Source organism: Pseudoliparis swirei, chromosome 24 (assembly GCF_029220125.1).
Source record: "Pseudoliparis swirei isolate HS2019 ecotype Mariana Trench chromosome 24, NWPU_hadal_v1, whole genome shotgun sequence".
In the NCBI taxonomy this organism is placed as follows: Eukaryota; Metazoa; Chordata; class Actinopteri; order Perciformes; family Liparidae; genus Pseudoliparis; species Pseudoliparis swirei.
In genome coordinates this window covers 13467764-13611942 of record NC_079411.1, presented here as the reverse complement: position 1 = coordinate 13611942, position 144179 = coordinate 13467764, and the positions used below count along the sequence as shown (strand labels likewise).

General features: G+C 43.5%; 5 protein-coding genes and 2 non-coding genes across 8 annotated transcripts; 3 read left to right on the top strand and 4 right to left on the bottom strand.

Moving 5' to 3' along the window:
• The first annotated feature begins 45416 nt into the window (after nucleotides 1-45416).
• Nucleotides 45417-47964, top strand: LOC130190397 (mitochondrial proton/calcium exchanger protein-like). Its single transcript, XM_056409798.1, has 2 exons — nucleotides 45417-46128; nucleotides 47407-47964. Exons 1-2 carry the CDS (start codon nucleotides 45907-45909, stop codon nucleotides 47554-47556), a joined length of 372 nt encoding a protein of 123 aa, XP_056265773.1. The 5' UTR covers nucleotides 45417-45906; the 3' UTR covers nucleotides 47557-47964.
• A 13081-nt stretch (nucleotides 47965-61045) lies between these two features.
• On the bottom strand, nucleotides 61046-69758 carry LOC130190582 (macrophage mannose receptor 1-like). The gene is made up of 9 exons (XM_056410070.1): nucleotides 69585-69758; nucleotides 68836-69149; nucleotides 68327-68452; nucleotides 67137-67236; nucleotides 66512-66580; nucleotides 66261-66352; nucleotides 62248-62373; nucleotides 61575-61674; nucleotides 61046-61260 (listed from the first exon to the last, which is right to left on the bottom strand). Exons 1-9 carry the CDS (start codon nucleotides 69646-69648, stop codon nucleotides 61193-61195), a joined length of 1059 nt encoding a protein of 352 aa, XP_056266045.1. The 5' UTR covers nucleotides 69649-69758; the 3' UTR covers nucleotides 61046-61192.
• A 2901-nt stretch (nucleotides 69759-72659) lies between these two features.
• LOC130190011 (ribosomal protein S6 kinase beta-2-like) lies at nucleotides 72660-85516 on the bottom strand. Its single transcript, XM_056409114.1, has 16 exons — nucleotides 85290-85516; nucleotides 84321-84375; nucleotides 84053-84090; nucleotides 83843-83957; nucleotides 83396-83464; nucleotides 82984-83131; nucleotides 82723-82780; nucleotides 80731-80831; nucleotides 80030-80120; nucleotides 79823-79913; nucleotides 78912-79019; nucleotides 76982-77044; nucleotides 76207-76284; nucleotides 75937-76044; nucleotides 75361-75473; nucleotides 72660-75239 (listed from the first exon to the last, which is right to left on the bottom strand). The coding sequence occupies exons 2-16, from the start codon at nucleotides 84372-84374 to the stop codon at nucleotides 75065-75067; spliced, it is 1410 nt and encodes a 469-aa protein (XP_056265089.1). The 5' UTR covers nucleotide 84375; nucleotides 85290-85516; the 3' UTR covers nucleotides 72660-75064.
• Nucleotides 85517-98849: 13333 nt separating this feature from the next.
• On the bottom strand, nucleotides 98850-98922 carry trnat-ugu (transfer RNA threonine (anticodon UGU)). The gene has a single exon. It is a non-coding gene; the product is annotated as a tRNA-Thr (tRNA).
• A 790-nt stretch (nucleotides 98923-99712) lies between these two features.
• Nucleotides 99713-136470, top strand: LOC130189459 (E3 ubiquitin-protein ligase DTX1-like). 2 transcript variants are annotated; one of them, XM_056408232.1, is made up of 12 exons: nucleotides 99713-99971; nucleotides 101140-101366; nucleotides 117157-117371; nucleotides 120335-121215; nucleotides 129585-129646; nucleotides 129718-129879; nucleotides 130040-130101; nucleotides 131269-131435; nucleotides 131510-131663; nucleotides 132473-132562; nucleotides 132650-132748; nucleotides 133659-136470. In XM_056408232.1, exons 2-12 carry the CDS (start codon nucleotides 101156-101158, stop codon nucleotides 133788-133790), a joined length of 2235 nt encoding a protein of 744 aa, XP_056264207.1. In that variant the 5' UTR covers nucleotides 99713-99971; nucleotides 101140-101155; the 3' UTR covers nucleotides 133791-136470. The 2 variants fall into 2 exon arrangements, with proteins under 2 accessions (XP_056264207.1, XP_056264206.1); XM_056408231.1 differs by lacking the exon at nucleotides 99713-99971 and adding an exon at nucleotides 100635-100835.
• A 131-nt stretch (nucleotides 136471-136601) lies between these two features.
• On the top strand, nucleotides 136602-136689 carry trnay-gua (transfer RNA tyrosine (anticodon GUA)). Its single transcript is given in 2 exon segments — nucleotides 136602-136638; nucleotides 136654-136689. It is a non-coding gene; the product is annotated as a tRNA-Tyr (tRNA).
• Nucleotides 136690-139349: 2660 nt separating this feature from the next.
• On the bottom strand, nucleotides 139350-142819 carry LOC130189467 (galactose-specific lectin nattectin-like). The gene is made up of 9 exons (XM_056408249.1): nucleotides 142778-142819; nucleotides 142564-142593; nucleotides 142426-142470; nucleotides 141149-141220; nucleotides 140837-140869; nucleotides 140419-140510; nucleotides 140089-140214; nucleotides 139867-139966; nucleotides 139350-139578 (listed from the first exon to the last, which is right to left on the bottom strand). The coding sequence occupies exons 4-9, from the start codon at nucleotides 141216-141218 to the stop codon at nucleotides 139508-139510; spliced, it is 492 nt and encodes a 163-aa protein (XP_056264224.1). The 5' UTR covers nucleotides 141219-141220; nucleotides 142426-142470; nucleotides 142564-142593; nucleotides 142778-142819; the 3' UTR covers nucleotides 139350-139507.
• Nucleotides 142820-144179: the final 1360 nt, after the last annotated feature.

The window sequence follows — 144179 nt, the reverse complement described above, 5'->3', positions numbered from 1 at the left end:
AGTCTGCTCCTTTATGAGAGCAGCGTCGGCTGCTGGCCGATTGACAATCAACCAGAGCATCTGGCTGACTACCAATCAGCCAGCAGCTGAGGCCTAATTGGAGACTCCACCCCCACAGCTGCCACATGCTCTGATGGATAAATGTAAATAAATAATGATTTGTTAGCTAAGGGGGGGGAGCTAGTGGTCCAAAGCTGGTGGCAGGGTTCATAGGGTTCTTTATACAAGTCCTTGTCCCCACTCCTAAACACCTGTTCCTTTATCAACGTTAGCTGACAGAGTTTCTGTGAACCAGGGTTTGTCGTTGTTGTAACTCACCCTGGTGCATGATGGTTATACAGCTGTCATCACAGAAACTGATGTATGATGTCACAGCCTCTGTGTCGTCATCCAGACAGTTGGTTGCAGTCCTGAAAATATCCCATTGGCACACAATGGGATATTCCATTGTATGCCCAAAGATGCTCCAGAGCTTCTCTGGTCCACTGCTTTGATTTCCTGACAACAGGCTCACAGAGCTTTAATGCATTCCATGAGATGGACCACAACATGGTCAGAGTCTCCCAGTGCAGCATGAGGGACGGTGTGATAGGCCCCGCTTGTTATGAAACTGTGAGCTAAAGTGTTCTCCTCTATGGCTGAGCAATTAATAAAATGGGGAGTTCATGGCTGAGGTTTCCTTTGTTAAAGTCCCAGGGGACAATAACCAAGGAGTCCGGGTTGGTCCACTCCACACACAGTATCTGGTCAGTGAGTGTCGCTGTGCCTCCTGCACGTTGGCCTGCGATGGAATGTAAACACCGACCAGCATGAATGAGGCAAACTCACTGGGGGAGTAAAGAAAATTCACTTTGTTGCACAGTGAGCGCACTTTGGAAAGAAATATGCCCGGCAGCGTTGTGCAAAATCCACGTTTTTGCGGAGACGCACAAGCCCACCGGCCTGTTTTCCTCTCCGACGGCTTTCACTGCATCGGTCAAGGTGAGCGCACCTCCCATATTCGGCAGCAGTCCAGATTCAGTCATGTAATCCTGGAGCAGTTAAAAGAAAACATGGAAGTAAATCCGCTGGAGTTGTTACCCTGATGACCTCATCTCTGGGGAAAGAACTCCGGGGATCACAGCAGAAAACTGAATTTAAAACCAAAACAACATAAAACAATGCACAACAACACACCATCGGCTGAATTAATCCAATTAGTCTGATTGGTGCAGATACCAGGAGCGTCTGTCACAACAGAAGAACAGGAGATGCTTCAGGGTTCATTCTACAGTCGGAAGAGAACGGCTCTGACTAAGGCCCAGGACATGAAATTATTTATACAGAGGAAAACAACCACTCTTTATTGACCGGCAGGGGTTGAGGAGCGCAGTCGGAATTATTGAAAGGAAAATGATTAATACTCCCTCTAGTGGGTTGTCATGCTGTGCATGGATGGATTCCTGAGTGGACCTACCGGGCAGGGGCCACCTGGCCTTCACTTGCAAAATGTCACGAGAAGAAACACAAACCGACCAGGATGAGAGGCAAAATTAGCACAAATCCACATAAAAGAACAACAAAGAGTCAAAGCCCAACAGATTCAAAACGGCTGTAAAGAGACTCGAATGAGACTCTTTAATGTTGAATCACCCAAAAGTGGTTAGAAACCAAAAAATCCTAAAAACTATAGTTTGTACCTCATCACCAATGTCATTACTAACAATTCAATCAGTTTTTAGTGGAATTGAGTTATTCACCCCTCCATAGATCAGAGTTCAATCAGGAGAACTCACTCGTTTTAATGAAAAATACATGTTCAAACTTTTTTAGGTACATTGAAAAAATCAAAATCTAAGTTGCATTCGTCTACAATAACATGTATTTTCTCCTAAACATTATTTGCATTTTGTACGTTATTTAAAAAAAAAGGGTGAAATAGATGGGACACCTGTGCTGTTTAAGGTCATATTTTACCCGCTCACTCAAAATCAAGCCAAATGAGTCATAAGGATTTGTATTGAAAGTAAACTTTAGTTATGTTTATTACCTTCGCATTGAAAATGCGGAAGGTTATGTTTTGATCGCCGTGTATTTGTATGCGTGCGTGTGTGTTATTCGCATAAGTCAAAAAGCATTAAACCGAATCGCATGAAATTTGGTGGGATGATTGGATATTATCCGGGGACCATTTGATTAGATTTTGGGATTGATCGGGTCAAAGGTCAAGGTCATGAAAAGGTCAAACTCTTCTTGAATCGCATGCAATTTGGTGGGATGATTGGTTATTATCCGGGGACCATTTAATTAGATTTTGGGATCGATCGGGTCAAGGTCACGAAAAGGTCAAAATAGTCTTTTTACCATAGCACGGTCACTTTTTATCCAATTGGCATGCAACTAATGCCAAAATGTTCATAATTCAATGCCCAATCTTGTGATATGCGAAGGTATGCGCTCTACCGAGTGCCCATTCTAGTTTATAGTGTTAAGATACATAAAATTATTAGGGCTGTGAAACGATTAAAATTTTTAATCAGGTTAATCACAGGTTTCTGTGGATTAATCATGATTAATCCCATATATACATTCAGGGTTTTTCCTGGGTCAAAATGGGTCTTCGGTGCTCCCAAAAAAAAAAATCCGCGCGCTGGGCACGCACCGTCTGTTCGTTAAGTGAGTGATCAGCAGCTGGCCGCTCGGTCCATTCGCGCACCTCACAGTTGCGTATTGATCAGACAAGAAGACACACTTATCAACTCCAGTGTTTCCCCTCCTATTATAACAGGGGGAAATCTCCACCCGTCACCCTGTAATTTTCGTCTACCCCCCCCCCATCAACAATTCTCGGCTCGCGCGACAGAGCGATGCGCGCGCCGGCATCGAAGCTCTGCGGCGACCGCGATCGACATATTGAGCACCCCTGCATTAAAACATTAAAGAGCCGAGAGTTTTTTTCAGCGTGAGAAATACGACGTGTGGCGGGAGTGCGTGAGTTAAGACCGAAATGCGTGAGTCTCACGCTCAATGCGTGACACTTGAGAGCCCTGCATTGCTCACCAGTGCGCGCGCCAGCATCGGAGCTCTGCTGCGCGAGCCGAGAGAAGAGTTGTTGACGGGGGGGGGGGGGTGCAAGTGACTTTTTTTCGTCCCGATGTGCGCGCACACGCCGGCATCCGAGCTCTGCGGCGCGCGAGACGGAGATCGGAGCCGTGTTAACGCGACACGTAGAGACAGAATGACATGCTGCTGGAGAGACGACCAACAACAGACGGATTGAAAGCTCATTCTGCGCATGCGTTAAATGCGTTTTTAAAAAAAACTAGTTAAACCTGTAATTTAATTAACTGAGTTAACGCGTTATTTTTCACAGCACTAAAAATTATATAATAAAAAATGACCAAGTGCCAGCACAGTCGTATGTATCTGCAGAGTGTAATGTTGTAGGACTTCTCATCAACCATCTTGTATGTTTGGCCCCCTTCCGGGGGGAAAAATCTATATTCCTGTCAAAATAGTATGGGGGGGGGGGGGTGTCACTCTCAGTCAGAGAGACAGTCTATTAGAAGTACTATAGTACCATATTTATTAGGAGAGACACACAACCACATGAAATAACCCCTTTTTAGTTTGAAGATGAGAAACATTGTTTATTCTGAAAAGTGTGCTTCTCATGTTGGGTGATGGGCACGTAGCAGGATAGAGATGGTTCCCATAACAACCACCTGATTCTTTTGTTTGACGTTTGAAATGTGTACAACTTTATATATGGGGCTTTGAACAGTGGTGTGTCTGTTGGTGTGTGTCTGTGTGTGCGTGTTGGTGTGTGTGTGTGTTTGTGTGTGTGAGTGTTGAAACATGGTGGGAGGGAGTAAGAAAGACTCTCCCACATTGTCCCGAACATCATCTCTGTTATATAAACCTGCAGGGGGGGTTGCAAATACATGATATTTTATTCATTTATTTTACGTTTATTACACTAAATAAGTTAAGCAGAATGCGTTTTATGCAGAAAAAGTACATAGAAATATTTTTCATAGATTTTGAAACGGGTCAATTTGACCCGCAACATAACAGGAGGGCAGAAGCAAGGTGTGTACTTCGATGTGGAAACAGCCCCAGACTAAAGCAACAACAGTCTCAGCACCGTGCAGACAAAGACCTATTAGGCTGCAGAGTAACTGCCACTTATTTCATGTAGATTCCTTGAGAATTTCTTTATTATTTTGAGATTATGGAAATAGAAGGTCTCACACACAGCTGATTTATGAATTGCTGGTGTGATCAGAGCTCGTTAAATGTCTGATCCAGTTATCGTGTGTACACAAGAGAAAAACTATTCAGTTGTTGGTAATTCAAGGCAAATAAGTCATTACCACTACTTCTCCCTCAGATTATTATGCTAATGTGATTATTTTTGTGTGCTCATTCTGCAGTGGTTGAGGAGTGCACAAACCGCGGCTGTCATTTGTGGCTGTGTGCCTCGCTAATTTGAAATGTAAAATATTGTACAAATGACCACAGTCATTTTTGCTGGTTGAGGCTGATAAAACTCTCAGTTAAATATACCATGAGAGGGACGACGAGATCAAATATATGCAGGGAAAGCTGTCTAAAGAGCCAAGTTCTACTGAGTTAGAAAACACATGATCACAAGGCATGCTTTTTACACATGCACTCATTGAGTCTTAATTCAAGAGGCATGAATATGGAAATTAAGTCAAACAATTTAACTGTGTTTACACAATATGACTGGAAGACAAAGAGCCACATTACCTCAATATCCACACTTTAATCCTGCTGGCTGCGACAGAAATGTCCCTGAATCCTTGCAGGTTTCCTTTTAGTTCCAGTGGTGAATGTAAAGTATTTCATCTGCATGAGAGTTCAGTAACACCACTATGAAAAGATTAGAGGCCTTCACACGCTGGCCATTCTTGTGATTGTTTTTGTCAGAATATGAATATCAAGCAGCAAAAAAGTGACATCATTTTTTTGGGAATGGGGACAATTTTACGGAGACATGCATCACCAATTACAATGTGGGGAACGGAGGCCCTGGCGTGACTTCTTGACTGGCCGCATGTCTTTCATGGCTCTTTTCTGAGGAAAAGGACGTGGATGCGGATTACAAGATTCAGAGTACTTGTTAGAAGTTCACAAAAACGGTAGCACTTTATAACCAAGCTCTTCCTCACTGGAGTCAATGAATGCTGAGTGAGAACGCTGCAAAACAGGCACTGCACTAATTCAATAATGAATCCCCCCCCCCCCCCCAAATTGCATTAATTTAACAAACCATCCTTATTTAGACATTTGGGGTGAACCACATGTAACCTACTGTTGATTAAGGGCTGGATCTTTAGCAATTTGTGTTACTACATATATCATTGTGTTCTTGTTTGACCTGACTCACTACTGAATAGTGGGGTTACATTACCAGGGGTGCACAGAATTTTTAACAGAAGACTATGTCTAGAAGAACAGTTGGAGTGGTTCCTGCATGTTGATGTCAGTCTATAATCCCTTGAACAGATGTATGTTGAAGAACCTGGTGACTGGGTTCTGTTTTGATTAAACCTTTCCATTGCAGCTCTTATACTCGTTGGCCAGAGTGTAGCCCTTCGTCGATGCTTAATGGGATATTAGCACTATGAAGAAATTACATGGAAACACTTACTAGACGTATATGCCTCAGAACACCCTCTCTCCCCCCATCTTTGATTCTCGATTTCTCTCTCTCTGTCAGAATCAATAACCACCAGCTGTTTCTCTTCTCTTACCTATTTCGAAACATCGACTCCTTCTCTTAGCACAGCACAGGCAGAGACATACAGTTCTCCTTGCTTCTCCATCAAAGCTAATACAGCGACAATATCCCACAATGCAGTGTTAAGAACACTCATTGCAGCATTTAACATTGTTTTCAAGATTTGTATTTTGCTGTTTGAGCTTGTCTGACCTAGAAATGAGCAGCCAGGATGTGTTGCATTCCAGTCTCTTCAAAGAGGAAGTGTCTTTTGAACCAATTTGGCAGCTCTTAAGGATGGCATTGTAAGAACTTTCTCTGTAATAAAACAAAATATTTTTAGACACATTTTTATAGCATGCTCTATCTGAACTCTAGTTCGACTCAGAAGTGGCACATGTTGTCATTTTCTTTCTGGAGAGCATTTCCAGAAAACAAGAGTGACAGCGTTGTAAGCTCAGAATGACAACTGGGGGTGGAGCGAACTTTATACAGAGATAAACCCATCATAATCAAAGTGAACTCAGAGAGAGGAGAATAGCTGCCATGGAAAAATACAATGACTACACTGAAACAAAATACAGCTGCTGGAGGAGGTTGCAGAGTTTGTAACTAACGCTGTTCTTCTGGTCACATGACATCTATCGCTTCTGTCCATCCGGGGAGAGGGATCCTCCTCTGTTGCTCTCCTGAAGGTTTCTTCCCTTTTTTCTATTTTGTGGGACTTTTTCCTGATCCGATGTGAGGTCCTCGGACAGGGATGTCGTATGTGTGCAGATTGTAAAGCACTCTGAGGCAAATTTGTAATTTGTGATATTGGACAATATAAAATAAATTCAATTGAATTGAAGAAAGAAACAACGATGGCTGTGCAGATGTGTTTAAGACCCCTATCCGAGAGAGCTCCCGTTATGGCCCTTGTCATTACTCACCTGTCTGGATGGAGGAATATTGATGAGACATATCGACACGCAGAGCCATAACAAGACGCTGTGGGCATGATTGATTTAGAAAAGGAGACGAAAAGAGAGACAAAGGGGAAAGTTTCACCCTTTCACTTAAAGAACCCTTTAACATCAGATATCTCCTCCCGTCTCTTCTAATGGACAAATATCCCCCAGCAACAGCTCAGCAACTTCACAACATGGACATTGTGACAAAGATGTACCGAAGCAACGGCCAGCTTTTAGTTTGTGTTGTTTGTTTGAGTTTCTTGGTTAAACTAAAACAAGACTAATACAAGATTAAAGCTGCTAACAAAGTACATCCAGTATTGAAAAGTGCATGTTAGCTACGTGAGATATATGTTAATTGGATGGTAGGTTCATTTGTTTATTTCTTGTGTTTTGTTTGAATATAAAATATTATAGTAAACTGATTTACTCGGCACCGTGTAGCATAATGTTACGTGGTTAATATTGTGAAACGATCGTTTAGGTTAAGGCAACAACACAACTTGGTTAAGGTTTGATCATGTTCATGAACGGTGGTCGCCTGGGTCAACGTCCTGTGTTTGTCTGACCCATTCACCCTGCGTATGCTTTCTCGTTCTTCATACTCATACCATGTAACTTTAAATAGTCACCACTCCATATGCTCACTATGTCACTGGAAATGTCCTGCTTGATGTAATACTTTCTCTTCATTACTGCAGGGCCATGGCAGGGAGCAGGGCCACGGATGCAAGAGGCATCGCGAAAGAGGCCGGACCAATGAGGAGGCACAGAGAAGGAGGCAGGGCCATTGGGACTGTAACTCTGAAACAATGTTCATTCTGATCCAATGTGAGGTCCTCGGACAGGGATGTCGTATGTGCACAAAATAAAGTGAATGGATTGATAGATTGATTGATTGATTCCCGAACAAATCACCAGTGACCTGAAAGCACTTCTTAATAAGAAGAAAGCAGCTTTCAGGTCTGGGGACAGGGATGGGCTCAGAAGAGTTGAGCGCGACCTGAAGGTGAAGCTCGGGGAGTTCAAAGACTGCTACAGGAGGAAGCTGGAGGCCAAACAGCAGAACAATGTGAGGGAGGTGTTGACCGGGATGAAGCAAATAACTAGAGCTTCAAGGTTGGAGACAACGAGGGCCAACGAACACTTTATTTTATTTTTTACATTTTCATTTTCTTTATATAAATTCTAAAATGTAATAAGCACTATTTTTTATTTTTTTATTTAATTGTTTTGTGTATTTGTAAAAAATGTTTTGCTGCTGCTTCAACAATGATCTACTCCTGGGGATGAATGAAGTCAAATCTAATCTAATCCTTGTGACAGCGGAGCTGATGAGTCTGTTGGAGAACGTGCTCCGCTGTCGCTGCAGTAAGTGGTCGAGAGGGTAGTCTGGGTTATCCAATATGGATAATAATTTATTCAGTGTTCTCTTCTCCATCACCTTCTCCATACTGTCCATTTTGCAGCCAATGATGGAGCCGGCCTTCTTACCCAGTTGGTTAAGTCTCTTGGTGTCTCTCTGGTGTCTTCTTTTGGACCTCCTACTGCCTTCTGAACTTCAGTATGCTTCTGCTTTCATAATCATTTAAGAATTGCCCTTTATATTTTATCTTCTCGTAAAGCACCTTAATAACAATAAGTATGAAATGTGCAGTGCTGTAACACACACAATCGGAAACTTCCACTATAGATTGCAATGGCATGAATTGAAAGAACAGAGATTAAGGAAATATGAGGACTTAGACTGAGGATGATCAGTCTTGAAAGGTGAAACAAGGCTCAAATGATTCTCTGATCAGATTGATGAGACGTAAGTAACAATGAACTGGAGGCTGAATAAAGCTGCTTTTTCGCATGTTTTTCAGATGGTCGAACACTGAAGGGAAGTTTATGAAGGATTTGACCAGCTGGGCCCAATGCCAAAGTGACACTTTGTTGAGCAGTGAATGTCGCTGACCAAATTTGTAAAATGTGCAGCATTTTGAAAAAAAAGAACAACCTAATGATTAACAAGTAACACCCATAATCTGCATTGTACGGCCCCCAGGCCATACAATGGGATATTAGGAATAAAACGTAAATAAGTGTACATCATGCACAGAATAGAGCTGCATTGTTTGTATTTTGAATGCAACTGTCGCTGTGTATTTATTTTTTCTCAATTAATGTACGTTCGTGAATGTGTGCGAGCAGCAGCGTCACTGAAGTGTTTTTGGCAAACTGAGTTTACGGAAGATGGGAGTTAGCTTTTTCCACTCAAAAGTCGTAAAAGCCTATGTTTAAAAAACAGAGATTGATAGAGTGATTTTCAAAAAAAAAAAGGTAAAGGTCTGAGGTAAAGCTGTGTGCTTAGTTTGTGGAGAACAGTTTAAGGTTTAAGTGTTTAAGGCTTACAATTTGAATCGCCATTAGGAGAAGAAACACGCAGCGAAATACAACAACTTGACTGATGCAGGACGGCACGGACATCTGAGGCTTTGTAGCTACGCTGCGAAGGCAACAAGGCCTCTTTACCGAGCTTCACACATCCAGAGATGGAGATTCAAAGAGTTGTTAATGGACTCTGCTGCACTACTATGCCCCGAGAACAAAATAAAGCATTCAAGAATGAGCACCAGGCGCACCGTAATGAGGAGGATCGAGGAGATTGCGTGAAATCTAGAAAACGTAGAACATTTCGACATTCTCTGCGATGTGCAGGCCAGTTACTCAACTTCCACATATCCACCTCAGACATTTAGACTGACTTCAGTGCACTCGTTCAAGCTCAACACCTAGATTTCTCACACAGAAAATAAGTTAAACATGATCCCTGTCAGTGTTTTACTAATATATATGGATATTACACATGTATATTTGTTTATATTGTTATTCTGGCAGCATATAAAGATGTAGCTCATTTGAACTCCTTTACAAACTATTGTTCAATTTGGGTAGTTGGGCGGTTAAGATTTTTTTAAATTGTAATGTAACTAGTAACTAAAGCTGGCAGACAAATGTTGTGGAGTAGAAAGTTGAATACAATTAAAATACTCAAGTAAATTGCCTTGGATTTGTACTGAAGCAAATATACGTAGTTATATTCCACCACAGAAACTGCACAAGAAACTGTCAACATAACAGTAACGTATTATAACCTGAAAGTTAATGTTGCAAACATGTTGGCAAACAGTTGCTTATTCACACATCCAGCACACAGGGCTCAACAGTATCATATTTATAGTAGTTTGTGTCCAATAATTACTCTCTAGCTGCTAAATGCTCCACTTGTTCACAAGCTTGTGACTAACTTTATGTTTGATGCAGTGAACTCGCAGCTTTTTAGCAATCAACAGCTTCCTGCTGGGCCTGGAAGCGGCGCTGAGGAGACTGGCGTTGAGTCATGTGTGTGTAGTGTATGTAGTGTAGTGTTAAGCTGTAAGAGGAGAACATTTGTGACGCGGCCAGCATGTTGAGACAAACACGATTCCGTACACCATTCTACCAGAGTGGCAGCAGAACACCCAGGGGTAGTTACTGGGTCCCAAAAGCTTGGCAAAAAGGACCAAAATCATATGGTTGGCCAACATAACGCTAGAGTTAAGTGGTTAAATCTTCTTCCGTGATAGTATTAACCCACTACTGTGTGTCATCCTTCCTTTACAAAAAACTTATATTCTTCAATGGTGTCACGTTGGTGGCCTCCTGGCAACTCAGAAGTTTGAGAAATTATTATATTAAGCAATTTCTGTCATCTAATTACCAGTATGGTAGTGTAACAAGTCAATGGATTTCAGTTCCCGCTGCCCATGAATGAGATGCAGCCTCTGTGTGACGAACACATCTTACATGGTGATCCTTAAGAACAGGCGATGTGAATGATATTTCAATTACAGTATCAGATTATCTTCCCTTTTGCTGTTGCATCTCATAATAGTCTATTATCCACAGCTTTTCATGCTTGATTATTAAATAGGATTTCAAGGCTCCACAGGAGTTTGCCAGCAGCAACAAATGAGGCGGAGAATTGAGAATTGATTTTTTATTGAGCAGAAAAAACAGCCCGAACCCCCCCACCCCCCCCCCTCCCGTTTCCTCAAGTCCACTGAGCTTGTCTACACTCTCGGATATATATGACAACTTTATCCAAGGTTGTCATATTTCATCACGGTTGTTTTCCCAGAAGAAACACCAAAATGGCGACGCAAGCTTTCCTTCTGTGGTGCAGCGGTGAGCGCTGGTCTCTGTGGGGAAATGAGCTAACCACAGCAGTGAAAGCAGAGAGCTCCACTTCTGTATTATGAGTCCCTTAGGCCCAGAGCTTTTATTGTAACATTTATGACATGCGGGTAAATGCTGGCACCCACACAAGCACATGCACATTTCTACACACACAATCATACAGAAGTGCAGACATATAATGTACACTGGCACATATCTATTTGTGTATAGATACATTCACCAACACAGGTCCATGCCTTGCTGTGTGGAGAACATTCCTGCCGACGGCTATGAGGCTCTATAACAGATCACCTCTTGCCAGATCATAGTGCAATAACTACAATAATAACTTCATATCCACACTATGTTGATCTGCACTTCACACATTTCATTTATTTACACTACACACATACATTTCATTTGCACTACACACATACACACACTTTGCATTTTGCACACTGTCTATATTTGGTGTTTTTATATTTAGTTTAATTTGTCATTAGTATTGTGTATTGTGTATGCATATGTTGTATATATACGAGACCACGGGGAAGTAAGGGGTGGGAAAATGGGACTGTTCCTGTACTCCCCACCACTGCCCAGAGAGGGAGCCAGGAAACACCGACAGCCAGACAGGGGTGTGCAGCCAGCCACGGACGAGACCACAGAGGGAAGTAAGGGAGGAAAATACGACTGTTTCCTGTACTTCCCTATTATTTCAGTCCGGGGGGCACCACTTGGTGCCACAATACATATATATTTTATTTTATATTTTGCTATATGCTTCTATATCTTTCATCCCTGTTTTTTATATTTTATTTTTTATTTTTTATTCTTGTGTGTTTGGTTTATTGGTACTGCTATGACAAATTTCCCCTTGGGGATTAATAAAGTATATATCTATCTATCTATCATCTGTTTACGCAGTATGATGTAGTGTGTACTGCGTATGGCCCCGAGTGTTGAAACACGAGCGTTGCAGCGAAACGCCAGTTGGTGTTTGTCAGTATCTTCCTGTTATTGGAGAAGCGTCATGTCAGCCGTGTCTCCTACTACATTATCACACAACACTAAATGATGCGGTTTAAAGAAACACAAGACCTCACTTAAATAACGTCACAAGAGCACTCATTTTATTTTTATGAAACCTAACAAAGCTGTTGTGTTCATCAAATGTTTGAAACTGTTAAAAAGCATTTATTTTTGCTTCGCTTCAATTCACAACGTTGACCATGTGGTTCAAACTGCAACCGAAATTATTTTCCGGGAAAAAAAATTGAGAATGCAGTTTATTTGTTGTGTGACAGGGTTGTAGTGACACAAGACAAAGTATGTTCACTTTTCTTAATTGCATGATCTTAACCAAACCATCTTCCTCTAGCCGAGTCCTTTCATCCACCCAACCAGCCTCCTACAACGTTCTGTGCTGCAGCTCTTTATTGACTGGAAAATACCAAGCAGCAATTTTCTTTCTTCCAAGACTTATTAAAGCTGGAACATGCTTTAATAACGATGGAAGAATAAGAGAACGGGTTCCTTTTATTCTTGTATTTCTTCATTTCAAGTCATTCATCCTTTTTTCTTATCCAATATGCCCACACATTGCAGTTGTGTTTCCATTGATGAGAAAGCAACCAGTCATTGGATGGATGTCAATTTTTAATTACGATAATTAGCACATATGGGAAAGCTTTCTGGACAGCTTGTTTATGTAGACAAGAAGGCTCTGCAACACCACAGTGATGTTTGTTTTCCTGTAACCAACTTTCGAAGTGCAACGGGTTCATTATGACGGCAGTATGACTTTGATAAACAAGACGAGCAGAGGAGGGGAGAAACATTTCCAGAGCTTTCGGCAAAGAAAATGAATGCAGACAGGTTGTGTGATATGCAGCGTGCAGAATTTCTGTAATCAATATTCAGGTAAAATATTTAAATTAACGAATTTTACATCATTTCTCTCCTGCAGGCAGCCCCAGGCAGACTGGCATCATATTTGTGTGTTTGTCTATAACTTGAGCTGACTAACTTTACATGTTAGATGGTGGAATCTAAACATTATCTGACGGATGCTTCTGGAGAAGCTGCCAGCCAATCTCCTCTCAGCATCACTTTGGCTGACATACTAAAATATATGAGAGTTTGAGAACTTTTCATCAGTGAGTGAATGATCTTAACGGACCTTTATTGAGACAACAAAGAGAAAATCTCGTCAGAAACGTAACAAGGGTTCATCAGCATTTAAGAATATTTCAGAGACTTTTTAAAATGTTCACAAAATACTGACTTTCTATATAAATGTAAGATTGTTTTTGGAAAAAAATAAAATCCTCTCAGAGGTATAAAACAGACTTGTGATCAACTTTCCTCAGAACACAGACTCCTAGCTGAGGGATGCTGATTGATGAGTCATTATGTTATGTTGATATTGTGATATATCAGCTGATGTTCCTCTCTCTGGTCATCTAACAATGGCACAAAACGTTCCGGCCTGCTCGAAGCAACAATGTTGTGTACCATTGCTTGGCTGCAGGTATTTGTCACTAAAGTATATGTGTCGGCTCGTAGCCCCTGCGTTTGTTGCTCCATCTCTGGTTCCCATCCCAGCAATTGGATCTTCCCTGCATATTAGAGGAGCAACTTCTCTCCCATTGTTCCACCGACTCCCCGAATGCAAAACTCCTCCAGCTTCATTCTGTTTGGCTCCTTTGGGAAAATATATAACTGAAAACATAATGTTCTCTGAGAAAGCAGGACACTCAAAACACCTCAGCATGCATCACCCCCCCTCCCCCTCCCTGTGCGCGCTCCTCCCCCCTTTACCTCCCCATGGGGGCTGGTCTTAGTGTTTGTACAATGCAGAGGGCTCGAACTCCGAGCCCTGGTAAATGCTCCCTGAGAAGAGATCAATGTTTCATGAATGAGTCCCTGGTGTTTTAAGAGTCAGACAGGAGCGGTCTGCTTCCACCAGCCGATTAACAAAAGAGACTCTGATGTCCTGCTAGACAGCACAATGCACATCCATAAGGACTTTGTTTCTGCTGCGTCTGAAATGATTTAACCTTTTCAAGTTATACAGAAAGTAAGTTTGAGGGTAAAATGCTTGGTAAATATTTTTAGCTCTCCATCTCTGCTAGCTAACAACTTTCATTGAATCATATATATATAAATATATGTGTATGTGTATAAGTAAATATATGTGTATATATGTATGTGTATATATATATATGCGTATATATATATACATATACTGTATATATATCTATGGATTTAAAACATATCGAAAACATAATCACAGATATCTGTGAGGTATGTGTGATTATGGACACACTGCGCTAATGTTTTGACTAAAATGTAGATGATGGTGTGTTAGTTAAGTATTCACCTCCGGTGGCACTGATTGCTAGAAGAACAGAAGTCTCGCCCTTCCACTTCTTTCAGTGAGCAATCTCTGTCAAGTTGTGCTGTGGACACTTTAATAGACTTTTCAAAATGGTCTTTTGATTATTAATTTCACAGTTGCATAGCTACAAGAGGATTTAATTTGTTCAGGAAAAACATGGTCTATATGGCTCCTTTGACTCGCACTGAGATCGGAGAAAGTCCAGTTTGGTGGATACACAGCTAATTGTGTGTGAAATACAGCATGCCTACTTCAAGCCAAATGATATTTCTCCCTTTTCATCAGCTGCAATTTCAAAGCAATGAGGTCGCTGAGTGGCACTGAAACCAATGAGGCATTAAAAACCAATATGTTGTCGTAGTGTTAAGCACATGCACTCATACTCTAAGTTCATAGCATCCTTTAATACTTGGCGTGTAATATGCAGGCTCGTGGCCAGCACGTCCTCAGGATGCATATCAAGACAATGGAAGGACTTCTTTCAGGACGCAGAGCATGCACGCTTTGTCTCTGGGGTTGGCCGCCGCAGCCCAGTCTTTTTTCAAATATCACTCACTGGGAACAGGGGGAAAGAGCAATCACCCAGTTGATTAGATTAGTGGACCCGGGACAGATAAAGTGTCGGTCGGCTGATTGAGAGAAAACGGAACGCCGGCCAGGACCTGCTACTGTGGATCACATTAATTGTGCTTTAAGTCTAGGGGCCTGCAGCTTAGAGAACACTTCTTCCCAGGAACGCAATTAATATGGGATGTCTACTTGTTGTCCACCACATCAACATGTGTGTGCTCGTGATGTCACACACACACACACACACACACTGAAACAGCTCCGGGGGTGATTAGTGACAACGTTAGCTGCCTCCCAATGAGTTTCACGTCTACTGCAGCATGCGAGTCCTGAGGGTACAGCATAACTCCGACGCTCATGGCTGATGGCCATCTTGTTAAAGTCCCTTCTATCATAATCGCACAGAACCGCGGTAATGCTTGTTGTGGCGTTACAGTTTCGCTCACCGACCCTCCTCTTAATGTGTTGGAGTGATATACACAGTTTGAACTCCACAGAGTCCAGAAGCTATATTAATATTATAGTTAGCTATTCTGGACCAACCGTTGTGAATTTCAGTCATGAAAAATATAACTGCTTCTCATGACTAATGAGGCAGTTTTAATGATGAGGAGAAAGCACAGACGTACCATACCAAAAAGTATTTCTTCCTCATTTCTCTTCCTCACTCTGTCATGTCTCTCTGTTTCCATCCCTTGCAGTCTCTATCGTTCCTGCCTCAGCCCTGACAACCGGGCTCCTATGATGCAGAAAGTGTTCGGGTTGAGTCGGGTTCACGTGGTTCATTAATGCATATTTGTATCCGTTGGGCATGCGGATTGTGGGACTGCACTGACATGAGCATCTCTAATGAGCACAGTGAGAGGCCTGTATTCTTAATCATTCGACCTGTGTTCATCAGAGAACCATAAGTTAAATCTTGTGCCAAATATGTAACGACTCGTGTGTAGACCCAAATGCACCCTCGACTCCAGGGATCCTTCAAACTTATATTCCACACTCTGGAAACAGCAGGCAGAGTATCAACAGGACGAAGGGCTGGTAGGTTCACGGGGAGAGGGACTAGCGGGTTAACCAGGGACAGGCAGGGTCGGCAACAGGAAAACCGTCTAGAAACAAGTGCTGGAGAGTCTGGCATAGAAAAGGAAGAACAATCTGGCAAGCTGTGTGTGTGAGGCAGGAGACTATATAGGGATTTGATTAGGGATCAAAGATAGGTGTGTGAACAGGTGAAGGAAGTCAGACTAACGAGGTGGGAGTGACTGAACCACAGAGTGAGGAGCTGAACTGTGACAACAGGTGTGTGAACAGGTGAAGAGAGTTAGACTGACGACGGGGAGTGAGGAGGGTGTGGAGCTGAAACTGTGACAAAATAAGTTTAACCAAAATTAAAACTGTATTGTTTTTGGCTTAACAAGATTGACATGTTCAATACAATCTGATGACAAAAAAAAACCTAGGACTAATTTAAGAGAAAACATTTTGACTAAAGTGATTCAAATGTAAGTTTTCGGCAACTCAAAGGTTTTGGGTTGTCGACGACCAAAACTAGACTTAAACTATGAAGCATCAAAATGACTAAATGGTAAATAGTCTGTACTTTTCTAGTCTTCTGACCACTCAAAACTCTTTAACACTAATTGTCATCATTAACCATTCACACCCATTCTTACACTGATGGGAGGAGCTAACATGCGAGGTGCCACCTGCTAATCAGGATTAAATAACATTCATACACCGTAGGAAGAGCTATTCCGTCTTGTTTCAGGACAGATCGGCTTGGACGACCCGGCTCTACCACTGAGCCACAGTCGCCCTGAAACTGACTAAAATGAATAAAAAGTTGTCTAAATGTTTTGACTAAATCTAAAATAGCTGCCAAAATGAACACTGGCACCACCACAATAATAAGGTGATTGGTTTATTTATCTTTGTGCTACAGTAGGATGAGTTCCGAAGGTGCCACGCCTCTGAGTATGTGACACTGATGAGAGCTGAACAAGGATCAGTAACTCTGACAAGACTCCCAGCTGAGCTGCACAGTGACGGTAGACAGCACACACAGCTGGAGCTGCTCAAATTGGCCACCGGGGACTTCTCAACCAATCAAGGGTGTGGTTGACCTATCAGTCCAGAAGAATGTTTTAAATACACTACCGTTCAAAAGTTTGGGGTCACTTAGAAATGTCTTTATTTTTCAAAGAAAAGCACTGTTTTTTCAATAAAGATAACATTAATCAAAGATACACACTATACATTGTTAATGGGGTAAATGACTATTCTAGGTGGAAATGTCTGGTTTCTAATGAAATATCTCCATAGGTGTATAGAGGCCCATTTCCATCAACTATCACTCCAGTGTTCTAATGGTACATTGTGTTTGCTAATTGCCTTAGAAGACCAATATCTGATTAGAAAACCCTTGTGCAATTATGTTAGCACAGCTGAAAACGGTTATGCTGGTGATATAAGCTATACAACTGGCCTTCCTTTGAGCTTGAAGTTTGAAGAACAAAATTAATACTTCAAATATTAATCATTATTTCTAACCTTGTCAATGTCTAGACGATATTTTCAATTCAATTTTCAATTCATTTGATAAATAAAAGTGAGTTTTCATGGAAGACACAAAATTGTCTGGATGACCCCAAACTTTTGAACGGTAGTGTAGCTCCTGTTGCCCAATATATTGATTCATAAAAGATGGGATAGGCAAAAAGGTTTTCATTGTATTAGTTATTTTAACAAAGATGAATCTTTGTCCATTCTCCCTGACTCTGGATATCCACTGTTCAACACGCAGGGGAAAAACATCCATTCCAAGTTTGTTCATAACTCTTTGGTAGATGCTATATTTAACAAACCAACGTGTCACTTTGAGCCAGCCAACCTCCTCCCCATGTGGACTTTGATAAGATATGTGTTTGTAAACGTCATCCAGGGAAAAAAAAAGTTTCCCTGTGAAACATAATTAAAAAGGGTAATTAGTAAATGGCCACAAACCACAAGCAATTTAACACTGCATGTAATTCAACCCATTTACATCCATTCATACATTGATAGCACGAGTTACCATGCAAGGTGTCTCCGTTCCACGTCTTGCAAATATTTACACAAACCCTCCGCGGTCAGGGAGAATTACCCCGGCGTCTGACTCCTTCCATGGCCTCTGTCTTTGGTCGCTGGAGTTGATGTGACCTCCTTGATTAACAAATTCAATTCTACCAGACATTTGAATGTCTTCTCAATATCTACTCTTCTCCTGGACTTTACATATCATGTATTAAGTATAGCTGCAATCATGTTGCCCTTTCCCCTTCACCTTTATCTCTCCTTCTCCTCATCCATGCTCATTAAAACCTTTCCCATCGCACCGGTTCCTCCCCATTAGTTCCCACGCTGGCCTCTGAAACTTCCTCAACTCAAACTCTACTTCTTCCCCCCCAGCCCCCGTCCTCCTTGTCACTTCTTCTACAGTATTTCTTATCCTTGTTTCCCCCTTACTGTCTCCTGTTTTACCCTCCGTTCACACGTCTTTCTGTACAAGTTTTAATTCTTCTTGATCTCGGAGCTGTCTCCCTCTAATTCTCAGGCAGACTTTAGTGCCTGCAGGACAGATTCATAGGACACGGTTCCACACTGAAGCAGAATTCTGTCAACTTTTGGGATCTTGTGATGTAATATTTGTGCTGCAGTGAGTCTTCTTATTTTCGTGAAAACTACTATTCTCTACAGCAACCTCTGGGAAACTGCTGATAGTTTTGGAATTTGACAACGCATTGTCACATACTGTTGTTATGTGATAGTGGTACGGTGTGTGTATATCGTAAAATCCATTAGTTATGTCTGTTTATATTATTTCCACGGATGGCAGTGTGGATGAGTGTGGCAGGTTCATTCTATATGGGGCTCAGGTGCAACAGACATGTGGGAGAATGCACACTTTGTCATCACAATCGTCACGTCAACGTACAGGTTGGATGGCAATATAAAGGAAATCATTCAGTAAACCGGACGATCAATTAAACGGGAAGCTCACTCGTCAGTGAATCAGCTGGGAATCTTCTCATTAGTAAGAAACATGGTCTTTTCCCGGAAATATATATAGTCATTTATAATGTTTTCAATAAAATGGCCATATAATTACAGTTTAAAGCCATATTTGTTTGAAAGATTTCATCTGAGTTTTTTCGATTTGATCAGACAAAGTTACGTTACCTTAATACGTAACCGGACGCTCATTATAACTAATGAGCATCCATTTATGAAAGAACGTTGTATCATACGAGTATGACCAGCAAGAACGTCAACTAAGGGTGGTGGATGGTTATATATATATATATTGTTGATATTCTGTCTGGAGACTGGGTTGAATCAATTTAAGCTTTTTAAAGTTTTGATATAGAAGTCAAGCAAAATTATGATTCTTACTTGTGTTGATTTACATCCTAAAGAAGTGAGGAATGAGATCTGCCTTACCTCTTAAAAAAAGAAAGTATAGGTTTATGACATCAAGTTCATAGCAAGGGTTTTGATAGTGAGAATAGAGGGATGGATGGTTGTGCATTGAAGTCAAATCGCATGGCGTAAGATCCAGAGTAGAGTTTCAGGGAGAAATGTGTTCTGTTTTAGACCCGTGCTCAGTAACAAAGCGACAATCTGTATCCGTGCACATGAACTCTTGTGCATATTGTTAGATTTATTTTCATGTTACAGTGCAGTGTAAATAAGTCTGATGTTTTTATCTTCACCAAGGGGGATGGTGGAGCCACTCCGTCCCTCTCATGTGGCTGAACCTTGATTTGATGTCATATGACACTGGCCACTCTGACACAAATCGCTACTGAAAGCTCCCTCACAAGTGCAGAAAGCCCATCAGACAGTCTTAAGTGAGACAATTATAAGTTCCATTCAAAATTTGCCGCCTGTCCGATAGCATACCGTGTCCACCCGTCGCAGAGCCTGTGATCGTGCAACACAGCCATGAACACGCCTTGCGTTGCTGAATAACTAACCGTCTGATGTGAGATGACACTATTTTAGATAAGAACAAATAGGGTCTTGCACCCTTTTGCTCCATCTCACTAAACAGCTTAAAGTGCTAAGGGGCTATTCCCAATCGCTGCCATGTGTTTTTAATGGGAGTGGCGAAAAGGTTAATGAATTCAACACTGTAAGCCACGACTCTCCTTTCAGTGGGCACAAGGAGCAGGGCGGGTGCAGAGGGCTTCAGCAGCATGCTGATGTGATGGAGCCGCAGCCGTAGAGGAGAGTGCCGCTGCCCCCTGAAGGTGGAGATGTGCATGTGCATGGCTTGTGTTAGATTTCATTGAATGACATTTCTCCCATTAGATTGTCCATCTCGAATTCCTGGTCGTCATAAAAATGTTGTACGTTAGAAAGATTTGACCATTTATTTTACTTCCAAGGAGACGTATCACAATTAGATCTTGTTATATTAATGGAAGCATTCCAGAACCAGCCAGCAAGAAATTGTGCGTCTATTTTCACAAACGTCCTTTTCTTGTCTCCAGCGTTTGCAGAAGCAATTAGTCAAAGTAGAATTGATAAGTTGTCTGACATTAAATTACTATGACTATGATAATTTTCATATCCATGTAAGTGGGTTCAAATAGAAGAGATAACATCTGGATGTACTGCTTTTCTGAATTTGAGTACAGAATGAAAATAGGTTAAGATGCTTTCACACACATAGTTGAGTTAATTTGGTCTGGACCAAGGGAACCAGATGATACATTGATACCTTTGAGTTCTGGTCCGGTTCATGACAGGTAACTCTGTGATTGCACAGTTCAGGTGATCTGCATCATACAATTCTGTGACTGACAGCTGTTCATGCAAGCACTGTAACACTTCCGATGACTTTATATTCATGAAGAAATAAAACAGAATCCACATGGAAGTGGGTCGAGACCAACATTTTCAAGCAGTCTGGGTTCAGTTGTTTGGTGCACATGGTGTGATTGACAGCCCAAAATAACTAGGAGGGCAATCAGACCTGAGACCTTTGAACCAGAGCAAACCGGTTAGGGCTCAAAGCACGCTTACAGTCTTGTGTGTTGACCAAACAAAATAAGTCTTTTGAAGAATTTACTGTCTTGTGATGGATGTTATGTCATTATTATTTACATTATGTTGGCAACAACAACATCACATTATTTGCATTACATTGCAGTACAGGGGAATTCTGGTCTGAATAGAAAGACCACTGCATTGTAAGATCACAGTCTGTCTGGTAGTCTTGTCAGCAACAAGCAGAGGCACATGAAGAGAGGAGGAGAGAGCCTTAGAGATAGTGGGAGAAGCTAGTTTAAAATGTCCACTGTGTTTCTGTATGCACAAATGTGTGTGTGTGTGAGGGAGGGAGACAGCAAGAGAGGCAGGAAGGGTTTGGTGTGCAATCTGTGTATTCCTCTGTCTCAGTCTCGGATCTGAATCTCACACTGCATCTCAACAACTTGACAGAGGGCGTCAGCAGCAAGGGACCTGAACCAGTGACCAAAAACAATTCCCAGGCAGCCTGTGTATTTCAGCTTTCCCTCCACTCATCCCTCCATCCATATCCCAGTCCCCTTAAATCACAGCACAGCTTCAGAGTTGGCCCGTGGTTCATCAGGTGGAAGAAAATCCAATCTATTTGATTGAGGTATTTCTTTTATAGTGTACACTGTGGCTATTACGAGTATGATTAAAACAATCTTTCCAAATACTCTTATGGAAAGCCGGCAGAGCAGAAACCAGATGATTGTCGTGATTGGCTGCAGATCACTTTGGCCATGCGTGACACTGGGAGAACAATCTTTTTGGAGACGTGTCTTTGCTCCGCTTCCCATGAAGCCGTATCAGTCAATTTGAGATGCGGCGTACGGTTCAGCCTTCAGAGTCACAGGCCAGCAACTTTGTGTTTACTCAGTGTGGTCATGAAGTCCATGGAATCGGCGCACGGGCCAGCTCTGTGTTTCCCTTGTCCCTGTGCAGTCACCCCCCCCTGCACTTAAAATGACAAGAAGCACATATGCGGGGCCCTGTGACTGCGCGGAAAGCGTCCAGCCAGCTCTGAGGGGGGGGGGGCGGAGTTTGGGGGAATGCACCATCCTTTATTTATGGAGCTGGAAACTGACAACCTGGGGTAGCGGAGAGGTCTATCGCCCCCCTCCACCCCGGAGCCTCAGGTTGTCTCACACCAGGACGCTCAATCATCAGCACTGTCGTGTGAATAGCTGCTATCTCTAACATGTCACATGGTCAGGGTTGCTTTTTGCTTGCAAACCCTTCTGAGTGTGTCACACTCAAATTAACATCTTTGGAGGTGCCAAGTGTTCTCATGACAACTGTGACATGTTGACCTGAGTGTAGGGAAGCGCCAGTGTGTTCACTGTTCACTGACCTGAAAAGATATTTTGCGATATGGAAGGGACAGATTCATGAACAGATTTAATCTGTGCTGCTGGTTTTCAAACGATAGTTCATATAATGTCTTTATTTTTCTTCTGAGGCGGAGTCCATGCCGGTGGCATTGAAAGCCAATGCTCCAAAAGAGCACCGCACAATCCTAAATAAATAAAATATCAAGAGCAACAATGTGTTTGTTTAAAAAATTTAACAAATTCTCTCAATCGGGTGCTCACCATGGATGTGGACGACAGAGAAGCGAGTGACAGCTCTCAGATAACTTTGATTTGATCTGTTATTGCATTCAAGAGTGCATTTTATTCCATGGGAGACAGTAGCGCTGGTCTTTTTTATCCCTCATAAAGCTAGGCCTGTATATAAACTTCAAAGCAATAGAGAAGGACACATAATATCATAAAAATAATAGTAGGTTTCTTCTTTCAGAACATGTGCTTAATGCAGAATGTTTAACTTTTAAACATGCTTGTCGCAGCCTTTACAAAGTGTTTTACAAATCATGAGCGGCAACTGTGAAAACATGAAATGCTTCCCCAGATTGAATGCTTTTAATAGCTTGGAGATTGTGCATCAGTGAAGTGTTTGCTTTGTTGGCGAGAGCTTCCTTTGGTCTGACGGACTAATAAGTGCCTTAACAGCTGAAACCCCTAGCAACAGGATGACGGGGCCTTCAGACATCATGTCCGCTGATCGATAAAGGCAGAAAGTCCACATCTTAACCCTTGTGTTGCCTTCGGGTCAATTTGACCCGATTCAATGTTTCACCCTCCTGTCGCCTTCGGGTCAATATGACCCGATTCAATGTTTAACCCTCCTGTTACCTTTATATTTACGAACATATTTTACCCTTGAGGTCAATATGACCCCAGCTATTAAAATCTCCAGAAAATTATTAGAATTAATATTGTTTTCCAAGTTTAAGTGTGAGGTACTTTATGTTTGTTTGTTGACTCCCGAAAGAACACCGACATTAAACATTGAATCGGATCAAATTGACCCGAAGGCGACAGGAGGGTTAAATATTGAATCGGGTCAAAATGACCCGAAGGCAACACAAGGGTTAAGAGCACCACTTGTCTCGAGACTTTGAGAGGAGTTTGAGAAACATTAATGGTCTGAGCCGATCGCCCAGAGGTCCAACAATATGATTAAACGCTCTGCACTTTGAGGTCAAAGCCAAACTTGATCAGCAATTGGCTCAGGCATGCAACATGATGGTATAATTCGAATCTTGCTTTAGTCGGACTATGCTATCTTTTGGGTCATCTGCTATTATCCCAATATACATGGCAGTGAGTAATTCGAATCATTGGCCGAAAGCATGTCATATCCGATACGATAGGTGGCGCTGTTTTCATTACAACTCGTGGTGATACAGCCATTTCCGCTTGACCTCTTCACCACCACCAACAACAACCAACAACAACAACATCAACATTTCGAGAAAGAACCATGAACTTTAGTATGTTCAACTCCTTCAATACATTAAGCATAAATTATGTCTGCTCTTCGGTCCAGAAATGTGTGGTGGCTCTTGTGTTCTCCATAGCGTTGTTTGTTTTCTGCCGGCCAGTCTCCCGGCAGTGACAACTTATCGTCTCTTTCGACTTCCGGGTCACGACATGGGAGGGAGGGAGGGAGGAGGAGGAGGGCGGCGGGATCTCAAGCATGCGCAAAGACCCAAAGTCCAGTTCCTAATCCAAGTCACCGTTACATGCCGCGATAGTCGAATTATCAACCGGATCGGATCGAGTTATCCAGGGGTGTTAATCGGATCGTAGTCGGACCGCACATAGTCGAACAAAAGTGTTTACATGAAACGGATAATTCGATTTCAGTCCGACTAAGCCAGTTATTCGAATGCATGTAAACACGGTCAGTGTCTGTGGGAGCAATTTGATTCAGAGATGCACAAGCGTCGGCTTTGCCCGGAGCGAAGAGCGGGTGTGTGTGGGGTGGGAGGGGGGTGTGGGAGTTTGTGCGTGTGTGTTTGGTTTATTTAGCACGCAGTAACCCTCCTTTCATCTGCTGGTTTGAGGTTTGTGGCTTGTAGTGCGGTGTGGGTTTTACTGTGGAGAAACCGAGCACAGGCTGTGAGCTGGAGAGAGAGAGAGAGAGGCAATTACAGCGATGCAGTGACACGCAGGAGGTGTCGGCCCTGTCTCCACACTCAGTGGTCAATTTGACGGAAGAGTGTTAATGCTGAATGTAGGAGCCGGATATACAGTGTATTCATGTTTGCCTGAGGAGTAGAGCCACTGCCCAGAAACTCCTTGTTATTTGTAGTCCTTTTCAGTCTCCGGGCAGCTTTATTTATACAGCCCAAAATCACCCATTAGTCTCAGACGTCTTCACATTCTTCTTTCCCCAGACACTTGATTCAGAAAAGGACTGGGAGGATTCTCAGGTAGAGCCACAGAGGAGCAATCCTTCTTACAGGATGGACAGATGTGGAGGATATACGTAATGTTGTGGTTACAAGGTAAACTGTGACTGTTTTATTAAATGTTGAAAGGTTCTCTACACAACATTCAGAGCATTAATAAAGCAGAAAACAACTATAATCTATATGAAGTAATAGTGGAGGAATGTCTCTCTGAGCAGAGAATGAAGTGTGTTCAGAGAGCTTCTCCTTCCTTCATCTCCATAGCCGGAACATAGCAGACAGTTCCCCCTCGGGGGAAACGTGTTAACTCTGTCGGTGTTAGCACTGTTAGCTGCCAGCCGTCACCATGTGAGCATTAGAGATGCCGTCGATATGCTCTGACATTCATAGTGTAACAGTTTAGCTGTTTTGTAATAGTTGTTTTCATCCTGTCACACCATCTCGTCAATCCAACTCCCCTCACCTGCCTCTGATCACTCCCTCGTTAGTCCCTCATTCCCTTCACCTGGTCCTCACGCCCTTCTCACCTGCAGCCCATCCCCACATTAGTCCCTCACTATTTAGCTCCCTCACTTCCACTTGTCCTCTGCCAGATTGGCTTGTGTTTTCATGCCAAGTTCTCCAGGGTTATCGGAGTATATTCCTGACCTGCCCGCCCTGACCTCTGATTCTCTGCCCTGCCCATTTTTGGACTTGTTTGCTTCATCGACTGATCTCCCGGTTTTGACCCAGCCTGTTTCCAACCAAAGACAGTCATCTTTGTTACTCCTGTCTGAGTCGTGCTTTTGGGTCCACTCTAATAGCGCCGTGACACATAGATGGACTTCAAATAACTATGAAACAAAGTCAAATGTAAACAGCTTGACGTAATTACAGAAAAAAAGGCCACAAACTTCACTAATGTAATTTCTGAATAAATCAACAACACTTAACATTTAAAAAATGAGCGTATTTTTTAGGTTTCTGCTCGAAATAACACATTTCTACAATCACAAAGGCTATTTGAATAATGTTGGTGTTACATTAAAGGCAACACATGTAAGCTTTTGATTAGATGTGTACATATTAGTATGTTACTGGTTAAGAGTAAATAAAGATGAAACACAGCAAAATAGAAGTTTCAGGTTTGCCTAGAAAAAAAGCACTTTTAGGATGATTATCTCTTGGAAGGATGCACTGCAAAGGCGTAAACTAAGTTAGATAAAAGCATAATATGTGAACAGTCTCTCTGCAAAGTTTGACTTGGAAAACGTGAAGCAGAAAAATAGTTAATGAGTTTTAAGTGAAGTAAGGAGAATTTAGGCCAGGTCCCTAAAATGTGCATTTGGAAACATTTGAGCACCATCTGTGCCATTTGAATTTTCTCATGTACCAAACCATATATTTATATATTTCACTTGTATATTACTTATGGTGTTCAATACATCCAAATACATCAGTCTTTGGCTTTACAACATGAAACCAAAGATAAAAGAACGATAAAACAAAGTGGTGCTGTGCGCGTGCGTCCTCGTGCTCTTCCTCGCTCCTGAGCTTTACGCACGGAGATATCTCAGCGGGGAAGGGCCGGTTTAAAAAAAAGACACCTCTTCGAAATCGTTAGAGCAAATAGACTCGATTGGTACCAAGACTGATTGACAGCACTGTGAGCCAATAGGATACAGAAGGGTGTCGCCATTTGTGAAACGTGAAATCTGATATGCTGAAATTAAATGTGCACGTCATCTCCGAATGTCCCGGATGATTTTAAAGACGCAGATACATACAGAATATATATATCAGTTTTAATCTACCGGTGACATTTGTTTGTTCTTTGTAAAGCGATGAAACGAACCATGTCGCTGTTTTCTTTGGTTCATATCTCCGTGATGCTTTGGTGCAGAAGGATTCTGTAAAGATATTTAGAGTCCTCATGCTTTCTGCTACTCGCTTTTTCCAATAGCACCGAGCTACGTGTCGCTAGTTCCAGAAACATGCTGAGAGGGTCGACTCCTGACAAAATTATCATTATGATATTTTAATGATAATTTTAGTTAGTATTTGAGTTGTGTTAAAACAGCTTACTGATTCTTGTAGCCAAAGTTGTGTTCTTTAATTTGGTATACAACATTATATTTGCTCATGTTTATTATGTTTTTCACAGTTTGTCAAAATTGGCAAAACAATGTCAAAATTGGCGCTCAAAGGGTACAAACAACGATCTCCCGGGTTAAAGTCCTGTGTTTGTTTGAGTCACCAGCACTGTTTGTGTTTTTTTTGTCATTATAGTACTTCATCAAACTCCAGGAGCATTTCTCTGAGAGTCTAACAAGGACTCAGATGAGTTTCAAATGTTGTTCCTTGAAAGCCAGAGGTGTCTCATACAGACGGGCGGCGAGGGGCACGACAAAGCGCACGCCGTTTAACGCCCTGAGCATGATAACGGGCTGAAATCCCACAGTCGTACATCTTGGGAGAAAAAACACAAATGTTTTCTATAACAAAATGTGCATTATGCATTATTATCGCCTGCACTCTCAGTTGTGTGACTAAAACTGAATTATTTGCAATGATTTTGATTTGATTAAGTGAACTGCATCCCATTGTGACGGCCATTTTTTTCCACTATTTCACTGGACATTTAAAGACCACAATGTATTGAATTATCCCAAAAATAATCAGCAGATGAACAATGATGAAATAAATACATTCACAGCTCAACGCAACACTTTGGCGCCTCCAGATGGCAACACATGGCATCTGCCTGAGTGTGTAATAAAAACAAATAGGACAAATCTACACCATCTAAATGTGTGGGGGGTCCACACCGGGACGGCTCTGGTTAGCGATGCACTAATCCTGAAACATTTCTCCCAATGCAGATTCGAAAACCTTGAGTTGAAGTCAACTATATTTGGGCTGTGTTATCACTATATTACTGGCAGTTTAAGACATAATAAAATAAAATTCAGTTTATTTTATATAGCCCAATACCACAAATTATGAATATGCCTGAGGGCTTTACAATCTGTACACATGACATCCCTGTCCTGACCTCACATCAGATAAGGTAAAGAAATAGAAGAAATAGAATCCACTTGTATGGCATACTGTCTCATCGCAGGCCCATCTCATCAAGAGTGTGTCTCTTTCTGCCATGAAGTCATGAAGCCTTCAACCATTAACTCCAAACTGTTGCAGAAAGATACAGTGTGTGTGTGTGGGGGTGTGTGTGTGTGTGTGTGTGTGTGTGTGTGTGTGTGTGTGTGTGTGTGTGTGTGTGTGTGTGTGTGTGTGTGTGTGTGTGTGTGTGTGTGTGTGTGTGTGTGTGTGTGTGTGTGTGTGTGAACCGCTAGCTTGAGGACCCAGAGAGGGATTGGGCTTATCGAGGATCTATCCTTTCCCACACTCTCCTGCTCCGACCCTGTCCAGCCTGCTCTGATTTCCCTGGTGTCAAGCCGCAGCAGCTCTGATATTCCCCAGCAAACTTTATCTCTCCAGCAAAGTTAATGGTAACAAATCAAGATAAGTTGGCTCAGCTGACCACTCAGAGGAAGCTGGCGTGGTTGAGAGGCAGACCCGGCCCACGGACAATCGATAACCCACTCAGCATTACCACATGAGCATTTATCGACAGGGACCAGCACAGAATGTTGTCGTCCTTTTGGACAATATCTTATCAATCACTTTTTATCAGGCTGAGAAATTATTCTGCGAAAGATTGTGTGTGTTTAGTTGGGTGCAGTTCAATACGGCGGACGTGAGCAGCAAGTGAGAAAAACAAAAGTCTGATCTAAATTGTTTTCTCTCCTGTGTTTATGACTTAAGAATGGCAAAAAAAAGAGGAAATTACATCACAATTGGATTAAACAATAAAGTTGTAGGTCCTATTGAGAACATGGGGCATGGTGCACTTCAGCCTCTTGTGGCCAAAATGAGTATTAAAACAACAGATACTGATCCTGACATAAAATACAAAATCATCAACCAAAACTTGTTTCAGCCGTTGTATGAAACACATTAAAAGTAGCATAGTAACTTGTTACTGTCCCACCGGTTTTCCAGGTGAAAAAAAAGTCATACATACTGGACAGACAACAATGTAGATCACTTTTTTCACTTTCCTTTCTGGGCTCGAGTTGAACTGAGATTAAAAAGCATCTTCGCATAGACTGCTTGTTTGGTGAATCTTTGGTGCCCAGTAACAATGCTTGGAATGTGATTGGTGCAACAGGATTATGGTAAAGTGTGGAGTTACAGTAGCTATAGTCCTATACTCATATTACTATGTGTCAGTGAGCACTCCCTGTGTTACACAGATTATGTTCCTTACAGTGAATGTTGACGGTTAGTGCTGTTAGCACGGTTAGCTTTGAGTCGCCAACTCAGAATCAGATCTGATTCTGATGCAGCTTCAGGGATCCATCGCTCCTCTGCCACCCAGGCTGCAAACAGCTGTGGTCAAATGTCTTCATGGGTATCATTTAATTGTTCTCATGCAAAGCCTTCTCCCTGAGGAGAGAGCGCTTTTCTATGATAACACTTCATGTGTCACTCCGTGCAACAAAGTCACATCAGTGTCCTCAAGTGGCAGCTTCACTGCAGGATGATCACAGTTTGACTGCTCAGCTGCAGAAATGCTGGTGTTGAGCCACCAGTTTAATGATGAAGCTGAAGACACGGAGGCAGCGAGAAACCGACGGTGCACAGGATTTTACGTTCAATATCGTGTCGTATCTTTCTTTTTTTAAACAAACACAAAAGCAAAGAGTTTATCAAAATCAGGTTTATTGGCTTGGACTCAGACATTTGTGAAACAAAAAAGAATAATAAAATACAGACATCTTTTTTTAAATAAATAATCAGCATAAATAATAGTTTAATAGTTATGTCAAGCAAAAAAATAAAGGTGGGCCTTCTTTAACAGACTTGCTGCTATAGTACTGTACATATATGTCCATTAGCCATGAAATTCTCTTCCTTCCTCCCTCTTTCCTGTCTCCTTGCTCGTAATCACCCCCCCCCCCATCTCCTCCCCTCCCCCTCCCACACTCGCTGTATTTCCCAATCCTCTCCTGTGCAGGAGTTCAGTGTAAGCTCTGCTCTCAGCATTCTTCAGTCTTCATGCGACCTCTGGGACTCTGGTCCGGATCACGTTCCACCTTTGTCATTCCTCCCCCTCTTTTGCTTTCACTCTGCCTTTCTTTTTCTGTCGATACACTCCATCTTACGATTCTCGTCTTTGTTTATCCTGAAAAGAGTGAGGAAGAAAAACTGGGATCAGGCCAGAAGACTAATACAAAACATCTGGAGGTCTGCGCTCGAGTCACATGTTCATCTTTTATGAGAGCCGAAGCCAACATTCGTAACAAAAGCCTTTGTATTTGTAAAAAGATTTCTGTCTCATTCAATTTGATTTTTTGCAGAGTAAACATGGATGTTTTGGCTCTCCGAAATATGTTCTAATGCTTCATCTCGGGGCCAAATCATTCATTCTTGTGGAGTGATTTTCTGCCCGACTCATGAAAGCAGTGCAAAAAGCAACGGCTGCGGAAGATTCAGTCAGTAAGTGTAGCTCAGAAGACTTTTTGAAAAGGCTCCAATTGACATGCATATATAAGTTCAGATGTTCTAAAGAGGAGTGGGAAAGCACCAGAAAGAAACAGTCAATGCCAGCTACTTCATTCACAAAAAATTATCTTGTTCCAAAGTTAATTAAATTCAAGTGACGTTTTTGTGTGACAGCTAGCAGTGACTGAGTGTGGATCCATTTCACGCGGTCTCTTACCTTTCCCAGCATCTCAAAAAAGCCTTGGCCATTTTTCCCTCAGTGTTCATACAGATTTCATCAGTCGAGTTGTCTGGATTGGTCATGGTTACACTGAAAAATACAAAATAGAATGTCACATTTTGAATGACAATCAACACAAAATACTGTGAATCATCAGTTATCAAAATAAGTGTTTTAACTTACATCAACTCGGTTTTATCACATCCAGGGCGATTCACAAGGACTTTAAAATCTGACATATTGCCTCTGATGAACTTGATTGTGTTGAGGCATGAGCAGCGTCCAATGAAGTCGTGAGCTGCAGGGAAAGTTTTTTAAATGCAGTTAGGTGTGTAACCTCAGCTCAGAAACAATAAACTGATGATATACTAAGAGAATATCTTACAGTTTGGTTTAATAGTGATCATCCGTTTTCAAACTTTTGCAGTGTTTTTATAGAGACCATATTACACATCCGGTTATACTACTTAAACCTTTATGAATAGTAATTTAACTCACCTTGATGGAGCTGAATCCAAACTGCAGCCACAACAATCAGCAGGAGGATGCAGCGTTTCTGTGAAGAGGCCATTATTCTGTGGAGAGACAAACAAGTCCAGAGGTCCTTGAGAAGAGAGCAGGTTGAGGAGAGAAGAGTGAAGAGCTGCTTCAAGCCTCGTCTCCTTTTATAGGCAGCGCAGAGTGGGTTTTCCCAGAGTCCATGTTTCTTCCCGTCAGGCCAAACCTGAAACATGCAACGGAATTTCCACAATCACTCTGGAGACACTCTGGAATGTGCTCAGATACTTTCACAGGCTAGGAAGGGAAAGGGAAAACGATCATGAAGAAAGTGACTCCTCTTCATACACAGATGAGTAATAGGGTTTAGTACTCTTTGTCTGAGCATTCTCTGCACCATCACCACCTTTCTGCACTAACATCCCCCAAGTAGTCATTGTTTTTTTTTAATTATTGTACATACCTGTTGCAACTCTGTTGTCTTTAAAGTCTTTTGATATTTATCTTGTGATTTGGTTATTAATTGTATGTACCACAAGAGCGTACGTGGAGCCAAAGTCAAATTCCATGTATGTGCTGTGATGTCATAAGAGGAATGGTGATTAATGGGAGGTACATTCCTTCCCGGTGGTTGCAGCAGGGACTACAACTAGCATGACATCCAGTGTAAAAGACTACAATTCCCACTCAGCAGTGCAAGCGGGCCAAGGCTGCTGCACAGCTGAAAGGGATGAGGCTGATGAGCCTGCGAGGAGCTGGGGTGAGGGTGAAGACAGGATAGGAGCTCAGGAGAGTTCTGATATCATGTTAAATACAATAAACCAGGAGAAGACTGAAGCACTTATGTTTGTTTTGTACAACGACTTTTGTTGGCGTTAAGTTTACCTTTTTGTTAAGAAGAATCTAATTACAAAAACTTTGAGTGAAAGAAACCTTCGCCTGTCGTCTTGATTTGTGTACCCACGCCTCACCTCACGATCCCGTCCTCTCAAGACATCACAGTGCTCACTTACATGGCGAATGAAGCGGATTCTGATTCTGATGACCAGGCAAAGAAAACTGTAAATTAACGGTATTGTCCGTCAGCAATGAATAAAGTTGGACAATGCTGACAGCAAGTGGAACATAAGGTGTTATCAGCCAAGACAAGGTGGGAGGCGTATCAAATGAGCCTAAAGAATTTTCTTTACTCGGCATATGTAGATGAGAAATCATATCTCCTGTTATAATTTGGCTTTATTAATGAACACTGCATATTAGTTTACGCACTGTAAAACGGACAAGTAGAAGTCAAAACTCATTGTCAACATTCTTCATGCATATAGTCAGTTACTGGCAACCAGAGCAACATGATGACGCACCGGCAGCAGAGCAGCACCTGCTTTATGAACCATACTGCAACACTTTCACTGTGCTAGTGGCTTAACACATTTCATGAATTAACTCCCGTTTCCTGTATTTAAATATTTACAGGCATGTTTGGTGTGGCGTGTTCATGCTGTGGCAAGTATCATCAACGAGTTCCCTCCCCATCGCACACGCCGCAGATTCCTTCTCTAACAGATGAGGGATCGCTTTCCCAGGAGCGGCTATTTCAGCATTTTAGAGCCTCATTCAAGTTAAAAAGGGGCAACATTCAAAAAGTACAACTCAGGAAATGACAACAAATCAAAGCGTCCACACACTTATTTTAATGTCAAACACACATGATTGATCAGTTATCACACCTAAAGTGAAAAAGATACTTGTTTTGTGGTGCAACCCAAATTAAAGAGATTGTTCAAGAAATGTTTTGAAGTGGTTTGTATGATGAATGATATATATATATATATATATAGAGAGAGAGAGAGATAGATATAGATAATCTGTCTGTGTTGAGATGAAAGAGATGGAACGCATTGCAGAAATGCCATCTGGGAGTCCATCATCTGATGAGGATTTAGCTTTCTAATTTGCTTGTAAACTGACTACTTGTGATACGACCCGGTTGTACATATTGTGTCTCAACTTCTAATCAAGTCTCACGTCTCAAGTTGGCAAACAGATTGTAAAAAATGTGTTATCTAGACAGGCTACACCTGAACCCAGATATATAGCCCATTGTCACCAGAGGCTTATGACCAGGTATAAGGCGAAATGTAAATGTTTTTAGTATAGCAGAAAATAAAACTTTAGCCAGAGACTGTTTGCCTGATTAGAAGGATTCTTATAACTGTTTGAGTGGCTTTGTATTTCACAGGGGATAAAAACCACACGTGACTAGGAACTGGGAGCAACATGAGCCTCAGGTTAACAAAAAGAGATGGCTCAACGTCTGGCATGTCATCTGAGGAGAGCAAATGCCCCGAATGTTTATCACAATATGAAACTAAGTTGCATAAGAGTAAGGAGACATTGAGAAACTCTCTTACAAAAGGTTTCTCGCTATCACATCCTCTGCAGTACCAACTGAGCCTGCAGTCCAAATGAATGAAAGACAAAAGAATGAAAGAAAAGTCCACGCTTTTATTTTGCACATTGACATATTTACCTCCTCGAAGTTGTTTCTTTCTGTCTTCCTTATTCAATACAATAGAAATTTGCCTCAGAGGCCTTTACAATATGTGGCTCCCTCATCCCTCATCACGATTAAATACACTAAAAGTCATGCTTTAATTTACTTGCGGCATCTTTTTTTTTACCAACTATATTTCAAAGCCAGCATGATTGCACAGCACATTACAGGTCTCAGATCATCATAGTTTCATGTTTATGTCTGTAGAAAACATCGCAAACTCCCCGTGGCCAGGAACTTGTAATACTGACTTTTATTCACTTTATTCAAACATTTGACCTCTCATATTTGTTGTCTCTGTATTGTGTAACATTAAATTATGTCACGGGTGTATTAGGGTGGACCCAATAGCACGACTCAGGAAGCAGAACTGCAAATAATGATATTTATTCGTAGAATAATCAGGAACAGAACACTCAGAAATATATCAACAAAATATCTACCGCACGAGGGCTTGGGCTGGAAACCACAAGGTGGACCACTCACGGGTTTAGTCAGAAAAACACAAAACAATCTGGCAGAGGACAAGTGCAAGTGAGGGGACCTAAGTAGACGGGGACTAACGAGGGAATGGGCAACAGGTGAGACGGGCATGAGGACCAGGTGAAGGGAATGAGGGATTGACGAGGGAGTGATCAGAGTCAGGTCAGGTGAGAGAACAGGTGAAGGGAGTTGGACTGACGAGATGGGAAGCAGGATCTTGAATGACATGATAGTGAGTGAGACAGGCAGACAGGATGAAAACAACTAATAAAAGGAAGGTGTGACACATTTCTTGGATAGGTGACCTCCTCTGTGATTGATCTACTAAATCAGGGAGGAGGTCAGTTTTGTGTATCTATTTAGTGAACACGAGTATGTCTGAACTGCATGCTTCCTGTTTGACCATGAACAAACACTTTCCAAAACAAGCTAATAAAAAAGAAGAAATGTAATAAAAATTCTTGCTAAATACTGTCAAGGGGTCCACACACTAATTTTCCACACACTCAGCCCAGCAGATGTCTCATATAAACAAACATCAGGAGCATTCCTTAACACAAACCAGCTCAGAAAGACAATGGTAGAAAGATGGCGGTGCAAACATACTTGTGAACATTATATTACTTTTCTGAGAATAAATCCCAATTAAATGATATACACTGGTCCTTTAAGCGAGCTGAAAGTCACCTGGTGAGGACCCTGAGTTTGCCCCGGATCAGCTGTGCCTCAAGGATTTTTACAGGTGTAAATATATCATTATCATCCCTTTTATTACACCTGCCTACTTGAGCCATCATTACTGTTCGTGCCTGCACGTGAGCTTTTACCTGCCAAGACATGTCACATGACTGCATGCGTTAAATATGAAACACAGGACAGTCTGAAGGTCAGGCTGTTCCCATGTTTCAGCTCCAATGTCCAGCCCACCCACAGTTCTCTCCAAAATCACAACAACAACAAAAGAAACTTTCATGGAAAGTATATTGAGTTTCGCCATATTCAAAATTCACATTCTACTATATCACATCTATTAGTTGAAATGTCCTTAAAGACATATCATCTTTTACACCCGGCTTATACTTTTCTTAGGTGAACAGAGCTCAGTACAACTGTAAGCGACCGCCAAGACACATTGTGATCCAGTTGTGACCATTTGCTGAGGTCGTCTTGTATATATTCTGAAGTGTAAAAGCTAATGCCTTCTGATGTGTCACCAACAAGGACACAAAAGCAAAATATGTGAGCAAACAACAACCCTCCTTTTTAATTCTCCAGTTTCTTATCTCCACTTGGTGTCACAGTGTTTCCAGTATTGGCATTATAGTGCACATGTCGACTAAATATGGCAACAGGAAGTAACAATGAACATGTATTGCTTACCATTATTTTAGTTAGACAGACATCAGTACATGAATGGACAGAATTATCAATGTCCATAAACTCATTCATTCAACACAATTAACAGCATAGTCGGGGTGATTTATTATTTTGGGTATTAATCAGATTTTCGCCCCAATTAGAAATCAGCCCGCTCTCACAGTCTTCGTAGGCTGACGCTTGCGTCTGAAACCAGCACATAAAAGCACCCGTCAATGTTTGAATGAGACGCACCAGACTTTCAACTAATCCCTATGTCAACCCATCTGTGTCAGCATTTGACAGTCAGAGCAACCGATGCAGATTAAAGAGTGAGAAGCTCCACTTAGTGTTGATGAGTTATGTCAAGCAAAGACAGACGTTCACCCTGGAGACGGCTGTTTGTTTCCTATGTGAAATGTCAGGAGAACTTCTTTTACTTTACTTTTGTTACCTACCTTACATACAGAACAAGCATCTTGACTGTTACCCAACCCACGGTTCTGCAGTAAGTAATTAGGTTTGCTTGAATAAACCGAAAAACATAGCTAATCTACATTGAAACATTTATTTTGAAAAGAACTACCAGTACGTATATAATGAGAGCATCATTGTTGGTCTTTGATGAGTTGTGAGTGAGAATGTTTCAAGAACACAGTAGCCTCTCCTTCAAAGCCATATGAAGGGTCAGTCCACCCATATTAAGTTTCTCTCAATAACTTATCGTGGTATTAAATTAAATTCTATTATTTTAATTTTATATAGCCTAATACCACAAACTACGAATTTGCCTCAGAGGGCTTTACAATCTGTACACATTCGGCATCCCTGTCCCAGGACCTCACATCGGATCAGGAACAACTCCTTTCACAGGGAAAAAAGGGAAGAAACCTTCAGGAGAGCAACAGAGGAGGATCCCTCTCGCCGGATGGACAGAAGCAATAGATGTCATGTGTACAGAAGGAATCATTACAGAGTTACAACACATTCAATAAATATGACAGAGTGTATGAATAGTTGGTGGTAGGCATGGACCATGATCCAGACCTCCATGATCCATCAGGCAGAAGGAGGTAGAGTGGGCGGGGCGCATCAGCAGGGCCATGGCATCAGACACAGCCAGGTCCAATGAGACGTATCAACCCATCCAGGTAGTTTTTTATTTGGGGGGGCTTAGAGTTTTTTGCAGGATAGTAGGTGAATAAAATTCAATTTGTGATGCTCAAAGTATCAAAAAGAAAAGATAAAAAATGCATCCTCAACTTTCAGAAGCAGTGGCTAACACACTTTTGGCTGCTTGAGTCAGAAGAAGGACTCTTTCATACACTGCAGGCTAGAGACAATATGCTCAGTTTACCCTGAAGAGTGCGTCTCAATAATAAGATGATGCAACATAAACGTACTGTGAGTGTTTTTGCTGATAGTCAGGAAACATGAAGTCAAACAGCACTTCATGTCTCCACGAGCCTGGCAGGTTGCTGATATTTTACCTATAATGTTTTCTAACTCTAAATATTTGTCTTTATTCTCTGCATGTTTTCAACCGCTGCATTTCAGACGGATGAGTTGTAGTTTGTGAGGAATTACTTTGGGATATTACAACCAAACTTTAAATGGACGACAGCAGATCTGTTTCATATCACTCCTCTGGCTCCTTGGTTTGTCTTTTTGCAGAGTGCCGCTCGCAGAGACTCATTCCTTCACTAATGTAATTCGTTTTTGGGAATAGATGATTTCTGCACCTCAACATCACCGTGGATTCAATTACAATCCAATCCAATGTTGTCGTCAACAGACAAGCATCCCACTCACAGTTCTCTTTGAAACAGAACTTCATGTTGTGCAAAAGTGAGTGCAGATAATAGGGTAACATGAGCCTTTTCTTATCTGCACAGCATTCCTTTACTTCATGAGTCATGATATTTCTCTGGAATATCATGATGCATCTTCAAGTTTTTGCACAAAAATCATTTTTCTGAGCAACACATGTGCATTCACATCCTGTGTGGCAGACGTATGCAGAGTTGCACAATGTGTGCGAGCAATTTCAGGTCAGCCAGAATGAGACTCGCAGGCTTGTTCTGTGGAAACCTCTCCAGGGGGGCCGCTCTGCTCCCTCTCTCCCCCACCACATGTTTGTTGGACTAAACTCAGGCAATTCCTGCCAAAACCCAGCTGGAGACAATTCTCACATGGTCACACAACTTCTGGGAAAAAGAAACTAAAGTAGATGGTTTAATACAAAGCACAGCCTCAAAAGATAATGAAGGGCACTGTTAAGAGTCTGCTGGGATGTTTACGCGTCAAGAAGAAAGTCATTGTTGAAGCATGAGTCATTTCTTGATTTGATTTTTTTCAACAACAGAACAAAAGGTCTTCAAAGGTTGTGCAGTCAGTACACATCAACTACCGCCCATTGGTTCCACTCTTGCATCCATATCTGGGACATATCAGAGGCAGACACACAGTCACCTCATTTAAGAGTAGACTTAAGACTTTCCTCTTTGACAGAGCTTATAGTTAGGGCTGAATCAGGTTCACCTGGTCCAGCCCCTTGATATGCTGCTATAGGCTTATAGCTGCCGGGGGACGTTTTAGGATACACTCTCTCTTTATGGACGAATTTACATCTCTCCATTGAACATTACTAACTCTACTCCCTCCCGGAGTCTCTGTGACTTCACGCCTCATAGGGTCCATTGGACCTGGCTGTGTCTGAAGCTGGTCCTGACCCCTTGCCCCTGCTTCCTGCATCCAGCCTCAGGCCTGGACCTGGCCTCCTTCCCAATGGCCCTGCCTCCTTCTCTGTGCCTCCTGCCTCAAAGGCCGACCTCATTGGTCCGTCCTCTTTCACGATGCCTCATGCCTGGTGGGCCGGCCTCCTGCCATGGCCCTGCTGATGCCCCCCTCCCCCTCTTCTCTTCCTCCTTCTGTTCTCATGGATTGTGGAACTCTGGATCATGGGCCATGCCTACTACTAAATATTTAGACATTTCTGTTAATGTGTTGTAACTCTGTAACGCTGTTCATCTGTACACATGACATCTATTGCTTCTGTCCATCCGGGGAGAGGGATCCTCCTCTGTTGCTCTCCTGAAGGTTTCTTCCTTTTTTTCCCTGAGAAAGGTTTTTTTCTATTACTTGGGAGTTTTTCCTGATCTGATGTGAGGTCCTAGGACAGGGAAGTCGAATGTGTACAGACTGTAAAGCCCTCTGAGGCAAATTTGTAGTTTGTGGTATTGGGCTATATAAAATAAACTGAATGTAATTGAATGTAATACCACGAGAAGTTATTGAGAGAAACTTAATATGGGTGGACTGACCCTTCACATGGCTTTGAAGGAGAGGCTACTGTGTTCTTGAAACATTCTCACTCACAATTCATAAAATACCAACAATAGGGTTTTTTTATATTTTTGGGGGGAGTTTTTCCTGATCCGATGTGAGGTCCTGGGACAGGGATGTTGTATGTGTTCAGATTGAAACGCCCTCTGAGGCAAATTTCTATTTTGTGATTTTGGGCTATACAAAATATATTGAATTTAATTGAATATCAGGGACATATCAGAGATTTAAAGTAAGTTTCCACTCGTCACACAAATCTAGTCCGTTCGTTTAGGTTTACTTGCTTAAGTAAACTTAAACAAACTACTAGGTAATGTCCCTGGTTAACATGGTTTGAATTTAAATGAATATGCTTGTACAGTAAAATAAGTATTTTTTCCACAAAGCTGCCGTTGAAAAGTACATGAGTTACATAACTAAACTAAGGTGAAATAAGCCAATGTTTACTTTGCTTTGTCTCCTGGGTCCTGTGTTTGTTTAACCCAGACATGGGCAAACTACGGCCCGCGGGCCACATCTGGCCCGTTAGGCTTTTTAATCCGGCCCGCCGAACTTGTCCAAATCGCGACTTTGTTTACTTCCGGTGTGCGTTGGCGCGGAAAGAACTCGTCACACAAAACCCTTCACCATGATTTGTCAATCCGTTTGTCTGTCAACATTTTGCGAAAAAAACAACCAATGAACACTCAGTAAATCACAAGGGACCCGCCCACCTCACAGGTGAGGCTCATTTAGAAACATATTTATAGGGAAAACTTTAAAGTGGAATTTAAACAAATAAAAAAATAAAAATGTAATCAAAGTTTATTTTATTTATTTAATAATGACACACACAATCAATGTAGACATACACAGGAGTGATATATGACGCTGTGAATAGTATATTTCAGCACAGTTATTTAAAATCTGCCAGCAGAATCTATAAGCAAACATATTTGTGTGCTCATCTACATCAGGACCCCGATCCCAGAGAGAATTCACATTTTCAGTTTGTTTTGAGGGGCACCCCTAGTTCTGTTGTTTTTTTATTTCGGTGTTGTATGTCTTCCATACTTGACCCATCATAAGTTAAATAGCAAAAAGCAGAGGGTGTATCTTCAAATATTGAAATCATGACCCAACACCCAAAGAGAGTTCACGATTTCAGTTTGTTTGAGGCCCCCTGGTGGCTGAGCGGCCCGACGCAACCACTTAGTGTGTTCACTCCTCGGGCTGCTCATTTGTTTGTTCTGCCCTTGATATTTCTCCATTTTCATGTGTTGCACTCATTTAGCACTTCAAAGGGAATTCATATCACGTTTGGAATGTGGCTGCTCAGTTACTTCTTACACATAAATTAATCATCCAACGTGGAGCTGATGTCAAAGCGAGCTGCAGGGGGAACGGAGTAAATCCAGTGGTGAAGGTAATCTCTTCCCCGCGTTAATCTCCCTGTGGCTCACACCAGGCCTGCAAACAAGGATTGTGCAACCAACCTGTCCTGCAGATTCTGGTTGAAACGCGCCGATGAGTTCCAGTTTGAGTGGTCAGTTAAAGTAACTGATATGTCTGATAGTTCAACTGGGATCCAAGGCATGTGGGTCCTTGAGGAATTTAAAAGTACAGATGGTGTCACAGGTGTTACCCCGGGGCATATGCGCGCCATCCAGCGGCGGTGACCTCTTAGAGGCCCGTGGAGAGGGTAGGCAGCCGGCTCGGATAGCTCTTTGATGGAGTCCAAATACTCCTCCATGGTGTGTGAGGAACAATCCGGGCCTCCATCCTCTGTGTCGCTCTCTCGCATCTTGTTGATGGTAGGAAGTCGGTCCACTGAAGAGAGGATGCATTTGGGCTTCATCCTGCAAAAATAACGCATGTCCTTTAATGTTGCTGCTGTGATGTGAACATGTGGGATGCGATTCCCTCATTGAGAATATAGCAGTAAAGGCAGTCAGCTGGGTTTAGTCCAGTGGTTCTCAAACTGGGGGGCGCAGTGGTACCACAAGTGGAAATGCAGAAAGACCTTTATTGAGAAATGCACATATTACACAAGTTCAAAGTACACGGGCATACTCTCAGGGCTTCGGCAGGTTAGAGACACACAGCAGCGTTTCCCCGTTATAACAAGGTGGCGGCCCGTCCCCCTGTAATTTTCGCTATACCGCCAGATTACAACAGAAGTAATTTAAGCTTCCCCACCTTGTTCTTTTATTAAACTAAACAGCTGTATGTTATTGATCGTATCTACATAACGACATGTCATTTCTGTCTCTACGTGGTCGCGGTTACGCTCCTCCTGGCTCTCGTTGTCCCGCGCGGCGGAGCTCCGCCCCCATGCGCACAAACACATGCGCACAGACATGTGCGCGCACACAGGTGAGCAGGCTCCCACTAGCCCGCAGAGAGCGGCCAATATGTCACGTGAAAAGCTCATTTTATCACACATAATAATGAAACGTGATGACTCACACATATCTGGTTTTGTTTTGCAAAGATTGCACATTATTGTTGTTTTGAAAAGATATGCGGTGTAAAACTCAGTAAAACTCTTTATTGCCAAATATTTAAACTTGTTTTGTTTAGTTTTTCACAGGTTGCACTTTATTGTTATAATCTTGAAAAGGTATTGAGTGTAAAACAGGTTAATTGAAGCCACAATAAGCTAAATGTTGTACAGATAGAACTATATTAAAGCAATGTGGATTAATTGAAAGTGACAGCTTTCTATGTATTATAGCAGTGGTCCCCAACCTTTTTTGAGCCACGGACCGGTTCCGTGTCAGAAATAATTTCCACGGACCGGCAATATAAATGACGTAATACATATGACGTCATACAATTATACGAAGGGCATAAAATGCCAAAACTACAACTCATCATTACGCCGAATTAGTGTGAGCCGTGTGCTTGTTGACCTGCAACGAGCCGCTAATGGAGACGGCGACACAGACGTGTGATTGGTCCGCTGCTCCTCACCGAGTTCTGGTCGCTGTCATTAGAACAGGCAGAGTTGTTGTGTGAAATGTCCCTTAAGTCCACCGTCATTTGCATCTCCAGCACATTTTTTTCTAGCTCGGACGGGCTCGATTCACCGGGTGGGTTAGTTTACAAATGGGTTGCAGGTCTATTCTTTTGCAGTCGGGTCTTTTGTGGTTGGAGTACCACTCAAACTCTTTTAAAAGCCTCTTCCACCGGTCAACGTCTGAAACATGTAGAATGTTCCGCTGTTCACTCGCCCACACAGCAGCGACTTTATCGGCCAACTTGAAAACAGTTGTCATTTCCCTGAAGTGACAGAATTCATTGAGCAGGTTGAATATGTTTTAGATTCTTTGTCACTGAAATGTGCCGCCAGCAGAGGGTTCGGCGCGTGAGACTCGCCTGCAGCGATAAACCCGAACTTTAAGACTTCTGAACGCGGCCCAGACGTACACACGGGTGGATCCGGTCCTTTTTCAAAATAAAATATTTTTCCGACTGATAAAAAAATTAAAAAAATTAAACTTTATTTATTCACTTTTTTTCCGCGGCCCGGTTCCAACCAAGCCGCGGCCCGGGGTTTGGGGACCCCTGTATTATAGTATAAGTACCCTAACCACACCAACTAGCTAATCTGTTGGGCTGCACCTATTTTAACAAGCTCGATAAGCTTCTTTTGTACATGTTTACCTTACTTTACTTTTTTTCCGCGGCCCGGTTCCAACCAAGCCGCGGACCGGTACCGGGCCGCGGCCCGGGGTTTGGGGACCCCTGATCTACAATATTACATAGTGCCTTCCAGAAACCTTTCTGAACAGAATAATAATACAGGCCTGCAATAGAAAGCATTGTCATTACATTTCAACAAAATGAGGATCTGGCTGTGTTTTTTAGAGCCTTCTTCATACTGCAAGGAACAACATTGTGGTGCAGAAACAGAATAGCTTTTAGATTTGAAATAACAGCAATATATTAACAATAATTACATTTTGAATTGTGCAATTTAACCGAGATTTCTAAAACTTCCAAAACATTTAAGAAGTGCGACGTGGAGGTGTGATTCTGTAAGCGCTTGATAAGTGTGGCCGGGGGAGCTTTTATAATGCATTACCCAGACGAAGCCTCCAGAGCCAATTATAGCTGCGAGACTGTCACGTTCGGCCTTCCTCAGGAGAGTTCCCTCTGCCATGAGGTCCGTCAACACAAATGTAGCCGAATCGATGGTTCCAGTTACAATAAAATGATTTATGTAAAAAGTACAGCAAACAATTACAAATTGAATCACACTAAGAACTACACACAATATATCCCATGGGGGAGAGATCCAATGCTCGCCCTCGGGCAGACCGGCGTAGGTTGGTTATCTGCCCGGCAGTTGACAGAAGATCTGCTGATTTTCAGAATGCCTCAGCCTTATAAGCTTAAAGTCAGGCCCGCTTCATATGGCCAGCACCTCTCCATCCCTGTGATTGGACAAAATCTTGTTAGGTTGTTGCCCTTGTGGTCTTAGTTTACGATCAACATTCCTCAGCCATCACGTCCAGCAAACTGCCTCTTTCTCCAACACCTACTCTTCGTGCCAAAAACATTTCCCAGGCCAAATTCTTTGTTCCTTTCACAGTCGTTGTCTGAGTTCTTCCCCAATCGCCTAATACATTCAGTGTTCATTTAATATCGTCGCAGAATACCTTCAGTGTGTTTTATTTTACCCTTAAACATGTACAAACAATGTAATAAACAATAGCCATCACCAGGAGCGCCATTAAGCATAATTCTCACAGATTCCCCCCCCCCCTTACTCACTAAAGTGAGTATACAACGTTCATGTAAGACACTGATTACAGTAAACTTTGCTATCGAAACAGTTATCCACTTCCTGGTCCGATCATGTGACCCCTTGCTAAACAGATGCATCAATCAAAAGCAAATTTTCTCCGTCATCCTCAACCCATAATTGATTTCCCTGAATGTTTACAGTGTCAGATAATCTCTGCAGGAGTCCACTGATGCATGCAGTTTCCACTCAACATCATTACTGTAGTGACAACACAAATTGTGGTTATTATGGGCAGAAATTAATTTTTTCCATTTTTCAAACACTGTCCAGCCAGCTCGTGAGAAGATAATCAAACCCAGCATTCTCTGCAAGTTTGGGACTTGACGTAGTCAGACCGGCCAGCGCTTCAGCCACTGATCTGTCGGGGGCTGGGTTGTTTGGGATGAAAGTACAACAGGCAGATCCAAACATTTTGCCTTTGTCAGCTAAAATCATGTTTAAGGCCATTCTATTCTGCCAAGCTATAAGGCTGGTTACAATTTGTCCAATTTTCCATGCAGGCAATTCAATTCAATTCAGTTTATTTTGTGTAGCCCAATATCACAAATTACAAATTTGCCTCAGAGGGTTTTACAATCTGTACACATCCGACATCCCTGTCCCAGGACCTCACAAGGAAAATGTACAAATGGTTGTTCGTTGTAATATATACAACTGATCCAGTTGACACTGTTTATTGTCGCCCACCAAAACGGTACAGATTCAAAACCGGCTTCAATATAATCTCTAGTAACCAAAGACACATCGACATGGGCTAGAGGAGCCGCTTGCTTTTAACGTTAATGTGTCGTCCATCTTTATTTCACCACCAGCCCTCTGAGAATGAACTCATCTAGTTAGATAAGTGATTTACTGAAATCAAGACCGCTGTGTAGCCTGCCAACATAATCGTACATTCTTCACAGACACAGCGATGAGATCAGCTGTTGCAGTTAATACATTTTTCCTCATGCGGTTAACAGAAAAACCAACGGTTTTATAAAAAGTGGGAGAGGTTGGGACAGTGCCAAACAAATAGAAATCAAGATAACAACTAGGCCTGGTTAACTACCTCTTATCATCTATACTATAAAAAAACAGTGTTTAAAAAAATTCTGCAGTTCAAGAAGACTTTTAGAAGTTGGTGTCGCTTTAAAATGTTCTTCTTTTTTCATAGAAATAAGTGGTTTGTACATAAAAACAACAACAATGTACTGATGTCTGTAAGACAGTTGGGTTTCCTGACAAGCACACAGACAAACTATAAAATAATAACTCCGAACAGTAATTCAAATATCAACTCTTGAAAATGACAATGAAGAACGGCAAGTATGTACTTTATGCTGGATGAACCCAAACTCAGTATTGAGAATAGATAGATAGATAGATAAATATATACTTTATTAATCCCCAAGGGGAAATTTGTCGTCACAGTCGCAGCACCAATAAACTAAACACACGAGAATAAAATATAAATATAAAATATAAAAAACAGGGATAAAAGATATAGATGTATACAAGTAAAATATAAAATACAAAATGAAGTATATATATGTATATAAAATGAAACATATACAGGACTGTCGCAGAAAATTAGAATATTGTGATAAAGTTCTTTATTTTCTGTAATGCAATTAAAAAAACAAAAATGTCATGCATTCTGGATTCATTACAAATCAACTGAAATATTGCAAGCCTTTTATTCTTTTAATATTGCTGATTATGGCTTACAGCTTAAGAAAACTCTAAAATCCTATCTCATAAAATTTGAATATTTCCTCAGACCAAGTTAAAAAAAAGATTTATAACAGCAAAACAAAATCAAACATTTGAAAATGTGTTTCCAGGTGTTTCGAGTTAATTAGACGATTCAAGTGATTTGTTTAATACCCTACTAGTATACTTTTTCATGATATTCTAATATTTAGAGATAGGATATTTTGATGCAAGTATATTAACCTGCTTTAAAAACCAATAATCTAAAATCATCTATTAATTAAAGATGACTTTGGGTATCGACCGAAACCGAGTCCCGATTAAAATACCAGCGCTCCATCATGGGCTCACCCTCTATGTCGGGCAACGAATAAGATGAATACATAGATCAATGAACTAAATTGTTGTTTAACATTAAAATAATAAATTAAATATTACCTTTTTTTTGGTGGAAAATTATTTTCTGAAGCAACAAATTAGTCAAAACTTAAAGAGGAATTCAGATTCTATTACATCACTAAGAAGTGTGTCGGCACATAGGAGTGTGCCGTTGTCGCCAGTATCGGCCTGGTATCGGTATCGGTGCTACCCGACTCATCATTTTAAATAACATTTTCAGCATGAATTAACTTTCAGGCAGTTTTGACCTTAACGTGTAAAACCGCGATGATTAGAAATCAAGCGAAGCTAATGAAGATAATAATACTCTTGATTGGTGTGATCTGGGAAGGTTGAAATGCAGCATGTCGACCTTCGAGACTTGACCTTTGCGTTTGGCTCCTCGCCGTTTCCTGAACGCCGTCTGTTCTCCGCCTTCAGGGAAAACCTCGTCAGCATCGGCGAGCTGATCGGCGTCATGCGGCAGATCCAGAACATTCCAGAGCACAAGCTGCAGAGCATCGCCGAGGCCCTCGACGACAACAAGGACGGCAAGATCGACATCGACGACGTCATCAAAGTACGTCGCCGGGACGATTGTTTGTGGTTTCTTTAATTACCAGATAACTGAGATTTGTTTCACAGAGAAACATCTTGAAAAAGGTTTGTTATGGATCAGTGATGTGATTATTTTACATAAATGGAAAATCACATCACGAATCACAACAAGCACAATTTTGATTTAACACATTGCCCATCTGGCAGTTGGATGTTGAATTTATGTTTAAATATTTGAAGTAATTAGGATCAGGATTTTACATAATTTTAACTAGAATGGGCACTCGGTAGAGCGCATACCTTCACATATCACAAGATTGGGCATTGAATTATGAACATGTTGGCATTAGTTGCATGCCAATTGGACAAAAGTTTATCGTGCTATGGTAAAAAAAAGATGTTGACCTTTCCATGACCTTGACCTTTGACCCGATTGATCCAAAAATCTAATCAACTGGTCCCCGGATAATAACCAATCATCCCACCAAATTTCATGCGATTCGGTTCAATACTTTTTGAGTTTTGCGAATAACACGCATACAAATAAATAAATAAATAAATACACGGCGATCAAAACATAACCTTCCGCATTTTCAATGCGAAGGTAATGATTAGTCATAAGTTGATTGATTAATCGTATATACTTTATACTTAATTTAAAGTTATTCTATTTCGAGTCAAACTTCTGCTAGAGTTAAAGATATGTTAACATCCATATAATAATCAATATTCATCACTCTGAAAACTGTTTTTGGTCAGTTTTGGTTATTTAACACAAGAGATTTAAAAATAAATAAATAATAACTTTATTTATATAGCACCTTTAAAAACAATGTTTACAAAGTGCTCAACAGAGAGTCAAGGCAAAACAAATGGAATAGTCAGAAACAAATATAACATTTAAAAATATACATTAAATAAAAAACAGACAACTAAATTAGGGGAACCAAACTTCTGCATAAAAGACGAGATCACTTAAATGCTGTTCTCTAAAAATGGGTTTTAAGAAGTGATTTAAAAGAAGTCACTGATTCTGCAGCCTTATCCTCTGGTAGGACGTTCCAAAGTCGAGGGGCTCTAACGGCAAAAGCACGGTCACCCTTTGATTTATATATTGTCCGTTTTAGTCTGTCATTTTAGTTTGTCATTCATTTATATCTGCCACCCCCCACCGGAGGATCTCAGGCTGCGTGTTTAAGCAATCAAATCTGATTAAAACAGCAGATTTCTTTAACACACAGAACTATTTAATATTTAAAAATCTTTAATGAAACCCTCCTGCCCTGCATTATTTTTCCAGGTGGTGGAACTGATCGACAACGAGGACATCGACATCTCCACCACTCAGGTGGCCGACATCATGGTGATGCTGCAGAAGGAGGAGAAGCTGATCGAGAAGGAAAAGGCCAAAGAGAAGGCCGAGAAGGAACAGGCAGCCACACGCATCTAACTCACTTTCCATAAAGACACATAGCATTGTAAAATAACAACAAGAGAGGGGGGGGGGGGAAGCATCATATATAATAATATAATTTCACCAATAAGTTTTGTGTAATTTTACTCAATTTAATGACCTAACTTAAAAGATGGCAAATTGATCAGGAAAATTACATCTGGGGAAAATATACATAAGGAGAGCGATTGTTTGAAGCTTGAGGTGGAGCCTCTCATTTCATCATGTCATCATCTCAGAGAAAAGAGGGATCGTTTCTGGACTTTGCACAGTGAGAATCATCGTCATTACCACGAGGGCACAGTTTATTCTTCCTGTTTTGATTCTGTTTATTCATCCTACTCCCACATTGTAAAGTGACCCGTTGTTTTCTTTTCTAGACTGTACCAGGGTACAGGGTAGCTTATTGCTGTGTGTGTGTGTGTGTGTGTGTGTGTGTGTGTGTGTGTGTGTGTGTGTGTGTGTGTGTGTGTGTGTGTGTGTGTGTGTGTGTGTGTGTGTGTGTGTGTGTGTGTGTGTGTGTGTGTGTGTGTGTGTGTGTGTGTGTGTGTGTGTGTGTGTTTTCTGAAGAAGCGTGTTGTGATCTTACGATAAATACTAAACCGTCCTAAAAGTTTCCTGCGGGGTGGGAGGGGACACAGCTGCGGACCTCGTGTGATAAGAAGAACAAAACTATCTCAAGCAATAAGTCATTTATGCTTTTCTCAATTTTTGCGGCGGCTCAAGCGCGTTTGATTTGTCAAAAGCGTTAAAAGAGACGTCCTCGTACTGCGAGAAACTCCGAATGAATCCACACTTTACGACACGGCGACGTGAGGATTCTCCCTGACGTCCTGGTGGTCGTTTCCGGGACTGTACTCACTCTTTGAGCCCGACTAGACGAATGCAAGTTTTTTGCGGGATACAAGTACATGAGTTTACTCTCGAGGTAGAAGAGGAGAGAAGAAGAGCAGCTGGAGACTGAAGCAGAATCAGCCCGTGTGTGTGTTAGTCGATGAAACTCGCTCACGGATTCTGTCGTCTTCCACTTATCGACCTTGAGAGCGGCGCCTCGGTCAGGTCTGCAGAAACCGACTCGTTCATCCCGTCGTGACGCTCTGCTTCTTTCTCTTCTTCCCCTCCGCTTTCATTTCCTTTTCCTGTCGTCTCTGACCCCCCCCCCCACCCGCATATAATGCACATGCTCTGCAACTGTCTTCACTTCCTGTCGTCTCTCACACAGCAGAGAGGCCCTTGAACGCGTCGCGCTCAGAAAGAGGACCCGGTGCGGCTCTCTGCGCCGTTTTAAAAGAAAAACTTCAGAGACGGAAATCTAGGATAAATCTCCGTTTGAAAGATGAAGCGAGTTGCAGTTTAACTACGTTATATACGGGAGGCGAAGAAATGAGCCTCTCGGGTTTTTTGTTTGGAGATCATTATGTTATTTATTTATTTATTTAATCAAATTTTTTTGGGGGGGGGGGGGGTCATCCAAAAGATCTTGATTGAGAAATGACTGGATTGGACTTTATTCTAGTTGAATTTGACTCGAATGTATGAGAAGTCTCAGTTTTCTTCTTCTTTTTAAAAGCACGTTCATAAAGAAACATCGACAAAATGAAATCATGAGTGTGGAATAAATTACAGATTATCCTGGATTCTTTTCGTCCTATTTTTTCATCTCACCCATAGAGAGAGTGAGAGAGAGAGATTACAGAGGGGGGGCGGGCTGAAAAAAGAGCTCCAAGAGAAGATGTTGACAGCTCTGTGTGTGCAGGATGTTGTTGGGTCCTGAGTCCCTTCTTATTTTTGAGATTATGATGCCTGAGATGAGGCTTGTGAAGTGTGGATGTGTGAGTTGAAATGCACAAAAAACAGGAATAATGTTTGCACCGTGAAACTAAATGATTTCAGCTTTCAAGCTCAATTTCTAGATCTTTAGTATATTTGTAGTTACCGTTCAGTAGTTGAGATGTACTTGGCTAAAGATAAAGTAAATGTTTCATTTTTGCACAGTAAATATTCTGTAAATAGAAAGTAAAGAGGTATTGTTGTTTACAAGATTGAAAAAAGGGAAGATTTGAATTTTAGGTCATGAGCCATAAGTCTACGGGGCCTTTTGTCCCATGAAGTGTAAATGACGTGAAGGGAACATATTAACATATTAACATGTTACATGTATTAGTCATTTCCCATCTGCCTAACAATTAAGACTCTTTCTTAGCACTAATTTAGCTCTCTTGATGAAAAGGTCCGAACACAGGGACTCTGAAACCAAAATCGACACAGAAATATAGTTCCTCACAGAAGCTTCAATGGTTTTGCAACTCGGAAATGTTTCTAAAGATCCAATACAGAATTATCTTATGTTGGTTTGCGGGTTGGAACATTTTAAAGTGTAATTCGTAGAAGTCTGATAAATATGGGCTCCAGATGAAATGTTTACCGGAGATGCTCCGATTTAGTCCAAAAAAATACGTGTTTCTAAATCCACATCATCGAAATTGCATATTTAGGTTCCAACTGCTGAATAAACTGGACGATGGGCTTCTCTCAAAGTGACATTTGAATGTAAATAAGTGAAGGAGCTCACGAGACGTAAGACATAACCATCTAGTTGCATGCCAGGGTACAGATCCATAATGTTGGATCAGGGAAATGCCCGAGTAATGCCCGAGTAATGCCCGAGTAATACCCGAGTAATGCCCGAGTAATGCCCGAGTAATGCCCGAGTAATGCCCGAGTAATGCCCGAGTAATGCCCGAGTAATGCCCGAGTAATGCCCGAGTAATGCCCGAGTAATGCCCGAGTAATGCCCGAGTAATACCCGAGTAATGCCCGAGTAATGCCCGAGTATTGCCCGAGTATGTCATGTTGTAAATGTCACATTTTGGGGGAGTTTTGCTGAAGCTGCTGAGAAACCTCCCCCACAGACTGTCAGCCCGAACACATCAGTGCTGAGAAGAAGAAGAAGAACAAGAAAAAGGAGGAGGAAGAAGAAGAAGAAGATGATGAAGGAGAAGTCGTAGGAGAACAAGAAAAAGGAGGAGGAAACAGGAAGAAGAAGAAGAAGAAGATGAAGATGAAGGAGAAGTAGTAGGAGGAGAACAAGAAAAAGGTGGAGGAAAGAAGAAGAAGGAAAAGAAGAACAAGATGAAGGAGAAGTTGTAAGCACACAGCTGATGTCATCTCAGTGCTTCATGCTTATGTTCTGTAACGTTTTCTATTATTTATTAATATTTCTTCTGGAAGTTCAGAGTTTCCGTTCAGATGTTCTGGAACATCAGTGCAGCAGCATTGCAACAAGCCTTCGACTGGACTGAAATGTACAAAAACCCAGTGGGTTTAAACTTTAAATACAAAGTTATGATTTCTTGTTTGAACAATCGTTTATGAGGCTTTTCATGTTTTGCTGATTTGCTCATAATGTCTCATTGGCATGGTGTTACTCAGTTGAAGGTATGATGTGTTCTACATTATCTTGGAGTCGTTCTGTTCGGGCCTCATCGGTTCTGATTTTCTTGTGATTGGAGTTCAACGCCATGTTAACGATTCGCAGTCTGAATGATGTCACATGATGGGAAGCCGGGAAAGGACGGAGAGAAAGTTTGGGAGTGAACACAGCCCGATGGGAAATGTGTTCTCATCGTAACTGTTGTTTCACACGGGGAAAAAGTAGATTTCAATCTTTACAAATGTTTGTAAAAACAAGTTACAAATATAAAAGATCCCGTGTTGGTGAAGCCACGCCCCCGTATGAACCGCTCTGCTTACAGTCTGAAGATGTAACACACGCTCTGCTTCAGTCAGTCTGCCCCAGGGCAGCTGTGGCTACTGATGTAGCTTACCACCACCGGTATGACTGTGTGTGTATGACTACTGGACTCTGGACTGTAAAGCGACTTTGGGTATTTAGAAAAGCGCTATATAAAATTGAATGTTATTATTATTATTATTATTAAGGAGAACCGAACACCTCTGAGACATCTGGGTTGTTCAGAAGCTTCTGTGATCGCGCTGCTGTTCATATCGCATGAAATAAAAGTGAAATAAAAGTGAAAGAACTTCTTCTCTGGTTCTGTCTCTTCTAGCAGCTTCTGATCTGTTCAGGACCAGATAAGAAATGGAGCTGAGCTGAAGCTCCTGACTCCTCTCTGTTAGCTCTGATGCATGTATGTGCCATGTTGGATCATGGTACATACACAGAACCTCCTCACAGAACCTCCTCACACAGAACCTCCTCACATATAACCTCCTCACACATAACCTACTCACACAGAACCTCCTCACACAGAACCTCTTCACACAGAACCTACCCACACAGAACCTCCTCACACAGAACCTCCTCACACAGAACCTACTCACAGAACCTCCTCACACAGAACATGCTCACATAGAACATGCTCACACAGAACCTACTCACACAGAACCTCCTCACACAGAACCTCCTCACACAGAACATGCTCACACAGAACCTACTCACACATAACCTCTTCACACAGAACCGTTTCAAATAGAACCTCCTCACACATAACCTCACATAGAACCTCCTCACACAGAACCTCTTCACACAGAACCGTTTCAAATAGAACCTCCTCACACAGAACCTCTTCACACAGAACCTCCTCACACAGAACCTCCTCATACAGAACCTCCTCACACAGAACCTCACACAGAACCTCCTCACATATAACCTCACACAGAACCTCCTCACACAGAACCTCTTCACACAGAACCTCCTCACATAGAACATGCTTACACAGAAGCTCCTCACATAGAACCTCCTCATACAGAACCTCCTCACACAGAACCTCACACAGAACCTCCTCACATATAACCTCACACAGAACCTCTTCACACAGAACCTCCTCACACAGAACCTCCTCACACAGAACCTGCTTACACAGAGGCTCCTCACATAGAACCTCCTCATACAGAACCTCCTCACACAGAACCTCCTCAAACAGAACCTCTTCAGGTTCTATGTGGTTCTATGCTACATTTGTTAAACTTTTATTAAACTTCTTGCCATGACATATTGTTAAACTTGATCCATCACATTCCAGTCCTGATTTCAAACTACTCTTTAATATCTAGATTAGAGAAACAGTTGGCTGTTTTTCGCCAGTCCTGATATGCAAGTCAAATTTAACAACTTTTTGGATATGATAAAGCCCCCAAAAGGGCAACATTCCTAAGATAGAATAATAAGAACTCATTGAAATACAATAGGTTCTTCTCCGACACTTCAGGGTATCGAACCCCATCCCAGTAAACCAGGAGTACCGTTACCAGTGCCTTTTGTCTTTTTGGGGCTACATGGGAAGTCGAGCACCAGTTTCAGCCGCCTGGCTCCTCGTCCTTCTACCAGCCAGAGCTACAACAGATAAACATTGTCATTATATATGATATGGTTGAATTGGTTAAAATATGGTTAATATGGTTAATAGTATTTTAGTATTAGTATTTAGTATTGGTATTGTGTTTTGTTTTATTTTTTATAAATGCTCTAATCCTAATCTAATCTAACCCCATCCCAGTAAACCAGGAGTACCGTTACCAGTGCCTTCTTTCTTCCCCCCCCCCCCCCCCCCAAGGGAAACATGCCCCGGCCGACTTCAGTTCCCTGTGTACCGTCGCCGCCCCGGAGTCTTGTGCCCCGTTCCCTGCACTGTTTCTGCCGTGGCCTGGTGGGGCTATCTCCTCCTCTCCATCTCCTCCTCTCCTCCTCCTCCTCTCCCTCTCCTCCTCTCCTCCTCCTCTTATTATTAATAAACCCTTGTTTTGTTTAAGGCTTTAACCGTGGTTGTGACTTCTGCTTTTGGGTCCATGTTGTGTTACCAGAACACTCGGTGTTCGTGTCGGTCGTTCGGTCCCCGCCGCCATCGCACTAGCTTCCAATGCATGAAATTGTCGAGCGTCTTTAAAAGTTAACTTTTACAACTTTTTTTTAGGTTGGCAAAAGCACTCGGTGTTCGTGTCGGTCGGTCGGTCGGTCCCCCCCCCCCACCCCAGGGGAAACCCGCCCCGGCCGACTTCAGTTTCCAGTGTACCTTCGCCGCCCCCGCCGCACTAGCTTCCAATGCATTAGATTGTCGAGCGTCTTTAAAAGTTAACTTTTCAAACTTTTTTTAGGTTGGCAAAAACACCAACTCGGTGTTCGTGTCGCCCCCCTCTGAAGTCTTTCTGTCTCCTCACTGGATGTTTTTTTTATTTTTCATGTGTCATGTCCCACCTTTCATCTAAGCACTTAATACCTTGAAATGGTGAGCTGCTTCTTCTTTTTTTATACTGCTTTTTATATCTATATATTTTTTAATGAATTGTTTTTACCCCCATGTAGACATCGATCTGTTGAAAGCATGCCTTTTTCTTTAGGCGTCCCAAAATGCAAATTGGCTATTTTAATGACCATTTGTACAGTTTAAAATGCCGCTTTTTCTTTTGTAACTTTCTTTTTTTTCTTTTTCTTTCTCACTCCGAAGATGCCAAAGCAAAAACCGACTACCTGTTAACTTTGCAGTGAGATTTTTTTTTTTTCTGATGCTGCAGGTCGGCCAGTGTGAGGGGCGTTTCTATCGGTTTGCTTTGATTCTTTATTTCCAGACCTAAGGATGTCGGTTCCCCGTGTACCGTCGCCGCCCCGGCCGACTTCAGTTCCCCGTGTACCGTCGCCGCCCCGGAGTCTTGTGCCCCGTTCCCTGCACTGTTTCTGCCGTGGCCTGGTGGGGCTATCTCCTCCTCTCCTCCTCTCCATCTCCTCCTCTCCTCCTCTCCTCCTCCTCTTATTATTAATGTTAGTTAGTTAGGCCTTTGTATTCCTCTCGGAACATAGGCCATTGATGAATTGTTTCCACCCTCGTCTGTCCTGAGCCATCCTCTCCAGCTGTTTCCACGTCAGCCCCTTCTTCTTGAATTCCTGCTCTGTGCTCCTTCTCCACGTGTTTTTGGGTCGTCCTCGACCCCGTTTGCCTTGTGGTTTCCATGTCAGTGCCTGTTTTGTTCTTGCTGTTGTGTTTCTTCGTAGTGTGTGTCCAATCCAGCTCCATTTTCTCCTTAACAGCTGTATATTTTTCTTAATAAACCCTTGTTTTGTTTAAGGCTTTAACCGTGGTTGTGAGTTCTGCTTTTGGGTCCATGTTGTGTTACCAGAACACTCGGTGTTCGTGTCGGTCGGTCGGTCTCCCCCCCCCCCCCCCCCCCCCGGCCGACTTCAGCTCCCCGTGTCCCGTCACCCCCCCAGAGTCCTGTGCCCCGTCCCCATGCCATTTAGTTTGGCCTCCATTTCTAAAACCTCCATTCTCAGCCGCGTGAGCCGGCATCTAGCCGGTTCACGCGGCTTGTCTAAAGCTTTAGTCGTGGTTGTGAGTTCTGCTTCTGGGTCCATGTTGTGTTACCAGAACACTACGTGTGTGAGCCGGCATCTAGCCGGTTCACACACGTAGTGTTACCAGAACACTACATGTCCTCCAGCTCGCCTGACAAACTGAAGAGAGACATTTTTCCTCCTCTAGGTCACTGACCTCTTTGACGTTCTTCAGGCAAAACTCCTTCTGGAGAGCCTCATTTAGTTTGGCCTCCATTTCTAAAACCTCCATTCTCAGCCGCGTGAGCCGGCATCTAGCCGGTTCACGCGGCTTGTTTAAAGCTTTAGTCGTGGTTGTGCGTTCTGCTTCTGGGCCCACGTAGTGTTACCTGAACACTACGTGTGTGAGCCGGCATCTAGCCGGTTCACGTGACCCCCGTGCGCCTGTGAAATGTTTCCATTGAAATATTTTATGTTGGGAGAACCGGATCAACCGGAGTAAAAAACCCAACTTAAATATGGAATGTGCAAACTCCACACGTCACAGGAAGGCGAGCGTGTTTATTGTCCTCCAGCTCGCCTGAAGAACTGAACGATTCTTTTCCGCAAAGAGAGTTTTTTGGGCTTTTGGACCACTCTTATCTCCTCCAGGCTGCTTTTGATTTCGCTCATGGCCTGGAGAAGATGGCCCTTTTCTTCTTGCCACTGGAGCTGTTGACTGTTGGATTGAGTCAATGACTCGGTCAGCGCAGCCTGCAGCTGATTGCTCGTCTCTCTTTGGTGAGCCAAGTTCATTTCTGCGTCTTCCTGGCTCTTCTTCAGTAACAGAAGGGTCTGGGCCAGGTTGATTTCGAGCTTCCACTGGCTCTCCTTTTGCAGCTGAAGGGCCTCCTCCAACTGCTTTAATTTGTGGTCAGTCTCAGCTTCAGTGACCTTCTTCAATTCGAGTTGAAGCTCTAGGTCACTGATCTCTTCAACTTTCTTGAGGCGAGACTCCTTCTGGAGAGCCTCATTTAGTTTGGCATCCGTTTCTAAAAGCTCCACTTGACCTCTCAGAATCGCATTCTCTTTGGAGAGGAGCTGGCTGGTGCCCTCGTCTACCTCCTCTTCGACGTCCTTTATGGGTTCTGGGGCCTCAGTGGGGATGGTTCTTCCTTTGCACTGGTGAGGTATCCTTTGTGGTTTAGTGGGCTCAATTCTCGGCCGGGTAGCCTGTCTACCAGCTTGTTCACCCCCACGAGCTCCCTGAGCTACTTGTGGTGGGCGCTCTCCCTGCACCAGGCACTGTTTCCTCCAGGAGGTTTGGTTATTTTGTGTCCGGGGAGAATTGACCTCTGCAGACTGATGAACCCTGTTCTTGCTGCAGAGAGTGGAAATTCTGTTCTCCTTGATCTTTTCAACATTCTTGAGACAAGACTCCTTCTGGAGAGCCTCATTTTGTTTGGCCTCCTTTTCTAAAAGCTCCACTCTACCTCTTTGAAGTGCATTCTCTTTCATCAAGAGGAGCTGGCTGGTGCCCTCGTCTACCTCCTCTTCAACGTCCTTTATGGGTTCTGGGACCTGACTGGGGGTTTCTGAGTCTTTCAACACCCCACAGGGTGTGTTACCCTCAAGAGCTTTCTTTGCCGCATCTTCTGCTTGAGCCTTCCTATCCCTGATAACTGCCCTTTGTGCTTGATCGGGTCTAAAGGGACCCCCTCTGTAGGGATTATAGTTCTGAGGCCCAGAATTGACACTCATATGCCAAAACGTCCTGCTATCATCAGGGTGTGGGGCGTTGTAGGTGACGCTTATGTCCCCCTTAAACCTCCTCCGTCTTTTGTTGCAGTGGCTGTAATTCATTGTCTCCATTTGAAAATTATAACTTTCTGTGTTCTCTGTGTTTTCAAAGGGCCTTTGTAGAGATGGTGTAGAGATGGTGTGAAGATTGTGTTCTCAGTGATGCAGAAAAAGAAGAATCCTGGAAAGTACTGACTGGAAACAGTAAGGTTTACAAAATACCTCATATACAGCTTCAGAGACTAAAGCCAATAAAGGGATCAAAGCCTGCTGTGATGTAATCACGCGTCTACACAGCTGTGACGTCATCAAATTATATTTGCTCACTCTCGCTCTACGCGCGCTCTCGCTCTATACGCGCGCTCTCTCTCTCGCACGCTCTCTCTCTCGCGTGCTCTCTCTCTCACCAATCATCCCACCAAATTTCATGCGATTCAAGAACATTTTGACCTGTTCATGACCTTTGACCTTGACCTTTGACCCGATCGATCCCAAAATCTAGTCAACTGGGCCCCGGATAATAAACAATCATCCCACCAAATTTCATGCGATTCGGTTCAATACTTTTTGAGTTCTGCGAAAGATTTTGACCTGTTCATGACCTTTGACCTTTGACCCGATCGATCCCAAAATCTAATCAACTGGTCCCCGGATAATAAACAATCATCCCACCAAATTTCATGCGATTCGGTTCAATACTTTTGAGTTCTGCGAAAGATTTTGACCTGTTCATGACCTTTGACCTTTGACCCGATCGATCCCAAAATCTAATCAACTGGTCCCCGGATAATAAACAATCATCCCACCAAATTTCATGCGATTCGGTTCAATACTTTTTGAGTTCTGCGAAAGATTTTGACCTGTTCATGACCTTTGACCTTTGACCCGATCGATCCCAAAATCTAATCAACTGGTCCCCGGATAATAAACAATCATCCCACCAAATTTCATGCAATTCGGTTCAATACTTTTTGAGTTCTGCGAAAGATTTTGACCTGTTCATGACCTTTGACCTTTGACATTTGACCCGATCAATCCCAAAATCTAATCAACTGGTCCCCGGATAATAAACAATCATCCCACCAAATTTCATGCGATTCGGTTCAATACTTTTTGAGTTTTGCGAATAACACGCATACAAATAAATAAATAAATAAATAAATAAATACACGGCGATCAAAACATAACCTTCCGGCATTTTCAATGCGAAGGTAATTAAAGTCCGTTTCTCGCAAAGCACGGTCAAAATACCCGGATGTGACTTGCTCCTCCCACTATCCGGAGGATGCATGAGGAGACTTGTGCGTACTCTGGCCAGACGATATCCCAGAATGCATTTTGAACCAGCAACCGGAAACAATAGCAGAGGAGAAAATAAATAACTGACAGTTGACTTTTCCTAAATACTACTGTTGATGAGTCACGGAATGTATATTTAGGATGTTTTCAGGAGAGAAGTTAATAGTTTGATTGGCCAGCTTGCCTTCTGGAACCCAGGTGCAGCCAGATTGGCCTGTTCAGGTGATAACTGGTTGGCGCCTGAAGGGAAAACAAGTCCAGAGGGGAGAACACACAACACTGACACCGTGATCCGATGTGAGGTCCTGGGACAGGAATGTCTTATGTGTACAAGGCAGGCAAATTCATAATTTGTGATATTGGGCTCTATAAAATAAACTGAATTGAATACATCACATTTGTATTTATACAACTGGGTAGTTTAACTTCAAATAATGTATAAATTGATGTGTATTTTCTATTAATAATCTTAATTTGTAACCAGTAACTAAACTTATCAAATATAGGAGCAATATAATCAAATAAAGTACAATAACCTCAAAATAATCAAATGTACTTACTTAGTTATATTCCAACACATGGGATACGAACACGCCTGAAGGTTCATTATATTACGACATTATTCCAGTTTGTCTTATACATAATTTCGACTTCATTCAAATGTAGTGGTAACATATATTCCAGTCATTCATGAAATAATGACAATGAAAGGCACTATGTCCTCATTAAAATAGTCTCTTTTTTTATCTGGACATAGTTCAGTTTTTAATGAAAATAAACAGACGTTCTTAATGACTACAGCAACTGAGAGCTGACCTCAGGGACACAGCAGAATATTATAATGGTGTACACTAAGCCTGCATGCTAATTACCTATACTTGAGGCACAGCTCTTTGTCAACACAGACTGAGATTCTGAGATTAAGGTCAGCACTGAAAATAGAGGCTGCTGTGATTAAGAATAGACTGCAGAGCACTAAGGAGGACTCAGAGGGTCTAATTACACCATGTCACCGTTAAGACCCAATTAATCTGATTAAAGTTTTTAGTTAGTTGAGTGGGTAAAAAGGGTAATTTTGATGTGGATTTTTAAATATAATTAAATGTACTACAAAAACTGCTGAATCAGTTACCAAATCTATTCTTTAGCCACATTACATCATTGTTGATGGCAGCAGTAGGCTATATTAGTTTAGCATGTTGATTTTAAAAACAGCTTTTGGTGTTGGGGCTACTTTTGATACCTAGAGTCTTAAAAAGTAGGATGGGAGCCAGAGCCTTCAGTTATCACGCTCCTCTTCGATGGAACCAACTTTCAGTCCGGGGGGCAGACACAGTCACCTCATTTGAGAGTAGACTTAAGACTTTCCTCTTTAATAGAGCTGATGCCAATCCTCTCTTTCTCCTTCTGTTTACATCGATTGTGGTTATCTGGATCGTGGTCCATGCCTACTACTAATTCTGTACACATGACATCTATTGCTTCTGTCTATCCGTGAAGAGGGATCCTCCTCTGTTGCTCCCGTGAAGGTTTCTTACCTTTTCCTCCTGTGAAAGTTTTTTTTTTTTTTTGGGAGAGTTTTGCCAGATCCGATGTGAGGTCCTGGGACAGGGATGCCGTATCTGTACAGATTGTGAAGCCAAATTTGGCAACATTTGTGATTATTGGCTTTCCAAAAAAAACTTAATTTAATTCTGTAGAATTCTTGGCAGGGGTTGGATCGAAAAAAATAAGAAATAATTTTTTATGCAGCGCTTTAAAGGGTACTCAAAGGAACTTTACATGATAAAAACAGTAAAAGCAATAACAATACAAACAAGAGAGATTACACAACAGTCAGAAACTAAACAGATAATATATGATATGAGCAGATTAATACGTCACTGGTGTCTACGCACTAAATATGAATCAGGTGGCCCGTAACACAAGTTGTCACATCAGTTGTGTGAAGAAACTAAACATAAAATGTTGATTAGTGAGCTTCATGGGATTTTGTTTACTTTGGACTAAGCCAGGCTCATTGTTTACATGCCTCTCTCATCTTTAATCTAAGCGCAGGCAAGCAAACAGGCTGCTGGCCTTATATTTACCACCCAGATATTAGAGTATTGATTTTCTCATCTCTCAACTCTCATAAAGAAAGCTCTTTTCAAAAATGTCCAAACTGTTCTCTTAATGTTTTGCAATTAAAATGCAAGTACAGGTCCCTTCTAACCCACATTTATAAGGCTGATAACGCTCATCCATCAATTCATTCAGAGCGGGTGTAGCGAATGTAGAAAATTGTCTATTTTACTTCAATTCAACCCGGCCTGAGGGTCTCCATGGTAATGGAGGTCAGTTAAAGTCAGTTCCACATCTTTAAAATATGTTAATAAATGAAAACAAGATGTGCAACTTGCTGTATTAATTGCTAATTATTTAGTTATTTATTACAGGCACGTTGCTGCCACAATCAACACATTCCGGTGTGTGTTTTACACTGTAACACACTAAAGTGTTACAGGAGTCAAGTGTACATGGACAAGTTTCTCCAAATCCTGTTGGGACATAAATCCTCTAACCCTTAATAACGTTATCAAATGCAGATTATAGTGATTTGCAGTCTGACATAAAAACCTAGAGGAAATAAAATACAAAGAAGAAATAAGTTCATTAAATTGGAATGAAAGATTAAATAAAAAAGGCAAAGAAATAAAAGCAGTGAAAATAGTAGTATAGAGAATTACTGCATTGACTAAACGCCAGTCCTTGAATTGGTAGGTCATCAGCAATTTGCTAAGGTGTCAACAGAGCTTGCATATGTAGAATAGAGTCAATGAAACCTCGGTGAAGATACTTAACCCCAGATTTATCCCGTAGCTGTGTCTACGGTGTATGCGGTCCTGATGATCAGGTGGTACCTTGCGTGGTAGCCCCTCCCATCAGTGAGTGAATGTGTGAATGATGTATGAAGTAGTGTTAAATCACTTTACCATTTACATAGTATTTGAGTATTGTAGCTTTAATAATCCCTGTCTGTCGAATTTCTGCAGGTCATAGATACTGAGATGCAGACGAGCACCATCCGGTAATGTGTAGAGAAATCCCTACATGAAAAATAACCACACGGAAACTCTGGGATGACGAATGATTCTTTTAAATTTGTTTGGGAAATTAGCATTACACAATTTTGGTAAGAATACATTTGGGTAAAATGTGTACTTTATGTATTCAAATATTATGTTACTTCGTCAGTCCTGTGGGATTTGCAGATTCAAAGTGCATCCTTCAGACAACCGCATTCTTCACACAAAATGAGGGGAAGCTTACATCACAGTCGAAATTGCTCCAGGCATCTAGAGAGAGAGAGAGAGAGAGAGAGAGAGACTAAAAATGAATATGTCCTCATGTCCTAAATAGAACAGTATGGGGGAAATGGCTAAAGCCAGACCGCATCGGCTGAAGAAAAAGAACAATATCATTCATTGATCTACTTTGTACAGGCTGCTAGTGAATCATAAGATAGGTTTTTATTTTCTCTTAACACCATAAACTAACCATTATATTTGCAGCAGTTATAAGCTCAAGTTTGATTTAGAAAATAACCAGGAGCACATGTTTTGGTTGGGTGAAACTGAAACTGTTTTACGTGTGTAAGTGTGTTCCTTACCGGTGGTGAATGTTGAAAGGCATGGGGAGGTATTGTCTGTGGACATCTGAGTGTAGAACCCCGGATAAAACCAAGAACCATCCAGCCACATCCACTGGTTCTGGAGTTAAACAGTTAAACATGACCTTACTTCTGAGTTTTGGCGAGACTAGGACTATATCATATCTTGAGCCAGTATATGGTTAAAAAACAGTAACAGACACACACAGTAACAGAGACTCTTTCCACGGAACTGATTCTACACACAACGGAATATACCCGAGGCGGTTTGAAGTCGCTCTGCAGTGTTGGGCCTGACAGTAAAGTAAAGCCCTCTGAGGCAAATTTGTATTTTGTGATAATGGGCTATACAAAATAAACTGAATTGAATTGAATACTGAACGTGACCATAGTTAGCTAACGTTAGCCTGTCTCATGATAAATTGTGCGTATCCCATCATCATTTTAATAGTCAGGCTTAATAAGCAAAATGCTAACATTTGGTTTTCTAGTTAGGTTTAAGTGTGTATAGTGTAGCATATTTTAATTGAATCGTAAAAGCCACAGGAGTGCTTGTTGTTTCAGTTACACTACAGCCAATACTAATACCAAAGTAAATTACAAAATGCCTTTATAAACTTGATTTCGAGGATGTAGAATCTTAATGCTAAATGTATTGCTTTAGTCATCTCACATCAAGGTAGAATCCACCCAGCCAGGTCGGGTTGAATCCATTAGGCACACTCTTCTGGAAGAGGAAGAAATACTCCTCAGGGCTGTGGACAGAGACCAGGCTGGCCTCCAGACCAGCACAGTGAGCCTGGTGGAGAGAACGAAGACAGAGAGGATGGAATAGAGCAGGAGATTGAGACAAACAGGTGGAACCAATGTGAAGGAACCCATTGCAACAATGAAGAGGTGCAAGGGGGGACAGATGAAGAAGATAAGGATGCATGAAGGAGAGAGCTGAATAGTGGTATCGTGAGTCAAACTCCAGCTGAGTGTGTTGTATAAGGGAGCAAGACAATTAACTGTCAACGCGAGATGGAAGTGAAGTTGGTGCATTGAACTAGCAAGCTACCATTTACGTGACATGGATTTAATCCCCAAAATAGGTCCTTACCAAGCTGAATATGATGCTAATGTTACTAAAGTAACTCTTAACTCCAACTAAATAATGTACAAATATTTTTCCAACCAAGTAAATCGTAGCCACAATGTATATGGCCTTGTTAGCCTCGTGCACTAGCCTCGTTGCCAGGGTTGAGCTCGCCCTCGCCCTGCCGTCTGGCTCACATGCACCGACCCCAAAGCTCATCTCTGCGAATCGTGTGATGACGATTTTTTGGGCATTCAAGGTGCCGCTAGGGTTAGAAGAGTGGGCTGTTTGGGAACCTCAGTCCTCTGCTCTTTCAATTCAATTCAGTTTATTTGTATAGCCCAATTTCACAAATTACAAATTTGTCTCGGAGTGCTTTACAATCTGTACACATAGACATCCCTGCCCCAAAACCTCACATCGGACCAGGAAAAACTCCCAAATAACCCTTCAGGGGGAAAAAAAGGGAAGAAACCTGGAGGAGAGCAACAGAGGAGGATCCCTCTCCTAGGATGGACAGATGCAATAGATGTAATGTGTACAGAAGGACAGATTTAGAGTTAAAATACATTCAATGAATATGACAGAGTGTATGAATAGTTCATAGTAGGCATATTCCACGATGGAGACCTCCACGATCCATCAGGCAGATGGCGGTGGGGAGGAGGAGGGCGGAGTCTCAACAGGACAGTGGCGTAGTCATGAGCAGGAATTCCACGACCCAGACGATCCATCAGGCAGATAGGATCTATGCCGTCTCATAGGGTCCGATGACCCCATGAGACGTAAAGTCAAAAGGACTTCGGGAGAAAGCAGAGTTAGTAACGTGTGATTGAGAGATGAAAATTCATCCTTAAGGAGAGAAAAAGAGGAGATAGGTACTCAGTGCATCCTAAAACGTCCCCGGCAGCTATAAGCCTATAGCAGCATATCAAGGGGCTGGACCAGGTGAACCTGATTCAGCCCTAACTATAAGCTCTGTCAAAGAGGAAGGTCTTAAGTCTACTCTTAAACGAGGTGACTGTGTCTGCCTCCCGGACTGAAATTGGAAGCTGGTTCCATAAAGAGGAGCTTGATAACTAAAGGCTCTGGCTCCCATTCTACTTTTTAAGACTCTAGGAACTACAAGTAGTCCGCATTTAGTGAGCGTAGCTCTCTAGTGGGCAATATGGTACGACAAGCTCCTTAAGATATGATGGAGCATCACCAATCAAGGCTTTGTAGGTTAAGAGAAGAATTTTAAAAGTGATTCTTGATTTTACTGGGAGCCAGTGCAGAGCAGCTAGTGCAGGAGTGATGTGATCTCTTTTCTTAGTTTTAGTGAGAACACGAGCTGCAGCATTCTGGATCAACTGGAGGGACCTAAGAGATTTATTAGAGCAGCCTGCTAATAAGGAGTTGCAGTAATCCAGTCTCGAAGTAACGAACACGTGAACCAATTTTTCTGCATCTTTTTGAGACAAGATGTGCCTGATTTTTGAAATATTACGTAGATGAAAGAATGCAGTCCTTGAGATTTGCTTTACGTGGGAGTTAAAGGACAAGTCCCGATCAAAGATAACGCCAAGATTCTTTACAGTGGCGTTGGATGCCAGGGCAATGCCGTCTACAGAATCCACATCACCAGATAATTGATCTCTGAGGTGCTCAGGGCCGATTAAAATTACTTCGGTTTTGTCTGAGTTTAACATCAAGAAGTTGCGGGTCAACCATGTTATTATGTCTTTAAGACATGCTTGAATTTTACAGAGTTGGTTGCTCTCCTCTGGTTTTATCGATAAATATAGTTGAGTGTCATCTGCATAACAATGAAAGTTTATGGAGTGTTTCCTGATAATATTGCCCAAAGGAAGCATGTATAAGGTAAATAAAATTGGTCCAAGCACAGAACCTTGTGGAACACCGTGATTAACGTTGGTGGTTATCGAGGCGTCATCGTTTACAAATACAAACTGAGATCGATCTGATAAATAGGATTTAAACCAAATTAGTGCCGTGCCTGAAATGCCAATCGACTGCTCCAGTCTCTGTAACAGGATGTCATGGTCAATGGTGTCGAATGCAGCACTAAGGTCTAACAAGACCAGGACAGAGAGGAGTCCTTTATCTGCTGCCATTAAGAGGTCATTTGTAATTTTCACCAGTGCCGTCTCGGTGCTGTGGTGTTTTCTAAATCCTGATTGAAATTTCTCAAATAAACTATTATGATGTAGAAAGTCGCACAACTGATTTGCGACCACTTTCTCAAGGATCTTGGAGAGGAAGGGAGGTTAGAGATCGGTCTGTAGTTAGCCAATACCTCTGGATCCAGAGTGGGCTTCTTCAGGAGAGGTTTAATGACAGCCACCTTGAAGGAGTGTGGTACGTGGCCTGTTAGCAGAGACACATTGATAATATCTAATAGAGAGCCGCCAATTAAAGGCAAAACGTCTTTAAGCAGCCTCGTCGGGATGGGGTCCAAGAGACAGGTAGGCGTGTTCAAGTAGAAACCGTTGAAAATAATTGGTCACGGTTGATAGGAGAAAATCCTCCAAATATACACCAGGGCATACAGCGGTTTCCAAGGCCATTCCACTTGAGGACAGATTGGCACTGGTTATGGGCAAGAGATTATTAATCTTGTCCCTAATAGTTAAAATCTTTTCATTAAAGAAGTTCATAAAGTCATTACCACTAAGGTTTATAGGAATGCTCGGCTCCACAGAGCTGTGACTCTCTGTCAGCCTGGCTACAGTGCTGAAGAGAAACCTGGGGTTGTGTTTATTTTTTTCTATTATTGATGAGTAATAGGCTGCTCTGGCATTACGGAGGGCCTTCTTATATGTTTTAAGACTATCTCGCCAAACTAAGCGGGATTCTTCGAGATTAGTTGAACGCCATATGCGTTCAAGCTTTCGTGACGTTTGCTTCAGTTTGCGGGTCTGAGGGTTATACCAGGGAGCAAACCTCCTCTTTGAAGATGATGTGGTTTTCTTTGCTTCCATTGAACGCACTGGGGTGGTTTTGCAGCAGAGTGTGAAGCCTACTGGACACCTCCATTTAGAGATTTAGACGTTTAACTCGTAAGAGGCCCCCTGGGAGACCTAGAACACACACTGGAGGGACTATATATATCTATATATTTATATATTTATATATATATATCTTTGCCTCATGGTTTCTCATGGAGAGCTGGCACGCGTTGCGGTGTAGGGGACGTCTGGAGTCCCCTCCTCAGCCTTCTGACCCCGTGACCCGGCCCAGGACAAGTGGAAGACAATGGATGGATGGATAGACATTGTTCACTAAAGGGTAACTTAATGTAGCATTGTCCCAGTGGAACAGAAGTTAGAGAGAGAGATTACATTTCACTGTGATTTGAAGAACTTGTTTCTCTAAAAACAACTCCACAGACATTGAAGCCCGTTTTGTCAGATTATAAAAAAACAAATCAAGCTACAATACATCCCTCCAGACTACAAAGCCCAAAACACAGCATAGTATCACGGACCTACTTTTTAATGTGACTTTTACAACAGGAAAATATGAGAAAATGATTCGGTTCATAATTGATTGAATTTGTGTTTCTCGAATGCCTGCATGTTTTCTCTATTATATTGTGTATTTACATCAGCTTCCGGCCACGGCAGAGCGTCATTGTTTTGGTAGTAACAGCGGCCCTGGAACCCTGCCCAGCCTTCAGGACACAACATGTCTTGTGCTGGGAATGTCACACTCACAAAAAAAGATACATTATATACAATTTACAACAATAAAGGATATTGTAAAGCTCTGTTTTATTCTGAATGCATTTTCTTAGACATCGTAACTTCACTCCCTTGGATTTTTTTCTATCATGCAAAGAAGGAAATTGACTCACGGACGTTGGAGTATATCACACAGATGGAGGCATAGCCACCAGCGCTGCATGGGGAATTGTTCCATTCCACTGTGAAAAGAGAAGATTAGTAAGAGGCCATGAGAATAATGAAGGAGAGTGTTAGGTAACATAAGAGTCACGCTTTGATTATTCCTTCTGAAGAAGTCCATCTGTGTGAGGACCTCAGTCATTCTCACAGTCAATATTTGGCCACTTCTTCAGAAATCCACCACTTTCTGACCTCTCCCCTTTCAATTTCAAAAACTTTCTTCCCTACATTTTGAAAGGTATAATATGCAGGAAAAAAAGATTCCCTCTCAATTATCACCATATATCTAGAGACCCTGCTTTCTGCCTTTGATATCCTCTTCTTTTCTTGTGTCTATGTTAATGTCATTTCTGGGCGTCAAAGAGGAGCATCAAGGAGGCTCTGGGCATCATGTGGGCGTGTAACCCCCAGCCAACAACTTTCCTTCAGATTTAAAAGGATGAGCTCAAACAGTGATTCATTTTGGACCTATGGTATTTGTGCTTTATCAGGCAGATCACTGCTGTAGTCTGTAAAACCAACTTAGACACTGTATTATGATGGTCCCTGGACTTTCATGTGTGTGTGTTTTCTTACTATAAGGAGAGAGCAACAGGCAGGGGTTGCTGCTGTCCGGGGATTCGCTGCTCCAGGTATTGTTGTAGAACCAGGAACCATCAAGCCATAACCACTGGTTCTGGAGGACAAGCACAAGATTATCATAAATGCGTTGTTGCACAGTGGAGACTAATTTCATAACAATCAGGAAACAGGATGAACATCACTTCCTGATGTTAAGCGTCTCTTCGTTTCCTCTGTTAATAACCATCATTCCAGAGTCGGATTAAGGGGGTAGGTAGTATAAGAACTTCAAATTGTAGGAGAAAAAAACAGACAGTTGTATTTCTTAAATTTAAAAAAATTATTTGAGTTCGAAAGTCATACATTTATGAGAAAAAACTATGAGATTTTAAATCATAAATTAAATTAGTCACAGTAAAACAAAAATACACCTGAAGGAATTGTGTCTGCATGAGCCACAATGTACAAAATATATTCAATAATATCTATTTACATTTTAAATATATTATATATAACATTAGCACACATTTACATTCATAAAGACATGAATGAAAACGTGTATGTATCTTTCATGACCTTTACCTCAATTAGAGGTCATAATTAAGGAGCAATACAATTCAGATAGCAGCTAAATGTATGCGTTTAATATCAGAGAAAAGTTTTTTTCTCATAAATGTATTATTTTAACCTCAGAGAACATTCTAGTTTTTTTGTTTGAGTTTTTCTCTGTATATTACCCCCAGCTACATCATAATTGACCTTTTTACCAATAGAACTCTGCCTGTCTTCAAAGAAAAAATTATAGAAAAACAAAGCTCTTGACAGGTGATTAAAATAGTATTGTCGAAATGTCCAAAGCCGCACTGAGGTTATTACAAATGGAATGCAGAATGTGATTGAGGGTAAGTCATGGAGCAGTTAGCAAATCTCTCTGCAAGAACCATATAAATGATAAAGGAGTTATAACACTTTTAAATAAATATGTTCATCCTCATCCTTGTTGATGCATATTTACACAGCAAGTTGTTCCAAATTTTTGGGTCATCTAGAAACAAGTAATCATGTGAAGTGTCTGTCTTGTATAGATTGAAGTTGGTGTGTTCATAAAGGTGTCCATACAAAGACCGAAACACAGATTCCTGAACAAGAGACCGCTGCAGAGTACCACCATAGCAAATAGCATTTCATCATGATATGGTTTGTACCTCTAGATAGAAACCACCCAGCCAAGCTTCTGAATATTGATTATTTCTGGTGAGTTGTTGGAGGAAACCGTACTCCTGAACGCTGTGGACGGAAACCAGCATGGACTCACGCAAGGCACAGTTTGACTGGTGGAGCAGAAGAGAAGGGACAAAAAGAGACACATTAACGTCCGACTTCTGGGAGTCACAGTCCTGCGTTATGAAAACGGAACAGGGGGAAATCTTTACTGAGTGGCTTGATAAAAAGAAACTGTTTGACTAAGTGGCAAACTGTAGATTAAACACTCCCTCATATTTCACTGTTTGCAGGTTGTACGTTTAAAATGTGCTTTTCTCCCACTGCATGTAAAGTCTGTTATGCGTTCGTTAACTTCGCTGTATAGATCATGAGACATTCCGACGGGCAACAAACAGAATCATTTTAGGATGGCCGTTAACTTTATGGCAGCTTTGTTACAACAATATTTCCACCACAGTGTTTGGTGTCGTAGCTTTGTTGAGTGTTTTACCTGAGCCTGAGGCCAGGTCATGGCGGTATTCACAAAGTAGTAGCAACGACCCTTGAACCATTCCCATCCATCAGGACACATGATCTGGCTTTGTGTGGGCGGAGGGGTGGGTGTTGTTGTTGTTGGAGTTGTAGAAGTCATTGCTGTGCCTGGGTAAGGTGAGGTTATAACAGGGGTAGTTATTGGTGTTGTTGTTGGTGTTGTAACAGGGCGCGTTGTCGGAGTGGTGTCATTGTAAAGCCCCGTCACGGTAGAGGTTTGGGTGTTAGCAGGAACATTGGGTTGGATTGAGACCGCCTCTACAGTCCAAGGAACTGTGGAGAAAAGAAGGAAGCCATGTATTATTAAACAGATCGTCCCTCATACAAGTATCACAATGTGTCTCATCAAAATGTCCGCGTCAGTTTTAAAAGACAAATGTAATTTATATTAATGTGAAAGTAGCGTTAGGCTAGCCTGAGGGGATAAAAGACATGAAGTTGGACTACTTCTTGTAATTCTTATTTGCTCACATCGTTTATGTGCAATTTGATATCCGAAGCAAAGGGGGAGAAAATAATGTTTACACCATTATCGTCTTTGTGCATAAGAGCGCTCCGTCTTTAACCAAACATTCTGCCTTCACTCTAAGGTTTGTCAATAATAATCTGCTACAAGAACGGTCTGAGTTGAAGAAAGAGAACTGATAACGTGTGCGTGTGCATTCTCTGCGTATTTAACCGTGTGCTGCATTCATGTCATTTACATACCGGATGCAGCCTTGACAGAGAAGACAGCGCCAAGGAGGACACAGACGACGAGAGACGTCTTCATGATGATGAACGTCGACGCGTTCCTGCCATTCAAGAAACAAGTAGTTTTCTGCTCTTAAGATGCCCTCCAACCCTCAGTCTGGTGATAAAAGGCTTCCCTGCTCTGCCGAATGAGATGGAGACCTCCAACAGCTCCGGGCTTTATAGTCCCACATCACAATAACATATCAAGTGTGATGTGTACTTAACATGCATGTGATAAAAAAACTAATCAGCAAGTCTCCCCTGAGATCTCGAGCTATCAGTGTTTGTTCAACTTTTCCGGAAGCTGTTGGAAACAACATGCATTTGACCAGGAAGTTGTGATTTGACACATTTTCTTTCCAATATGAACAGTAATTAATAGGCGAGTACCAGTGACTGACTAAAGGTATGCATTTAGTTTTTTTAGGTATATTCTTTGTTTTGATGGGATGAAGTCAGTCAGTGATCTAAAGTAGCACCTGGTGACTTTGGGTGTGCTGGGAAATGAAATCAAAAGGTCGGCTAATCAGTTCGTGAAAGTCACATTCACTCTCTTTCAAGCTGCACTTAGCTGCACATGTACTTACCTTATCAGATGTAGATACAAAGACGGTATAAGTCTTGGGGGTAAAATATATGTGTTTACATACCGTTGCCCATTAAAGCAAACTGTATTTGATATACGTACAGATACATATAGTATATAAAGGACTACATCTGCGCCTTCCTCCCTTCCTCCATGGACCCGCTGCAGTTTGCTTATCGCCCAAACAGATCCACGGATGATGCTGTCTCCCAGGTACTGCACACCACACTCTCTCATCTGGACAGCCAGAAGGGGGGCTATGTGAGACTGCTGTTCATTGATTATAGTTCAGCTTTCAACACCATAGTCCCCTCCAGACTGGCGGGCAAGCTGATTGAGCTGGGACTGAACACCCCCCTGTGTGCTTGGATCCTGGACTTCCTGACCGCCAGGCCACAGGTGGTCAGGGTGGGCAGACACACCTCCAAATCCCTCACCCTGAACACAGGATCCCCAGGGTTGCATCCTCAGCCCCTACTGTACTCCCTGTACACACATGACTGTGTGGCCAGGTTCAGCTCCAACACCATCATCAAGTTTGCGGATGACACAGTGGTGGTGGGCCTGATCTCCGACAACGACGAGAAGGCCTACCTGGAGGAAGTTGCTGATCTGTCACTCTGGTGCCAGGACAACAGCCTCATCATAAATGTCACCAAAACTAAGGAGCTGATTGTGGACTTTAGGAGGGTACAACAACAGAGGACGTACTCACCACTGGGGATTAACGGGACTACTGTGGAGAGGGTGGCGGGTATAAATACCTGGGAGTCCACATCACCGAGGATCTGACATGGTCAACAAACACAGACACTCTGGTGAGAAAGGCAAGGCAGCGCCTCTACCACCTCAGGCAGCTGAGGAAATTTAAAGTTTCCCAGAGGATCCTTCAGTCCTTCTACTCTGGAGCTGTAGAGGCGTCCTGACAGGAAGCATCACAGCCTGGTTTGGCAACTGCTCCGCTCAGGACAGGAAGGCTCTGCAGAGAGTAGTGCGTTCGGCTGAACGCACTATTGGAACTACACTCCCACCCTGCAGGACTTGTACACCAGGAGGTGCAGAACCAGAGCCGGCAGGATCATGAAGGATCCTCACCACCCCAACAACAGACTGTTTCAGCTGCTGCGGTCAGGCAGGCGCCTCCGTAGTCACGCTGCAAGAACAGAGAGACTGAGACGGAGTTTCTTTCCTCAGGCCATCAGGACTGTGAACTCCGACCTCACCAGGACCCCCACATAGACCCACACAACTGCCCCTCTTAGGCACACACACACACACACACTTACTGTAAATATTGTGTTGTTTTTTATTGTAAATAGTGTGTACTTGTTGCCCTTGCACATTCCTGCTGAGCATTGCCACTTTCATTTCACTGCACACCCTGTGTGTGTATGTGACAAATAAAACATCTTGAATCTTGAATCTTGAACATACATATCTCAGACTCGATCCCCGATCCGGCTTCCTTCCACAGTACAAAGACGTCAGCCCAAGTTTACTGGCCCGCAGGCGTGAACGTGTATGGTGGTCTGTCCCTGCGTTAGACTGGTGACCTGTCCAGGTGAACCCTGGCTTCGGTCAATGTCAGCTGGGATTGGCAGCGACCCTGAAGAGGATAAGTGGTTTGGATAAGAGAATGGAATATTTATGTTTGTTTAATTATATATACAGGACTGTCTCAGAAAATTAGAATATTGTGATGAAGTTCTTTATTTTCTGTAATGCAATTAAAAAAACAAAAATGTCATGCATTCTGGATTCATTACAAATCAACTGAAATATTGCAAGCCTTTTATTCTGATTTATTGCTGATTATGGCTTACAGTTTAAGAAAACTCAAATATCCTATCTCTAAATATTAGAATATCATGAAAAAGTATACTAGTAGGGTATTAAACAAATCACTTGAATTGTCTAATTCACTCGAAACACCTGCAAGGGTTTCCTGAGCCTTGACAAACACTCAGCTGTTATAAATCTTTTTTTTTACTTGGTCTGAGGAAATATTAAAATTTTATGAGATAGGATTTTAGAGTTTTCTTAAGCTGTAAGCCATAATCAGCAATATTAAAAGAATAAAAGGCTTGCAATATTTCAGTTGATTTGTAATGAATCCAGAATGCATGACATTTTTGTTTTTTTAATTGCATTACAGAAAATAAAGAACTTTATCACAATATTCTAATTTTCTGAGACAGTCCTGTATATGTATATCTAAAGATACATACATATATATATCCACATATATATATATATATCATATATATATACACACACACTTCTAGTGTTCAAGTCCTGTTTCTGGGGGCAAACATCTCATGATTTTGGGCTCGACAAAATAGTGAATTGAATGGAATGTCTGTTTCAGCGGCATCATAATTACCTTTCATTTCCTTTGGGTAAATATGAATCCATCCATCAGTTAAGTAACATCTGCATAAATAAAATACTCCAAGCAACAATTTAGCAAGTTATGGTTGTTTATTCTTCATATTAATCAGTTATCAAATGTGACAAATAAAGAAAATATCTTAAACATGGACTCGTAAGACTTTCATTAACTCTGGCGATGTTGAGTCCTTTTCACAGCGTTATATACATCAGCTTATAATTATTAATGTAAATAAATACACTAAACTGAACAGTTTAACAGTGGTTCCAGATGTCCGACTGCAGTGTGTGGCAACGTGGCGTAAAGACAAAATAAAACAGCCCAGCTTCCTTATCTTGCATTTCAAATCATGTATTATTAACAATGTCATTACAGAAACAAATGGCAGTGTACAGAGTATTATTCACACGGTAGTGACAGACCGTTCACAGGTCAGTGTGTTGTGAACAGAGCTAATGAGGACGACGTCCACTGCTGCAAACGGGAAACTCCCTCTGGTAGGTGGATTATATGGAAACCCAATGTGTTCAATACTAAATAAATCAAAATGATAAAATAATCAATAATACATGCAGATCAAATATATCACCATGAAACTGGGAGACACCTAAAGCACTTTATTTCAGAATGTTGTTTTGCCTAAATCAGTTTTTTCCGCATTTACTGTCTGATATACAGGACTGTCTCAGAAAATTAGAATATTGTGATAAAGTTCTTTATTTTCTGTAATGCAATTAAAAAAACTAAAATGTCATGCATTCTGGATTCATTACAAATCAACTGAAATATTGCAAGCCTTTTATTCTTTTAATATTTAATAATTTTTTAATTGCATTACAGAAAATAAAGAACTTTATCACAATATTCTAATTTTCTGAGACAGTCCTGTATATATATATGAATGAGGGGGGGAGCGTCTGACAACTGTGCTACTATAATGCATAAAACAGGTGGTTTGCAGGTCGGGTTCTCGTAATTTGTCGTCAGGTGGGGTATTAAAAAATAAAGTAAAACTCAAGTTTACGATCACTAAAATCCTACAGACTGGTCCTTTAAATTATTCTGATCCTGGAACAAGAGACTCAATTTACTTCAATCTACGAGTCATTTGGTCTAAGAAAAATAAAAAGTTGAAAGATTTTTGGCATCAAACAGACCTCATAACCTATCCATGATCCATAGAAGTGCTGAGTTCCTGTTTGCGTGGTCCGCAGCGACGTCACCCAGCATCGGCCCTCATGGGCGCGTCAGGCAGAACGCACACAGGAATGAAGTTCAGAAGGAACTACAATTCAGCATTTTTTCTTCTTTTATTATTAATAATAATAATATTAATTGAGATTATTTGACATTCTATTTGTAAAAATAAGTTTGTTCGATAACCCAAAATACTTTTTATCCAACATAAATTGCTTTCCAAGAGCACAGCTTTTACCTGCCTGCTTTGACTGAACATGATAATACTTATACGGAGTTATGTGTTGATATTAACACATTTTAATTACTATACAGGAACACAACCTCACCAGCCCAAATGAATAAACACAGTGCATCTCTCCATGTCCAGTGCACTCCATCATAGTGGGACTGGTGTGGCTGTACAATATGACAGGATGTGTTCAACGCTTTGGCAGTCGTCATAAAAAACGTTCCTATATTTACACGCACACACAAATGTTTGCTGAAGATCAAATATGACACTTATGAATACATAACCTTCCGTGTGCGATGTAGCACTTAATTCTGTAGATTCCGTTAGTCCCACTCCAAGCCATGAATACATCTTACTACTTGAAGCCTCGATGACCTTTGGCTCATTTTCATTGGACGTAAATCAAGTGATCCTTCATTAGTTCTCTAACTGATCGCCAACCTATTGAGAGAGACTTTGGTAAACATATTAGGCGCTGATTAACTAATTAAAAACCAAAAAGCTTTATATCAGTTTCCCTTTACTGTAAATGAGATAGCATGTACATACAAAACGAAACACTGTTACGATCAATCCATCGTTGAGCGGATTGAGAACTCCTCACGATGGAATCAGTGAAGAAGAGTTTCCCTCTTTCCAGTGCTTCTTGTATAAAATATTGATTTAAAGTCATCGTTTCCCATATATCCGTGCAGACATATGGAAACTGTAAATGGAAGTTTTATGCAATAAAGTGACCATCTGAGACAAATTAAAGAAAAGCATGATAATTCCACGTGGATCCAGTGGATCCGTGTAGAGGGATTTACCTGTAGGTAAGTGGCAAACAGGCCCCAGACTACTGGATTCCTTTTGAAAGCTGATTGGGAAAGAAAGGAAAATGGAGAGCTTTCCACTTTTCATTTAGGCTTTTCAGCCACCTCTAAATTAAACCACCTCAAAGAAAAGCCTGATGCCAGCAAAACACTTTAACTCAGTGCCTCGACACTTACTATATACTCTGAAAAATGTCAATCGGACTGAGGTCTTCACAGATGTCCTCCTCATCTCCGATGTCCGTTCTGCTTCTTGTTCCTCGCGGGCGTCCTGATTGGCTGACTGGCAGCTCCATTCTCCAGGGAGGCAGCAACCGGAGCCGCCGGTGGAGCGGTGGGAAAGGGGTACGACTCTCCATCGCCGCGAGACTTGAAAGCTCCCGCTGAGGAAAAGCTCAGAGGACTGAAAGAAATAGACACAGAGGAGAAGTTGTAAGATGGTTTATGAAGAGGATTTATCATCTACGCATCTTCTTTATGAAGACAACAGGAAAGACTATGGCGTGTTGCTGTGTGTGTGTTACCTGATGGGTGTGTGGGGGCTGCTGTTGTGTCGGCGTACAGCTCGTGTTCGGGGCTCGAATGAGAAGCCTTCTTTTAGACTCTCTAGGACTGATGGAGCCACGTAGGTGAAACCCTGATAGAGAATCATAACTCAAATCATCGATGGATAACGTCACCACGCCACTGGCTTTCTCACCAAATGAATAGAGTTCATCGAGTTCTACTTATTACCTTCGCATTGAAAATGCGGAAGGTTATGTTTTGATCGCCGTGTATTTATTTATTTGTATGCGTGTTACTCGCATAACTCAAAAAGTATTAAACCGAATCGCATGACATTTGGTGGGATGATTGGTTATTATCCGGGGACCATTTGATTAGATTTTGGGATTGATCGGGTCAAAGGTCAAGGTCATGAAAAGGTACATTTTTATCCAATTGGCATGCAACTAATGCCAAAATGTTCATAATTCAATGCCCAATCTTGTGATATGCGAAGCTATGCGCTCCACCGAGTGCCCGTTCTAGTTAATCAAGTAATTGCTTCCAGTAAACTGCTTTGTGCTGGAGCCTCAATATAAAGAAGAGCCTCTCACAGCGAAGGCGAGCTCGGCGCTGTGGCTCAGCGTGGTGTCGTCTGGACTGTCCACCGGCGTCTGTCTTGTGAAGTGGGTGTCGAACTGGCTCACGTCCTCGTCCGACTGCTACGGAGACAGGTGGGAAAGCGTTTAGAGGGATTGGAGGAAAACGAGGAGATTTGTGAAGGTGCGTCAGAATGGAACGTGAAAGAGATGCTGTGATGACAGAATGAGGGCCGAGGAGAACGCCACCTCAACAAGCCGGTCGCAGGCCAGCCGGTGACCTACCAGCTGTGGCTTGTATGGCGGCTCCACCGTCTTGTTCAGCAGCTCAGTCCAGTCGATGTGCCTGAAGAACGGATGTTTCTGCAGCGGAACAATAGGGATACGTTATACATTCTCTCTGGACCCCAATTTATAGCCGAAATGTACACATTAATCCTGAAGCACAAGGGGGCTGTGAGCCTTTCTTCACAAGTTGTGGTTTTGATTTGAATTGGAAAGCGTTTTAATCATGTCTTTGTCCTCTGCATGTTGTCCATGGTGAATCTTTAAAGAACACTTTGAGTTGCTGGTCTACCGCCGCATCCATTGTTTAGCTCGTTACTGGTTTGGAGTAACTTTGTTTGTTTGAACAGGGTTAGTTCTGAGGAAAACTAGAAAAGGCATTTCCTGCAGAACGGCTTCAGTTCCCCATCTGAAGGCAAAGTGAAGCTGTGAGAATATGCAAAATATACTGTTCAACTTTAACTTAAATGGATTCTTTTAGTGTCTAAAATGTGTCTGCTTAGCTCCCGTGCTACTGTAGTCACACACTGACTGTGCCGCAGGACCTCATGCGAAACCCAACCATCCCTTCAGCGTCTGGGCGGGGCCTCGATGACGAGCCTCTTTGGTTTCTAGTAAAGCTCCTATTTAGTGATACATCGTACTCCGCTGCTGGAGGGTGATCTCGGATATTTCCGGTGCCTTCCCACATGGATGTGGTGTATTTGAGCTTGTCCAGTGAGAAGGAAACCATGTTCACAGCAGGCGTCAGGCTCCTGGAGCCCGAGGGAGATACCTGGATATCAGCACAGTCGGTTTTACTGGAGCCGAGTCTTTGGGCTGGGTTCTTCTTTAAGAGCTGAAAGAAAAATACCAACAATAAATGAAATCATTTAGAGTATATATGCGTTTTCATGATATTGTTTCCAATGAGAAATAATACCAAGAAAATAACTAAATGACAACAGAGGGATATGCATCCAATATCCAAATCGCTTATCCTTTTTTTTTGTGTTGCGGGACGCTGGAGCCGATCCCAGCTGACAGGTCGCCAGTCCATCTCAGGGCACACAGAGACAGACAACCATTCACACTCACATTCACACCTACGGGCAAGTTCGAGTTTAATTAACTCTAAAGCCCTGCATGTCTTCGGACCCTGGGAGGAAGCCAGAGAACACGGAGGGAACCCGCGCTGCCACAGGGAGAACATGCAAACTCCGCCCAGACCGGGAACCGAACCCACGGCCCCGTTGCTGTGAGGCCAGAGCGAGCCACTCCACCACCGTGCTGACCCAGATATATACAGAGGCATATATGGAGTATTAATCTGCCCACACTGTGTTGTAGTTAATGGAAACTTGAACTGGTTGTTACTTTCATGTTAATTCAAACCAATATTTGTTATATTAAAGGTTACATTGAAGACTAGGTACTGGCATGCGCCATCTGTTCAGGTGCAAAAGACATACTCTGAATAATGATAATATTGCAACTACTGTTGCTAATAATATTTCACACGTCATATAAATAAGTATTAAACTGCCAAATGAAATTACATTTCTAGAGTCTAAACTTTGTGCAGCTTTCCGTTCAGAGAAACGGTAATTGGCAAACATCAGACGCCTTGGCTCACATCCCGTCCTCTGAGGAAGACCCTGTGAGACCATGTGGTGCGAATTAAGTTTTACCTAATTATTTTTACAGTTGACGTAAACAGTCTAAAGGCTCTACACAGCTGTGCCGCCTGGACCGCCTGATTTACAGCTTCACAGAATGAGCTCCTGAATAAAACAGAGCGTATGCTTAGTTTTCTATTTTCAAAGAATTTACTACAAAGCCAGGTACCACCACACAAGGACGTGTAACCCCCTTTTTAGTGAATGCATTAGTTTTAAGAGGATCAGCAGGGTAATGGGGGTTTGTTTGTTATTACTTAACAACGCACCTTCCTAAATGAAAACAATCCCCATCAATGTGCCCAAACCAGCAACACAATTGAATGATGAATACCGTTGTAGCAACTCCATTGCCGCTACCCGTGGGTTTCCCCCAAAAGCTCCAAGGATCAGCCATGACCAAAGAGGTTCCGGTTGACAACATGTTTTATTCGGCTCACACACCACTCAGCAGACCGCAAGACTGCGCCTCCGCTCACTCTCCTCTCCACTGAGCCCTTTTATGAGGGCGGCCTCGGCTGCTGACTGATTGCCAATCACCAGCAGCCGAGGCCAAATTGGAGACAGCTGCCACAACCGTTTTATTGATTGATCGAAAAGTCATGTATTTCAGTCAACGGCATTCAGTCTGCACCGATTATCAAAGAGAATCCCATTTTCAGACCTTCAACTTGTGCTCAGCCCTTTAGCAGACTGGCATCATGTAACGCACCTGACTAATATTCATAATGCTCATCTTTCATATTGCTTTAGGATGGATTATCAAAACATGGCAAAATGAGGACGAGCACATTTTAGCTCCATAAAAAAGGAGAAACTGATTCATAGTGGTTATGAAAAAGAGAGAAATTTCATCCAATTTGTCAAACACTACTAGAGTGCTACTGAGGAGGGCAAAAGTCTGACAGACGATGATAAATGATATATAAATGCAAAAAGACAAAATACTCCTATCCGATCAAGAATGTGGCCAATTTAGCGATTTAAGCATTTAGAAAATGATCAAACTCTACGTTCGGCCTCATATGAGGGGGTCGTTTTACAGACCTTCTTGATGAGGTCCTTGGCATCGATGGTCAGGTATGGCGGCAGATTGATTTTACACTTCAAGATCTTATCAATGGTCTTCTTCCTGTTTTCAGCTGTGAATGGAGGCTGGTGGAGAATTACAGGAGTCAGCAGTTACTCGAAGGATTCTGCAGTTCGGGATATAAATCCATCACAGCAGCAATAAACAGTAACGCTAGTAATCCTTGTTGGGCGGGACTATTATATTTCACTGTAATATTAGATGAGGGAAACGGCTAATGTACCCACTGACAGAGTAACACAAGAAGAAATGGACCAATTGAAGGTTTCCGTTAGCTGAGGCTTATTGAGTCAGAGGAATCATTCTGAAATGCTATTTTTCTCTCTTACAGTTAGACTGTCTCAGTAAAATACTAGATCAGAACATCCTGAAGTTTGAATAATGTCTAGAATATTTAACATGCATTGCAGTATAAATAAATGTTGAATGTGTCTGCATTGTGGATTTAAGGAGCAGTACAGTGACTAAAAGAGACCACAGGATGTCCAAGGCAGTGGTTACAATAGTCATTTGTCATCTGGTGGTGCAAGGACACACCAGAGGGGAGGAAGAGTAACAACAATACTTTTAATCTGAAGAATTTATAGGATATATTTCTATTCATCCCCCATTTTACAACGTAATATAGCCGATCACCATCCGATCAAATAGGTTGCATTGTGTAAAGTGCAGACTCTTGTGTGTGCGCACAGCTGAGCCGATCCCAGCTGACTGAGTGAGGAAGGCTGACACAGTTGGACAACCAGTCACACTCACACCTTTAGAGTCATCAACTAACCTCCATGTCTTTAGACTGGAGGAAGCAGCCCACTGAGAGAACTGGACACCTGACACAGTTTCCTCATAATTAATTACTACTCCAACTTACTGATCCGGTCATCATGTCATACATCAGGGCCCCGAGGCTCCACCAGTCTACTGCTCTGTTGTGACCCATCCTGGTCAGGATCTCTGGAGCCCTGGTAGAGAAATTTCTATTGATGAAATACACATGGATTGAAAAAAAACATATGTGTGTGTGTGTGTGTGTGTGTGTGTCTGTCTGTCTGTCTGTTTGTATGTGTGTGTTACCCACATGTACTCTATGGTGCCGCAGAAGGTGTGTGTAACACTTCCATCATGAATGGATTCCTTACAGAGGCCAAAGTCGGTCAGCTTGATGTGTCCTTCAAAACGAAACACATGTTGAAGTAAAACTATCGACGTTGACATGTCGGGTAGAATCTAGATGCAAGAGGGAATGAAACCATCACACAATCTAAGTTTAGCAATGACGCAAAGGGGGGCCTGGAAACAACACATTAGGGCATTCAAAGAAGCAGTGTGTAGAAATGAGTGGTAAGCGAGCACTAAGGCAGCAGACTGCATCCAACTGATCGACCCTCCGTTCACTCCTCCCTTCCCAAGCCTGTCAGAACTACGGTGGCCTTGAGGGGACACACAAAAGGAACAGCCAGGGATGGGTTGGTCTGTTCCGGGCTACGGTAGAAACATGACGGAAATGAATTGGACCTGCTCTTGATTTCATTCTGAGGCAACGGCAACACAAAGACACAGTTTCATGTTCACACCAATGAAATGAGGTCAAAATGAAGTGACTACATCACGGTATGTAAACAATCACAGACTACACATGAAATTTGAAAGACAGAAATATCAGCACCGCCTTCCCACTATGTGTGACCATTCTGCATTTGAAGACATTCAATCTTTTGCTTTCAACAACTTTAAATTGAGCTGTATTGATCGCATTGTTTAACATGTGGTGTGTGTTACCTTGGTGATTAAGCATGATGTTTTCAGGCTTGAGGTCTCTGTAGATAATCCCGTTAGAGTGGAGGTGACCGAGAGCCAATGTGATCTCTCCTAGATAGAAACTTTAAAACAGACAGAATTATTTAAGTCCATGTCTTAACAGAGGCAGAATGATATTCTAGGAATGAATCACTAACTAAGTAGGAATGAAAACATGCATCATCATGCTGAAGTTTTATGTGGAGATGCACTGACCGATCGGCCACCCGTCAAAACCAGCCGGTTGTCATGTATTTGCTTGCTTTTCTTTAGGAATCAAATCTAAAAAGGACAGGAACTGTGATGTCGACATGAATCCATGCTGCCTTGGGCTACTACCAAGAGGTTAGAGGACTGTCATTTTAGTTTGTCATACATGTATATCTACTGGAGGTCACGTGACGGTTGAGTCTCGCCCTCTTCTCTCCGACAGACCAGCATACACCTAGCCCCGCCTCCTCTCACTTACTCAGTGCTGTGGTCTCGCCCGTGATCAGAATAATATGCGAGGCATTGTTGTCATATTACAGCCTTCATTGTTTCTCATTAATTACCTGGGACATCTTGGCCTGCCACAGTTTCATGATGAACCTAAAATATTTCTTCACTTCAATCTCAGCGGCTCGGTGCTGGAGGATAACCTCATAGCACCGCTCCCCCAAGTCAGCTCTTGGACGTTAGCTCCTGCTGTTAGCCTTGAGCTATACAGCACAACATGTTTGAAAAAAATGTGTGTGTGTGTACTTTCTAGGGCTGTCAATCGATTTAAAAAAATTAACTAATTAATCGCGATTAATCGCGCTTAAAAGTGTTTTCCTTCTTTTTAAAGACAAAACTTCACACAGAGTTGTGTTTTCAAAGAGGCTCCTACATATACAGTGCCAGCGAGGTATTTAATATCGTGGATGATAAATTGTTTCTTCAGTGAAACATCAGATTAGTAAAAAAAAAAAAGTATATTGAGACCCCATTGGTCCTGTCATCTTTAACACTGAACAGCAGAACCAGTGGCCTTGGTAACTGACTGACATTCACATATGTCACGTTAACCCTCTGGAGGCTGGGGGCATTTTATACATTTTACAAAATAAATTAAATTCACCGTTTAAAGTCTTTTGCATGTGACACATCCCCACGTGTTATACATCAAACATTCCAGAACAATCTCAGCTCTATTCAATGAGGCTCAGTTGTCCTGGTGCCGTGTTTTCTGGTTCTCTGACTGACAGGCTGCTAAATGAGCCTAACCTGTGAGGTGGGAGGTCCTTTGTGATTTACTGAGTGTTCATTGGTTGTTTTTTCCCCGAAATGTTGACAGACAAACGGATTGACCAATCACGTTGAAGGTTTCGTGTGTCGCGTTCTTTCCGCGCCGCGTCACCCGACACGTCGCCCCTTCGTTCCTCTGTGTCTCAGAGGGGGAGACGGGAGGAAGGAGGAGCAGGAGGAAACCCGACTGATTCATCCACGAGTTAAACTGATTTCTGCTCCTTATTTTCGCGGAGAAATAATTGTTTTAAAAACGGAAACAGTGTCAAACCGTACTGCCGCGGTTTATAAAAAATAAAATAAAAAAATTTGCGTTAATTGCGTTAAAATATTTTTGTGCGTTAACGCGGCAAAATTAATCGCATAGATTAACGCGTTAACGCTGACAGCCCTAGTACTTTCTTTTGACAATTGTTTGAAGTAACTTAATGGAGTTTTGGAGAAAGTTATTTCATAGTCAAGACTCAAGGTTTTACTATAAACATACAATATAATTTCTCATGAAAGAAAAACTATAAATATGTTTGTTTATAATGCTATTAACAGTTTAAAGAAAGAAAGAAAATCTTAATTTAAACTTAAACTAGGCCGTGAAAATTGAAATGAGTGCATCTCTAAATTCAGATGTTGTGCTTTTTTAGTTTGCAGGTTGTGCTGATTTCCCAGATTGTGTGCAACCATTTACACAGGAGCATGTGTCCTTACCAAGCAGTGTCCTCCATGAAGATGCCTTCCTTCTCTAGCTGCATGAACAGTTCCCCTCCTGGTGGTAAACAACAGTACAGCTGGATGAGCGGGATCAGTGTCAAAGAATCTTCCCTCCAACCGATCCTTCATTCATCCCTCTTGTTCGTTCTCCACCTCTTTGAATGAAGTGATCTCCCGAGCTATAGATATGTGTTCACTAACTCTGGGCCATGGCGTCTGTCTCTACCCCTATGTTTTTACCCTCCACATCCCTCTTACCACTCAGACACTCCAGTATGAGGTAGAGCTTTCCCCCTGTCTGGAAGGCGTACAGAAGATCCACGATGAATGGGTGTCTCACCGTCTCCAGGATCTCCCGCTCTGCTCGAGTATGGGCCGTGTCTTTGGCATTACAAACTATCTTCGCCTAAAGACAAACAAACAAGACAAGTGAGCGGAGTACTGTGTTGAAAGACGCAAGAAGGATGGGCGAGGACAGAAGGGAAGACAAACACAATGCGATAGGACAGAAAGAAAGACAAAGACAAAGCAATGGACGAGGCCAGAAAAGAGGATGAAGAAGCATAGTGTGGAGAGTAACGCATGAAGAAGAGAGGAGAGGAACAACTTCCTGATCTATTAGTCAGGCAATGTATTTCTGAGGAAGGACCTGATGGCTGAGACAAAATACCTTTTTCAGAACCTTCATGGCAAATATGTTTCCCATCTGAGCACCTTGGACCTTCCTCACCTGGAAAACCTGAAAAATAGAATATCAATCAATTATATTTGTCAAATGTAATCATGAGTGGGACAAAATATCCAATTGTGATCCATTCTCCAAGTGCGGTCTAAAGTTTTTTTTTTTTTCTGTGTCAGTCTCGTGAAGCCAAAATTAATATTACAACAAACAAGGATCAAGAAAAATAATCAGGAAAAGAAAATGTCACAGTGCTGTCAGGTATCTTGTACGTAGTATTACGATTAATAATAATGTTTATAGACTCCTGTTTACAGCAAAAATGTCAATCGTAGAGTAGTTAGAAATAATTTTTCAAAATACAAAATAAAATGTCGAACTTTAAAAAAGATAACATGTGTAGAGTGAACAGCATGGTACATCATTACACACGCACACCTTGCCATAGGCTCCTTTTCCCAGCACCGTAAGAAGCTCAAAACAGTCCGGTCCAACTCTCTCGCTGTCTCTGTTGACACTCTCACTGGTCAGCTCCACCTCCTCTGTCTGCACACTGGGATGAGCAGGGCACAGTTCAGTATTGGTAGGAACACAATGGCCTGCTGTATCAGAGCCACTCCTCTTGATGGCATGTTCAACTCAACTTACGTCTCTGGTTCCGTCACAGTGAAGTCACAGACGTCATCCTACAGATGGGGAACAGAAAGTCACTGAGGTTAAACAAAGTTGCACACAGAAGCCAAAATGTACTTTAATAATACAACGATGTGTATTCCACATTTTATCATGTGTGCATTTGTTTGCGATGCATCCCAGATAAACAACCTGAGGAGGAGGCAAATGATTTTTTTATTATTCCTGTGTACTTCAGGGAAGTAATCAGCGTTAGTCTTATCAATGACTGGGGGATACAGACCTCTGTGTCGCTGATGTCCTCATTCTCCAAGTCTATGTCGAACACTCCTGCCATCCTGAAACAGAGACAGTACAATCAATATCTGCAATACAACTCTGGCTGGGGAAAACTCCCATGTCGGAGATTTCTACAATACAGTTGTTCATAATTTAAATGTCATATATCCAAAATGACAAACCACATTGTGTCATTTTGAATTTACGGAATATATTCCGATTAGTACAGATTAGAACGATAACTAGAAATAATGCAATGGCAGATATCCCTAAATGTACAAAGGATCTGTTTTGGATATCCAAAAAGGCAAATAATAAGCTAAAAGGCTGTGTTCCTAAGAATAATTATATAAGAGACAGCTGCTGTGTGGATTGTGCATATGTGGAACGTTTATTTTGATCTACACACAAATTCAGTCTCACTATTAGACGTTAAAACAGCCTCCTGTACTTTTTAAGTAGTTCACTTAAAGTGGTAGTTCCTGTAAACCAGGACTCGTTGGACACCGACAGTTAAAACGAAGTCAGGGTGTTGGACACATCACCGGTCACACGTCCGTCTGGGTTCCGACACTTGGCCCACACGAAACTTCGCGCAACCACCGATCCGTGAACCCGCTGACGATACACCCTTCACGGTAAAGCGGACCCGGGACTGTGTTGTGTGCTTAAAGTGAGTGGTGTTCTTCACACAACACAGACGGCTCAGCATCACCGTCTTCAAGATGGCTATCTTAACTTCACACGTAGCATGTGAGCTAACAAGGAGGCAACCAGATAACACAACAGTATGCGAGCAAGCTGACGTCCCGGCAAACGTTTCACGAGACTAAAGTCAGATAGACTGGGCGTTTGGTAGGTCGCCTCTGTGTCCTTCTGAGTAGTCACCAGCTGATTCTACCCGCTACCACGTTGACAGCTGGATTGACAGGTAGCGCGGTGGCGAGCATGCTAACGCAAGCTAGCGTTTCACCTGAGAGCTCTCCGTCTTCACCCAGCGCACGTGTGTCTGTCCGCAGTCCGACCGCTCCAAACCCAAAAGTCCCGTCTATACGCCGACAGCTGTAACCGCCATTGCTCCTGTTACCCTTCTGTCGACTAAACTAACAACAACACACAGAGCCGTTTGGGTTCCCTTCATCCTCCTCTGTCCGACGTGGACGCTCCTAGATGTTGCTGAATGGCCCTTTAGCCTGCCGCGTCATCACGGCCACGCTGCGTCACGAAGGTCCTGGAAGGAAAGAGCTGGAACAGCTGCTGATAATCATAATGATGACGACGGTGAGACTGCGGCTGCTGGTGGTGTTATAATAACAACAAATACATGTAGAATAATAACAATAATCACATTTAAAAATACTAATAATAAAGGAGAATATAATAATTAGAATAGTAAGTATTTGTATTAGTAAACGCTAAAGTACTGTAGCGACCCTGGGTCAGGAACGCTACGAGACGTAGATGGCTTATAGCAGGCCTATTCAACTAGCGGCCCGCGGGCCGGATACGGCCCGTTTGAGTTTAACTACGGCCCGCAAGACTGCCTGCAAATCAGTATAGCTTGGTAAGAAAAAATAAAACTGACGGACACGCCTCTTTTATACATTGAGACATCTAACCCAGAGCCATTGAGTTTCACTGTTGCCTCAACCAAACCTGTATGGTTACATCTTTATGTTACGCACCCGTGTTGGTTGCCGGTGTTACACCCCTACTGGTTTCCCTGCGCGTGCGTTGTGTTCTCTTCACATCTGCAGCGGGGCTCTATCTCGCTCACCAGATTCGTCACACATTCACAAACATATTGCTGGAGATCTTTAAGCCACCGTTCATATCCATTTTGACGATTCCGATTGTATAAGTGAGCAGCGCATCACAGCCACGGATGAAGAAATACATTTTCGAAAAAAATAAAATAAAAAGATCGCCCGACCTGGTTTCGATCCCTTTCACGCAAAAGGAGTCTGCACTCAAAGACACACAGTCTGTGCGCTGCGCCACCAGATATTAGTTTCAGCTCAAGTAATTTATATATTGATGCATTAAGTCACATTTCTTATGTTTTCATGGGAACAGTTTGGTTGAAGGGATCTGAAACAACTGGTTACCTTGAGCGGATATTTACACTTTGAAACATGTTTATCGTGATGCTTGTTCGCAACACTTTTGCCACACAATACCGACGCATTTTCGTGTGTGACTGTTTACCTGTGGAAATATACATTACTGTTTTTCATTTTTAGCCATTATTTTATCAATATTCTGTGCGGCCCTCACACCCCCCGTGATTTTCTTATTCGGCCCACTTGCTACTGAAGTTGAATAGCCCTGGCTTATAGGGTGTTTATTCAGAGAACATAGAACAAGCTACTGTTGGCCGTAGCCTACGCCAAAACCCCCGCAAAACGCCGTGAAAACCTCCAAACCAGCTTCACGTCTGCTCCGGGTCATAGCTCTGCTCCGAACGAGTCGTAACACAACAACACACACACAACAACATCACTCGCTGTCCAATCACAGACACGCCTCACAGCTACCAGCTCGTGAGACGTTCACTTACATCCGGAACATAACATTTATAACATAACATTCCCTCAGTCCGTTACACTACCCTCCCCCCACAAAGTCCCTCGCCTCGAGCAAACAAAGTCTCTCAGGTGGCCAGGGGCCTGCGGTTCCTCTGAGGCTGCCGTCGGCGCTGGGGAGAAGGAAAAGGGGTTGAGGGACGCTGGGACCAAGGGCAGGGGCGGGAAGGGAGGGCGGGGCCAGGGACACTAAGAGCCTGTGAAGGCGGGCGAAGGCTGGGCCCATTGGGAAGGGTTTGGGGGTAGTCTGGGCTGAGTCCAGGGTTCCCGTGCCCCAGGCTCTTGTCCTGATGGGGTGGATGTGCCCGGTAGGGGCCAGCCTGTCTCGATGCAGAGCGACTTTCCTTCCTCGTGGTGGCAGTTGGACCCTGTACACCACCTCTCCAAGTCTCTCCAGGACTCGGCAGGGCCCCACCCACTCACTGTCGAGCTTTGGGCACCTGCCCTTCTTCCTCTGAGGGCTATACACCCAGACCAGCTCTCCGACTTCAAAATGGCGTCCTCTGACGTGCACATCGTAGTTCCTCTTCTGCCTTACGCCCGCACTGCGCATCTGGTTCCTGGCAAACTCGTGGGCCGACTCCAAGCGGTCCTGGAGTTTCCGAGCATAGTCGAGCCCCGGGGGACCCGCAGGGGCGTCAGGAGGTTTCCCCATCATCATCTCCCCTGGCGTCCGGATTTCTCTGCCGAGCATGAGAAGGGCAGGAGAGCAGGAAGTGAGTCCTGCACCGCAGACCTGTAAGCCATCAGCACCAGAGGCACGTGGTCGTCCCAGTCGCGTTGATGTTTAGCTGCCACTATGGCCAGCTGTTGTGCCAGCGTGCGGTTGAACCTCTCGACCAGCCCATCGCTCTGTGGATGGAGGGGTGTCGTGCGGGTTTTGTGGGATCCCAGTTTGTCACACATGGCGGCGAAGACACGGGACTCAAAGTTTCTGCCCTGATCTGTGTGGATGACTTCAGGGGCCCCAAATCTGCTGAACATTCCCCCCACCAGAGCATCCACAATCGTCTCTGCCTCCTGGTTCGGCATGCAGTACGCTTCGGGCCACTTAGTAAAATAGTCCATGGCAGTGAGGATGTAACGGTTGCCCCTCTCTCTCTGAGTGAGGAAACGGTCCAAGAACATCAATCCCCACCCTCTCCATGGGACACCCAGCCGGAAACTGCTGGAGCTGGGCATGAGATCTGTCTGCAGGGCCTTTCTTCGCTGTGCAGCTGTCGCAGCGGCGGCAGTAGTCCTCCACATCCCGCCTATGTTGGCCCCAGTAGAACCCCTGGCGGAGGCGACGGAGGGTCTTCGTAGCTCAAGTGACCAGATCCCGGAGCTCCATGCATTGCCGGAGCACTGTCTCTCTCAGAGCCCTGGGCACCACCACTTGCCACCGTGTCTCTCCAGTCGCCGGCTCTTTCCACCCCCTCTGCAGGACACCATCACGCAGTCGCAGGGCTTGAAAAATTGACCAGAGTCCCTTTGTGGCTCGAGAACACATGGTAACCTCTCCCCAAGGTGGTCGCTGTTGGGATCCCACCCAAGCGAGCACTGGCCTTATGTCGACATCCTCTTCCTGTTTGCACCCCCACTCTGCTGCGTCCACAGCTGTCAGTCCATGGCCTGCTGGCGTGCCCACCGGTCCCACGGCAGCACATTTCACACCAGGTTGCAGCCGCTCTTCTTCCTGCGCCTCTCTTTTCTCACAGTAGTTGCAGCCATCAGCGCTGCAAGGCCGGCGTGAAAGCGCGTCAGCATTTCCGTGGCGTGCCCCCGGTCTGTGGACCACAGTGAAATCATACGCCTGTAGCTCCTCAATCCAGCGTGCCAGCTGGCCTTCTGGCTCCTTAAAAGACATGAGCCACTGTAAGGCAGAGTGGTCGGTCCGGACTGTGAAGTGGAGGCCCCAAGGTAATATCTGAAATGTCGGATGGCACAGACCATAGCAAGCAGCTCCGTCTCGTGACACAGTAGCGGCGTTCAGCCTTGTTGAACTGTCTGCTGTGATCGCCACCACTCTCTCTCCTTCAGGAGTCACTTGGGCCAGCACAGCACCTGCGCCTGCATTACTGGCGTCCGTGTCGAGGATAAAAGGCAGGGTGAGGTCAGGCGGTGAGAGGACTGGGGCCTCCACAAGGGCTCTCTGCAGTGAAGTGAACGCTGCATGGCACTCCTCTGTCCAATCAAACACCACCCCTTTTGCAGCAGGCGGAACAGTGGTACAGCTATGCAGGAAAAACCCTCACAAACTTCCTATAGTAGGAGGCCAGGCCCAGGAAGCTTTTCAGGTCCTGCACAGTGTTGGGGGTAGGCCAATCCTTCACCGTCTGCACTTTATCATCCATGGTGCCGACACCGCCGCCCCCAAGCTTGTGCCCCAGAAATGTGACCTCCCGTTGCATGAAGGAGCATTTCTGTGGGTGCAGCTTTAGACCTGCTGCTGCCACTCTCTCCAGCACCCGCCTCAGGGCCTCGAGAGCTGCCTGGAAGGAGTCACCGTGCACCAGTATGTCGTCCAGGTACACAACACACTCCTGCCGAGGGATACCAGCGAGTACCCTGTCCATTAGCCTCTCGAACGTGGCAGGAGCATTGCAGAGGCCAAACGGAAGGACTTTAAACTGCCACAAGCCCCCATTCGTGATGAAGGCAGTTTTGGCCCTCGCTTCAGGGCTGAGAGGGACCTGCCAATACCCGCTCCGAAGGTCCAAAGAGGAGTACCAGGCTGACCCTGCCACCGTGTCGAGGGCCTCGTCGATGCGTGGAAGGGGGTAGGAGTCCTTTTTTGTCACTTTGTTGAGGGGCCTGTAATCCACACAGAAACGCCACGCCTCCTTCTGCTTCTTGGGGACCATGACGATCGCCGAGGCCCAGGGGCTGGTGGAAGGCTCGATGATTCCCGCTCGCTGCATCTCTTGCAGGGCTTTGTCTGCCGCAGCCTGCCTGGCCAGTGGGAGGCGTCGAGGTCTCATCCTAATCGGCCGTGCATCTCCTGTTTCGATGTCATGCTGGATGAGATCTGTGCGGCCCACATCGTCCTCCGACATTGAAAAACAGTCCTTGACTCAAGAAGCAGCTGCCACAACAGGTCTTGTTCGCTAGGAGTCAGACCACCACAGTTTGCCTGCCAGACCTCCTTCACTGCCAAGACTCTTTCACGGTCGTCAGGTGGAGAGGCGTTTGTCACCTGTGTGTGTGGACTTGTAGCTGGCCGGACAGAGGCTGGGGGTGGGTGCAACTCAGCAGCTGGCAGGGTGGAGGCAGTGTGGATAGCTCATTTGAAGGGATGCAGCTAGGGGCAGCATCATGTGTTGTCTCAGCCGTCAGTGTGGCAGCGGTGTGGGTGCAACACAGCCAGGCCGGGTGGCTGGCGCCACATCTGGATGACATGACCATCAGGGAACGTGAGAGTTCCTCTCTTTGTGTCGTTGACACAGTCCAATGCCCCGAGAACATCCAGTCCCAGTATACAGTCCTCCAGGTTAGCAACCCACACCGGGCAGCGGATAGACTTTTTCCCCAGGCCCAGAGTCACTATTGCTTCCCCAACCATAGGAGTTCGCTCCCCGGTGACTGACTGCAGTTTCACGATAGTGGGAAAAATATCAGTTCCATTTGTCACCACATCGGGCCTCACCAGGGTTGCTGACGAACCTGTGTCTACCAGTGCAGAGCAGCATGTCCCTCCAATGGTGAGCATTGTATACCAACAGTCTCCTATCCATGTTCGACCCAGCACCACTAGTCGCTCTAGCTGACCATCAAAATCCTCCGGTGGTCTGGTTGCCCTTATTTGGTCGGACGGTTGCGTAGCTTCGTTAATTAGAGGGGGCTGGGACAGAGTGCCAGGAGTCCGCATCGTCCCGATTATGCGGTCCCGGCTCGTTTCCTTGTTCGCGGTGGCACGGGGGCAGTGTCGGATCAGGTGGCCAGGCTGGCCACACCCCCAGCAGACTCTTGGTCGTGGCTTGTCTTGCCTCTCATCTCTCGAAGTGGCAGCCCTCACTAGCTGGGTTAGCTCCCCCACCCAGGCAGGCTGCGCCAACTCCCTTTCCGTCTCACAAGCAGCGCTCCCTTTTGGTGCTTTTTCAACCACTTTACCCATGGCGCCAGCACACAGCATCTCTCTCCGTTGCTGACTCCAAAGCCTCCTGGAGCGACCCAGGGTGAGCGAGTAGTGTCTGGATGCGCAGGTCAGCTGGCAGCAGGGCCTGGAGGAAATGGTCCCTCGCTAGCTCACTCTGGATGGACGAGGGCATGTGGGCGTAGGTGCGGTGAACAAGCCCCTCAATGTCATTAGCGAGCTCCCTCAGCGGCTCCTCTGGCCGTCGCTGTCTGCTGCATAGTTCAGAGCGGAGCAGGCTAGTGGCAGAGCATTGTCCAAATCGTCGCTTTAGAGCCCCAATTAGTGCATCATAATCACTCCGATCATCAGGACTCAGCAGCAGCAGGCTTGATAAAGCGTCACCCGTGAGGCACATCGCTAACTGGAGAGATTTTACTTCAGTGGACCATCTACTGGCATGGGCTAATAGTTCAAATTGTGCATGAAAAGCTTCCCAGTTGGATTTACCGTCATATCTGGGGGTCTTTATTGTGGACGCAATAGCTTCTCTCCGTGTCTCCGTGTGCTCAGTCATGTCCCTTCCTGCGGCCGCAGTTATTCCTCTACGGCCGCCATTTCCCTCACCGGCGCGGCCCGAGTGGCCAAAGCCAGCCTCCGCAGCCATCCTAGCGGTCATTTCTTTTACCCGCTCTCGGTGCTCCGTCGTCTGCCAGGCTCCGGCTGCGCCGTCCAATTCCCGTTCGCCACTTTCTCCTTCCCGTTTAATCTTGAGACGGCTCCCCGACGTCATGTTTCTCACCGTTGACGAGCGTTAGCCACTTAGCTTCTCTGCTGCTACCTCGCGTGGCGATGTTGATGATAGCGAAAGTTTTACTTCTGACACCAAATGTAGCGACCCTGGGTCAGGAACGCTACGAGACGTAGATGGCTTATAGGGTGTTTATTCAGAGAACATAGAACAAGCTACTGTTGGCGTAGCTCACGCCAAAACCCGCAAAACGCCGTGAAAACCTCCAAACCAGCTTCACGTCTGCTCCGGGTCATAGCTCTGCTCGAGCAGTCGTAACACAACAACACACACACAACAACATCACTCGCTGTCCAATCACAGACACGCCTCACAGCTACCAGCTCGTGAGACGTTCACTTACATCCGGAACATAACATTTATAACATAACATTCCCTCAGTCCGTTACAGTACCTAGGTGCGAACCTGGACAATAAACCGCACTGGGCTGATCATGCACACGCTCTTTATAAAAAGGGACAGAGCAGACTCTTTCTGCTGAGGAGACTGAGGTCTTTTGGAGTGCAGGGAGCACTCCTGAAGACCTCCTCTGACTCTGTGGTGGCATCAGCCATCTTTTATGGAGTGGTCGTCTGGAGCAGCAGCATGGCAGCGGATGACCGGAAGAGGCTGAACAAGCTGATAAAGAAGGCCACCATGGTGTCCTCCTCTGGATGCTGTGGAGGTGGTGGGGGACAGGAGGATGATGGCAAAGCTCTCATCCCTGGTAAACCACACCTCCCACCCCATGCCGGACACTCTGGCACAGTGGTTCTTAACCTGGGTTCGATCGAACCCCAGGCGTTCGGTGAGTCACTCCAGGGTTCGGCAGGAGGCAACACACGCACACACACAGTACAGCCCGGATCACTCTAGCAATGTCGGGCCGTTTTTGTCGGTTGTCAAAACTTTTCTTCTGGACGAAAAGCAACTCAACAAACGAGCTAGCAACTTCAACGCTAAGTGAACAATAAGGTAATAACTCAAACTGCTTATTAGCCAGTTGTACACGTGGATAGGTAGCAGGGCTCTCAAGTCTCACGCATTGAGCGTGAGACTCACGCATTTCGGTCTTAACTCACGCACTCCCGCCACACATCGTATTTCTTACGCTGAAAAAAACTCTCGGCTCTTTAATGTTTTAATGCAGGGGTGCTCAATACGTCGATCGCGGTCGCCGCAGAGTTCCGACGCCGGTCTGCGCGCATCGGGACGGAGCAAAGAAAAAGTCACTAGCACCCCCCCAATATGTTATTTATTTATTTAGATTATATTAGTTTTGGCTATTTGTGTTTGGATTTGAGGTTCTGCAATTTATCAGAGCCTCCTTCGCAGGTGGAATAATATATTCCCTGGGAGGCTGAGCAGTTTGATTCCCTGATATTGGGACTAGATTATCCACCACAAACCTGCAAACTCTATGAAGGTGCAGTTATACAAGAATCAAGTTGTGTATGGGTGTTGTGTTTGGGTGTTAATATGCAAAGGAAGATTTTTGGAGCCTTTTGAGATTACAAGAAAACGAGAAGACTTGTTTTTATAAACATATCAGTTTTATTGTAATATGATTCTTGTAATCCCTAAATGATCAAGCAATTAGCTAGCACTTAAAAGTACAAAAGTATTAAAATCAAAATATAGCTAAAAGACAAAAAGTGCTCATTATGCAGAATAGACAATTTCAGAAAAACATATCATATTATTATTTCTGCCGCGGGAATCATGCAATCATTATGCATCTGTAGGTGAGTGAATGAGTCAGTGATTTGGCGAGTGAACAGCAAACTGCATCATGTTTTGGATGAACAGTTATGGCTGCATGTTCAAGGATCTCTGGCAGACGTGAGTCAACAGGTGTGGATGTTATCATCTCTGTCAGATGAGCATAACTGACCACTGAGATATTTAATATTAATTAAATTGTAATTAAGTGGCATGATGTGACAAGAAGGTTCGAATGTCATGCATTTTTATTTCAGACACTATATATATTCAAAGATCTTATTGATACGATCATTTTACATCAACAGCTGTTTGCACTTGTAAACATCATGTCAAGATTATAGCAGTTGAATTGGATGTAACCTACATTTAATATAAAAACAAGAGTAATATCAGCTGAAATGTCATGTTGAATGTGTTTAGAACAGAGTCTTATGAGGGGGGGCAGAACGTTTTTTCCCAGAAGCCTCTTCTGTTTTCGCTCAAGGTACATGTAAGTGATCAGAAGATGCTCCATGGTGCCGGAGCAGGAACTATTTAAAAGGGTCACGCGAGTCTGGAAGACACAGGCAAGCATAAGTTAGCATGTTGAAAAACATCCACACATTATCAAAACAACTTTAAGTGCCGTTTTTACTGCCTGCTCCTCGTAATCGGCCCCTGACAACACAGCTGCTGACTCCCAGTTCCGCTGTGCCTTTTTATTGGGCATCAACCTCACGTTTACATACGTTTGGTCTAAATGAAGACTTGAAGCCGAACTCAGCGCTGCAAGTCCGTAAGACAGAGAGGGCCAGACGTCTAGAGGGAATCAGTTGTGTGAGATGTGCAAGTAAAACAAACAAGTCTGATAGATCTACTGTCACGACGCTATTAGAGTGGACCCAATAGCATGACTCAGACAGGAGTAACAAAGATTACTGTCTTTGGTTGGAAACAGGCTGGGTCAAAACCAGGAGATCAGACGAAGAAGCAAACAAGTCCAAAAAGGGGCAGGGCAGAGAATCAGAGGTCAGGAATAAACTCTAATAAGGCTGGAGAACTTGGCACGAAAACACAAGACAATCTGGCAGAGGACAAGTGGAAGTGAGGGAGCTAAATAGTGAGGGACTAATGAGGGGATGCTCTGCAGGTGAGAAGTGCGTGAGGACCAGGTGCAGGGAATGAGGGACTAACGAGGGAGTGATCAGAGGCAGGTGAGGGGAGTTGGATTGACGAGATGGTGTGACAGGATGAAAACAACTATTACAAAAAGGAAGGCGTGGAGCTAAACTGTTCCATCTACACTCTCCTGAGGGCACCTTTCTCTTTGGATTATAATGTTGGTTTTTTTCAATAGATTTTATATAGTAGTTTAAAAACTGCTGGGTAGCTTGTGAATGTTTTCCTGGGGAACAGTCATATTTAAAATATCATAATTTATTTACAGATTATATTTCATCTTGATGATCTGAAACAGCAAATAAATAAACAATATACAAGTAGTTACGTTGACAACCCTGAAGATTATTCTCAAAAATAAAACATCTGAAGCAAGAGATTGGCAAAAAATAACCTTTTACAGTTGGTTTAAAGATGTTCAGCTCCTCCTGGTCCAAATGCTTGAAGCTTGAAAAACCAAAAGAGTGTACATAAAAAGAGAATGGGCCTACAGTGGAAACAGTGGTTTTGCAGATAAAATGGAAGTCTGTGGTCTGTGAGATCATCATGTGAAATGAAATACATGAAAATAGCGCTGAATAAACAAAGCGATGAAGTTCCGCTGGATTACAAGCATTCTTGTTGGTGAGTAATAGATGCACCCCAGAAAGTCATCATTTTGGACAGAAAGTCCTCATCGGTGAGGAAAATTCACTTTTCACGAGATGAATTCAGACTCATGATGATTCCAATGACTGTGGCACCTGGCGGTATTGGTGCTGCGGGGGCAGCAAACCCACGGTGCTGTTTTATTTGCTTCTTTTGTCTTTTCAAATGTTAAATGGGAGCAAAGTGAGGATTATTTAACAATAGTCAATGTTTCATTATATCGACAAAAGTGGAATACAATATAACAATATAACAACACACGGGGAAGACAAATAATATATATTGGGTATTAGGGAAACTATCATATGGTGAAATACGTAAGAGATTTAAAATATATAACTGAACATGTTGTGATACACAATAATGAGTTCCAAAGCTATCTCAGGTGTCTATTGTACTTCATCTGGATGTGCGTGGGTAGAAATCCCTTCAAGGAATCTTCCATTTTTAAACTTCTCTTGTGAATATATAAATACTGCCATTTATATTAGTGAAGGCGATCATGTCCGTTTGGATCCCTTCACAGCTCACAATGTTACCCAGGAAGAGAACTTCCTCTTGAAGCGAGTCACATTTCGATTCAAGAATAGTTTATTGTCTTTATGTAACACAGGATCACTCAACAAATTGCAGTTGTAGCACATTCGCTACACAAGAAAGACCAAAGAAAATTAGCATTCGCTTCAGGAGGAATGTAAACGGCAGCAACAGAAACAGTTCTCTGGGCAGATAATATGCCCGATATCTTAGCATAAAAATATTCACCATCAGGGTAACATGGTCCGTCAATCTTGACTGTGTTTGAGCACCAAGCTCATGATGTAAATACAGAGTCCACCTCCTCTTGTCCCACCGGAGTTCCGCTATCGGTCCTGAAGTTCGCCTGTCAAGTGCAGCTTGATCCTGGATGAACCTTCTGGTTTTTTCTGATGGAGAAAAATAGTACTATAATCTGCATTTTGTTGTGCAACCCTATTGTACATTAACAATAAAATAACCTTGTTAACTTTAAGTTTCTCTTATGTTTAATAGGCTCTAGTACAGCTGGAAAACCTGTGACTCCAACACCACACATTCAGATCTAGGTGGTGCGTTGGTGGTCTCCCCTAGGGCCACACCGGAAACACAATAATCGGATCCATTCTGTTACCAATAAACCAAATAGATGTTTGTAGTGCACTTTTACATTGTGATGTTGTTATGCTCATTGACGTAGTAGGTGGGCTGTAAGCCTAAATTAAAAATTAAACTTAATTTAAAAAGCATTCTTTTTACAGGACTGTAGATAGTACCACACATGTGAAATTATTAAATACATGTAATAGTCAATCGCAGGCCATTTTATTGATTTTGTCAATGTTTTTTATTTATTTAATGAAAGATGGTTCATGTCAGCAACCGGACTGAAAGTAACAGAGCTGAGTTTTAAACATGAAATGTAAACAGATGACACGTAGTGAGTATCTTCAAGTGGTTTACCAGATCTATGTTATAACGTATCGTCAAATCGAAGAAATTATTTAGACAACAGGATTGTAGGTTATGATGAGACATGAGGGACACAATATCCCATGAAAATAAGTACGAAAGGCCAAAGCGTACTTTAGGAGAAAGGGGATCTGTAACCTTGCTCGCTCTGCTAAATATCGTCCAGTTTTTTTGAAGACTAAACTTCACATTCTTTGGTAAAGTTGATGTTTATTTTCTCCACTGTAGGGTTTATTTTGCATTGTGGTAACTAACTACACAGGCCTAGATGTAGGGATTACAATGGACCTCCTCCATGCTGTTTCTCACACGTGGCCGCAGCAGGCAGTTGGGCTCTTAATCTCACAGGATAAAGGCTTTGGCCTGAGCACTCTCTATGTGAGGACTTCAGATTGAAATGTATTGATCAAGTTCCCAAATTGCTGCACAGTCTAAATCAACAAAAAAGCCTTTTCAGGATTGGATTAGCTCAACTCACCACAAGGGGGCCATTGGATCTCCCCTCAATATAATAAAACACAGAATTGTAACAATGATAATTCAAATAGGAGATGTATAGTGTCAGAGCACACCCTTCAATCTTGGCCAAAGTCTACAACACTGTAAGACATACAGGCATAACATGCAGCATAATGCACCCATAGGAGATAATGAGCCGCTGATTTCTGGAAAAGTGTGATTATGTGAGTACATGTGATGCTGGGTTTTCAGGTAATGGACAATCGGCTCTCAAAAACATCTAGTATTTGTAATTTTGCTTAATTTTCTCTCTGTATTTCCTCAGTTTTATCTCCATGTTCCTCTTGGTTTCTCTTTCCCCACTGGTACTGTTTGGTTGTGGGTTCTGCGCTCCTGAATATGGTGCTGGCTGTTTGCATCACCCACTGCAAAGCAAACCCGAACAAGAGCAGGAGCAACGAGGCCCCCACTGCTGACAGCGCCCGAAAGGACAACAACAGTAATAGTGGTTAACATGCTAGACCTTTTTCACAGGTGTCTTTTTAACATGTTCGAGCAGGAAATGCTCAGCTGTCACTATTATAATTTATGAAGGCCATAAAACAGCCACATGCTTAATGATCTCAATTAAACCTATTTCAATTAACCAAGTTATGATGTCCAATAATAATCTGATCCAACGGAGTGAGGAAAGTCTCTCTCTTTGTTCCAATGAGTGTTCCTCACTAAATGGTTAATGTACAAGACGTTGTGATTATTATTTAATCAGGGGATGATTCTCTGACTCTACCAAGACTCATATTCAAGGGTTTATTGTATTGATTTCCAATTGTAGGTCAAAAATAGTAGTTGCACCCGAACAGGGACTTGAACCCTGGACCCTCAGATTAAAAGTCTGATGCTCTACCGACTGAGCTATCCGGGTACATAGTTGTAGCTATAGACTGCTTCTGTCTACATTGACGTTACTTCGGTACATAACCTGACTACAACTTTGCTCCCAATATATAGGCTATAAGTAAAATCATGCTATTGTGCCTGGATATTGTAAACTGATCGTTTTATTAAATACATGATATCTTAAAAAAACGAGTTGTAAATAAGTATCATTATGTTATTTATGTTATTTAGCTCAAATGTATTGCTGGAGCCAACACGTTTGAAAACGCGGAACTTTTACTTTTAAGACGAGATGACTCTATTTACGGCTCTCGATTTCCTTGACTCAATTTCCATTATTAAAGTTGGACAATGAAACAAGCTGACGTGTTGGGTCCCGTGTTGGTGCGCAGAATGACATTGCAAGTGTTCATTCAATGCGACAGCAACAGCGTTCACCGCATGTAGGCAGCACCGGCTAAAGAAGGGCAGACTCACGAATGTACATTAGCAAAAGTAGACCAATAAGATTATGTAATACCAAGTTACCACGTATTACAAATTGTTTCATATTCATGGAGTAATGTTGTATTATTTTCTAGTTCTCATATTGGGCTAACTGTTGCTCTTTATTGGGGTTGAAATTATTGTTTTTAAATTGAACCTTTTTTTAAAATCACAACGTATGCCGTGTAGTGTTAGCAAAGGATATCTATAAAATATATGAACAAATAAAAACTATGTGTAGGCCCCAGCGAGATTTGAACTCGCGACCCCTGGTTTACAAGACCAGTGCTCTAACCCCTGAGCTATGGAGCCCGTGTTGAACACATCTAATGTTCTATTGAGTTAAATAGCCGTGACTACAAATGAATGAGTGGATATCCTTTGCTCCATGTAGTGCCCATTGGGATCCGCTCAAGTCCCAATAAGTGGACATTTCTCTGAACAGGAACAAACAGATATGGAGGAAAATATGAAGAGACAAATATGTAGAACCTTTTGGGCGGACAATAGATACGACCATCAATTTCCATGCACAGCTATAATATATGAACATTCATTGACGACAATACTCTCTTTAAAAAAACGCCTTATATTTTTAATTGTCATGTTTATAAACTCTGACTTGTTTCCAAAACGTGTGTGGGATATCCCATCTATCCACCAGGTGGCAGCACGTCACCACAAAGACAAGAGCAGACAAAATAAATCCTCAGACCTGACGCTAGCTGTCTGTCAGGGAATTTCAAAGTGTCTCAAGGAAAATAAATAAGAAAAAGTACTAATTAGAGCCTGGCTTTAATCATATTTCAGGTTTTCAGGTGTGCAATGATGGCAGCTATCGATTACAGTGCAGAGACACACGTACACACCACGAACACAATGATGTCCATCAGGTCAAACCAAGGCAACCAAGACTGTGGTGAGCAGGACGTATTGGTTGACTGTATTTCTATTGGTCTGTCGACCACCAATCACCACGAGGGTTACCAGGCGTGGTGAGGGGCAGGAGCCGGCTGCTGCCCCCCCCCCCCCCCCCTACTCTCCTTTGGAGCTTCACACTAAGTTTCCCCACAGTAAGGCGAAGATGGACGCGCAACGATAACGTCGGGATAAACATGGCAGAGTTAATTATTTCCGCACATCATGGACGCACCATTCCCCTGCCACCGACCCATTAGAGGGAGTCCACTTCCTCCCGTTTGATTACATAAAGGGCATTTGTTGGCTTTGTGGAGGGCGAGAGGGAAAGAGTCATGGTGGAGCCGAGAGGCCGGGAGGGTGAATGTACTTCATGAAGAGGTCTGCCACGATCACGAAGTGTCCTGGACTAGGAGAGTGGACCCATAAGTTCATATCAACAGGTCAGTAATGTGCTCTCTTATGCAAAGATGGACGAGGCTATGCATGGTTGAACAGATAAACAAACGCGCGCGTGTGTGTATATACGCTGGAGCAGCATAACTGCAACTAATACAACGCGATTCCTAATAATAACACGTCGTATACACGTCGCCCTGTGGTGTAAACGCTCCGTGCACAGGGACCCGGGTCTGATGTGACTGGGGTTCCTACTGAGGCTTCGCCGAGGGAAGTCGCTACTTTCTCAACACTCCGGTCTGCTACGCCTCAAACTACCGGAGAAGAGCAAACGCGAGCTGAGCAGGCTGCGCCGTGCCGCCGCCGAGGCTGCTGCTGCTGCTGCTGTCGGGCTCTACGTGGGACGCGTCCAGTTCCCGTTCCACAATAAACGACGAGCGATATTGTTTTTTCACGTATTTATTTTAGTCTACACGGAGGAGGACTTCTCCCACTGAAGCAGGAATCCCACAAAACATCAAAAGGGCCGCCGCTGGAACAACACGGCTCCTCAGAGAAGCTGTGTGTGTGTGTGTGTGTGTGTGTGTGTGTGTGTGTGTGTGTGTGTGTGTGTGTGTGTGTGTGTGTGTGTGTGTGTGTGTGTGTGTGTGTGTGTGTGTGTGTGTGTGTGTGTGTGTGTGTGTGTGCGTGTGTGTGCGGGGCGAGGACGAGCACGTTCAGGCGACGATACACGGACTGCGTTCCCCGGCGGGGTTATCTGCTGCGGGTGTAGTCCCGTACCACGGTGTAATAACAACGGCAGCCGAGTAAGGACGGGGGTTTCCTCTCCACTTGGCCCCGCGAGGAGCTCGGCCGTACGCAGAAGAATGTTTCGCCATCTCCTGGCGTTAGCTCCGCTGCGGCTCCATGTAAGAACAACATAAATGGCTTTGTTTGAGCTTTTGGGTCGAGTAGTCGGTCTGTATTTTATTTTTTAAGCAGAGCTTCCAGATAGAGCTCGGTTCAAACTCATGTCGGCATGAGGCCAACGACAGTGTTGTCTGCATATATGCACGCGTGTTGGCTGTGTGGTTGGCCTCTGCTCCAAGCAGGCGGGCTTTATTTGGGCTAACAAACCGCCTTTAGTCTCCGAGGGGCTCAGCAACGCTTCCAGCTAACAAGTACGTCCTTTCCCCTCTGCTATTCCCCCCTTCCTTCATGTTCCCTCCCCAGGGCCAACAGTAACAGCATGCTCCTGGCCTCCGTCGTTGTGGTGTGGGAATGGCTGAACGAACACGGTCGGTGGCGGCCCTACAGCCCCGCTGTCTCCCACCAGATAGAGGCGGCCATACGGAGCATCGACCCTCGCGGAGGGAGCGTGGTCCTCGGCCAGGTGGACAGCCGGCTCTCGCCGTACATCATCGATATTCAGTCCATGCACCAGTTCCGACAAGACACGGGTAAGACAGAGGAGGGTGCTGTGATTGATGGGGGGGGGGGGGGGGGTTGGCCTTTTTATTGAGTGTTCAGCGCCATACAACTAGTAACATGGTGCGAGGCTTTTCGTGGGACCGTGGCAGCTTCATGCACACCGTGCTTCTCTGGCCTCCTTGTTTGCTACCCATTGTGGTCTCTCGGCTTGTGAACAACCTGCATGCCTCGGGTCATCGTTGACCCCAAAACACACCACCGCGTAAATACTTCTTTACAACGCGAAGGCTAATCCGTTCCGCGTGGACCCCTCATACAGGAAATGAGGCAAGGCCACCTGGCTGGGGACAACTCTCATTTATAAAGGCAAAACTGTGTTGTCAAAGAGTAGCACTCGGTTTAAGTTACTAGGACATGTTTCTAAAACGGCTCTGTGGCTTGAGAAGGTGGTGATCGTTTACACATAGAAGTGTCAAGTTTGAGAGAGAAATATGCTTTTGTCTTATCTACAGTGTATCAGCAAGTTTTCCTGTTATGCCGACAGTCAGCACTTATGGAAAAGCCCAGTTATAACCAGAACTCATTGATGTGCTTGATAGTTAGAGATGTAGGGGCCTCTTTTTTTATGCTCACCTTTGGAGCCCATCATTGAGCCTTCAAGTAATATTGGAGTGACAAGTCCCCGCAATAGACTCCTGCAGATGTGTTGTGGAGAAGAAGAGTTTGAGGTGAGGGTTTTTCTCCTCCGTGCTCAGCAGAAACTAGCAGCATGGAGGGTTGATAGTTTTCTCTGGGCAGGAACAAAAATACTATGCATCCAGGTCAATGGAATTATAACCTAATGTGTCTTGTAATACGTTCCTCATGGAGAGTTAGGTTGAAAATGGCATCTGTGATCACAATCCTAGTTGCATTAAGGGCCATGTTGGTGTGGCAGGATGAGAAAACAGTAGCACAACATCAGGGGGGAGCCGTACGATTCTAGCCAGAAGGGTGATGATGATCACTTTGATGTAGGGTCAACATTGGCCTTTCACATTCAGATGAACTAAGATTGACACATTGTCCGCTGAACAAGTCAGACACACTTTTTTATTCGTCCTCTCTGGACTGCAGTAGCAACCTTCAGGAAGGCTTTCCACAGGCTGCCGCTGGCATCACCGCTCCCCAAAAACATCTTGCTCAGTTGGTGGTTTCGGAAGTGCCTGAATCGATACGATACAGGAAACATTTTTTTACCCACATCCACCAATATTATTGCAGATCTTCTGGATAAATATTAATCTCTGATGCAGTTATTTAGTGTCTACGCCCAATAAACCTGTCTATTGATTTGCTCAGTAAACTCTTGTACATATTCAGCTTCTTTTCAAAGTCAGCAGTGGGACTCAAATTCAACAATATGATGGTGTGGAGCAGCTGCAAAAGACCATCACACCACGGGGTTAGCTGCATTCTTCAGCCCTTATCCACAGACACACACACACAGCAGCTGCACACTACTGATACGAAGAAACAGAGAGAGACCTTGATTCAGTGGAATATTTCAAGGCCCGATGAGCAGAGAGTTCACTTGGGTTGTTCTCCCTCTGTACCCCCCCTCTTCTCCCCTTTTCTCTTTCTCTCTCTCCCTCCCCCATCTATGTGGGGTCTGTCACTATCTCCCCCTTCTGCTCCTTCTCTCCTGTACAAGTGTTTAGTTTCGTCAATAGGCAAAAGTCCCACGGGCCTTTAGGTTTTGGCCTGGAAATAGGAGAGATAGAGAGATTGGAGTGTGTGTTTGTGCGGTAGGGGGATGAACACAGAGTGGGAGTGGGAGTTGCAGAAGGAGTGAGATAATTGGGGGGAGTCTGTATTCTCTCCCTCTCCCTCCCCCTCTCTCCTTCTTTCGCTCCTCCACCATTGTTCAGATTTTGTCGAACAGATGTGAGCTCTCCATCGTGGCTGTGTGACACAGAAGCAGACCTCAGAGGGGGTGTGGGGGGTCGTTACAAGTTCAGTGAAGAGGGAGATGGAGAGGAGGAAGAGAGCAGTCAGCGGGCTCTGATGACCATTTCCACTCACTTATCCCATCTTTTATTCTGCAGAGCTCTCTCTGATTGAAGAGGCTCATTGTACAAAAAAGAGCAATGACAGAGCGACAAGACTTCTCGAGTAAAACTGGCTCATCACTTAGGCTTCCATTCTAAAATATCCCGTGACCATTTATGCACCTGATACAAATACGTTCAGCTCCTCGTGTTGGAGGAGGATGTGTTGCCGTGTCTGACCTGGTGTCAGAGAAGCGGTTCAGTAGTGAGTGGGTCACATAGCTGCAGAGGTCATGTTATATCAGATATTATGTAATATATTAATAACGTCCCCAGTGCAACAACTATGCTCGGGTTTTATCAGTAAAACACAAAATTCATGTTAAGATCACAATTCTGTAGGCAGTACAGACAGAGTATATATGTTAGATGTTTATTAAACCCCTACGTTTATGGGCGTTTCTCCATTAGTTTATCATTAACCAGGAGTTGGGAGGGGGCTTCAGACAATGCAAGGAGGGCCTTCACTTGAGAAATGAAGTTCGACATGGTGAGCAGAGTCCCTCTCTTATTTCATGGCACTTTTAAAAGCGGCCTTGTCATCAGTTTCTTTGAGGCATCTTTTTCCACCGCTCCTGCAGCCTGTTGCTCCCCTCGTTCCAGCTGCTCCTGCTGAAGGAGACACATTCCCAGACCCCCAAAATGCCCTGGGGTGTTAGGGTCATTGTGGAGGAGGGGAGAAGGGACATGGGTTGGATGGGGGACTCCCCAGAGACGCAAGAGGGGGTGGGGTTATTGTGTTGACGAGAGAGCTGGAGGGACATTAACATCGACAACATTTACATGCACACCAGGGGAGTGGGAGGAGTCAGGTCATGACAGGAAAGCCACCGTTGTCGGTCTGTAGGTAGCTCCCACTGGGTTTATGACGACCATAATGAGAGCCGTGGGTCTGAATATCTATTAATTCAGAATTCAACTCATATTCCGGCAGTTTGACACTGTGGAATGTGGCAGATTCACAGAGTATATTTAAACTGAAGAAGGACATAAAGTACTTTCTCCAGGTGACATGCGTGAACCCCGCGTCTCTGTACCTTGACCATGGAGTCTGTTTTTCTCTTTTACATGGTGCCGTGAACTCGTCACATAGATTAGACGACGCCTGCTGATCTATCTGACGACTTTATGACTCCAGAGGGACAATGAAATCGTTTAGATTTTGTGTCAGTTTCTCAGCAATTACCGTTGCCTGTGAACGCCATAGAGAAATGTTGTTACTTTCGTTATCACATGTATAACACAAACTCATTTTACAATAATGATTAAGAGACTTTTGAATGCATTCTGAGTGTAAAGGTTAGGGTCTCTTCTTCTTCTGTGACGCCTCCACCAGATCTGTCTTTTTTTTACGTCTGTGACCCTCCTCTCTGCTCGTCTCCCTCGCACTGTGTAAAGCTGAAAATTGACTCTTTCAAGGTGAGAAAAAGTAGAGACAAAGACGGAGCGAGAGCCGAAGGGAGGAGCTGGCACGACAAAGCAGGGTTTCTCCTGCATAGAGAAAATTTGGGCGCGCGCCTAAGCCGTTTTCCCGAACGCCTATGACAAATCCCGAGCGCCTAAGGCAAAAAAAAGTCAGCGATGGAAAAAAAACAACAAATAACTGTGTTCATCACATGCATGTCAGCGAATATGTTCTCAATAGTATGTTTCAAGTAGGCTACAGCCGAACCCTCGTTCTGTTTTGATCAATAGTAATCGAGTTGATAAGCGTGTCTTCTTGTCTGATCAATACGCAACTGTGAGGTGCGCGAATGGACAGAGCGGCCAGCTGCTGATCACTCACTCAACAGCCCGACGTGCACGAATACACCTGGACTATTGTCAATAGGGATGCACCGATCTGATCGGCGCCGATCCATATGGGCCGATATTCCCATTATCGGTTTTGATCGTCGTTCTCAAAACGGCGGATCAAACTTGGCCGATCAGATGACATAAAATCTGCGAGAACTATCAGAGACGTTTCAATCGCGGCGCATCGCAACGGAGACGATGCGCCCGGCGAGGGCCGCAGAGTGAGAGGTCCACGAGGGGATCCTCACCAGCGAGCGGCGTCCCCGTCCCCCGAGTTGAATCTCTGGGTCAACTCAGCCGACTCTCACATGTCTGAGCCCCTATAGACTGATGTTGACGGTAAACGCATTAGATCGGGAGCGCGCGAGGGTTTTGATAAAGTTAGTGGAAGGATTTACGTGAAAACATCCGGTTTTGTAAAGTTAGCGGAAAGAACCACGTGAAACAACATCCGTTTATCAAAATAAGATGTCGACAAATCATACACTAACATACACAAGTAAACAATGAACTGATTTTGTATCTTTAGAGATCGTTTCTGAGATTTAGCTTAAATTATGCTCACATTAAAACATTTTTACTGCACCAAGGAAGAGTTTATAAAAATACGTCAGACTTTTGTATGTTAAGAAAAGTCCTGTATATAGATTTCCCCAAGAGTTCCAGGAAATGAATAATGCAGATGTGTACCATACATATCTGAAATCCCCATCACTGGCAATCAATCAATTTTAATGTATCAATTAGGACATTTCTCAAAGTAAAAGTCCTAAATGTTTAAAGAAATCGGTAATCTCTAATATGTATTTCCTCATAGTCCTGCTACACAATAAATAGAATGCTTCAATCGATACCGTGATCGGTATTATCGGATCGGCAGATACTGATTTCAGTGATCGTGATCGGCACCAAAAAACCTGATCGGTGCAACTCTTAATTGTCAATCTATTAGCCTATCCATTTTAATCTAAAGTGGAAGCAAAATGATTTCCTAAGCATTGCCTCCATTATTTATGTGAGAAAAAAAAACCAAAAATACATAGATGTCTGCTAATTTCCGGTGACATGGCAACACAGACCGTGCACGCACAGCGCGCCAACATGTTTTTTGTGAGCACCGAAGACCCATTTTGACCCAGGAAAAACCCTGCAAAGTCAGAGGAGAGAGAGGGGGGTGCACGTTAAAAAGAAAAGATCTAGAGAGGATGAGACAGCAGAAAAAAATGTAGATGAAGTAAGGAGCTGAGTTCAGGAGGAAGATTAAAGTGACTGTGAGAACCAGAAGAAAGTGAAAGGGGAAATGGACGGGTTGTTACATTGTTAAAAAAAGCAGTAACCTACTTTTCCATACAGCTGGAACTAAAATATGAGTTGTTATGATCTTTCACGCCATATATGGAACTCACACTATTTCATGACTGGAAGAAGTCATTTAGCTTCAAGCCAGCGGACTCAGACACATAAATCACAGGAAGATAGAGGGAAGGAAACCAGAGGAGGGAAGAGGAAGAGGTGAAGGAGGTGTTGTGTAACTCTGCATGTTGTGTTACTGTTACTGCGTCGTGGGGGGGTTTGGGGGGGAATCACTCACTGCCTGCTCTGCAACACACAGTGAGTGGACACATACCAGAGTGTGTGAGGTCATCAGCACATATTCATATCACTGTTACACATTGTTGTGTCATCCAGCCCACTGTGGTTATGGACAACCGCACATCGCCTCAGAGTCCCTTTAAACACTGAAACCACACCGGGCACATTCTTACATCTTGAAACACTGACCAGGCACGCACACACACACACACACACACACACGCACACAGACACACACACACACACACACACACAGACACACACACAGTGGCTGATGACTCTCATGTGATGAGGTTTAGAGGGGCTCACAGGGAGGCAAAGAGATAAGATGGAAGAAAAGAAAGAATGAAGTCGTGCAAAATAATTATTTAATATGAATAATGTAAATAAAATTAAATTGCGTAAATTCCACAACCTTATTGAAAGTGCAAAGATGAAAAACAACGTTTTATTTTTGGGATTTACAAACACCTGGATAGCCGTTTCATCTAAGCATATCTTTTATTTTTGACTTCCACTACTTAGAATGGATGCAGCTCTGAATATTATAGGCATATGTTGCTGAGATCGGATCAGTGGTTCACAGGGCTGGAGTCAGACCAGGAGGAGGAGAAGTTGTGGACTCCACTCAGCGATCAAGTCCTCAGCTTTTGACAGTCTCAGAATCATGAATCCACTGCTGATGAGTCAACAAACTGAACCAACTTTCCTGACCTGTAGCAGTGAAGAAGAGGGCTTCCTATTCATGTCAGACGGAAAGGAACACCTCAGTATACAGTACACGTAGAAGTGTCAAGAGAAGTGAACGCGGAAAGAGGGAAGAAGAGATGACCTCAGATGGACGGAGGGTGAGGCCTCCTGATGGGCATGTAACTTCAGCCGTAAGCAGGACGTACGGATAGGTCAGCGAGTGACACTTGTTGTGTTAAATGAGCACATATATGACATGTGATCTGTTATCGGATCAGATTTAGGCTGGGTGGCTGCGTTAGCGGCCACAATGTTGCGTGTCCTGTGGTGGACACATGCAGGTCTGCGATGGAAAGAGTGAGACTCGCTGGTGCTTTGTAGACACATGTGGCCCTTTGAAATAGTTGTGTCCAAAACACCTGTGTGGATGGCATCCCCGCACCACCTGTGTGTCTAGAATGGGACAGACGAAGAGGAAGAGGAAGAGGAAATGCTGGCTCATCGGAGTCGTTGATGCTGAGTGTTTGATGAGTGAGAGGAGCATGACCCAACTCGCCTGCTGGTCAGTCCGCTGTACACTCTGCAGTTGTGTGTGTGTGTGTGTGTGTGTGTGCCTAGTCAGTGTTTCACAGATGTAAGAATGATCCCAGTGTGTGTGTGTGTGTCATGTGTGCTTGTGCAGGGAGGGGTCTGTGGTAAAGAGAACAATGAGGACCAGATGGCCGGTCTCTTTCTCCACCTGCCTCAGGCTTCTTTGTCCTCTCTCTCTCTCTCTCTCTCTCTCTCTCATATATTTCACTCAATTGAATGACTCTCTTCACACACGTCTACAGCCCCATATATTTGCTTATATCTCTTCACACACAGCAGCACGGTGGGGCCACATCCAGAAGGGCTGTGCCTGACCGACCTGTGAAAGCAGCAGCAGGCCTCGTGTTGATCCGGCTCTGACAGACCAAACATTTAGAAAGGGTGCAATGCTCTTGAGAGAGCAGCACCAATGATACGCCTGCTGTCCTGCTGTGGGCAACACATGGACAGATATGTGCAACGTATTTGTGCAGCCCCTCAGCTGTAACTGTCAGCGCCACGACACACGCCGTTACTAGCTGCAGAGTCCTGGTGACTCTGTCGACGTGGGGCACACCTAGGGCTGTCGGGACAAACCGGTTCTGCCATAAGCGCGGTTATGTAAGTAAACGCCGATGAGCGGCGAGCATATGTATCTCACATACAGTATATACTGTTTGCAGTGTTTCCCCTAGGTTTACAGCTTCAGGGGGGGGGGACATCTGGCCCATTAATTGAAATCCGCAGGCAGGCAGCAAGATGGTCTCCTTGCAGCCTGTTGCGGATGTTTGTCTTGAACTGCAAATACATGAACTGTTAGGCTTTAAAAGTGAAAGCTGATATCTTAGAATAGTGATAGCTTACACAGCAAATCCCATTGTGAGAAGTCTATATCACTCTGTTCATGGCGGAGAAGTCCCTCTCACAGTTGACACTGCTGACTGAGACTGTGAGGGCAATGGCAGCCAGCAGGCTCCTTGTTGGGTGAGGGTCAGCGACTTGTTCCATCTTCTCCACCGTGGGAGCGTTTAAAAAAATGCAGATATAGCGGTTTGTTTTTCACGCGACATATTCAACGCTCTCTGCCGGCTAGTGGGAGTGTGCTCACTTGTGTGCGCGGACACGCCGGCCTCGGAGCTCTGCGGCGCGCGAGACGGAGAGCCGAGAAGTGTTCACGCGACACGTAGAGACAGAAATGACAAGCTGCTGTGTAGAGACGATCAATAACAGACGGCTGTTTAGTTTATTTAATAAAAGAACAAAGACGTCTTTAAGAAAAGGGACCTTAAATTACTTCTGCTGTAATCTGGCGCGATAGAGAAAATTACAGGATGGCGGGCGGAGATTTCAGGGGGGCGGGCCGCCACCATGATAGAATGGTGGGGGAAACACTGCGCTTGTGTCGAGGTCCCACACGGGAAAATCAAACGGCATAACTTTGACTTTAGTTTTGACACATCACAGACGAGTCTGAGGAAGTCCTTGTAGACTGGGTGATGTGTCTGGGTACGCTGTCGTTTTATAGCTCCAACCTAACACAAGTACTTTTGCTTTGTTTGAATTTTGTTGTGATTTTAAGCCAAACTATGATGTTTTATGTATTTAACATAACCAAGTAGTGGTGTTGCCTCTGGCACTCACAGCTTCCTCTCAGTCATTGGTTCAGACGTGTCTGTCTGCCTGTGCATGTAATCATCTGTTTTTGCAAGAATCTTGGGTTGAATGGCCAATTTGTGCAATTAACAGCTAATTTAATTTCTTCAATCAAATTCATGCAGAGCAGTGTAAATCTTCAACTGTGGGAAAACTATGAATATTCATATATTTATATATGGGCAGATGCCCAATCCCATTGTCACAGAAGTAGGTACCTTAGTGTTTCCTAAAAACAGTCATACAAACGTAATTGTATTAAAATTATTACTTTATTAAGTAATTTCAAAATTAATTGAAATTTAAAAAAACATTCATAAATGCAAACTGCAACAATTTAATTTCCTTCCATAAACCAAGGTTTGTGTTCATTGTGTAGACCAGTGGTCCCCAAACTAAGGCCCGCGGGCCGGATATGGCCCGCCTGCACATTTGGCCCGGCCCCCTGAACAATACCAGAGACACATTATTATTTGTTTTCAGTCTGGCCACGCAAATCCTAGACTAGCCGCTGTCAAATAGAATGTGTGAAGATCCCGGAAAGGGTTATTAATATTTGGTCATGTGTGGCTTTCTGGAAAACAATAAATGTTTACATTTAGGCACCCCTGCGATCGTCACACTTTTTCTGTTACAAACTGACCCCGGCCCCAATCAGAGAAGGGAAAAGTTATGTGGCCCTCACAGGAAAAAGTTTGGGGACCCCTGGTGTAGACGGTTGCAGGTGCACGACGACTGAAGAGGCTTCAGCTTTGTCCCAAAAGAAAAGGGGAAATACAGAAATAGAGGCGCCGCCTCCTCTTCTAGTGGGTCACAGGTTCTCAATCTTTACATTGGTTTTAAGGATATTGTTGTGTATTATACATGTAACTCTGTTGTGTCGCTTGTTAATAAAGGTGGTGTTATTCTCCCTCTTCCTCTTCTCTAGATATGCGGCAAAATGAATTTTATACAAACTGAGACAACATCTCTGTGGTGTGTTTGATGTCGTTGAAAGCAAACATTTTAAATTCAAACTTAAACTATAATTTATTTTCTAACTTTTAATGAGATACTCTTTTTTCTGACTTCTTTGAATAACTAAACTATTACTTTTCTATTAATTAATTAATTTATGATGACTTGTTGATATGGTGAACTTTACAAAAGCTTTTCTATGACTTTTTAGGATGTACTATAAGTAGAAGTGATTTCCAGCAAAGCAGCAGGGATTTGTGAATCTCACGGGAAAGGTGGGCGATAGGCGGTTCAGAATCGCCTACACGGGAGGAGCGATTCATAGGCGAGTCTGATTATGAATCGCCTACCTCCCCAACGGGGTGGGACAGTTTGGCGAGAATCACCTTGTGTGATTACTCCTACACCCCATCCCGGGGTGGGTTTGGTTCTGTGGGATTCACAAATGGGGCCCTATTTAACCCCTTAGTTTAGTTTAGTTTAGTTTATTTCGATCAGCAAAATATACAACAATCAGAATTCAACAAAAGAAGAAAGTAGCTGACCGAAAGGGTCGAGGCTGAAGCTATCTAGCTTGTGTCCTAACCTATGATTTCTCAAAAAACTTATTTCAAAGAACCATATATATATATTAGGGATGCACCGATCCCCATTATCGGTTTTGATCGTCGTTCTCAAAATGGCGGATCAAACTTGGTCGATCAGATGACATAAAATCTGCGAGAAAAACTATCGGAGACGTTTCAATCGCGGCGCATCGCAACGGAGACGATGCGCCTGGCGAGGGCCGGCAGAGGTCCACCAGGGGATCCTCACCACCGAGCGGCGTCCCCGTCCCCCGAGTTGAATCACTGGGTCAACTCAGCCGACTCTCACATGTCTGCCCCTATAGACTGATGCTCACGGTACACGCACTCGACCGGGAGCGCGCGAGGGTTTTGATAAAGTTAGCGGAAGGATTTAAGTGACAACATCCGGTTTTGCAAAGTTAGCGGAAAGAACCACGTGAAACAACATCCGTTTATCAAAATAAGATGTCGACAAATCATACATAACATACACAAGTAAACAATGAACTGATTTTGTATCTTTATAGATCTTTTCTGAGATTTAGCTTAAATTATGCTAACATTAAAACATTTTTACTGTACCAAGGAAGAGTTTATAAAAAATAAGTCAGACTTTTGTTTGTTAAAAAAAGTCCTGTAAATAGATTTCCCCAAGAGTTCCAGGAAATGAATAATGCAGATGTGTTCCATACATATCTGAAATCCCCTACAATAGCAATCAAACTATTTTAATGTGTCAATTAGGACATTTTTCAAAGTAAAAGTCCTAAATGTTTAAATAAATCGGTAATTTCTTTAATGTTTGAGTTGCTTTATATATGTATTTCCTCATAGTCCTAGGCAATAATGCTACACAATAAATAGAATGCTTCAATCGACACTGTGATCGGTGATCGGTATTATCGGATCGGCAGATACTGATTTCAGTGATCGGTGATCGGCACCAAAAATCTGATCGGTGCATCTCTAATATAAAAGTAAACAATGAACTGATGTTGTATCTTTATAGATCGTTTCTGAGATTTAGCTTAAATTATGCTAACATTAAAACATTTTTACTGTACCAAGGAAGAGTTTATAAAAATAAGTCACACTTTTGTATGTTAAAAAAAGTCCTGTATATAGATTTCCCCAAGAGTTCCAGGAAATGAATAATGCAGATGTGTTCCATACATATCTGAAATCCCCATCACTGGCAATCAATCAATTTTAATGTATCAATTAGGACATTTTTCAAAGTAAAAGTCCTAAATGTTTAAAGAAATCGGTAATTTCTTTAATGTTTGAGGTGCTTTATATATGTATTTCCTCATAGTCCTAGGCAATAATGCTACACAATAAATAGAATGCTTCAATCGACACCGTGATCGGTGATCGGTATTATCGGATCGGCAGATACTGATTTCAGTGATCGGTGATCGGCACCAAAATACCTGATCGGTGCATCTCTAATATATATATGTTGCCTTCATTGGTCAGGCGGAGGAGTGTCACTTAGGACATGACTCTGCTTTCTCCGTTGCTGAGCTTCTGTCACCAACAGACAGGTTTCAAACTGTCGACCACTTCAGGTCATCAGCTCTCTGGTGCCAACCCAAGTATGAGCCTGGAAGACATGTCCCCTTTCATTATTATGCCTGTTTATTGTAGAATTACTGACTAAACAGCCAGTGACGATGTTTGGCAGTCCAACTCACTGTTAATTAACATCACGCATATTTACCCTCACTCACACGCACACGGACACACACAAAGTGCCCTGATCCAGACAGGTTGTCCACTTTGGGATAAAGACCTGGATGGACATTGAGAGAGCCCAGCACCAAGTGCAGCCCAAGCTTTAATTCCACCGTGACGCTCAAATCACTTTCTCATCATGGCTTCCATTATTCCTGTTATTATACACATACTTGTTGAGGTATTGAAGGAGCCCCTGTGCTTCTGTCCTGTTGGAGTGAACATCTTTTTAGCTGTTCCCACATCAGATGAAGCAGTTCTCCGAAGATAAAACAGATGCAGTGGCATTAACGTGAATTGGCAAGCCTTCGAGTACTCAATCCCAAACCATGTAATCCTATATTTTCCCTATTTCACTCTTGACAATGTGTATTCTTATATTGGATCAGTGGTTCTCAAACTGGGGCGCAACCCTCAAGTGGGGCGCCGAGGTGTTACAGGTGGGGCGCGGGGGCAGTGCGGAGAACTTCACATATACTTCACATATTCCAAAAGTATGTGTAAATATTTACGTTACGGTTACGGTGTTAACTGGGAGACCATGGCGGAGAAAAGGAAGGGCTTGCAGGCGCTGGTCAAGAGTGTCTCCAAATGTACAATGGACACACTGTCATACACAGAGAAGCGCTAGATGTGCCGTGAACTAGACAAGGTTCTGACCGATGCTATCAGCGTGGTCAATTTCATAAAAACAAGGTCCCTGAAAGCACCACTGTTTTAATCTGAGGAGACTGGAGCCATCAGCTGTTTCACATGAAGCTCGGTGGCTCTCACGACCAAACGTGTTGTCGCGATGAAACAATAAACATCCGTCATATGATGACATATGTCATACAGGACAGTAAAATATAATTGAACTTGTACACATATTATCCATACACATATTATTCTGCAAAGAGGAGGTGGACTCAGTTTAGCATTTATTTTATCTCTGTAACGTTACACATGCATATACTCTTTAGCAGTGGCGGCTGGTGAAATTTGGGGGGGGGGGGGGCGCAGTTGGGCGACGCGGTTTAAATAGCACTCAACAATGAGAAGAAAAGAGGTTTTGAGTAGAATATTGTAAAAAAACAAAGCTTTATTTCAAGAACACAGCGTGCTCAACACGGTCCAATAACAACTCTCAACACACTGTAACTTTGGGCATGAGAGGTTCAGAGCAGCTTTAAGGAACATTGGGTTGGATTTCAGAGGTTTACAAAATAAAAGAGTTTCACCCTCACATGAAAGAGGTTCAGAGCAGAATAGAGTCGGAAAGAGATCACATGTTACATTGGGTGTTTGACAGAGTAGACCCACTACTGTAAAGAAAAGTAGCCCTCCTCTCTTTCAAGTTGGCAAACTTCTCCATAACTCTGGTTAAAGTCAATCATGTCTGTGAAGAGCCTTTTTCCATTATTCTGGAGGGAATGTGTCTGTTTTTCCGAACTTCTTCGTTGTGTTTTCGATGCCAGTTCGGTCTCCTTCTGCTGCTCTGCTCTTCAAACAGGGTTAGCTTCATGCTGTTAGCGAGTTAGCTTGATGCTGTTAGCTAGATAACTGCGGCAAGATTCGTGCTTCTTACACTTGTCTGAAGCTCTTTAGATCCCTCACCCCGTTGTAGTCTAGAGAGTTTCAGTCCCAGGACTTTGGAACAACAGACAGGGGAAACTAAACAGTGCATTACTCACTGAGCACCAGCTAACCAGCTCCGGTTAGCAACCTGCTCCCGTAGCTCCGTGGAGCTCTCTGGGCTGAGGGAATGATACCGGTCTCTGATTGGCTGAATAGTCCAGTCACGTGAAATAAGAAACGATGTCATTGGCCAGGGCGCACATTTTTGCGCCCCAAGATTCACGTTTCATCAGCCAATGAGAAGCCGTCCTTGCCGAAACGACCGTGAAATGTTTGCTCGCTGCCGCTTTACCGTGTTGGGGAGCCCAGAAAATGGGGAGGGGCTTCACTCAGTGATGATGAGTGGCGATATGTTATTTATGTCACATTTAACTTAAGTGGTTGTTGACAGGCTGACGGTCTCCCACACACATTTAGCGCGTCAACACGGTATATTTACTATTTAAATGATTTGGTATATAATGTTTTTTGACAGGATATATATTTTCTTCTTCTTCTTCTTTTTTTTTCATCTCAACATTTTAAGAGGGGCGGCGCCATCTATGGACGCACCGCCACTGCTCTTTAGAGTCCAACTTATTAATTCAATTCTAATTATTAATTTAGCTGTTGAATAATTTCTGATGAAATTCGCCTATCTCAGTGACATATTTAGGAAGCTAAATGAATCTTCCAGGCAGAGAGCAGCAGCTTCCTCAGCTGCTGACCAGATCAGGTTTCACTGAAGCTGAGATGTGGGTCAGGAGACTCGATCACGGGAATATTGATTCCTTTGAGAATCTGAATACATTTGAACTAATACTGATACAACTTGATGGCTCACACACATTTTGTTTTGAAAATATTTTTTGTGTAAAACTCTTTATTTGCACCTATTGTTAATATCTATAAAAAAAAGATATCCAGTGCAAAACATGTTAATTGCAGCCACAATAAGCTATTTGCCAAATATTCGATATTTTTTTGCACAACTTTATTGACATTGTTTTTGTCTGATGGAGTAATCTGGTTTAATTAAAATTGAATGCAATTTTCTTGATTCTATTATTTTAAAAAGCACAGATGGAGGAGTCACAAAGTTGTTATTTCAATAAAAATTCAGCATCGACCAATTAGTTACAATTTTGTTGGGGCGGTGGGGCACAAACATCTTTCTTCCTCCGAAGTGGGGCACGGCAGAACCAGTTTGAGAACCACTGTGTTAGACAAACAGACCGCAGCTCAGCTCATCCTCAGTCTGCTGTTGGTCTGGCAGTGAGATTTCATGTCGTTATCAGGTCAAGTTTGAGTCATTCATCAAAGGGAGGGAGGGGTGTGGCAGGACGAGGGTCTGCTACTCGCTGTCTCCTGTGGAACATGTACTGTGTCCTCTCAGGAGATCGATTGGTGTCTTCTGTCGGGGAACCGCAGACATAAACAAGACATTGATTATGATGATTCTGTCTGTGTCCCTCTTCTCTCTGTCCCCGCGTCCTCACCAAACAAATGCAGCCTCCCTCCATTCAACCCCATCCTTTTGATGTCTTTGTGCTGACGCCAATATCACCTCTTTGTACTCGTCTCTATCACTCACTCTCCAACACACACACACACACACACACACATGTCTTCCTTGTCCTGGCATGACCTGAATAGCCTGAGATGTAGGTGGCTTCTGGTTGGTTGGTTTAGGGACCCTCCTCCCACCCTTTCCTCGATGCGGTCAGTTTTTAAGACTATTGTATTCTGCAAGTTACTGAACAGGACAACCAAACTAGTTTCCCGATTTAGAAACATACGAGGCGTCAGCACCAACTCTGTTCTCAAGGTTCACACTTTAAATATGAAAATCAGTTACGTCTTCTAATATTTATCACTTTGATTTCTATATGACTCACAAAACAGAGCTAAAGCCGGCAGAAGTTTTTTCTGTGCGTTCCTGAAATGTGTTTATTCGCCTATTCTCCACTGTACCGTTAGTCTTTGTTTTTCTGCCGGCATCACAGAACAGACCCGTCTGATCCGCTGTAGGAGATCGGGAGATAATCCCGCGATCACATGACAATAGTTACTGTGGTGGAAACGCTGTTTCCAAATCTCTACCGCTGCACAGTATTTACTGTCATATGGCACCAGAATACAACACTGCAGAACATGTGGAATGGAAACACAACTTGTCTTGCTTGTTTGTCTAAAGCTCCTGGCATATGCAGGATGTAGCTCTTAACCCTATGATGCCCAATGCGGTCCTCGTGGTCATCTCCTACATCTGGACCGAGGACAATTATTATGATGAATATAATAAGTTATACCTTTTGTTCTCTGTCTCCTGGCTTTACTGACATTCTTAAATTATAGTTTTTTTGTTGTTGATATTTTGAAATGGAATTGTTGTGTTCGTAAATTTTTATTTGTTAAGGTCTTACCAAGCTATCTGCAAAACATCTTACTGGCTTGTTTTTTAAAACCTCTTTTATCCAGTGGGAAGGCTCTTGGTGGACTATTGAAGAGGCTTATTGGGACATGCTAATTACATATCACAAATTCTTCCTCGCGTGTTATTTCAGGAACCATCCGTCCGGTGCGGAGGAGTTTCTACGACCCAGCCTCGGCCCCGGGTCAGGGCTGGCAGTGGGAGTGGGAGAACGATGTGGGTACGTGGACGGCCTACGACATGGAGGTGGCCATCGCCATCGAGAACGCCCACAACCGGCAGCAGCCCTGCCTTGACCTGACGCCCCTCGGCTTCTGCTACCTCATTGATTTTCAGACCATGACACAGGTGTGTTTGAATTCTTCACATGGACATGAATGAAAAAGACAAGTTGACTCTCTTTTCTAACCGTTTCTTCTTTGTAAACATGAGGGATATTTACCTTTCCACTCGTATTGTGATGAGCCCATCATACGGTCTGAAGGGTACCGTTGCTAGTATTCAATCTGAACCCTATGACCTCATGGTTTTGTGTCTCACTGCCCAAAGAACGTTTTTATAATAGTCGAGTATTTTAGCGGTACGTCCACTAAAATGGCTTGTTGTTGCAGCTGACAGGAGAGATAGATCAGATAGTTAATATAAGAGTCGGACAACATTCTTGAAAGGCTCCCACAGAGAAACACAACATTTTGCTTGATCCCATCCGTTTGGCAACGTACCCAAGTCTCACTCAAGTAGAAGTCTGGTTATGAACCGTGAATCTGCTCCAGGTCTCTGTGGTCGGAGGGTCACAGCAGCCACGGGAGCCCCAGCCGTCTGCTGAGCTCCACCCTCCTCTGTCTCTCTCTCCTCGTTCACTGTTTACATTTGTAGGAGCTCGTCATCCGTATTCGACGGTCTCTGGCTCTAATTGCTAGAGCCAGAGACCGTCGAATTCAAAGACCACGTCCACATTGTTGAATGCATCTGAATATTCAGCCTCTAAAGTGACACTAAGCTGAGCTCTCTGGACTCAGCACAACAAACTGCCCGGCCGGCGCTCACGTTTCCACCGTTTAGGGAGCGGGCTTCTCCTTTAGTGAGACTCTTTTCATAATGTTGCCGGACACTTCTAATAACGCTCAGAACCTGTCAGTGGAAAGGAACAGGAACTTAGAGTGGGCGTAAATTCATGGTGCCAAATAGCCCCAACAGGATTATCTTGCATCTCCTTTAGCAGTCTGCCAGTTCCGGCCCTCTCGTTCAGTACTGGACTGTAGCACGTCTCACGCCGCTACCCTGGTTGGTAATCAGTCAGAGCAGCTGACTGATTACCAACCAGCCAGCAGCCGAGACCAGATTGGGGACAGCTGCCACATGGACCAATTTCAGAAATAATTGTCCCTATTAGTTAGTTTGACACAAAAACAAAATTGGATCCCAGGGTTTTTCCTGCATAGATCAAATTTGGGCGTGCGCCTAAGCCGTTTTCCCGAGCGCCTATGACAAATCCCGAGCGCCTAAGGCAAAAAAAAGTCTGCGATGGAAAAAAAAAAGCAGAAAAAAACCTGTGTTCATCACGTGCATGTCAGCGAATATGTTCTCAATAGTATGTTTCAAGTCGGCTACAGCCGAACCCTCGTTCTGTTTTGATCAATAGTAATCGAGTTCAGTGTTTCCCCTAGGTTTACAGCTTCAGGGGGGCGGGACTAGTGCCACTAGCCATGTTGGTGCCCTAAGCTTAATTTAACACTGAGGTGTGCTCACCTGTGTGCATCACGGCTGAGCGAGGCGCGCGCCGGCATCGGAGCTAGTTGGGGGGAGGGGGTAGATTTCCCCCTGTTATAATAGGAGGGGAAACACTGGAGTTGATAAGCGTGTCTTCTTGTCTGATCAAAACGCAACTGTGAGGTGCGCGACTTGACAGAGCGGCCAGCTGCTGATCACTCACTCACATACCTGCAAACTTGTCACCTTTCGGTGAAATTCACCGTCTTGAACTCAAGATAGGTCATCCACGTGAATCGTGGAGATCCGAAGAGTTTTTGTTTTGGGGGGGGGGGGTCACCTGGCCCGCTGCCGTTGAGATTGCAGTGAGACGCGGAGAAAAGTGTGAAGTGGTGCTCTTCGCAATAAAACATCTTTGATGGGACGTGTCTCGGCCAATCAGCGTTCAGATGTCCACAGCGTTTGGGGGTTCAGGTTAGCTTGAATGTCAGCCCGCTACATCTACTGCTGTCACGCTGCACGGTGTAGCGATGCTAACAAAGTACCCGTACGTTAAACACGATGTGATTTAGCATATTTTTAGTATCGATACTTCATTAAGAGAGCGATCAGAGCGCACGCGCTGCTCCGTGTCGAGCTGTCTGCGCACACTGCGCTGCGCAGCGCTCACAGCGAGAGAAGAGGCGGAGCTTTAGAGACTTCGGCTTAACAAATAAAAAGATGCCAGAAGTGAAATGTTTCAGTCTGTAAAGTTCTGTAACTCTCCAGCTGCTCATCCTGATGAACTGTGGATCATCTGGTCAGAGACTAACGGCCTCATAGTGATCATCAATGCTATGATGGAACCATGTAGTTTCATTCATATCTGGCTGTATTAATACTAATATTACTGTCATTTGTTAAGTGTTGAAAAAGTTGGTAAAAAGTGAACCATACAGATGTTTTATTTATTACTATTATAGATAAATATACCAGTCTCGTATTTATGGTACCATGTTGTTTTTATGGTATTGTATTGAATTCTGGTATCGGGTATCATGATATTTATGGCAGGTATGTAATATGTATAGAAGTTATAATATGAGTATCGTGACAAACAGGGAGAGACAGAACAGATTCAGGGAAAAGTCCATGAGGACTGTTCAGGAAACAAACAAAAAAGGAAGTTGGTTCATGAATGACTTTAACCATATTATATATAATGACAATGTATATTTGTTATTACTATCATTATAGGGCTGAGTCAGAGGAGGGCCTTTTGTTCTTAAACTGTTTATTATCATTATTTAGATTTGTGGTCAGAACAATAAAATGACTGTAGTTGTGGTTCTAAAAGCTTTGAGGCTTCAAACAACGTGGATGTGGTGTGGTAACAACAAACAAAAAAAGTCACCTGCACCCCCCCCCCCCCACCCCGTTGTCACCTTTTTTACCCCTTATGCGACTCAACAGACCGACGTGTATGAATAGATTTTGGGGAAACATTTTTTTGGGAGCACCGAAGACCCATTTTGATCCAGGAAAAACCCTGGATCCATGTACCCTAGTAACGCGTTATCAATAAGGTTCTAAAGTGAATGTTTTGTTTTGTCCCGCTACAGGTGAACAGACAGAGCCAGAGGTTTCGGAGGCTCCAGAGACGTGCGGACATGTCCTACCCTATAGTGTCCGGTCCCCTTCCAATACCCAAAGGAGGCGGTGTCGGAGGAGGTGGAGGCCTAACAGGAGCCCTGCTCGGTGTTGGGGTGTCAGGGGTTAGCATGGGGATTGGAAGCTCTGTCTCCACCAATGGGGGCTTGCCGACTACTGTACTGGGCCACCCGTGTTCCTGTCAGCAGTGCATGCTCGTCTTTAGTGTGAAGACCAATACAGGAGGAGCAGGGATACAGACTCTAGGTAGACGCTCACTAACCATGCAGCGGCCCAAGAACTCAGTACTGGTCTCCTCTAAACCGCGGAGTCCGTCTAAGTCCGCCACTCTGGGGCGAGGACAGCAGCAGAACTCCAACAGCAGCTACTATCAGACGCTGCCACACGGTCTCGCCATCTCCAGGAACATTGCCTCCCCAAGAAGGAACGCCCAGCTCTTTGCCCAGTCACTGGCCGCGCTCACCGCAGGCACCTCCTCTCTGGGTATCTCCTTGTCTTCCAATCGGCCGCCTCCGCCGTCCCTCCCGCCCCCTCAGCCTCCATCGTCCAAACCGAGCCCGAACCCTCCGCCCATTCCCGCCAAGCACTCCTTGCCTTCAGCCAGCGAATCAGTGCCAACCGCCACATTGGTTTCCCCCGCAAACAACGTGACCACGCCCCCCTCTCCCGTGCCATCTCCGTCGCCATTGGTGATGAAGCCACAGCGCACGCCATCGTCTGCGGCCACAGTGTGCCATGCCCCGTTGCCACAGAGATCAAGCTTAGCCGGGCTGAGCAGACCAGCGTTACAGAGAATAGCGATGGCCCAGTCCAGAGCGCTCATCGCGTCAGGGTGAGTAACTCAAACACACAACACCAGTAGCTTCATTGGAGTGTTTATATAGTTCTGTAGCTTCCCAGTGGTCGTTCCTAGACCCTCTAAAAACGCTCAGTGTGTTACCTAGCACTGCGGACACCACGCTTGTTTGGATCCAAAAGTCCCGCACAAGAACACAAACAAACAGAGACCATTAACTCGTATTCTGTGAAGTAACGTTAATGCATCCTTGAAGAGAGCGATATCACGGCTTCAACTCACAAAGCAAGGGGCGGATCAGAACACGAGGCAAATAACAGTATGGATTGAGTTTTATTATTATTGTTATGAGATCATACATTTTTTATTGATTTAATTACATTTTCAGGGACTTAAGTTGCAGCATGCAACACTGGGCAGGCTGAAATTGATCATTAATTTGCACCTCATAGTATAGGGTGACCAGATTTGAGTTCGTGAAAAAGAGGACACTTCGTCTGCGGGGGGGGGGGGGCTGAGATTGTTCTGCCTGTTTTGTGATATACATGCCTAAAAGGTGCCTAATATTTCTAGACTGAAATAATATTGGCATTAGAATTAATATAACTATGAGGATTTTTTAGTTGCCTATTTTGTGGAGCCCCCTCAGGACTTGGTGCCCTACGCACAGCGCGTAATGCGCTATGGGAGCGGCGGCGCTGGTAGTAGTTTATAGCATGCCCACAAACAACAATGCAACTAATGGAAGCGGCAAGGTGCTCAGTGTTGCCAGATTGGAGATGGTGAAGTATCGTACCAAAGGCTCAAAATGGTTGTATTTGGAGGATAATTATCGTGTATCTGGCAACCCTGAGATCGGTCGACCAATGACTGTTCTCTATACTGTCAGAGCTCACGCAAGAAGGTGGAACGTAAGGGAGATACCATTTCCAAAACTTGTAAGGGGTAAATACTAGTTTGTGAAAACCCAGAGAAACACAAATATCCGACGAAGCAAAATCCCGGACGTTTTTGGAATCCCTGCCGGACGCATTCTTTAGGTCTCAAAAGCAGGACATGTCCGGGGAAAGAGGACGTCTGGTCACCCTATCATAGTACCATCATAGCAGCTTCCAAACATAATCTGCCAGAGGATATGTTCCCATACCCTGCAGTTCCACAAGCATGTATGAAGTCTGCACAGACATGCAGTGAGGAATGCATGTTCAGACGAGCAGAAGCATGCTCGATATGTCAATACATGCATACAAAGCATGCCCCTCCCATCTGAAGGCGTTGTGCGTGTCAGTGTTGTCATTTCAGAGGTGTGACATTCTCCCTCCAGTTGGAAACGTCTGTTTGTGCTTGTTGTACTTTGGGGTTTCACACCTTCTCATGAAGGCTACGGAATAACACGCTGCATTTTAAATACCGAGACAAATGAGATTCCGCAGCCTGCTGTCATGTGTCTTGTCTCAGGTGACTGTAACATTTGAAACAATCAAATCCCTGTTACACGACGTATTTCTATGAAGGCCATTATAGGGATAAAGAAAATATTTGTTTCTATTCTCTGAGAAAGAGTCATTCAAGTTGATCAAACCCATCACACCACCAGGTGCCTGAAGTAATGTCATTATGGTCACGATGGAAGGCCCTGAAAGATACATCCACGTTGTTTTACACATTCTTTTATCATTGGTATACATTGTTCTTCATCCTCATTTTAGACCTGATGTTCAACGAGTTACCAGATGAATCCTCTTTGAGTGATGAGACGGTCCTGAAAGATGCAGATACATCTTTCCTTTTAATTCTTCAATGTCAGATTAATAGTCTCACACAATATTCCAGAAAATGTGCTATCTTAATCTGAGATTCTCTGAAAATTACCTCTAATTTTAGTTTTGCCTACAATGGCCGTAACTGTGAAAAACAAAAGATGTAGATTCATTAACATTTAGAGAATGGTGCGAAGAAAAGGAAGTTAAATGGATGTTTGACCGTAAAACTATTAACTTGGAATACATATGCGCGCCAACGCCTGTGTGTGTGTGTGTGTGTGTGTGTGTGGGGGGTTATGAAATGATCACAAGCTTGCCTACGAGTGCAAACACAACAAACTGCCAGCCTGACCTGTTTCCCTCCCACACGGCTCTCCTCCTGGCCCGAACACGCTCTCTAGAACTCCTGCAGCCCGTCATTTGTGTTTATCTAATGCAATGATTTACGCACACAATAGATTACTAAAAATGGATTTCCTCGCATATTTTCCATTCCAAACCTCTTTACTTCCTGTCAATGACATTACAAAACAGTTTCTGACCAAAATAACAGCAACACGAGTGGCATGTCCCCCAGCTAGTGCACACGTGCTAATGCTCGCTCGGCATGCTAACACGCTAAACTAGATGCTGAGCATGGGAGATATATGTTCATGTTTCCATGCTAGCGTCTGGATGGAGCTCATGAGTGAGACTCTCAGTCTTTAGAATACGGCCTTGCTGTGTTTTCCAGCTTCCCCGTGCTTCACTGTCACTCCGGGGGGGTGTGTGTGGGGGTGCTCCTTACCCATAGAAGCTGGTTTTAATCAGCTCCCAGTCAATGACTTAACTCTGGTGCAAATTCATTCGTCACTGCAACTGGGGGGGAAATAAAAAGTCCCTTCCCATGATGCCACAGGGCAGTGATCAACGCTGGTTTCCCCCAGAGCGTTGCCATGCATGTGTCGAGACAACAGGTGAGAAGAGCCTCTGTGCAGCAAGGGATGCGTTTCAACTGTAGTTTAGCACCAGAGACCAAAACACAGGACTCTGGCTAAAGATCCGTGTCAAACTAAAAGCAAGGTCGGATGGTTTTGAGATGTCGATTTGATTCTGTTCCTTCAACCGGCCCCCTCCTCCCTTCCATGGCTCCTCTCCCGTCGCGTCTCAGCGGCCCAGGCCCCTCAGAGCCTCATTGTTGGTCTCCACAGTAACCTTTGTTGGATTAGACAAGCCGGGGCTGCATTAGCAGCACAATGCGGAGCCTCTGCTACTTCTCTTCCCACCTCGCTATGCTCTTTCCTCACTTTTCCACTCATTTGCTTCTCTTCTTGTTATTCATGTTCACGAGTTGTCCCTGTTTCCTGTCTGCTTCCTGTTTTAAACACGTCTCTCCCGGCTCGGGACGAGGTCTCAACACAAGCCTCGGAGCAGGTGGAGTCACTCTGGGTGGATGTGGCACGGTTACTTATCAGAAGGATGCCAGGCCTGGCAGCGTATTCCTAATGACGATATCTTTCAGGTGGGGGTGTAGACATACCAGACCAGTCAGCATTGTTTCTAACCCCAGACAATCACAGCAGAGGGTGTGTGTGTGTGTGTGTGTGTGTGTGTGTGGACAGTTCCAGACTCAGACAGCACCCAAGACAGAGGCTTATGGGAAGAGGGGGGGGGGCACAAAACAAAGAAACGAGTCAGCAAACTGTCAAAGAATGATCACACAAGGGTGCAAGAAATCAGGCCAACACCACACACACACACACAGGCACATATACACACACACACACACACACACACACACACACACACACACACACACACACCGATACACCGGTGCCTGACTGTGAAGGCATTTAACAAATGCACACATTGTCTTTCTCTCTCTCACTCAGTAAATATTGACAATCCTAACGGGAGATTCAGTGGAGAATGTGTGCTATCTCGTCCTCTCCAGTAGGCGGGGTTAATGTAGCGAGACAAAGGGAATTAATGGGGGGGCTGGTGTTTAGAGGAGAGGGGAGGGGGGAGCACAGACGATGACGTGAGAGAGCAGAGCTGTGTTTGGATCTGAGTGGAGAGGCCCGCAGTGGGAGCTGTAACATTTAAGGGAGACGTGCAGAATGAAACCTTCAATTGACGTCCTTGAAAGAGTTCGAGGAACGAACTCATAAATGTAGAAGACATGAAGCAGTAACTCCACAGGGTCTTTGTCTTTTCAACATGGCTTGTTAGTTTAGTTCTTTGAGTCTGTTTCTATATCTATATTTGAAAGGAGGTGTGAAGGTGACACAGGGCTGCTGGAGAGCAGTACAAATATAACATTTAAATTATTGTTCTTAATATTGAGAAGACAATTGAGACAAGATTGTTTATGAGGTAAAAGAAGCATCACTCTGAGTCACCGCTCCAGCATCACCAGTGGTGTTGCAGTCCTAACAGCTACAACAAGAGTGAGACGTCTCACCCGGAGAAGATCACTTCACATGACCTTCAGGAATGCGTTTCACCTGTCTCCTCATTATCACACCAATAATGACAACATACCAATTTGTATAGTTTTGAATCCCCCATCGCATTAATACCCATAGAAACTACTTATCGTTTAATATATGCACATGACCTCAATATTCTTAAGAATTCAAAGTTCTTTGTATTCCATGGGATCAGACTTCCGCATCATAAGTTTAGGTCCTGCATCGTGTTTCCTCCCCTCAGTATCTTCTGGAAAGCTTTCCCTCGGGTCAGTTCGATTGGTTCAATCACATTCCTGAACACCCACAGCCACTTTGGAGCCGTACAATGTTTCTGAACATTATATTTGTTGGGTTTAGTCAACAAACGTGTGTCCTCCCCTGTTAATTGACAAGATCAACTCATCCGAGGAAACGTCACACACGTCTACCACTTCCAGCATATTTTTAACTTCAATTAAACACAGAAAGTGTCCTTGAAACATCCGTAGCAAGTGTGTGTGACAAATGTGTGTTTGGCTGTGGTTGCAGCTTGATGTGTGTGTGAGAGAATGTGTGGGAGTGTGTTATTGTCTGGCATCAAAATCAGTCCAGTTGATGTCCATCTGGGCCCGGTAGCATAGGAGGAGCAGGGGGATGGGGCAGTGTGAAACAAAGCGGTGGGATCCCGTGGGAAGCAGGCGGAGGGGAGGAGGCGGGACTGAGGTTCAAGGGGGTCAAGAGACCGGAGTCCCATTCAGGCGGAGGGATCTTGCTTCTTCTGCTTCTTCTCTGATTTATTGGGGGAACGTTTCACGGAGGAGCCTGTACATTTTTAGATAATGAAACTCTTTTGAATACTTAGAATTAGATGGTTTCTAAAGTGTTTCCCCATGAAGTTCACATTAAACAGTGTTCCTTTTGAGGAAAGACACTCAGGTTCTCCTCAAACAATCGGGTTTCTACAACTTCTTCAGCTTCCACTTGCTGTGAAGGTGCAACAGAATGTTTGAACGAAGGATCGCTGGGATTCAGGGGCATCTAGTGGTGGAGTTGCAAATGACAACCAACTGAATGCCCCTCCTCTCACAACCATGTCAGAGGACTCCAGGGGTCATGGCCCTCTGGAGCAGGAGGGGATGGAGAGGACCAACCACGCCTGAGCCAATTCAAAATATGTCGTGACCACAAATATATTACAGCGTAACCTACCGACTCAATGCAACAACAACACAAACCCCGGACGTGTAATTACAGTGAAATAATAAGATAGGATTGTCGAAATGTATCATCGTACAATAACTATAACTCAAATTGAAAATAATGCTAATTCACACATTCAGTAACAATGTTTGATACTGACTTCAGAGTTTATTTAATACGTTGTTATTACTCTCCACATTGCAACTAACGATTATTTTGATAATCGATTAATCGGTTGATTATTTTATCGATTAATCGGATACAAAAACTAAAAAACTTTAATTTTCAACCCTTTATTCAAAACAGGGTCCGTACGGTCATGGAAAACCTGGAAAAGTCATGGAATTTTTAAATGGCTATTAGCAGGCCTAGAAAAGTAATTGAAAAAAATAAAATCCCAAAATATTTGGAAAAGTAATGCAAATTTGTTTCATTCAAATGTTAATTTACACGGTATATATACGGTATGCTTTGGAATTCTCATTGTTAGTTTAAATACTACATCTTCTCACTTTGTCACGTATAGACAGAGTTTTCACAAAATGTTTAATCATGGAAATTTGATTTAAAGTCATGGAAAGGTCCTGGAGACCCACTGGTCAGCATGTGGATGAACCGTCACAAACAGACAGACAGCTTTCCTCTCCTGAGCAGTGGTCCCCATGTGGACCGGCCCCCTGAACAATATCAGAGACGCGTTACGATTTATTATTTATTATTTTAATAATCGATTTTTATCGATTTTATCGATTCGTTGTTGCAGCCCTAGTTGGTTCAGAGAGGTATTTGATCACGATGGCCGTCCCGACATCCAGTGGGGGAAACATAAATGGTGCTCTCTATGTCCAGTGTTTAGTTTATCCGCTCTTGGCTTCTGTTGGAATATGTGGGAGCAACAGGAAGAGGACCTGCTCCCTGTGTAGATAAGAAGGAATAACAGCAATTATTAGTGTGATACTTATTAATGCTATATTCCAATATTATATTGCCAATATATCCCCCTGAATGATCCAGTTTTCTTCTAACTGCGCCAACTTTAGAAAAATAGCTATCTGAGCTAATAATTTCTTTAACCAATCAAATGTGATAGCTGACATGTTTAAGAACTGTATGTATTTATGTATGTGTGTGTGTATATAAATGTGTGTGTGTGTGTCATCTGCATATCAGTGGGGCATCTGGGAAGTATGTTAATGAGCTACATGTAGTTTATCCAGGATCAGACTCCTCTCTCTCTTCATCACCTCATTCTATAAATCCTTCCCTGCTAACGCAGCTGTCTATTGAATATAAATAGAGCTGGTGACTGGCAACACGTGGATAGTGTGTGTGATCACTGTCATCGTCACTCATTGACTTGATGTAATCAAGGTGTTTCCCATCCGTCATCAGCAGATAGCCGGGAGGAGTCTCTAAGTCTTGTGTTGTCATAAATAATCCCCATGACCGATTTAAGATCTTAAACTGCTCTGACTGCCGACGACAGCAGAGCGCTCGTTTTCACTGCGAGACTCAGACTAATCTGATCAGCGTCGACGGAAATGCGATGTGATTAAGACGTGATGGTCGCCACATTCAGCCAAGAATCCTCACTGCTTGTGTGTCGGACCGTCGATCCTCGGAGGGACGGCCCCGCTCACCACTGAGCCACAGAGTGGGTGGTCAGATGCATCGTCGACCTCTTCAATGGTAGAGGTAAAGTCGAGCCACAGAGTTACCTTCCTTGACCGCAACACTCTCACCTGTCCCCCCCCCCAGTATCATGATGAACCAAATACAAAAATACCAAAAGTAATTTAAACTTTGCAACACGTTGGCTCAGTCTGCTCTGGGGGAATCCACTCGGCAACTCGAGCCCCTGGACTTCTCCCCATAGCTGGTGGAACACTCCTTCCCTCATCCACATTAGTGCAGACTTACACACACACACACACACACACACACACCTCCCGGTGAATCATTCCCTCTCCTGTCAACATGTGTCAGTGGGGTTAAGTGAAAGCAGCTCAGTGCACCGGCAGAGATCCTGTTAAAGCTAAACCAACAACAGGAAACAACAGATCATCCGCGCCCCGCTGCTCACGCTGCTCCAGGTTCACTGAAGGGGAAGTGGTTGTTGCCTTTTAACCACATGTGTGTAGCACTGATCGGGCAGGATGTTGGGATCAGGCAGCGAGTGTTATTGTTCCTCAATAAGCCGACTCATGATATGATGACGTGATGTCAGACCCCGGTCCAGCATGGGAGGCATTGCTTCTTCATGGAAGTTGCTCAGCGGCCATGAAGCTGAAATGGCTTGACCGCTGAGTACAAAATGACCCGTATCTTGCAGAAATCTTCTGCATCCATGGGCCCATAGAGCAAACGCAGTCGCGCCCCCGCCGACTCTCAGCCCGGTTTGGTTCTGTGGCCTCAGGAGCCCCCAGGCCTAGAAGTGTCGTCGATACTGGACTAACCTGCCTCTGACCCCAGCTGGACGGCTGCGTTGGCACAGGCAGCAGTCAGCTGAGTAGTTTATTATCAACCGACCTCAGACTCCAGTAACTCCCCCCGTATATTGTGTCCAACCTGTGAGACCATGACACCCCAAATGTGAAGCTCACGCCTCTAAACAGACTTACAGATCCCTGTCTGTGTGTCTGTGTGTTATTCACCCAGAGATGATGATGATGATGAAGGGCTTTGTGACGAGGCAGGTAATCCCCAGCAAGCAGCTGCATGACGTCCCTCTCTTTGTGGATTAGCTCTCATAAACACGCAGCGGCTGTTGGGAGCAGCACCTTGAGAAACAAGAGAGGAGAGGACTCTTTCAGTCCCTCCTCAGCTCTCACTCGAGACGGGACACTCATCCGTGAGCTCATTTCATTGGCTGCTTTTTTATTTCTAAACAGTTGTGGCCTCTTTATGTTAAAATGACGGTCATCAGTTTTTCAAAGTAAGTGCAGGTGCTTGTGTGTGACGTCCCTGGAGGAAATGCTCAGGACAGAAGAGTGTGTGTCTTCTCTTGCAGTGTGCCCACGGTCCCAGTGAAGAACCTCAATGGATCCAGTCCTGTCCACCCTGCGCTGGCCGGTGAGTCCCTCTGCTGCTGACGGCAGAGAGCACACCCATGTTCTTCTCTACTAACCACACTCATTTCTCAGGGATCACAGGTATCCTGATGAGCGCCGCAGCTCTGCCAGTGTGTCTGACCAGGCCGCCAAAACTCGTGCTGCACCCTCCGCCGGTCAGCAAGAGCGACGTCAAGCCCGTGCCAGGCTTTGGCCACTGTTGCAAGAAGACCACCAAGAAACAGGCTCGCAAGGGTAGGCGCTCAAACAGAGATAAAAAACAACAACATATTTATACCTGCACAAATGCTTTTTTAAAATGGTTTCTGCCTTTGAAGTGTCTCTATTTCAAAATGTGGTCTGTAACGTTAACGACCTGGACCGTCCCTCTGTTCCCTCTCCTTTCTGTCTGCAGGTAAAACTCCAGAGGAGGTGGTAAAGAAGTACCTGCAGAAAGTAAAAAGTCCACCAGAGGAGGTGTGAACAGTATTTATATGTATTTGTTATCATACCTGCAAACTTGTCACCTTTCGGTGAAATTCACCGTTTTGAACTCAAAATAGGTCATCCACGTGAGATCCACGTGAATCCGAAGAGTTTTTGTTTTTGGGGGGGCTGGGGGGGGGGGTCACCTGGCCCGCTGCCGTTGAGATTGCAGTGAGACGCGGAGAAAATGTGAAGTGGTGCTCTTCGCAATAAAACATCTTTGATGGGACGCGTCTCGGCCAATCAGCGTTCAGATGTCGACATCGTTTGGGGGTTCAGGTTAGCTTGAATGTTAGCCCGCTACATCTGCTGCTGTCACGCTGCACGGTGTAGCGATGCTAACAAAGTACCCGTACGTTAAACACGATGTGATTTAGCATATTTTTAGTATCGATACTTCATTAAGAGAGCGATCAGAGCGCACGCGCTGCTCCGTGTCGAGCTGTCTGCGCACACTGCGCTGCGCAGCTCACAGCGAGAGAAGAGGCGGAGCTTTAGAGACCGACTTCGGCTTAAAAATAAAAAGATGCCAGAAGTGAAATGTTTCAGTCTGTAAAGTTGTGTAACTCTCCAGCTGCTCATCCTGATGAACTGTGGATCATCTGGTCAGAGACTAACGGCCTCATAGTGTATAATCAATGCTATGATGGAACCATGTAGTTTCATTCATATCTGGCTGTATTAATACTCATATTACTGTCATTTGTTAAGTGTTGAAAAAGTTGTTAAAAAGTGATCCATTCAGATGTTTTATTTATTACTATTATAGATAAATATACCAGTCTCGTATTTATGGCACCATATTGTTTTTATGGTATTGTATCGAATTCTGGTATCGAGTATCATGATATTTATGGCAGGTATCGGATCATAATCGTGACAACCAGGTAGAGGCAGAACACTCAAGGAACAGTCATGGCTCAGCAGAGCATGCAAGGCCCAAAAAAAGGAAGTTGGTTCATGAATGACTTTAACCATATTATAATGAAAATGTATATTTGTTATTACTATTATTAAAGGGCCCGAACACTGACTTAGTCAGAACAGATGACCCTCTGTCACCTTTTTTACCCCTCATGAGTTTGCAGGTATGTGTTATTATGGGGCAAACTCCCATGAGGCATCATCCAGAATGAGCGTTTTCCTCTTCTTTCCCAGGACTGTACCATCTGTATGGAGCCACTGGGGGGTCCATCTGGATACAAGGGTCCGGGGGTGGGGCCTATGTCTCGGGCGGAGTCAGTTGGCCGACTAGCACAGTGTGGACACCAGTACCATTTCCAGTGTCTGGTGGCCATGTACAACAACGGCAACAAGGACGGCAGGTGAGTCAGAGACGGAGACCGCCGCTCTTCATCGTGTCTCCGCTGTCTTGAGCTCATCACCTTCCTCTTTGCAGTCTTCAGTGTCCCACCTGTAAAACCATCTACGGCGTGAAGACAGGCAACCAACCGGCAGGGAAGATGGAGTACCACGTGATCCCCCACTCTCTACCGGGGCACCCCGACTGCAAAACCATACGCATCATCTACAACATACCGCCGGGCCTTCAGGTACTCGACACCAGCTCCTGCTGTTCCCAGTTAGAGTACATCGTGAATACCATATGGGTTGTGCACACAGCATCCTCCACCTGGATGTTGTAGATGAGGCCTTATTCTGACCGACGTCACGGAGGCCGTTTACGGGCGACTGGCTCAGTGGTGAGCAGGGTTGTCCTTCAGTCAGAGGATCGGCGGTCCGATCCCCAGCTTCGCCGGCCCATGTTGTCGTGTCCTTGGGAAAGACACTTAACCCCAAATTGCTCCCGTATCTGTGCCTACGGTGTATCAATGTGTGAATAGTAGCTACTCCTGATGGGCAAGTGGAAGCTTAGCCCCTCCCAACAGTGTATGAATGGGTGAATGATGGCATGTAGCGTTAAAGAGTATAGAGTGGTCTGAAGACGAGAAAAGATCTCTACAGGTACAGGTCTCTTCACATGAATTGGAGAATGTAAACATGAATATTTAAACACTGTCCCTTTAAGCCGACACCAAGCAGCCTACTTCAGTTTGTTGCTGATTAGAAAGGCTATGTTTCTGTCTCCGTTCACAAAAGTATTGGATAGTATCTCGGACCTGCTACTTGGGCTAAACTTGGGCTCTGTCGAGGTTCCAAGCTCATGAGCAAACACTAAAAGGTGGAGTTCCCACAGTGCGGTCTCCATCTGCAGTGACAGGGCAACATAGAAAAGGAGCTGGGAGCAAAAAGTAAGCAGAGCTCTGGCTGTCGTGGAATCTTCATCTTCATGAGCGCTGTGGGTGCTGTGTTTGGTGTTTGTCACTCGTGTTGCCTCCTAATACCAACCTTCTCCTTCCAGGGACCAGAGCATCCCAACCCAGGAAAGCCCTTCACCGCCCGAGGCTTCCCCCGACACTGCTACCTCCCGGACAGCGAGAAAGGACGCAAGGTAAACCCAGTCCCCCCATCAGCCGAGGAGACCCATCGTTAGTTCAGACACATCCGAACAGCGAGGCCTGACCCTCCCTGTCCTCAGGTACTGAGACTGCTCCTGATCGCCTGGGACCGCAGGTTGACCTTCTCCGTCGGGACTTCGAGCACGACTGGAGAGTCTGACACCGTCATCTGGAACGAGGTACACACACAAGAACATTACATCAGTATTTGTCAAACTGTCTCTCATGTGGAAGTGCCAAATTAACTACGTCATTAATAAATACATGGTGAAATGCCTTTAGTGTAAATGTTTACGTTATGTTACACTTACGCATGCGCAACAGTTACGATTCCACTTCCTACTCCATCAGATCGATTGTTCTGCTTCTGCCCTTCAAAACGAAAGCTCAACATTGAGCCTGTTTTAAAAAGACGTGGTGGAAAAGCCACTAAACCCTCTGAGGCTAATTTGTAATTTGTGATATTGGGCTATACAGAATAAACAGGATTGAAAGCAGGTATTGCAACCACTAATAACACTTGATAGCTCACACATATCTGATTTCTTTTTTGCACATGTTGCACGTTATTGTTGTTTTGAAAAGATATGTAGTACAACTCTTTATTGCCAAATATTTGAACTTTTTTTGTTTAGGTTCTTGACAAGCTGCACGTTATTGTTATTATCTTGAAAATATATTCAGTGCAAACCAGGTTAATTGCAGGCCCAATAACCACTTTTTTTGCCAAATGTTTGTTCTTTTTTGCACAGATATAACTTTTTTTTTGCATTGTTCTAACAAAGTGATTGCACATTGTATTCATTTTTTCTCTGAGGTAGCAATCTGGTTTAGTTGGAAGTGAATGCAATTTTCTCTATTCTATTATTTGAAAGAGCACATATGGAGGAGTCACAAAAAGTTGTTGTTTCAATAAAAATTCAGCATGTACCTTTTTGCTACAACGTTGTTGGGGCGGTGGGACACAAACATGTTCCTTCCTCCCAAGTGGGCCGAGAGCACCACTGACGGGCTGTACTTCAGGATCGATGCACGGCAGGTTTGTCGTCAATGAATCAAAGGGAAACGTTTTCTTCCCCTCTCTTCAAGGTCCACCACAAGACAGAGTTTGGCTCCAACCTGACGGGCCACGGCTTCCCCGACCCCGGACACCTGGACAACGTCCTGGAAGAGCTCCGGGCTCAGGGCATCACCGAGGAGGACGGACTGATGGAGAAGTGAAAGGACACGCGATCAGGAGGAGGAGGAGAGACTATAAAAATAAGAGGAGAAGGAGGAGGTCCTGGACTGGAACAGACTCTCTCTGCCAGCACTTAACAAGGGTGCAGGGGGACGCCTCGGCATACAGAACACATCCATTAGTTTTGCAGAGGAAACCACTTCTCACGATGTGGACTGAGTCACTGCTGGGTCGCCTGTCCAAACCTTTTTCAAGCAAGCACATGAGCAGAAGTGGAAGGGAGTGTGAGGAAGCAGCAATATATATAACTCATGGGTTTAGCTTCGAGACAGAAGGTACTTAAATGTGAGGGTGAATCGGTACTAATGTTCAGGACAAAAACAAGTTCACTTTCCTGAGGGGGAGAGGAACCAGGAGAAGGATGGCAGATGTCAGAGCAGTTCAATGTAAACTGGGGGTGAAAGGACAAAGAGAGACAGACGGAGGAGCGGTGGGGGAGGGGACAGGAGGAGGGAACGGAGCAGGAAGAGATAAAGATGGTGTACGTAGCGTAGGAGTAGAGTCAAACTACTTGTGGTACTTTACAGGTGTGTGTCGTAACAACACAATGGAACCATGAGTGGCGGAGGGAAAGATGAGGGACTATGTGCTTGCTTTGTTCAAACCCGCTGCTGGTTTGTGGCGGACGTCTCGGGCGGCGGCTCCCCCCTGTGGTGGTACTGATGAACTACACCATTTGAGTTATCCACCTGTGTTACTTTTTTTAAATCATTGTTACTATAGTCTTCATTTAACGTCATTCCATACTTTACCTCCTGGTCTTGACCGAATGAGTTTTTTTATTGCGTGGGCTCTGTATGTTTATGATGGTGTATGAAATGACAAAAGACCAAACTGAGGCCTGGTCATTTGGGCCGACATGGAGTCTTACTATTGAGCCACTGTGGTACAAGTTAACCAGAATTACACAGGTACCGGTATTTACTTTCATATCTTTATTTGTGTTCCTTTTCGGCGGTTCACGTGGTCCAGTTGATTTAAATGCTGTGGTGAGGAGGGGAATTGAGACCCGACAACAATGAGCATTCCGCCGGTGTTCCCGAGTGTAGCCGAATGAACCGGAGGGCTGGTCTCAGTGCCAGAAAGCCCCCTCAGATTGGGCAGAGGGTTGGAGGGCTGGGGAGGAGCGAGAGGACAAGAGTTGGGACTGAAGCAGAGCTCATCTTTAGAGACAGTTTATATCTACATGTCAACCTGTCAAGGACACTTTGACGTTAGTCATGAGTACGACATACAGCTCCCAGTAGAGGAACACTATGAAGCAGGCCTCTATTAAAGGTCGCATCTTAAAGTCTCGTTTTAAGTACATATTGTACATTTAAGTCCCCTCCTTTGGAGGTCTTTTTTTCTCTAATTTTGACTTGAAATGTCCCCAAACCACATCACTAGTGGACCTTCCGGGAAAAGCACTGTTGTAAAGGATAAACCACAGGTGAGCCGCTGACCTCAGGTGGAGATGATCAGTAGCAGCATCGGTACAACTCAACGCCTCTTTTCTCCAGCCCTCCTGATAACGCACTGCCCAGTTTTTGATTTGGTTCAGTAGATAAACCCTGGTCACGTTGTTACAAGATGCGTGTGTGTCGGTGTGTGTGTGTGTGTGTGTGTGACACAGAGACTACTGTGTATACTACCAACATGCTCCCAGTTTAAGGGTATTATTTTGGTACTCCATGGGTGAATTACGTCATCCTTTAGCTCAGATGATGATTGATAATAGTACTCCCACCTTCTTTATTATTATATGTTTTGTTAGTGAACTGCCTTTTTTATTTGTTTATGTAGTAATTATTCCCCTGTTCAGATTGGTTTACAAAGACAGAATTGTTAAATATGATGTCTTTTTTCTCCTCATTGTGTACAGATTTGTGTCATCTTTTCTTGACAGTTGACTTTTATTTGAGTGTGAAGTGTAATGAATTGTAAAAGTCCAACCCCGTATACTGTACGCTTGCTCTTCTGAGGTTAAGAATACTTGTATGTTTCACATATCATGTGTCCTGCTTCTGTCCAACATCTGTGACCCTGCAAGGTTTCGCAGCAGACGCTTCGACGGACATGTCGACCTTTTCCTTGCCCGTCCCTCTTTCAGCAGCAGAATGGCTCAAGTGCAAGTGGAATGATCACAATTATTATTGTAAACATTGTTCAGCAATAAAATCACAAATTGTTACAGTTGTATTGCATTGTTGGTCCAAACACTGCACACAGGCTTTGGAAAAAAACCTGTTGTCTGATCAGTCTGATTTTAATGTGTAGTATTTCACTTGCCTGGTTGAATTGAGAATTATTTTTGTAATTGTGGGGTTACAAGTGATACATGATTAGCTTGGATGCCAGAGCAGACTGATTGATTACAATTTGTTGATCAGGTGTGCAGTGTCTGGGGCCATGAGAGCAATGCAATGCAAACAGCTAGAGACAAGCACCTCACTATTTTAGTTTCCTACCCGTCATCGGGCCTTCTGAAGGCAACAGCGCCCCCTCACGTTGTTGGGCGAGAGCTTTCTGTGACTGTCTCCTTGTTTTGGGGCTGGGTGGGAAGCGGTGATCTTCGGCGCTGACATGGAGAGCATCAGCAGCAGCAACGTGTACATAGTGCGAAGTAATTGCTGCACGAAAAAGTAATACTAGAACAGAATAAAGAAAAAATTAAACGTACTCGTTGTGTTTGTCTGATTATTAGTTGTCATAGAAAGAGTTCCATGAAGTGAAATCATTTTCACCATAAATTTAAAAAGCACGTTCATTTTCTATCGTTGAATACAGCAGTTCTACGAGTTTACATGTGCCCTTCGATAGCTCAGTTGGTAGAGCGGAGGACTGTAGAGGCTTACTGCGGAGATCCTTAGGTCGCTGGTTCAAATCCGGCTCGAAGGAGGCTTGTATCTTTTTTCACATCGACTTAACCACAATTCTGCGACTCAAATGGCTCTCCAGTATTCACAGCTAACGATAATTATTGCGGCCCTGTTTCAAAAACCCTCTATCTTTTACCGACCAATCGGTGGAGAGCTTTCCCATCTTTTGCACGAACAACCAATCCGGAGGATGTTCCTGTATCCCAAGCTATTCTTGTACGCTGACGCCAAAATCAAGGGTATACGGGCTAAAAGTTTAAATTTAAGTATGACGTAATGACGTAATGGCTTCCAGCTTTGCCTGAGGTAGTTTCAGAATGAAACCGTTTTAACCTCCGTCTAATTAATAGATCCCGTTTGTTTTAAGTAGCGGGGAACGTGTTGTGAAGTTTCCTACAGTTTTTTTCAGGCGCTACCAAGCGTTTGTCCAAACAGTGGTCACATTTTCAAAACTCTAAACACAATTAGCACAGCAACGGTGTTTTGTGGCCGTACCATTCACACATTTCATGTCGTTTTCAAACAATATGCAGTCAGTGAACACATTTCCATAATGCTTACATTTTCTTAACAGACAAGCTATACCTCCCAACAAAATGATGGATTGTTTTTGTATTATTTACGAATGTTAACACACAACATCCCACAATGGCAAACACAATATTCCAAACCTTAGATACAGTCTAAAAACCTGTTCTGCAATGATATCAGTTCTAAAACAATATATCTCAGCTGATAATAAACAAACAATTGATTCCCCATCTCCTCCTGATGGTAGGTAAGTTTGGAATGTTTTTGAGAAATATGTTTTAGCAAGTTTTGGATTAGAATTTAAATTTTGATTTCGACCGGTTGAGATGTTGATCACACAGACACCGCCTACATTGACCCACCGAATGTTGTTCAATCATCTATTGCAGCCGTTGCCCCAAAACATTGTTTATTTGTTTAAAAAAACCTAAACTAAACAGTTTGGATTTAACTTTTTTAAAGGAACAATAGTCCCCCCCATTTTATCTGCACTTGTTGCTGTTGTGTTTTTGTTCAGAATGCTCTTGTGTGTTTCTTGGATATTTGGATATATATATGTACACATTACATCTATTGCACTTGTCCATCCTGGAGAGGGATCCTCCTCTGTTGCTCTCCTGAAGGTTTCTTCCCTTTTTTCCCCCCTGAAGGGTTATTTGGGAGTTTTTCCTGATCCGATGTGAGGTTTTGGGACAGGGATGTCTATGTGTACAGATTGTAAAGCACTCCGAGACAAATTTGTAATTTGTGAAATTGGGCTATACAAATAAACTGAATTGAATTGAATTGAACAACAAATTGCAACACGATAAATGTCTTCCAGGAGAGACAGTCTGACGTAAAATGTGCTCTATACTCTCCACATCCCTTTATGAGCACACCACAATATTGTTGTATTAAGTGGTCTGTATGCAGCTATCACAATATCTACAAATTGTTAATTGACAGTAATGTATCAACCTCGATTATATATGTGTGATCAAGTTATTCACTTGTTGAATATTATTGTTATTATGTGCTTAGTCTAGAGTTGATGTGCCTTTTTACTCCAAAATGTCACGTTTGTCATTCAATATGAAGCAAATTAACCGATCAGATCCCATGAGTTGTCTGAGTGAAAAGGCAATGAAGGATTGATAGTTTGTTTTTCTTACGTTAGACTTTATATGCCTTTGCGATGGAGCTTGTTGAGCATTATTTTATTATTTCTGTCAACGCTAGAGTTGTTCCTCATGCCGAAGTAGAACAAGAGTATCTAAAGGTTAACTGCACATTTAGGTGAGAACCAACTATGTTAAAGTTCTTTAGGGTTCTTTAGGTTACAAATTGAAGAAGAATTAGCTTGATATTCCTCGATTATTATATATAAAGATTATATTGGAATATACTATACATAAATACACTGAGGGTTTCCTAATACCTGGATCAATCATTACCATCTCTTAAGGTTGGTATTCAAACTAGGGAGTGTCACTAGGGGGGATACACATGGATGTCGACCATCGGCTAGAAGAAGTGGACTTAGTCATGGTGACGACACCAATTGGTTTGTGGATGGATTTTATGAAGCCTCGAGATCTGCTATTTGTCCGTCGCCATCTTGGTTTACATGGACCATAATTTACTATCTGAATATCATGCTGTATTGAAGAAGACTTGAGAGATTGAGACCATAAACTCATGTTTACAATGTTTACTGAGGGAATAAATCAAGAGAGAAGTAGTCATTTTCTATAGACTTCTATACAACCAAAGGAGTCATCCCCTAGTGGTCAGTAGCAAATGCAGGTTTTAAGGACAATTCCCATTGACTCCACTTGTCGATACCACCCCAGACCAGAAGAGGGAGCTACATCACTGGGGAAGAACAGGTCGAAATGCATCAAACTCATTTGTCCAGTTCCTCTTAGTAGCATATCAAAGAAGCGTTTTTGTTTTCTTTGATTCATCATACCTCTTTTAGCACCAAGACCATGGATCAAATTAGTTCTGCATGCATGGCACTATTTGAAGTGCATTGAACCCGGGGTGTTGACTGAGGTTACTGTGAGGGGAATGAGTGGTTTTCAACAAAGCTCTTAAAGGAAGATCACACATTGTCCCATTGTCACAAGTCTTTATTATTATGGAAGAGTATCAACTGTCACATTGACAAACAGACAAAGTTACTTAACACTTCGCCAATTGACGCTTTGAAGAATACACAATTTGAATCAATTATTGAGTAAAACAACAATCAATAAAACACGTTAAACAGTAAAACCCCGGCTGATCTGTTCCAAGGCCTCAGACGTTTAGGACATAGGTTAACAGCTAAAAGGGCTCTTGGAGCAGGTGAAGCGGTTAGCAACTCTACAGTCAGTGTTTCCCCAGCCATCTGAAAAAATAAGAAAGACATTTTTAAGGAACAAATGATACACCATAATATTCACAGTAATATCACTGATATGTTTTGATCTACAGAGTAAATCAGCAGTCAGATGAAAATAATTGTAAAAAGAAGTGTGTTTTTGATTTGCACCCCAGGCCCCTCCTGAAGTTCAAGTCAGGGGCCCCTAAGCAAGATAATAATCAATATATCCAGATGTATGAGACCAAGATAGAAATACAGGTGAAAGTAGTGACAAGTTAAATTATTGAAGTCAAAGCAAACAGGTGGACTTACGGAAGACGCTTAAGTTGACACAGGGGAAGCAGCTGCTGCTGGGCGGGGAGAACCAGTTTTGGTAATAGAAACCCTGACGGTCAATCCACATCCAGTTGTCCTAAGAGACAAAGAACATGAGAGTAAGGAAGTGCTGTCTTTGTCTCTTCACTAGACCTCCTTTGGACCAGATCCTGAGCTTGATCTGGACCGACTGCCAGGTATCTCATTATGAATTCAGACCTGCAGTTTGAAGCCTCCCAGCCATGAGACATCTTCACCGTTCGTCTCTGTCATCTGCTGGAGGAAGCTGTACTCTGAGGGGTTGGTGGCCGAGGCCAGGTGGCCACCCAGGCCGTTGCAGAGCTCCTGTCCGACAGAAGAATCACAAAATTGTTGATCACATTAATTTCTTCTTGTTCATTCTCCGAATGTAATTGTTCTTCACGGACTGACGGTGACCGACTGATTACCATCTAGTGGAACACTAAAATGAACTGAATGAACAAGGTCTCTCAGGTAACTAATTGAGATGCTCATAACGACAACACAGAAGTGTAACAGTGACAGTACCTCAGCGCTGTACCAGCTCATGGCTTTACGGACGAACAGGAAGCAGTGATAGCCGTGGCGGGTCCATTCTCCTGTACAGGAGCTGAAATAAGCTAGAGACAGACACACAGAAGAGAATGTTGCCTTCAACAGAGCAGTTTGACTGAAACACACTGATAGTAGATCCTTTGTGATCTCACTTTATACACCCTCCTACACCAGGAACAGCTGCGCTAATGACACCAACGTCTGTCTGTATGTGTCTGATATCATTTGCAGAATTCCAAACTAGACCGGTTGTAGTTAATAACCTAAGAGCTGCTAAAATACTGCAAAAGTCATCAAAGCACGTCATGCTCCTACTTCCTACATGACATTTGTGATAGTTGGAGTTCCTTTGCCAATGAAGGAACGTAAAGAAAAGCGTTGTGACACTTACATTCATGTTCTGCTCCCTCCTCCAACACAGGTGCTGCACACACAGAGAAACAGTCAACACAATGATTAGTAATATTTCTATATACTATATATGATATGTATGCATATATTGCAGTTTTAAAATGTATCAATATATGTGTTGAGTATTCTTATTGTTTAAAATGTCTGTAATCTAATTGAACTTGTTTCTATTGTACAACATCAGCTGGATAAAGTATATCTGTGATAATTCAAATGTGTCTTTCCCTGCTTTGTTTACTCTAAGCAGCCACATCGTATATTGTGGAGATTGGCATGTGTCCTTTCTCATTACCATTTCTGGGAACAGGGACTGAATGTTCTGGCACAGACACCTCCCCGGCATTGATCATGTGCTCCTCCATCTCTGAAACATCAACAGCTCCATCAGGCCTCCTTTTAGTCGACAGTTGTTGACTTGACAGTAAGTAAGGTACTACAAGAAGTCAATAATGTTGGGTGTAAATCCTTAGAAAGTAAGTAAGTAAGTAAAGATGTATTTCTCTAACAAACCACAGGACAATGAAAGACAGACCAAAACGAAAAGACGACATCAAGCACAGAACAGGGAGAGACAGAAATACAACAGGGATGAGATCCATGAGAAGGCTTGCCTCTAAAGATGGCTTTGTAGAAGCTGCTTAAAACTGCCTCAGTAGATCTGAAAGGTTAGGGAAGATGGTCCCAGACGTTTGGGCTAAAAAAACTATCACGATCAACTTCTGTTTTGCAGTTGGAGCTGGGGATTGATAATCTGTATCGAGAGGTGTTCGAGAGGTAGAAACATTTTTGGGGGGTCATAGTGATATGTTACGCTCATTTCGACACTATCACTGAGATAAAAATGAACTAGTTCAGTGTCAAATATACCATTCAATAGAAAACAATGTAATAATAATATATATTAATGCTAAGAATAGAGAGATGTCGATAGTTATTTCTTGTATTTCGAATTTGCTAGTTCACACTCTCGCTCACTGAAAAAAAGTTTCTAAGTTTCCTTTCATTTGCCTCAAGTAAAGCTAAATGTAAGCAGCTAACAATTGTTAACAACTACCGATAGCCACATTCTGTAACTACCTGGACTTACACGTTCACTCTGTGCATCATTTACTTTGAACTAAACTCCTTGGCTGTAATCCTGGCTGTCAATGAGAGAGACGTTACTTGGCAGAGTGAGAAAGCCAGCGCAGCAGCCTCCCCAAGGTCCTAGTGCCGGGTATTTTATAGTTAAGTATGATTTTAGGCTATTTAATTTAAAGGGGGAGAAGACATACACACCATAATGCACGTACATATGTAGCATGTTAGAGTTATACATAATGTGTCCATGTAAGAAACAATAGTTTAATTTAATAACATCACAAAATGAGTTGTTGTGGTTCCGCGCTGTCCTTTAAGCTGCTGAACCTGCTAACATGTGTCCTAAACAGTGGCTTCAAACCCAACTATCTATACATCCGAGCATACTGGTGGAACTTGTTCATCATAACTCTGGATATTAGTTGACAAATTGGTCGGTCACTGTCACAGTGCAGGCTGAATAAAACAAGTGATTTAAAGGACACTAACCAGGTAGAGCGACTATCTGTTCCTTCACAGCCTCCACCGCTGCTTCTGTGGATGAATCACATCAGTGGTGGTCTCAGTCAGACAGTAGGAACTTCATCTATCGGAGTGAATCTTAAAGTAAGGACCTTCAAAACTGACCTGGAACCGTTGCTTTGTCTTCAGTCGGAGCTGCAGAGAAAAACACCACACTGTCAGTAATAGCAATGACCTTGTTACACCTCAGCCCCTCACTGGTCCCACTACACACAGCTTCACTACAGGGTTCACAGTGACAGATGCTTGCTGATTGACTCATGAGCACATGGATGATGTGCGTGCATCTAAATTGTCCTTTGTTTGTGTTGAAAGTCACCTGCAAATGAAGCACAGAGGAGAACCGAGAGGACCAGGAGAGTCTTCATGGTGATGAAGAATGGAATGCCCTGAGTGGAGGAGACAGAAGGGACAATAAATACACAGAGGAGAGCAGAACCACGAGCCCCACTGAAGGAAGAGGAACCCAGCAGGTGTCTTACCTGTCAGCTAAATGAGAGGCGATGTTATTCAGGTATCAGCTGAGTGATGCAGTGATGAGGAGGAGGTCTACCTGCTCTTTTTATACACACTCCTGAGTGACGTTCACGTGGGCAGAACGAGCCAGAGTATCGATGTTTGTCTGTGACTCAGCCCCGTCTCCAGGAAGATATGTACCTGAACTCTGATCTTTGTTTCCTGACAGCGTGTAAAAAGTTTATTGTTGTAATTTATAATCAGGAAAATGCTTTCAAAAAACTTGACATGAAATTAAGTTACAGTAGTGGAGCAAAATGTATGTAAGAATAGAAGTAGAGGTTGTCACGATGCAGGAGAAAAGGCTTCTCCCAGTGTTACATTTTACATGGTAGTATGATGGTTGTGGAGATCTTCTTTGAAACAATGGTACTTTCTGCTGGTCAGTTTAATGACCAAATGGGTATTTTATTGCTGCAGCCACTGTTCCAAAAACCTTTGTATTCCCCAAAGAATTGTGTTTGCTCCACCGCGACACAACCAAGACAATTAAGATTCAGATTCTGATTAAACTTTATTGTAATTGCACAGAGTAGGCTACAGGCATTGGGCCAACGAAATGTAGTTTTACATCTGACCAGAGAGTGCAAAGAAGCAGTATACCATTCATTTAAAAATCACAAATGCAGTGCAGATATGGTCAACAGTGGAAATGTACAAATATATATAAACAGCATGTACAATTACTGAGCACAATTTGCCCGTTCCTTTTTCCTTTAGGTTCCCTTTTGAATGCTTCACGCATGGAAAAGGCACGATATAAATATGGTGATTGATCAGTTATTTAAATTAGCTTTGCAGAATTCAAACTTTTTCTTCATAATGTTGAGGTCTTGAATGAAGGTCATCACTTTAGGCCAAGTCCTTCCTTCCGACCAAGAGCTACACATGTGGCTGTGTCCACATCGAAAGAATCATAGGAGAATAAAGAAAGTCCAAAGTGTGTTTAGCGTTCCTGTAAGTCTTCAGTTAATTATTAAATTGTTTCAATTCAGTTTATTTGTATAGCCCATATTCACAAATTACAAATTTGTCTCAGAGTGCTTTACAATCTGTACATAAAGACATCCTTGTCCCAGAACCTCACATCGGATCAGGAAAAACTCCCAAATAACCCTTCACGGGTTGAAGGGTTGTAATTATCATTACGTTTACATCAATGCCTAAATCAAGGACACAAGACGCCGACAAGGAAACAATATTCT

What these genes read in the sequence shown, in the direction of transcription:
- LOC130190397 (XM_056409798.1), top strand. Translation starts at nt 45,907, where the DNA reads ATGCAGCATGTCGACCTTCGAGACTTGACCTTTGCGTTTGGCTCCTCG. An exon ending in ACATCGACGACGTCATCAAA is followed by an intron (nt 46,129 to 47,406) that starts GTACGTCGCCGG and finishes TTATTTTTCCAG; the next exon opens with GTGGTGGAACTGATCGACAA.
- LOC130189467 (XM_056408249.1), bottom strand. Translation starts at nt 141,218, where the DNA reads ATGGAGGAGCACATGATCAATGCCGGGGAGGTGTCTGTGCCAGAACAT. An exon ending in GGAGGGAGCAGAACATGAAT is followed by an intron (nt 140,511 to 140,836) that starts GTAAGTGTCACA and finishes GTCTGTCTCTAG; the next exon opens with CTTATTTCAGCTCCTGTACA. An exon ending in TGTCAACTTAAGCGTCTTCC is followed by an intron (nt 139,579 to 139,866) that starts GTAAGTCCACCT and finishes TTATTTTTTCAG; the next exon opens with ATGGCTGGGGAAACACTGAC.
- LOC130190011 (XM_056409114.1), bottom strand. Translation starts at nt 84,374, where the DNA reads ATGGCAGGAGTGTTCGACATAGACTTGGAGAATGAGGACATCAGCGAC. An exon ending in AGGACATCAGCGACACAGAG is followed by an intron (nt 84,091 to 84,320) that starts GTCTGTATCCCC and finishes CCCCATCTGTAG; the next exon opens with GATGACGTCTGTGACTTCAC. An exon ending in CCAAGGACCTCATCAAGAAG is followed by an intron (nt 77,045 to 78,911) that starts GTCTGTAAAACG and finishes TTTTTCTTTCAG; the next exon opens with CTCTTAAAGAAGAACCCAGC.
- LOC130190582 (XM_056410070.1), bottom strand. Translation starts at nt 69,648, where the DNA reads ATGAAGACGTCTCTCGTCGTCTGTGTCCTCCTTGGCGCTGTCTTCTCT. An exon ending in TGTGATATACTCCAACGTCC is followed by an intron (nt 66,353 to 66,511) that starts GTGAGTCAATTT and finishes TGACATTCCCAG; the next exon opens with CACAAGACATGTTGTGTCCT. An exon ending in TGGGTGGATTCTACCTTGAT is followed by an intron (nt 61,675 to 62,247) that starts GTGAGATGACTA and finishes GTTTAACTCCAG; the next exon opens with AACCAGTGGATGTGGCTGGA.
- LOC130189459 (XM_056408231.1), top strand. An exon ending in ACAGCGAGAAAGGACGCAAG is followed by an intron (nt 132,563 to 132,649) that starts GTAAACCCAGTC and finishes CCCTGTCCTCAG; the next exon opens with GTACTGAGACTGCTCCTGAT. An exon ending in ACACCGTCATCTGGAACGAG is followed by an intron (nt 132,749 to 133,658) that starts GTACACACACAA and finishes CCTCTCTTCAAG; the next exon opens with GTCCACCACAAGACAGAGTT.